This window comes from Pipra filicauda, unplaced genomic scaffold (genome assembly GCF_003945595.2).
Source record: "Pipra filicauda isolate LSUMZ 115617 unplaced genomic scaffold, ASM394559v2 scaffold254_size1108330_pilon, whole genome shotgun sequence".
Classification (NCBI taxonomy): Eukaryota; Metazoa; Chordata; class Aves; order Passeriformes; family Pipridae; genus Pipra; species Pipra filicauda.
The window spans coordinates 53,396-197,574 of record NW_024104370.1 but is presented as its reverse complement, the minus strand read 5'-3'; the positions used below and the strand labels follow the sequence as shown (position 1 = coordinate 197,574).

Below are 144,179 nucleotides of genomic sequence, written 5' to 3'. Positions count from 1 at the left end.
TCAATCCAGTAAAGTGCTGTTTTAGCTTTTTTAATGAGTGTGATTTGACAGTCTTCCAAGCACTCCCATTAAGGCAATCCCTAATTCCCCAGTGTATTCGTACATACATACATACATATACACATATATATATATATGTATAAACATACACACACGTGTTCAGTTACAACACACACTACATTATTAAGTCCTGAAAGCACTCCATGCTTCTGTCACGGTGTTAAAACAACTACCAAGGATACAACTATATTCATACTAATTTTGTTTCCTGCTGAGATTATGGTTTATGATGTGCAGATGACTGTTTATGCAGAATGATCTGAAATATGGATATCTTCCAGTTGCCAGTTGTGTAGTTGTTAAATATGACTGGCCAAGCAGACCTGGTAACAGCAATTTAAATTCTTTGAATATTACTTGACATTTAGGCATTTTATATTGACATTAAATTTTATATCAGATGAAATAGGCATATTGTAAGATGCTACAGAAGATTTAAAGAGAATCTTAAAAGAAAAACTTATGGACATATTCATTGTTTCTTCTTTCACTTACACAGATCAGTCATTTCTAAATAGTCAAGGGATAAGACATTTTACTTTATCTTGATCAGCCTTAGTTCTAAATTAACCCATAGTCCAATGATGATACACGAGTACTTTGATAGGATGTAGAATTGAGTTTTAGAATGTCATCATTCAGAAATGTTACGAGGAGACCACTGAAGATGGTTGCATAACAATGTTTCAATTAACAACTAGTAAAATATTAATTAACAAAATTATCACTTTGTATCTGTTGCATAAAACATATGTTTCAAGAACAAATATTAACAAAATAATCTGGAAAGAATGCAAGGGATGGCTGGAGAATAACCAATTAAGGGGAGTAGGGAAAAATGGAAGGCATGAAATATTTTCAAACATATTTTGAAAAAAAAAATGTAAATGTGCAGAAAATGACATTATAAATGTAAAACTCCATGTTACTTCAATAGTAACAACTAACTGTATTCAGACTTAATTCTATACATGCTTGTCTTTGTTTTTGTAACTGTTGGGAAAAATGCCAAACCACAAAATTTCTTGTGTCCCCTGCTGTTGGGGACTGCAGTAAAAATTACAGAAAAATACTGAACATTAAAAATGTCCATAGGATGACGTAAATTAGCATTCTGGTGCAGTTGCAAAAAGACATATAAAATCCCAGTATCGGGATAATTATTTTCATTAGAGACCAAGAAGCAGTAACATAAGTGCTGGAGGTTTCAGAAAGGTTTATTTGGAATATTGAGTGCGACTCCAGACGTCTTCATCAAAGACAAATATGAAGAATGGAAATTTTATCTTATAAGCAAAGACTAGAAGAATAGGACTGTTTTCACCTGGAGAAACAAAGAGTGAAAGGGAAGAATTACTACATAGAAATGTAGTAGAAAAAGATCTAAGCACAGAAGAAGTAAATAACCTCTTACCTAGAAAGGTAGGAGTAAACGACATGCAGATATCTGAAGTGCGTTTTGGAACTTTCTAAGTTTGGGAAGTGGGTTATATGGCGTATTGCCTGAAAGCTAGAATCTAAAGATCCTTCCAATTCTTATGTTCTAATAATCCCTACTCTCAACTGTCAGAAAGATAAGAGTGGAATAATAATTTAAAAAGAAATAAAAATCATAGTTGTCTTCTGTAGGCAGCACACAAAGGCTTAGAAAGACTGACTAACTTAAGATTATAGAGGAATTAAGTCTATTTTGATCACAGAAGACCATATATTAAATATTTGCTTAATATTTAATGATGGAGAACCCTCCTGACCTTTAAATCAAAATATCTGCTAAGTAGTTAACAGTGATAGCTACAAAACACTCTACAGAATTCTGCAGAACAGTTTTGCAGATAATCCTTGCAAGTCAGGGTAAGAAAATTAGTTATATTTCTTTTACTCAGTATAACAATACTTATGTCCTGATTTCAGATTTATTTCTTTAAAAAAAGAAAAAAAAGAGAAATCAGGACCTGAATTACTTCAAATATTTTTCACATGCAATGATGTCAAAGCAAAATAAATTAACATTGATCTACATGTACTTTCATAAGACAAATCTAAAAAAGTGTAAAACATTCCAATTCTTTACATGAGATTTAAAAATATTCACTCTAGTCCTCAGCTGAATACATATTCTGAATTAATTATACCTGGACTTAGGACCCCAAATTACTTATAAAATATATTCTTGCAATAGTACCATAGAATTTTTTTTTCTCACCTATTTCTATGGTATTGTTGTTGAATCAATAGATAAATTCTCTAAATCTTTAGCTGCTTTAATTAACTCTCCATAAACTTATTCTTCAACCATCTTTCCTAGCTAGAAAACCTACATGAATGTGAAATGTAAAGAATTGGTTTTCCTCCATTTCTTGTGTTGAACAGGCTAGAATTGTTTTTCCTGCAAAAGTACATATTTGATGACTCCTCCACCAAAAATGCTGACCACATTCAAAGACAGAATTCCTACTTTTGAGGAATGGAAAACCAAATACTCTCTTCATAGACCAATAATAAATATACATGAATAAGCTTAAAGACTAATTTTCCCAGCATACCTCAAAAACCTGAGTCTGCTTTTGGCTTTTATTTATTGCTTGGTGATGGTTTGGTATTTGGTGGAGTTTTTTTGCTTGTTTGGTTGTGGTTTTTTCCCCATAAATTGTAATATTGTCACCCTCTTCCTCTGACATTCCAGCCTCACTGAAGCCAGTGTGATTTCCTGCTGTACTTGCTTTAAGGGAAAGCCACATCTGACAGTGCTTTGCAAAAGTGCCCATTTTCAGTACAGGAAGTGTCCTGCTTTCTTCCCAGGCGAATGTTACAATTTAACAATTTCTCAAAGAGCTTCTTAATTTGAAAAGGCTCAATTAAATCACTACTAGCCATAGTCATCCTTCAAGAGAGACAGTAAGGCAAGAGGTTCAATTGATATAATAAGCAAAGAAAAAAAAAGTTGTGTTTAATTTCCAACCAATACAATATACAGTGGAAAAGCATTACCAAATGGGATATTGATTCTGGGAGCAAGTTGCCTTGAAACAGAAAGTTGGATATAGCCACTGATGAAATGTTCATCTAACACCCCAAGATGTTATTTCAATATTTCCTTCCATGTTCCTTCCATTCCTCCTTTGTCTTTATTCTCTCCTCCTCAAAACACCTGTATTTCTGAAGAAAAGTCTTTCCTTTTACTTTACTGTTACTTTACTGTTCCCTGAGTTTAGGTAACAGCACTTTGTGCACATTTTTTCCAAACAAGCAGAAGTGCATCATGAATATCACCCTATTTTCAGAATCTCAGGTGTATAAAGAATTATTCCCAATTAAAAAAAAAGTTTTTTAAAAAATCCCCCATTAGGGCTGCCAACAGAAGCTTTTAACAGCTGGCACGGTCCTTCCCAGAAGCTGCAGGGAAACACTTGCTCTACCCGGGTCCCTGCTGGGGCTGCAGGACCATCCCCACCGGGGTCTCTCCTCCCCTTCTGCCCTCCTCCTGCTCTGCCCTCGAGGCTCGCAGGGCTGTTTCTAACCCCGTTCCCCTCCCTCAGCCCTGGCTGCCGGACAGCCCTCCTTGCCCAGGCTTTCCCCAAGGCTCTCTCCCACCCGCCCATGGCTGAGGGGCTCAGCAGTGCCCTGTACTGGGTCTGCTGGAGCCGCTGGAACGGGCTGTTTCCAAAGATTATGTGATAACAGAAGTGCATTACTATTCTGCCTGAAACTAAAAAAAAGTTATTAAAATACCTGTGATTTTGTTAAGTAATATTTATTACTGTGTCTGCACATGTTTCTGCAAGCGTAAAGCTTCCTCACTTCCACAGGAAGCTATCCACTCTCATGTCGGTTTAATGTTTTAACTTTATTTAAGAAAACATTTCAGAATACATAAGTATTCCACTTACCTCTTTTGTTCCTTTTGTTTGTTCCTTGTTTTACCTTACTTTTGCCTCAAACAATTTTTACATGTTTTTAGAAGTGAAATTGCCAGAGCTTTTCCAAGACATCTCAAGGGGATTCAACTCAAGAATTTGACAAAACTCAAATTAGGAGTGAAACTGTAAAGAAATACTCTTAAATAACAATATATTGTGTATGTGACAATAAATATCTTCTAAGGCTCTTTTAAGAATAAAGGTCTACTGGTCCTGAACTAACAGCCAAGACAACATCCTGTCCATCTGAAGATATCAGCAGCTAGCCTGCCATAAAGAAGTGAAGATCACTTGGATTTGTGGATTTGTGCCTTCACCAGAATTTTTTGAAACAAGAAACGGGATATTCGAAGAAAGTATTCATGGAGTACGCAGGAAGTATTCCCCTGGATACCAGACACACTCTCATATGCTTCCTAAGCCAAGGGCTCACTGACATCTTCTCTCCTTTCATTTCACATCTTTCCTGCTACTGTGAAGCAGACAAGAATCTGTCCACAGGAATCTGTTTAGAGGACAGAAGTGACAAATGGAGAGAATATTAGAACTTGACTCCAAACATTTTAATACTTCCTGATCTTTACTTTTAAAACAAACTACAAGGAGTTTTCTCATGTTAAATCAGATGAGTTCTGATCTAAATATGATTTTCTAATACAGGTGAATGAGATATTTTTCCACATCAGAGCATTGCAAATTTCATATTTTAATCTACTTCACTCCTACACACTAATTGTTATACATTTAGTATACACTTAACACTTACCATTTTATCATTATAGACACCTACGCAGTTAATCAAGGAATTCAAAAAGTTCCCATTGTGTGGGGAAATAAATTCAGCATATCACCATTATTTAAAGAAAAACTATAGAAAGAGAGTAAATGTACCCTGCTTACTAAGGTAACAAATAAATATCTGTAATTGGAATTTAGAACATTTAAGATTATAGTCTTTACCTAATATTTATGGACAAAGAGGTTTAAAATATAAATGACTGAAGATTTCACAATTTTTTCTTCTAATCTGAATTTTGGACATCTCTCTTGAGAAGCACTTATTTTTTATCACTGTAACAAAAGTAGCATAATTACAAAAGAATCAAACATTTCCTGTCATACCATTAGAACTTGCCAGTACCCAAAGTTTTTAGTGCAACTACTTGTGGGTAAATGGGCAGAGAGTACACATAAAACATCAATTATATAGTAAAGTACATGTCAGACACAGATAAAAAAAAAGAAGAAGAAAAAGAAACAAAACCAGCATCAGTTATGACCAAAGTTGGTAAAAAAAATTAGGTCTATACACCTAAAAAACTTAATATCTCAAATTTTCCACAGACTGTATCTTATGCTTTTATTTTATTTCAATTTCATGCTAGTCCCTTTGTCTTGTTCCTTTTATTTTTGCTTTCAAAAACAGCACATCACTAATCCACTTAGTCTTCCTTCTTAGAGGCACTTTTTTCCCTTCGTCTTCTTAGAAAAACACCAATCTAGATCTGGTAAAAAGGCAAATTGAAGTATAAACTGTCCATTATGATTTATTGGGGAGAAAAAAAGAGAAGGGAAAAATAATTTAAAAGCCTCAGCTGATAAAATAAATCTTAAATACGTCTTCAAACCTAAATTTCATGTTTCCCAAAGACAAAAAACAACATTAGAAACTGCACTTCCCCACCAAAATAAACTACATTAAAATGCTAGGTTGAAAGTTTTTGCCCAAAACTATAATATTGTTTACAATATTTGAATTAAAGTATCAAACAGAAGCCCTCTATGATGTAGGTCAAAATGATATTATATTTCATATATCCAATTAAAATATGGGTTCAAAATTTGTTTAATAATACATTTGCTAGAAGTTCCCTCAGTTAGCTCCTCATTTTCATGAAATATATCCTTCTGATTAGAAATTTATAGATGGGCACGAGACCAAGGGGTGGATTTAACCATGGACACTATTTCCCAGGTTATCCAGGATTGTGAAACCTATGCTGCCATTAAACAGGCAGAAAGATTGAAGCCCCTGTGGTGTGGTGGACACTGGGACAAGTATAAATACAGGGAGGCGTGGCAGGTTGATTACATCACATTGCCACAGACCTGCCAAGGTAAACGCTATGTGCTTACTTACCATGGTAGAAGCAACCATGGGATGGTTAGAGACCTATTCGGTAGCCCATGCAATGGCCCGGAATGCCATTCTGGGTCTTGAAAAGCAAGTCCTGTGGAGACATGGCACTCCAGAGCGAATCAAGTCGGACAACGGGACTCATTTTAAGAACAATTTAGTCACCACTTGGGCACGGGAGCATGGTATTGAATGGGTGTATCACATTCCATATCATGCACCAGCTGCTGGGAAGGTTGAATGATGTAATGGACTGTTAAAAACCACTCTGAAGGCACTAGGTGGGGGAACTTTCAAAAACTGGGGTAAGCACTTAGCCAAGGTCACCGGGCTAGTTGACACTAGAGGCTCTGTCAATCGAGCTGGCCCTGCCCAAGCGGAATCCCTCCACACTGTAGATGGAGACAAAGTTCCAGCGAGTCACCTGAGATGTATGATAGGTAAGGCCTGCCTCAGGCCAAGACAGACCCATTCGTGGGATTGTTTTCACTCAAGGGCCAGGATACACCTGGTGGGTAATGAAGAAGGATGGAGAGATTCAGTGCGTACCTCAAGGAAATTTAACCTTGGGGAAAGACTAATTCTGTGCTTTGAGTTGTGTTTTGCAGGAAACGAGTCACCAGATGAGAAAGACCTGAACAAAGCTGATGCCAGTATCCAATGATGAGGCAGCCCAGACCAGTGAACAGGCCCTAAAACCAGAACTGTGATTGTGGCTAAAGGGTCAAGAATCCGAACTGAGCTGCTGGTGGTGCTGATCTTCAACAACAGACGACATCCTCAAAAATAAAACAAGGACTATATATATATGTGTGGGATATAGGCAAATGCGAGATATAGGTGTTACATGCAAAATGGTATGGAATAAGGGGTGGAGAATGTACCAGTTTTCAGCCTTCCTGGAAACCAGCTCGTAGGTAGGGAAGTGGTCATATTTAGGTATTCCATCCCATTTTTCTACATAAGCCATGGTATAAATAAGAAAGGAAGATAAGCCTTCACTCTTTCTCTTCTGATGAGGTTTGGGAAGAGTAGGTCCCTGCATTGGTCTCGCTTATCTGGAAGTTGAGGTCTGCAGCGACTGCTGTTATCTGCAACGCGGGAGGTGGAGAGTGCTGGCCATGTCTGGCGACCCTGCTTTTCTTGAGGGAAGTGGTGAGATTTCATTTTGATAGTTGTTTATTTTGTTAGTTCCTGTGTTTCAATTGTGCATATCTGGGGTTTTTTTGTCCCTTTTTGTCCCTTTTCCCTTTCTTTTTTTTTTGGGGGGGGGGGGGTTTGTACAAAGTATTCTCACTGTATATAACTGTGATATATGTAATATATATACGTATAATTTGCTTGGTTTTCATTTCTTTCAGTTTCTACAGTTTTTTCTTTTCTTTGCCTAAGAGGGGAGGGGAGGGAAAAGGCTTTAGCTAAGTTTCGGAGACTTGACAGGAAGCCAGCTCCAAAACTTACGCACTATTACTATTATTACTACTACTACTACTACTACTGTTATTGTTGTTGTTGTTGTTGTCATCTCTATTCAACTGTTTTTATCTCAACCTATGGGTTTTACCTTTTTCTGAGTCTCCTCCCTAACCCAAAACAGTGGCAGTGGGGCAAGTGAGCAAGCAGCTGAGGGGTACTTAGCTTCCAACTGAGGTTAAACCTCAACACATGCAAAATAAACTTCTTATATCTCTTTATAGAATCTTATTTTTGTCCCTTAAATCAGTAATACTAAAGTAATTATCTGACAGTGAAAAGACTATGTATTGTTCATGGAGCCTTTCTGGGTTCTCTCTTCCCAGAAGAAAATGTCTCTTGTTACTGGGCCAGCTCACACATTTTCTAGTTGCCAGGTGAGACAAAATATGTGTAATTACTAAGGAAACATGCCAGAGAACCTGGAAGAACAGTAAAAGAAACCAATATAAAAGCTACCGTACAAGAATAAAACACATACCAGAAAAAGACTTTTCTGTATTTGTTCTTGTTGAACTTTTCTGTATGTGCAGAGGAAGAACAGGAGATGAAGTGGTGGCAGGAGAGGTTGTGGAAGAAATCAATAAAAAGAAAGGAAACAAACTGCTAAGACCAGGTGGTAATCACCTAGGGATCTTAAAAATGAAATAGCTAAACTGCTAACCTCTTCCCTGAAACTGCCTTCATAGCAGAGAACTGGATAATAACCAAAGAGACTCAGGAAAATATAGGTTTCTAAGCCTGACATTCACAGTGGACAAATTATGACAGAGGGCATAAATAAAGTACAGAAGTCTGGTCACCTGACTAAATATGATATCGTAAGGAAGAGACCACAAGTTTTTGTAAAAAAAGGAAAATAATGTCTCACAGAATCACTGGATTCCTCTGAAAATTTCAGCAAGCCTGGGAATAACGCAGGTCAAAATTAATAGTGGCAGTCTCAATTTCTAAGAGACTTCAGCTGAAAGCTTTCACTGAATGTTCTTTAAGAAATAAAGTACCTATCGCATGGGAGGAAAGGACCTTGCATGGTAAAATAATTGATGAAAAGACAGAAAGTGAGAGTAAACTATATGTTTTCACTATGGAGATGGTCATCAGTGGGATTACATGGGAATTTGTGCTAGGATCAGTGCTGTTGAATAGACTGATAAAGAAACTGAGAAAGGAGAAGAGGAAGAGTAGAATTGTTGATAATGCAAAGCAGTTTAGAAGAGTAAAAATAAAAGACATCTTTGAAGAACTGCTGAGGACTTCTGCAGGATTCAATAGAAGACTAAATCATCATCATGGTTGGGCTTCGTGAACAAAGATTAAGGAAGGCTCTATTCACATTTATTACAGGCACACTGAGAAGACTAAATATAACATAGCTAAATGTGAAGGGAGCTCTCTCACACCGAAAACCCAAGTCATGTTGCTCTGAAATAAAATTATACTCTCTGAGATAGCCCTTGATATTCATGGAAAAGGGTTTAGGTTATGACAAATAAAGATACATCATTCAGAGTCCAGCATTGTTTTAAGAAGCAAATCAGTTTTTAGGGATAATTAAGGAACTTTGTCAGAGATAGAACATCATTACAGACTTTCTTAAGTTTCCATTGGCCACCACCCTTAAACTGCGTATGGTTTCAATATTCTCTTCCCCATGTTCAAAAGGATATAGAAGAGTGGATAAAGCTTAGAGAAGAGTTGAAAAGAGTAGTGAAAGGTGGAAGAGATTCTCTACAGCCAGCAGTGAAATCACAGAAGCTTCTTCAGCCTAGAAACAAATAGCTGACCGAGAGGACATAGGACAGATATTTACATTCAGGCTTTATTTGTTTAATTGCTGTGTATATTGTTTACTCAACTGTATTCTAATGTCACAGTCAAATATTTAAATGCAGCTCTTTCTAGAAGAGTGAATGTTTAAGAAGTAATTATAAATAAAGTTTGTGTGGAAAAGCATTCTCTCGTTAACTGTGGTCACCACCAAATATAAAATGTTAATTTTTGAACATGCAATTAGCAAATACATCAATGAACAGCTCATAATAGACATCTACCTTAAAGTAAGGTTGCTTTTCTGGTCAGTTACTAGTCTAAATTGTCTATTATGGATGTCCAAAGCCAATAATTCTCACTCTAACTTAAAATAATAATAAAAAAACCCCAACAAAATTAAAGAAGCTAAAACTCTGTGGAACAATGAAAGAAGTTCTGTTAAACTCCATGCAACATAATAATAATCAATCAATCAATAAATAAATAAATAATATTGAGCAGCAGTGTTCCTTCCAGCAATAACTATCACAAAATTGCATCACCCTTTCCCTCAGTTGCCTAAAACCTTACTTTGGAACAGGTGTTTGCAGTTTGAGAGAAAAACTAGAAACATATCTTTCACTTCATGGACACTATATCAGTAATCAATAGCAGAACTGCTGCAACTGAAAGCCTGGAAGAAATGTATCTTAGATCTATCTAAAGAAGAAATCCTTCATATTTCTAAATACAACAAACATCAGCACAACAAAACAACAAGTGGCCAACTTGGCTGTCACCAATGGATTCAACCTGGTAATATGTATATCAAGCAGAATAGCAGTTAATGAGTTTTAAAAAGGTAAGTTGCTTCCATGCCCAGATAATGCAAAGCCATCTGCTAAGTAAGCATAACAAAAGAGAGGAAACTTCTCTACAAACATGGAAATTTTTAAGTGCACTGGACTCATATGTAATACAATGAAATAGCCCAAAAAATAAGCATGAGGAAAACATTACTAACACAAGAAATATCACTTCCAGTACTTAAAAGTGATATGTGGCATCAGGGCTATAATAAGCAGAATTACTTCTGATCACTTCAGTTTTAAAATTAGAGTCTCTATCTTCAAGATGCTTTATTTTTTGAGCAAAACATCATTTAAAAGCAGACACTCAACTCTAGAAATTAAAACACATGCAGATAACAAACAAAATTATACAGTTAAAAAAAATAAATGGGCTAGAAGATCAGTGTTGTAAGCAATACATCTCCATTTGTCTTCAACCTTTAAAAAGCCAACACCGATCCCACCTTTCTGAGCATCTACAGACTAAACTGTACACTCCTCAAAATAGAATCAGTTTTCTATCAGTACGACTATGAACTATTCAGAAAAAATATCTTCTGCAGCAAAAGAGAAACTGTCAAGTAATGGAAATTCAAAATTACTCAATAAAATGCTACTGATATATTTAATTAAATGTGAATGCATGACTTTAAAGCCTCTCAGAAAAACTGAAAAAAATAGGATGATTAACAAATAGCATTTTATATAGAGATGTGTAAACCACAATATTGGGGGTGGGGTTCTTTTTACACTTTTTTTCCTTAAATATTTCACATAACTTGGGCTTTAATTTCAGCTGGTTTCAACTAGTATTATGCAAAAACAGGGTCATGAAAATTCTTCAATCTTTGATGCTAATTACTGTCTTAATGCTCAGCTCGCCATAGCTTAATGGCCTCACACGGCAATTTTAACTGTAGCACAGAGATACCATCATTTGCTGTAAACCAGTTGGCTTGAATACTAGAAGTAGTTTGTCCATGGCTGTGTGAACATACATCCTGGGTAATTTTACCACAGACTTTCTGCACTGTGACTACAGCTTCTCATTCCTGAGCTGACTTCTTCAAAATTAAGGGAGGTACCTGAAAATCTGCACTGCCAGAAATTTCATGGAGAACTTCATAATGACTGAAAGCACCTTGCCACACATTTGCTCACTGTAGGTCCAGATTGGCATAAATTATTTAACATTGCACTCCCTGAGTTCTCTGCAGCGTTCAGAGACCAAAACAAGGACGGCACCTAGCACTGGAAAATTTCATTTCCCTTTATTTGTACTATACAAGTAATCTACAGTGTCAGTAATCCGGTCACTTAATATTACTGTGTTGAAGATCAATATTGAAGTAGTTGATAAGAATATTGTTCTAGTTTTTATTGATTCTGCAACCCAACAATGGGACCTCTGTTGGGGCATTCAAAACATGTGTACTACCTAAAAATTCATTACTACAGACTATTTAGTATAAATATCACATCATTAGCCCAAAAAGAGTGATTTTGTCATTAAATTATCTAAAACATACTATCAAATAAAAAATACATTTTTACAGTAGATAGGTTTCCTGCTGGCCAATAATGAATGATATTCAGTTACAGAAGACTGTAACAATTTTTTTTTTCCTGCACGGAACTCAGAAGAATTAGGTGGAAAAATATAACAACAGTTATTAAGTGATTTTGTATCTCTTGCAGTGAAAAAATTTAGCCTGCTACTAATATATCCTGGTTTTAATAACCCTGCAGGTTGTGAGCACACCCTAAATAACACCAAGTGCATGAGGAGGTAGAGAAGACTGTGGGAAGTAAAGGAAAATAATTAGCTGATAAGACAATGCAGGTCCCAAAACCATGCCAGAGATAGGAGTTGAAAGGACTTCACCATTCAATAAAACTTTCTTACAAGTACTAGACTAGATACTTGTCTTATTTTTACTATCGTGTCAAACAAACACTCTTAGACAGCTACCATTAAATGAATACTCCCTTCTGTAGAGTACCTAGTCGTCTCACTTCAACAACTTGAGAAAAAAAATCACTAAAATTCTCTCCCTCATGGCACTTTTTCCTTGAAAACTGATATATATCAGAGATCCTGAAAAACTGTTACTGCACAACTGTAACTGGGTTTACAGCAAAGGCGTGCACTTATTCTGTTAATGAGTAACATGGATTTCTAATGGAGCGTGTTTCTCTGGTGTCCTCCTTAACTTCTTACTCTTCCATTTGTGCCATTCCTTGACCATTCAGAATCTTAAGGAGTAATTCTTCTGGAACAATCATTTTCTCTTTAATAATATATGAAAATAGCCATTCCCAATAAAAAAAAAAAAAGGAAACATTAATATAATTTCAAAATCTTTATTGAAAGGGAGAGGCAGCAAACAAGAGTCAGTTATGAAGTGATCACTTCTGGGCTGCGTTTAGTTGTCCTTCACAAATTTTCAAAGTCATGAAACAGGTGTGTTGGGAAGGAGCATTTTATTTTACTTTAACAGGAAAAAAATGACATGATAAGGAAGTCAATGAGGAAGTTTAACTACCACTCCTCAAAATTCCTCCCCATAACCCCTCCTACCAATTAACAGATTTTCCACATCTACATTAATGAAATATTATGTTCCAGGCATCTTAATGAGTTTCCACTAGTCAGCTGAGCCTTAATGTTTTAAATAAACATGGGGTTTTTTTGTGGATAAAGACCATATAAGCAATAAAGACAGCTCAATTATGTGTTAACCAAAGCTAAGTAAATAAATGGTATCATGTAACTATCACTCTGGTAAAAAACCAGACATATAACAGCACTTCCTATATATGTATGCAAAATTGACCATTTGTTCCTTTTGTTCTTTCTGACTTAGCATCAGCTGCCACAGCATCCTTTCTCTAAAAGGCGCAAGTGACTGAAAACCTCTGCCAAGCCATACATTTCCATTTATTTCTTCCGTGCATTGTACATCTAAGAAAATTGACAGCTATACCTTGAAGGCCTATAGACATTCTTATAAATGTTAGCAAAAAAGAGAATTAGGTTGAATGATACCTGGAACTTAATGTGCTAAGAATACGAGACACTTCATCATATGCAGGTTAATAACATAGCTTCACTGGATGATAGTCAACTTTCTTCAGCGACACAGACAGTCCTTTATAAATTAACTGCTAAATGTACACTCTGAACTAATTCATCTGTGCTGGCAGGTAAGTTATGACTCCTTAAATGTCACTTCCCTTAAAATATTATAGCAAAGATGAATAGGGCAAAGTGAATTTATGAGATGATTTGGCATGAAGTATGTCTTTCCTATAAGACCAGGAAAAAAATATCCTACTTACATCTCAAAATACATAAAGTGTTCTCTTTGTCAATTTGATGTCAGCTTTGTCAACTGAATTTGAAAGACCTGCAGTTAAACACAATGAAGGCTACAACTATCATTCTGAAGCAGGTAACAGAGAAAGTTTGTTTCCTTGAAGTAAACTTTAATGGTAGCTGCTTTGAGGCCAAGTCTCAGTTTTTCTCGTCCTGTATTCTACTGAAACAAAGATAGACAGTTCATAATTACTGTTTGCAACCTATTAAGGACATATTTATTCCTTAGCCTCTTAAAGTAATATTTCAACTTCAATCACATCAAGTTGGATCAATATGCTAAATTTTTCATAACAAGTAGCATAATAAGACTGTCTGTGACCAGAAAAAAGCTTATAATCTGAGGCAGAGGCTTAGTACTTTGAAATACATAACTTGTTGACATTAATTACTATTTTAAGTAATGAACTGTACAAAGAATTAAGCACTTTTGTTCCTGGGGGGGGTGGGTAGAAGTCGTAGGAGAAGAGTAGAGAATGTGATGTGGCTACAAGACAGCAGTTATCATACAGATTTTCAATAAGATTTCTAAAAGCAGCAAATCAGTTATCATATTTTCATAGCTGGATCATCCATCTATTAGTGTTGTATAATGTTTTTCATTACACAGTTTTATTTCCATTTGGTAATTATTTTGCCATGTTTCAGTCATTCTGCTCATATTGTCTAAGCTAATTTGGGGCAGGTGGGAGAATTTTTTTCCATTAGAAAAAAATCTAGGATTTGGTGTAGGGAGTGGAGTTTAAACTTGAGTTCATGTTGTCTGAAATCAGCCATGTTCATTAAAAATGCATATATTTGTATACTATTAAGACCTACCTGAGCTGAGAAATAAAGAATTACTGAAAACTTCCTGTTGCTGAGCCTGTTCTGATTCATCAGCTGATAGCACAGAGTAGTGGTTTATGAACTAACCATGTAATTTCATACATTTCATCCCCAGACAGCAGGAAGAAGTGAGTGTATTGCACTTCTGGTGCAGTGGCTGTTGTGGACCTGTGGAGTGTAAACTGAGACCAAAAACGCAGACTAGTCTTTGCCTTAATGCTCATTAATCAGAACTCGGGCTGATTTAGAGGGAACTGATTCAAATGACCAGGAGACAAAAGCTGAAATTAGTGTACTGTTACAGAGATGGATGGATCAGAACCCAGGACCAGAAAGGAGTCTATCTGAGAACCTAGAGAAAAATGGGTCAGGAAGGGAAATAATTGGTGGCAGAAAAGAGAGGGCAAGGCATGAAATGGTGATGAGAAGGAGCCAGGGAGTGAAAGAAAAGTGACCTCTCTCAAAAAAATGTAATTTGTGTGTGAATGAAAGCAGATCAAACTTTCTTGAAAGACAGATAATCCATCTTCATGAATCTCTAAATAAAACCTGACCCAAAATTTAATTAAATCAATAGAAAACCTATCATTTACTTTGGCAGCACATTGGAACAGAGACATTGTGACTGAGATTTGCAAAAGTGCTATACGTTCTTTTTTTTCTGCTCTCAATATAACCATTGAATGCAGAAGAGAGTTAAAATTTAAAGCAATGTTTCAAGAAGTTGAAGCAATAAATGCTCAAAATTTTAGAGCAAGAAAAAACCTAATTTGAACTGATTAGTGACTAACCTGTGATTCTCTTTACATGATTTTTAAGAACAATTATTCCATTTTTTCCCTCGCTAGCTAACAAGTGCCTTTAACTTTTTGCTTCGCTCCAGAAGAATAATTATGATTTACCATTTAGACAGATTGTGTGTTCCATGAGGAAATGAGTATTTGATTGTCTTTGATTGAATCTCATTTACTGGATCCTTGTTCCATAGTAGAAATACTTTAAGTGTTCTTATAATGCAGATAAATAATAATAAAACACTCTATGAGAAAGTAACTGGTCCCATTCCTAAAAGAAGTCATAGAACAGAACAGAAGAGAACTGTATAGTTCCAGAAGAGACCTTCAATTATCATCTAGTCCCACTGCCTGGCCACTTCAGGGCTGACCAGCATACACCATTAAGAGTATTGTCCAAATGCCTCTTCAACACTGACAGCCTTGGGGGTTCAACCACCTCTCTAGGAAGCCTGTTCCAGTGTTTGACTATCCTCTAGGTAATGTTCCCCACTATCTAATATTCCCCACAACCCTTTTTTGAGCCATTCTCACGTGTCCTGTCACTGGATACCAAATTGAACTTGGCACCTCCTTCACCTCCTCAGGAAACTGTAGAGAACAATGAAGTCACCCCTTATGCTTTTTCTCTCCAAACTAGACAAGCTCAGAGTTCTTAGCTGCTCCTCAAAGGACATTCTTCCTACCCTTTCACCATTTTGTTGCCCTCCTCTGGATGTAATTTTTCAGGCATCTTTGGTAGAGTTTTTGGGAATGTTTTGCTAGCTTAAGCACGCACATTACTTGAAAGACATTAAATACGCTATCATGGACAAGATTGTACTGGTTTGGGCTGAGATAGAGTTATTTTCTTCATATAGCTGACATAGTAGTGTTCTGGATTTGCTACCAATTTGTTACTACATTGATGTTTTAGCTATTGCTGAACAGTATTTACAAACCATCAAGCCCTTTTCCTGTTTCTCATTTTGCTCCATCAGAGAGTAGGCTAGGGGTGCCCAAGAAGTTGGAAGAGGACACAATTGGGACAGCTGGTTCTGTGTTTCATCTGCCTGTGTAGCTGGGCACTCATTGCAGCTTAGTCATATCCTTGCTATACAGGGAAACCCAAGGACTCTGGCTGCCCTGTCCTGTGGTGCTTGGGTTTAAAGCGTTCATTTCCACAGGGCTTCTGTGTTGATCCTGAGCCCCTCATCCTCCCTGATGCTCCACAGCCTGCTCACCTTCTCCTGCAGCTCCATACCATGGTAAGCCAGCTTCTCAAACAACCCACACCTCCTGCAAGCAAGGATACTTTCTCACCTGCCCCCTGGGACATCCCAGGCACTCAGTAGACACATCCTGCCTCAGAGGCCCACCTGCATCTACCTAATTTGCTGAAGAGGTTCCTGATGCGACCTGCCTTTCCCTCAGGGAAGTTAGAGCGTTTTGGGATCATGCTTCAGTACTTCCATCTATGCAGCCAGGCTTCATTCCAGGAATATCACATACCATATGGCATCATGCTCAGCAATAAGAGTTGGGGAAAGAAGGAAGAAGGGAGGTATATTAAGAGTTATGGCATTTGCCTTCTCAGTTAACTGTTATGCATGATGAAGCCCTGCTGTCCTGGAATTGGCTAAACATATGCCTGATGATGTGAAGAAGTGAATGAATTCCTTATGTTGCTTTGCTTGCACACGGAGCTTTTGCTTTCCCTGTTAAAATTCACGTTTATCTTAACCCACAAGTTTTCTTTTTTACCCTTCCCATGCTCTCCCACATTCTGTGGTAGAGGGAGTGAGCAGGCAGTTGTGTGGGGCTTAACTGCTGTTAGAGACCAGATGAGTTATTATTGGGTCAGAACCACCTTGTGGAGAGCGTGCATGCGTGTGTGTGCCTGTATGTGCATGTGCATGTATGTGTGTGGAGGTGGAAGGGATGGGCCAAACCTCATGGAGGTGGGGTGGAGTCGTATCCCTCATGGAAGGCCCCTGGAGCCCACAGGGGAAAGCCTCAGAGCAGCTGTCAGTCTCAAACAGCCTGAGAATACTATAACACACCACACCTGCTGGAGCCCCTCACCCAGCTCAGATTGGCAGGGACAGTGAGGACACTGCCCTTCACCCTGGCCTAGAACCCCAGAGTGCCCAGTGGGTCAGAGACCCCACCTAGAGAGGGTGGCCACAGGGACCAGGGCAGAAAAAATCAAGGGCATGCAGCCCTACCACTTGGATGTGTGAGAGCTGGTCTTCTACAAGGCTTCAGTGGTAGCTGTCTCTCCCTCTTTCTCCTTCTCTCTCCTTGCTTCCTCTGCTTCTCTTTCTTTGCTCCTTTCTTGATGCTTAGGGTGGCTTGGAGCAGAAGGGATTGGATTTTGCCTTAAGTGTTGTGGATTTATTGGATCTTGATTTAAATGCTCTTGGTTTAATAGTATAAGCTGAGTCAGTATTGTGGTGGAACATTTTGTCAACTTGTGGGGTGTCCTTTTGAACTTCGCCCAAGTTCCCTTATTTACTCCCCTAAATTAATAAAGAAATTCATCGAGAACAAGCCCGTGGCTTATTCTCTTGATGTTATCTTGAGGTATTAAAGAACCATATATCTATATATTGGAGCAAAACTCCTAGCTAATCCCATGAGACACCAGCTTCCCGGGGCTTGGAGTCTTTCAACTGCCTAGAGGGATTAATGTGGAGAGAGCAAAATTGAGTGAGCAATTTCTTCTGCATTTTTGTAGGCCTTGCTTGACATGACTTTAGAGGTTGCAAGCTGTGTGGTGTTTATACTTACAGACTGTGTGAAACTATGTGAGTTTATACCTGTTAACTGTATGTTTATAGTTATAAGGTATGAGAAAATAGTGTGTTTATAGTAGAAAGTTGTGGGAAAACTAGAGATAAAGAGACACCTGCAGGATCTTGGAAAGCCCCTAAAGGTAGATCGATAGGAGGGACTTTGGGTGGCAAGAATGATATCAACCGCGTGGACAGAGCTTCAGATCCAATGAACTGAAGGCATGAGATGCGTGCACAGACAGACTGAGCTATCTAATCACCTTATTGTAAGCACGTACCCGGGAGAAACTAAACTGTATAAAAGTTAACTCATTTAAATAATAAATTGGACATCGCTGATCATATTGATCGTCTGCGTGTGTTCCGGAACTCCTACTGTCAACAGATTAATCCACAACATGTATTAACATTTCAAAAATGCTATTGCTACTTTTTCTAGTCCAGTGTCCTCTTCAGTTTTATTGTAATACCAGATAAATTTCCAGACATTCTACACTTACATAAAATCAGTAATTAAAAGGAAGTTGGAAAGCTAACAATTTATAAATCCAATCTAAATATTTCAATATGTTAACTCTTACCTTAATAAATATGTGTTGTACATGTAACATTCAAACTCTTGACTCCACATTGGAAAAAAAATAAATTAAATATAATTAATTATTGTGCATGGAAATCAGTATCAAATCCAAGGATTTTCAAAACAGTACTAGAGTCAGATAGAGAGTATTACTGTTCAGTTGTCTTTCTTATGTGACATTAAAACAAAAACAAAAGCAATTAAGTTCTGGAGGAATTAAAGCAAATATTCTATTTGATGGATTATCCTTTCTTGGATTATTTTAATTTAAGGAACATTTGAATCATATAGCTTGCATTTTGTCAATCAGAGAACCTCATTGTAAGTCAATAAAAGAAATGTTCCATGATGACTCAGTCAAAATAATTAAGTTGGGACCCACTGATGTATTCCATTGCCAGTATATTGCTCACTCAGATGAATCCATAGAAAGCAGAAGTGCATCGCATGAACATACAGAGTAAAGATACATGAAGAACAGTGATTTAGAGTGCCTCTTCATTATGTGGAGTCACCTAGATTTAGTGAAGATAAAGAGTATGAAGTGTTGCTTAAATTTCATGCCGCAGACAATTCAATATGTCTTCCAAACCCTGTCAAAGTATGAAAAATTTGTCTGGGAGCAAAATCTCAAGGAAGAAGAAATTAAATAAAATTAATCTCACTTGTGTTTCTATAAGGTATACGTTCTCAGAGGTCATATGAAGCTCTGAGAAGAAATCTATCAGCTTCAAAGCTTTACTCTGGAAAGTTATCAGTTGTAGTCCTTTGCCTTGGAGAAACTTACTCCATTTTCCTTTTTAGGGAGCAGGAGAAGACACATGATCTTTTTATGGTGTAATCACAAGCATGACTGGAAATGCAAGCAATTTAAAAGCCATGATGATCAATGAGAATTCCTCATTTGTCTTCAGAAAGTTTTAGAACACATATCTCAGTTGATTCAAAATCACAATACGGTAGCAAACATGCAGTCCTGAAAATCCCATGGATGGTGTGATAGCAAAATATGCATGCACTGTTTTTCCTTCATTACTTTTGGCCGATCTTAAATAAAATGCATTGTCTCCCCTTTACTCCCTATTGGTTAGAAAACAGTTTAGAGATCAGAATGCTATACTTTTTTACTTGGGTATATCCTAAAGCAAATCCAGGTACTTCAAAGAGCGAAAGCTCTCATAAATGTGTTATAGATTGAACTGCCTGAATGAAGAGGAAAATGAAGACAGAGCCAATAAATATTGTTGCTATGCTGGAAACTAAAGCAGATTAGAGAACATCATAATGGCATTGTCTTGAAACAATGTGCAAGAAACTGCTTTTGACATCAAGCAATCATTTCCTGATATGAAAAACAAAATATCTAGCATGGCATTTCTAGATTCAACTTGAACACATTCTGGCTATGGCTAGCTTGATCTGACCTTTGGAACTACGCAGTGTTGCCAGTTTGGTGATTGCAGTGAAGGCTCAGTCTATGCCTTTCCTAAAGTCTAAGCCTCAGGGCACAGGAGCTCCCCACTGAATGGGTGAGCAGTAACAGAAAATGTAAAATTCACATCTTGAACTGTGCAACCAAAGACTCCCTCAGTACCATCCTGCAGATATACTGGAGGACATAAGTCATTTCGGCACTGCTATCTAAGCAACAAATTGATAAAAGAGTCATCATCGTGGCTAGGCTTCGTGAAAGAAGATTTAGGAAGGGCTCTACCCACACTTGCTACAAGCATGCTGGTGGCTAAAAAGGCCAATGTGAGATAGACAAGTCCGGTTGCAAAAGGCACAATGGAAAGACTCCTTAGGTGGTATCAACAAGACACAGTTCTTTTACGTTGTCTTTTCTCCTCAAGAGTGATCCTGCGTGCGTTCTCAAAAGAAGTAGCAGCGTTATAGATTGTGTGTCTCCAGACCTCCCAGTTGGAGGCCAGAGTAGACCAATGATGATGATCAATATGGCCAAGGCCGAGATATTGTTTCAGGGAGTCCTTGTATTTCCTCTTCAGTTGCCTTAGGTTGAATAGGCTTCCATCGGTACGATATTGGATGTAGATACCATCTTCTTCATTGAGGTCTGTTGTGTCCCTTTGGAGCATCATGCTGAAGATAAAAGAGTAAGTCCAGCTGATTTTGATATTCAAGAAACAATTCTGTTTTCAAAATAAGATGGACGGTACGAAATTGTTTTCACAGTCTGTTTTTTAGTCAAATATGAGATTAGCCATGAACTATCACTTAAAAATGGCTGAGGCCTATTACAAATTTGGCATCTCTCTTTTTTCATCCTTCTTTTCTAAATCACTATCAAATAGCCAAAAGCTGAGTTCAATGTATAAAAACTTGGTCAATAAATAAGGTTAAAGCTGTTTTGCTATGACTGTGAAACCAAAAGGATAAAGCAGAATTTAAAGGTTTTATATACAGCCTTAGAATAAATATGTATTCACAAGTCAGCTGCTAGGTAATTTCTGTTGAGTGACTATGGGCTTCACACTAGAAAGTGTCGGTCAAGCAGATCTTGACCTCTGCTCCAGCCTTCTGACCATCTTTTGATCGGGTACAGCCTGCAACTTCGTGGCCCTCCACTGGACCAGACCTGCTTCAAGGTCCGTGTCTTTCCTGCACTGAAGACCCCAGAGCTGGAAGCAGCACTCCAGATGGGGTCTCATGAGAACAGAGTAGAGGGGCAGAATCATCTCCCTTGACCTGCTGGTCATTCCCAGAATATTGTTGTCTTTCTGGGCTGTACGCATACTTTGACTGGGTCATGTTGAGCTTTTTGTCAACCAACGCACCCAGTTCTTTCTCCTCAGGTTTGCTCTAAATAAGTTTGCCCTCTGTGAAGAAATAAGAATAATAATGAGTAATGAACAGTATTTTTCAACTTTTATTAGAATATTAATGGGCTTCTTTAAGCATTAGGATTATTTAGAAGTGTTTTAAATGCCTCCAAGACTTATCAATTTCTCACAAACATAGTAAAAATTATGTCTGTTTGTTAAAAAATATTACACATTTTAAATGGTGTTTTTTTCACTTTATTCAATTATAGGAGAATCTAATTGATTCTTTGGCTTATTTTCTCATAGACTCTCTTCAAAGACCTGTATTTCTGTTAAAGAGAGAAGTCTATCTGTGGTAATTGAACTAGCTGCATACTAAACACTTTTATCTCTGCCTTAATACATTTTTTCCTTCCCAAAAGCTGTAAGAGATAAGCACCCCTGAAGTTTATGTGTAGTTCAAATAACAAATAAGGTAGATAAATGGAATGAGCCGAATAAGTGGAAAGAAATCTACTATGAAATTAAGTTATAAATTGTAACTATAGAAACAGCCTTTGCAATTAGGAATAATTTAGAAAGGTATGGAAGATGTTTAATCAGAATGTTAATTAACTGATGATTTTTTTAGAAAGGTAATAAAAATTAATGCAATAAGATCCTTCAAAACTTTCTTAGTGGCCTAAAATAAAAACAATCAAAAAAACCCCTAAAAACCCAACTCCAAATTATTTGCAATTTTTCAGCAATATAGGGCTAAACCCCATGTCTTACTTATTAATTCTTCACTAGGTGTCTTGAAACCCGCAATACCAAGTGTACCAAAATTTTCTTCCAATATTTATAAACTAGTATTAATATCTGGATCCTCACACTTTTCAGTGATCGTAGTAGGTTTCACTAGGGTGTGGTAAAACATTTTATAAAGGAAAATAGTGTTAATATTATTTTCCAAAAATGAGATGGGAGGGAGAAAGTATAATGTTTCAGCTAGAGTATGTGAGAGGTACAGCTGAGAAAAGATATTTTGTTTATACAGAATCACAGAATCATAGAATATGCTGAGTAGGGAGAGACCCACAAGGATCATCGAGTCCAACACTTAGCCCTGCAAAGGACCATCCCCAAGAGTCACACCACATGCCTGAGAGTACCATCCAAATGCCTCTTGAACTCTGTCAGGCTTGGTGTTGTGACCACTTCCCTGGGGAGCCTATTCCATCACCCAGCCACTCTCTGGGTGAAGAACCTCTTTCTAATATCTAACCTAAACCTCCCCTGACACAGCTTCAGGCCATTCCCTCTGGTCCTGTCACTGGTTATCACAGAGAAGAGATCAGTGCCTGCCTCTCCTCTTCCCCTCACAAGGAAGTTGTAGACTGCAATGAGGTGTCCCATCAGTCTCCTTTTCTCCAGGCTGAACAGACCAAGTGACTTCAGCCACTCCTCATATGGCTTCCCCTCAAGGCCCTTCACTAAACTTGTTGCCCTCCTTTAGACGCTTTCCAAGAGCATAATATCTTTCTTATACTATGGTGCCCAAAACTGCACACAACATTCAAGGTGAGGCCACACCAGTGCAGAGCAGATCAGGAAATCCCCTCTCTCGACCAGTTGGCGATGCTTTGCCTGATGCTCTCCAGGACAAGGCTGCCAGGGCACTGCTGACTCATATTCAACTTGCCACTGACCAGGACCCCCAGGTCCTGTTCCACAGCTCTGCATTCCAGCATCTCATTCCCCAGTCCGTATGTACATCCTAGACTAGTCACGTGGTCTAGGTCATAAACCAGGAAGCAAAATGATATGAAATAACACATAATGCAGAGTGCTTAGTTGAGTTTACTCTGAAAGGAGCAGCAGAACTCCCAAGTGAGACACAGATATGAGCTGGAGCAGAATTGAGCCCTACAGAGTAATGGTAAAGCAAGGACACTTCTTAATAAATTTGTTTTAACTACTTGTTTTGACACATTGTCTTGCACTCTGTGTGTCACACTGTTTTTTTTTCAATAATACTTCAGCATAAAACACTGTAACCAACAACACATCCTTGAAGAGAAATGTCCAAGTAAGTTGAAGTAAGCTGGCTGAGGTGCCAGAGCCAGTGTAGCCCTGCAACCTTTAAGTCCATGCTACTAAATTTTTCTTAGTAGAAGAGATCCTCAGGTCTTTGCACACATTTTATTATTGCAGGCTTATAAAATACAGATTACTTTTTATCCCATCCTTTAAGGCTTTACTGTATTTCAGGTATGTTGAAAAGACCAATTAAGTAAGCCAGCAGATTTTTGTGGCACTAGAAAATTGTGCGAGGAAAACCAAAATGGAAAACTAATGTTTTATTAATACACAAAAATTATCCATTATATACAAAGCAGCTTTTTAAACGCATATCTCAGAGGTGGTCAAAGAGGTACAGACATCTTCTGCACACCTGCTATATCTTCCTACTAGTATCTCCACACATCTACTAAATGTATCATTATCAGCAAAACTGCAGCTATGCTAAAGAGTTGAAGCTCAAACTATAATGTTACAGCGTTTCTGAAATTTTATGTTGACATCGTCAAATATAAAAGCCAGCAAAAAATAAACCTTGCAAATACATTGGGACAAGTTACAGATAGAAAGCATATCTTAATAAAATCAGAGCTAAAAATGAGGGAACAGATACCTTGTAAGCAAGAAGTGCATTCAACCGATTTCTTCATCGTACTATCAATTACTTTAAAATCACAGCATTAATTCATGCTGTGGCAGTGAACAAAACTCACCTTTGTAGTTCATCCTGTATTCTTTCAGTCAAGGCTGAACTTCAGCTGTCACTATTAGAAAAAACCCAAACAGATAATGCTTATCTAGACCTCAAAGAGCTTAGAGTTTTAATCCACTGTGCTTTAATATTGATGTATGTTAAATTATATTTCACTTTCTCTTCCTCTGAACTTTAAAAAAAGAATCCAAACCAAAAAACTTGGATAAGTTCAAAATTTGAACAAGTTAAACAAAATTTAAGTCCTTATATAACTTTTGGAGTTTCGGGGGGTCTTTTTATTGGTTGTTTTGTTTTGCTTAGCTTTGCTTTGGGGGTTTTTTGTTTTGTTTCTAAGACTGGTATCCACCAGAAACTGCTGAAAGAGTAATTATGTGACTCGAGGTGTTTATTTGGCAAAGAATCATTCCTGGGTATCCATGGGTCAGTTTTATCTTGCGTTAAGCTGCTCCAGTTGTAGAAATGACCAAAGGCATTAGAATGTCTGAGGAATAAAAGTCTACGAGTAAGCCTTAAAAGCCTACAAGCAAGATGCCTAATTTTGGCAAACAGCAGCACCTTTAATGGCTCAGCCATGCCTTGAGTGCTGTAGTCCGCAATGACCACTGTCATAGAAGAAGGAAAAGCTGCCCATTAAATGTCCTTAGCTCTTTATACAGGCTTCCAAGATAGGGAAAATAAAGATGTCAAAGAGCATATTGATTTCCTGCATAAAACATCACCAGAAAAGGCTCCTGTTATTCCAGACAGTAAGGTGAAGGTATCCTGATTGCTGGAAATGATGATAAGTCCTAGTAAATGAAAAACATGAGAAGGAAACTGCTGATGTTTTTCTCAAATCCAGTTTGTGAAAGTGGAAATCTAGTTTTACCAAATCTAGTTTACCATCAGCCTAGATGGTAAAAAAATCTAGACTGGTTTAAAAGTAAACACCGTGGAATTCAATATCTTATCATTTGTTTAGCCATTTCTTCATTGTTTTCAACAACAGGGCACTTACTATAACAACTTTTTAAACTAAGAAGTGATAGACAACATCCTTCAACATTACTGAAGATCACCTAGATATTACCCTGAAACTTCTTTGTAAGTTTAAAAGCTAGTCACAAGGAGTAGCAAGGCTGTGAATCCAGAACTCCACAACATGAAAACAGAAATAAGATAAATTATGATTCAAAAAAATTTATTCCTTAAAGAAGCCAGATGAAAAAAAGCAGTTAACCAAAAAACCACTGTCTTTATGGAAACACTGATTAAACAAGAAAAAGTAAAATTATAAACTTCTACTTCCTTTATGAAGAGTAGAAGAAGAATGATTTTCTGCTCTTCTCCCTGAAGATGATGTTAAGCTTTCTTCTATTCTTCTAAAGTGCTTACTGTTGTCAGTGATACACACTGGACAATTCCTTAATAGATTTTTGCAAATAACAACATAAAAAAAAAATCTGCTGTTTTCAAGATTTTTATTAACTTACTCCAAACCATTCTGGATGATTTGATTCACAAACCTAGCAATACAGACTCACAGCTTCAGGGCCTGAGGTACAATTGCCCCAGCTTTTCTTTTAAGCACTCCATCAAAAGCTTCCACTTCACTCTACAAGTAGTGGGTTTTAGAGGGTGAGATAATTTTCAAAGCTAATGACTTCCCAGAGTAAGTAATTAAACAACTAAGACTGAGACTATCAAAGTCTAATGAGAGTGAGACGGACTGTGTAGAAAACCTGACAATCAGGTGCAAAAATGACTGTGCAAAAAAAATGGGTAGATATTTTATCCAGTCCTCTCTGCTTGCAGCACACTCCATCTGGTTCAGAGATAATGTGGTGCTTGCTGCAAAACCATTTCCCTAACTCCTTCTGACAGTTCCATATCAGTCTGTTTGTCCAGCTCTCTGACTCTAAGCTGAGTCTGCTTGATTACTCTTGGGGAAAGGCAGAGACACCTTTCCCAGAAGTCTTTGCCATGATGAAATGTGGGTGACACTGACCTTTTTTTTTTTTGTCTTCTCCACCACTCTGCCTCGTTTAAGGGAGATAACACTTCAAACAGCAAACCAGAGTTAAACTATGTTTCTCACACTCTCCCTCCTCATTTTTTTTTTCAACATGAATAGATCTAAACTTCAATAAGATTTTTACAGTCTTCAAGGAAATGTTTGTGTTCAGTTCTAGAGCTTCAAAAAATGGTAGTTTACTGCATAAAATTCTTGATGTAGCAATATATTTAAGGAAAAGCAGCATTGTCAATTAAGGTCATACTTTGCCAGATACCATTAGTTTTGTGATACTTCTTATACCATTCTGTAACTGAGAGGTCGGTGAGTCTGAAACTTCCACATAAACCAGTCAATGCTCATGAAGATTTTCTCAATCAGATGTACTCCTGCTCACTTTGATTCTCTGTTCTAGAGGTTTGCATGAATAGGATTTAATTCTCATACACATTTTGAGTGTCTACATTAAAAGCTGAAACTCATCCAGGATGTATTTTTACATTATTTGTTATTTACTCAAAGTATTTGAGTCATTTACTTAGAAAATAAAAATGCTAGCTCAAAATAAATTATTTTATAGTGATGGTTCACAATTTGACAGCAACCTATACACTGAAAAGTTATTTTCCTGCGTTATCCACCAAACACTGCGTTATCCACCATCCACCACAAATATATTACACAGGTAATATATTCATAACAGATATAAAAGCATGTTCCTCTCTCTCATACATACAGCTTCTCTTTTTTTCTATTCATTGCATACTTTTATTTCCAACTTAAAACCCAGAAAACAACAATTTGTTCCACAAACATTATTTTCGGTGCAAACACACCATTGCATAATCAAATTTTGTCTATTAAGTAAACTAACACTGTCAGAAGTGGCTTTGTTGAGCGTCTCAATGTCAGTGTTCATAAGCAGGAGGAAAAGCTAGTCAACATCTACCTCCCTCTTTACAAATCTTTCCTGAAAACTGGCCAGTAAAACTGGTAGCAAAAGTGTGAAACCTCTGTCTGGAGACCATGCCTTGGACTTCAGACTGAATACAGAGACGTGTGCTTTATGCCCATATTAACTCATATTACAAAATATAGTAATAACATGCCAGACATTTTGATATCTGCTCTGTCTTCTAAAAGTACGCAAGGTTCTAGACCTTTCCTTTTCAGGAAGGTTCAAGAAACAAAGTTTTGTAAAGTTTTGACACTGCACTTTCCAGAGTGATCAGCACATGGCTTTTTTTGGCTTAGGAAGCTTCTCTTTAGTACCGGAAGCCTCTGTTTAGGAACAGAGGGATGACTCTTGTATAAGTCAAATTTAAAATGAAACTATGGTAGTGCAAACCATTGTGAGTAGTGATATCATGACCTGTTTGTGATGAAACGTCTGATCTAAAACATTAGTAACTCGAAAATGTTTACCTATGTTTCCTATAATTAAAGGAAATAGAAAGCCACATTAACATTAATTTTATTTCTTTTCTGATTTAGAATTATAGTAATTTCATTTCTCTTTAAGAATAAATCTAATAAAACATAAAAATCAAATCACTATCAATGAATTACAGAGAAAGTATCAGAAGCATTAGAGCTTTTTCTGGAGAAACTCCTATGCATTCAAACAATTGAATTTTCAAGCTAATGTAAAATTTTTTTCATCCGCACATGAATTTAGTACACTCTGGTTCACATACTGGAGGGAAGGGATGCCATCCAGAGAGACCTTGACAAGCTTGAGAGGTAGGCCCATATGAACCTCATGAATTTCAACAAGACTGAGTATGAGGTCCCGCACCTGTGTCAGGGCAGTCCCAAGCATAAACACAGGTTGGATGTGACCAGCAGGTTGTGGGAGGGGATTCTCCCAACTCCACTCCAGTCTCATGAGACCCCACCTGGAGTGATGTGTCCAGCTCTGGGTCCCCCAGCATAGGAAGATGTGGGCCTGTTGGAGTGAGTTCGGAGGAGGATGACAGGGAGATCATGAAAGGGTTGGAGGACCTCTCCTATTAAAATCAGCTGAGGGAGTTAAGGTTGTTCTGTCTGGAGAAGAGAAGGCTCCAGGGAGAATTTATTGTGGCCTTTCAGTACCTAAAGAAGGCCTACAGGAAGGCTGGAGAGAGACTTTTCATAGGACAAGGGTTAATGGCTTCAACCTGAAAGGGGGCAGGTTTAGATTGGACAATAGAAAGAAATTCTTCGCTGCATGGGTGGTGAGGCACTGAAACAGGCTGCCTAGAGAGGCTGTGGATGCCTCATCCCTGAAAGTGTTAGGTAATCTTTAAGATCTCTTAAAGATTAAGGTCTCTACCAGTTAGGTAATCTTTAAGGTCTCTTCCACTCCAAATCATTCTATGATTCTATGAATAACTGTGGTTAATGTTCAATTTTCTTGAAAACGTCATTGAAAAGATGCACATAAATCAGTGAAAATCCCAATAGAGGTTCATACCTTCTTTCAAGAAAGTGCATACTTTCAGATAATGAAATTTACCATTTTTGCTAATAGTAAATATATTACTATTCAATTTTAGCTTTCCAGTGATTTTTTTTCCCTCAATTTTTAATGTTTGAAAACAATCAGTGTAAAGAAGTTATTTGAGAGTAAAAAAAATATTTTAATGTCTGGTAAAATAAAACATTGTCTTTAATAAATAAGTAATCAGACATCTAAACACATTTCACACATTTTAATATTGTGATGCGGAGGATTGCCTCAGCTTCTGCATTCTTTATCATCATAATACCAGAGCCTATGACAATATCTACGAATTCTAGAAACACAAATGTTGTGATTGAATGTGTGTAAAGAATGCACAGCCACACAGAGCAATGTTCATCACTATTGCCATTTCACTTATAAGTAGGGTGTAAACTTTTATTAGCAGAGCTGAACTAAAAAGGTTCAGAAATACTGCATACAAATTAAAAAGCAAACAAAAAACCCACAAGACCAATCAAACTTTTGTCTAATAAGCAAACTGTACTTGAGTAGTGTTTGTTAAAAATCGATAAGAGTCATTCCTGCTCCCTATGCCCACTAATCAATGAACTTTCAGTCATCTCAGCTAAATTCAGGTGTTCCTACAATAAAGTCCATTATCTTGGGAGGTATAGTTTATCTAAGAACTGAATGTTTATGTTAATCACTATTCTGCCTCTGCTGAAGGTGTTCACAGAGGATTAGATTCCCAACAGCACAATGAGGAAGTCGATCTGAGCAATTTCATTAGTTATCCTAAAGTGAAAGAAGGAGCATTCCAGTTAGTCTGTTACCACTCTCACTCTCAAACTTCATTAAAATATAAAAAGAAGACTAGCTTTAGTCAATATTTTGTCGATCACATAATTGGATAATATTTCAACAGTAGGAGTCTTTCAATGTTCTAATCGAAGAGGATAGAAACAGAATAATATTCCAAATTATTTCTAAACATATTTAATGTAGTATTTTTATTTATGGGAGGGAACTTCTAGCTGTTTCTATAAAAGCACTGCATACATGGTTAAAATGTTTACTGTGTTCCTTGACATTTTAAATCAAATGTGCAGCAACTGAATGTTTATGAGATGCAATTAATCAACAGTGAATGTTCTTACATTTATGGATGGATTAAACACTGTAAGATCTAATTAGCTTATTCTTAAACAACACTAAATTATAAATAACCGTCACGTTTCTTAATTTACCTCTCCTGCAATTTTCACTCTAGTTTCAGAAAAAAATTGAACATTATTAAGTGTTAGTTAAAATCAGGATAAACACAACAGAATGTTACACAGGGAGCAGAAAATTTAAATACGTTTACCAAGTGTAAACTTATGCAAACTTATGCAAACTTATTTCAACAAAACCACGTATATGTATGTCTTCAGCTTTTGATAGCTTTTCCTCTGTGTGGGAAACAAATGAGGGAAACAAATGAGGAAAAGGGATATAGGCCTTCATGTTGAAGACAACAAGCACAAAGTAGCTTTCAAATGTTTTTCTCTCTGTTTTCATATTTAAAAGGTCAAAATTGTAGAAAATATTAGAAACAAATCTCTTTAGACATGCCATCTCTCCAGACATATTATTTCACTAGTAGTTGAAAAGGTTGAGAGGACAAGAATGTGAGTTAGCCTCAATCCATGAGAAACTATTTGATGAAGTGTGATTTCTTCCCCTGGCAGAGATAACTATTCTGTAGTCACTGAGATGTTTGCCCTTGTTTAAAATTCTCTAACACTACATGTTAGAAAAAGGACCAATACAACATATTATAACAATAAGATCTAAAGGGAAAAAACACTGTTCATTTCCTGCACTTTGCTTTCTCACTTTTCAATAACACCAAGATTCACAAGAGAAGGGAAAATACTGTGCTTTGAAAATAACTGCAAAAGGTAGGAAAAGTATTCATTTGGTACCTTAATCTTGATTTAAGTGGAAAAGGTTAAGGGATCTTGACTAGTTTGTCCAGTCGCAGTTTATCACAATTTTCAGTTGTCCTTTAAAGAAAAATTTTACTGATACCTTTTCCCCCTCATCTGATGTTTCTGTTGTTTGTGGAAGCTATTATCAAATGTAAAGCAACCATCTAATGAGATAACAATGTTATAAGCTTCTGTTATCTTCAAATGTGGTGTGATATGTGATTCACAAATATGCAGCTGGTCTCAGATCCTTTTGGTAGATACTGTGCTCCTCTGAAAGACAGGTAAGCAACTACATGCTTGATTTTCAGAAGTTCTGACACTTGCCCTTCTCAGGGACTTAAAACCAGGAAAAGTAGGTAAAACAAAACCACAGTAGAGGAGGGGAGGGGAAATAACCTTGTGAATGAAATAATAAATGAGCAGGAGAAATAATAAGAAGAGGGACCTATGTCCTTACATTCTGTCTGCTAGAGTCAGTTTCCACAGTCAAATTAGCATAAAGAAAATGGAGGACTCAGCTGAAATCTGGAAAGCTCATTGGAAACTGATTAGATCTCAAGAAACAGTTCACTTAAACTCTTTTACACTTTAAAGTTCACAGATAAGGGAGCCAGCTTCTACAGATAACAAGGGCCGAATCCAGTGATGGATGATTCCAATTTGCACTTGGACAATTCTCCACTCCCTGCCATGAAATATTTACAAAACCACTGATTTTCCTAGCTAAAGACAGAAAAATTTAGTATAGCTACAGATAACATTATCAGAGGGATATTTTCATATTATAACATTATAACGTTCCATATATATATGGAAACAGTGATAAGAAATACATCACAATTTCTTTAAAAAAAGGTTAGCAACTGCAGCAAAATTTCTTTTATTATCCTATGGAAGCAAAGAACATATGAGATTTTAGAAGCACAGTAAGAGACTTCTGACAAAGCAGAGATTGTCTTTACCATGTGTCCATTAGCAGTCACCCTCCCATATCTTTTTTTCTGACTTCATTTCCCATCCTCCACAAAGTTAAGATTAAAAATAGAGAATATATAAAATGACAACATGGCAAACTCTGTCAGCATATAGTCTGTCAAAGAAAAGAGATTCTCAGGACACCTAGGAACAGATGGTTCAAAGTCAACGGAAGCAGAATCTACATTCCTACACACTGGAAAACACTTATATTCATACGCAAAACAAGCTACATAACTAAAAAAGCTGTGACTGCCCACTGTCACTACCAAGGTAAAGGGACAAAGTAAAATAATATAGTTACTCCTTGCCATCTATCAAAAAAATTGATCTTACATCTATTATCTATTGATTTTGACTGCACTTGAAATCACTGAATAATCTAAAATTCAAAAACTACATTATTAGCTGTCTGATATTTCCCTCTATGTTATTTTATTCCTTTAATGATGCTTAATGAGCCTAAATCCACCTGATTTTTCCCTTCTCAACTGAAGGATTAAATTTGCCTAACTTAAGGAAAACTGCAAATCCCCAGCCTACTGCAGCCATCTTCTTTCTTGAACAATACTTATTGTTACACAGAAAACTCGTGTAACTCCTTAGTATTAGAATCAGAACACATAGGTATTATCAATGGAAGTATAGTCACATTCCAGTCTAACAACTATCAGCATGTGATCCATAGCTGGTAGTACTGCTGTTCTACTAGGAACCATTCTTCTGCTCTCTCCTCCTGAGAAAAACTCCAAAACCACACTGTCATCTCTTCTAATGACCCTCTGGCACCCTACTTTAGTTTTAACATACATAATTCCCATGTACATTTTCACATTCTATTCTGCAATGAAAAACAACATGTAGAAATTGGGAACTTCTATTGTACGGTGATTGTTTACTCTATTGCCCTTGCTTACATGATGTGAAAACAATTTAAAATTATTTATTACCTCTGGCCATACCAAGACAAGTCTGACTCTGTGCATAAATGGAATACTTCACATTCAGTTTTGTGAATCCTTTCCTAAACATCAAGCTGACTTTTTCTGGATTGTTTGCAGCAACTTTAAGGAGGGACAAAAGCAATACTTATAGATATTCTGGTTGTAGTGAAGGAAAGAGGGGCCCATCTACCAGTATGTATCCTCTGGATACAAGGAAAGAAGGTGGTATTATTCTGATGAATATGCATGAAACATCAGGAAATACCTTGGAGGGAAAATGCTGTCCATAGATGGATAACTTAGCATCTACTCACAAAGGGTTCACCATGGAGTAAGGCAATTTGCACAAAATATTTTCACATACTCTATTCACAGTGAAGAATTTAGTTATGCTGCTCCACATTACATTGTGCAAAAGTGCACTTAGGGCAAGGCTGGTAGACGTGCAAGAGTGTTTTGCTGCAAAAAAATCATATTCTTTCGTGCTACAAGAGTTGATTTTGGGGGACATTACAACTAAAACAAGTACAATTCCTTTATGCTAACTGAATGCACTCCTATAATAGGTAAATATTTAGTTGAACCACTAGGTAGGTATGTACAGTAGCAGAATGTGGCAATGAGAGCTTTAGCAAAATGCCGAAAATATAGGTCAATTTACCTACAAAATTATTGCAGCATGCAATCTTGTTGCAAAGGACTCTATCACAGTTCAAAGAACTGTTTTTCTTTTTCTCTGTTGAGCATTGGTATTCATTAGAAAACTGGGCTTAGCTGCTTGTTCATCCATGGCCTATTAACATAAACTGCAGTAAGTTCTCTTGCTTCTCTGTTAGTCAGAATCTCCTTTGTAAAATGAGAGTAGCTTTGATTTGTTTCCAGAGTTTTGAAGAAGCAACTATTATCAAGAATGTTTATGTTTTGATATCATAAAAGAACCTGTATTAGCCAGGTATTTCATGTGACACTGTAATAAAGTCTGCAACTAAATAGAAAAAGCTGCCTAGAGTCTTTTTTTATAAGAAATTAATGATACACAAGTTCTCCAATTTACGACAGTTATCTTCAATACATGAAAGATTCTGTTACAGTTCATGTATAAGCTAACACTGCAGAAAGAAACTTAACTTTGTCCTCAAATTCTCTACATTGCTGAGAAGTCCTGACCTGTTCAGTTTTACTGGTCTTCAAGTTGTCATGAAGCTGATTTCATTACATACTATTCTTTGATACCATTATATTCATTATAATGAATAATTTTCCAAAATTTTATTTTGATAATTTTATGGTTATAATTTTGTATTGCAACAGGAAAGAGAATGGTTAATAATGAACATCACAGACATTATAGGGGGCATTGGGACTAGATGATCTTCAAGGTTCATTCCAACCCCTAAAAATTCTCTAATTCTATAATTCATTACTTTATGTTGGGGATTGTTTTCTTCTTTGACATGTTAGTAGCAATGGAGTGAGGGACGAACCTCACCCATTTGTGAGTCTATTTAAAAGTTAATGCTTATCATTTTAAATGGCCTTCCCATGTATCATTAACAATGTAAAACATGCTGTACATGCCACAGACATCAATTTATTTGAGAGCCAGGTCACAGAATCTCAGGGAGACTTGAGCTAAGGATGATACAGGACTGTAGAAGCCAGAGACCCACATCACAGGCATACAGCTTGGAGCTTCACCTACCACGTTATTTTAAAAGCTAAAACAGATGGGAAAATTTGCAACAGTTACTAGAAATATTATTATAATATTCTCCATCAATTGAAAACAAACAAACAAACAACAAATCACAAAACCAATAAAAACTCCCACCAAAAATGAATGAACAATAATAAAATCACAAGTGTATATCTAGATTCCAGTCACCTTCTTACTTTCTTCTATTTTCTACAAATGAATAAACATTCATCAAAATAACATTAATATCAAATTGTGCAGAAGATACTATTTGGATTATTCCTTCCATTATGAATACAAATTTTATAAGCAAAAAGTTCATCAACACTGTTGAGCTTCAGTTTAAAGCTGAATAATGACACAGTGAGGGTGTGGCAATCCATAGCAGCCTTGGCCACAGTGAGCATGAAGAATTGACATGAGGATCCCAAGGGGAAAGAAGGAATAGAGTAGGAGAGCCTAGACCTCAGGCATCAAGGCAACAGCCTGAGGCTTGTTCAGGGAGCAGGCAGGTGGAATCATACAGGAACAGCTCTGACAAGCAAAGAGGAAACCTGGAAACTCTTGAGTGCAGAAGTCTGCAGAAGTCTCCAAAAGTTCCAAAATAGCCAGTCAAACCTCGGGAAAATATATCCAATCTGTTATTATATTAAGTCTGAATGTACTGCTTTAAATTTATGAATGTTGACTCCTTTTTCCTGGCAAAGCACTGCAGTAAAGAGCTTGGATTGTTTCTTTCCATATGTTTCTCCGAAGCCATCTCTTCTCCAAGTTAAACAGTGTACCAGATCTAATGTTCCTCCAGTTCATTCACATTTTTCTTCTTTTCAGGTGCCTGAAACCAGATACGATATTACAGAAACACTCTAAAAAGTACCAAAAAGCTCACTAAAACTTCCTCCAATGTACTATCTGTGTTTCTGTCAATACAGCTCAGATGTTAAGGTATTGTGTTTTCGGTTTTGTTGATGTTTCAAGTGAATTATTGGCTCACAAAGTATCACTGAAATAATGCACGCCATCTTTCAGGGAATGTTTATTATGATTGCTAGCAATAGCAGCCCCAGAGGAGTGTAACACTATCAAAAGACTATTAGAATTCAAAATTATCTGAAGCAGTATGAAAAATTAAATTGAATGGATTTTTTTTTTAGATGAAAATGAGATTTTTGTCACATGCTAGAAGTAGTATCAATCACAGGAACAAAAAATATAGATCCTTCAGGGACACTGAGACCTATGAATCAGCAGGGGATAGTGTCTCCTAATTAAAATTACCTCTTATATTGTCATAAACAGGAGGCAGCTACATCCTCCTGAGTTAAAGTTAACAAAACCACTTTCAGCACTGAAAAACAACATAAGGATATCAGGGTGGGGGTATTGCAAATGGAACTGAGGGAAAACCTATTACACTTAAACAAAACAGTCAAGTTTACACATATAGAGCAAGGAAAAGAAAAAGAATGCAGTCATTCCAGACAAAAAAAAAAAAAAAAAAAAAAAAAAAAGAACACAGGCATTCCAGGGGGTCACCATTTCAGCTAACACTGAAAAAATGTAAGTATCACATAGGATATATATCAGGAGCAGGGATACCAGATGTTGAAAATTCCAGTATTCACAGCACTAGTCAGAACCCAGCTGAATTACACTCGAGGTGAGAGCAACATAACTAAAGAAGAGTCAGCAGTATCAAATATCAAGAACAGTAATAACAACAAAAAATGTCAATTTCTATCTAGCTATTAGAAAAAAGAAAAATAATAATGAGACTGGAATAATTTGGCTGGAGAGGTTCTGGAATTTCTGCTGTCAGTGAGAAGGACCAAGAAACATCTGTTAAAAACAAAGACTGATGAAGCAGAAAAAAAAACCCAAAACAAACACAGAATATAAAAAAAAGAAAACAAAAAAACAAATGAGGTTTTGAACACATGAATTCCTTTCATCTCTCTCCTTCTTATGAAAGGAATAAAAGATACACTAGTTCATTTCTTGAACAAGAAAAGTCTGCATTGCCACTGTACCTACATTCCAACTCATACCTCCTTGATCCAGACTTGACTTTCTGGTTTGAACTTCAGTCTGCCTCATCACTCTGGACTTGCTGGGTGCTTGCTTGAAACAGATTTATTACGCTTTAGCCTCCTCTCCATAAAACTTCTGCTGTATGTCTTTTCCACATATAACTTAAGTCTCTCAAGGAGCTCTATCACCATTTGTCTCACAAAATAACTATGTAAAAGCAAAGACTGCCACAGACAGTTAATATTCAGTTTCTAGATCAATTTCTATTTTTTGTTTCTCTGAGAATTTAGAAGACATAAGAACCTTGGACTTTCTACATTTAATAGCAGACATCTATCTACCCAGTAATTTTAGTATTTACCCACACAGGAATTTAGGAACAGGTGAACAGAGTGTGAATTTGTTTGCTATTGCTCCCAAGAACCCACTGTATACTCTTTCAATGTGCAAAGATGATGCCTACCTCATGCTTATACAAATATACCTCCCAGCATGCGATTCACAGACTACTGTTTTTACCTTTCTATGAAAGTGTGCAATCTGCTTGCGCCCTTTGGGCTCCAATGTTTCCTGTAATTAAACTAGCTCGTTCCAAACTGCATTGAGCATCCTTATATTACATCGCATCACAGTCTGAGTTATTAATATGGTCTGAGAGGGTTCAATTATCTATGAAATGTTTGTGCACATTTTTTGCCACTAAAAAATAGTTTGTTAAGAGCACACAGGGAATTGGTGCATGATAGGTAGAACACAGAATATGTACACGATCAATGCAGGGCCCCAAGTCTACCCCGACTTCCTACTCTAGGTAAGTTCTTAGTAAGGATAATAACATTGGGGTTTCCGCTGGTCATTGAGCATACTTACATCCTCCCTGATGATTTAGTTGCCTAAAGCAGTTCCATTAGCCTCTGAATAAAACCAAATTTACTGAAGTTTAACCCATTCCAACCCATGGATTTTTTTTCCTGACATGAGCTATATTATTAGACCAAGTATTTGAATCCTACCCTTTGAATTTTCTTTAAAAGTCTAACTCTAAAAGGGGACAACATTACCACACAGCCCATTAAACACTTATACTTGAGGACCCAAATTAACTCTTATAGTACTGTGCTTAACAGTCTTAAGTAGTCTTAAAATTAGTATGACTGATCTTTTAATAATTCATTATGCACTTTGCCTAATTTTTATGTGACTGTGTTTGTTTTATTCACATAGTTCTGAAGATCAGATATTTATTTAGGCTCATTAAGAGAGATCAAACAAAATAACTGTTTTATTGGACTGACAGTAACTTATTAAAAAAACTTGCAGAATTAAATGAAGAAAAATCTCTTGGTGAAAAGAGAATTTTAATTCATCTTCTCAGGAATCTCTCATAATAGCCTATATTATATTGATAGAAATAGCAAAAGAATAAATGCTCATCATACAGATATATATTTGTATGTAGCAATGAGATCAGATTAATTTCTGGTCAAAGCATCAACTACACTGGTTTGTGCAATAGAACAGCTCCTAGTTCTCTCATTTTAACATTAAATGAAAAAGTTGTTCAGCATATGCAAACTCTATCCTTTATTATCTGAAGAAATTTCAGAGCCATTTGACCTACTGAAGTGTAAAGTAAATAATTTAATATATTGCTACTATATAAATACATTTTTTGACTTGTAAGAGCTAAAGTCCTAAAAAACAAAAAGATATTTTCCCTTGTCAAACATTATGCATTAAACAAACTATATGAAATGTTTCCAGAACCAAAATTATTTTTATTGCACTAAGACACAAAGTTTTATAGCCATAAGTTATTGAATTCAATATAGTTCTCAAACTGATATGAGAAAGAGTTACCATCCTTGTACAGGTCAGGAATTGTCCTTCTGTAGTTACAGAAGTTCAAACTCAATGAAAATACCTTTTGATGTCTAGAGCTATAAATCAATGATTAAGTTTTCCAGCTAATCTAAGTGTCTAATTCTGAATTTTTTGCCTTTCACTGTAGCCACAATGTATATTACTTTAAAAATTCTTCATCTGCTATTGGGGATCTAAGCAGTTGATGTTAGGTTCCAGACCTTCATATTCTGCTCTGAATTTGTGGGGGATTTATTATTTTTTAAATTTATTTTAAGAGTTCTTAATAACACTTTTATATGAATACTGTTTCATACTTCAGCACTAAATCTCAAGACAGAGTCAGAAATTTAAGCAGTCTTTAAACATGCAAAGTACATTTTCAAAGTGTTTTCTGAGAGTTCATCTATATACTTGGTAAAAGTTGCTAAGCTGTTGAATATTACAGAGTAACTCTCTGAAAAAGCTTTGTACAAATCATTTTAGCAACTGTGACACATGTAAAACTTTGGAAGCACGGAAACTTCAAAGACTGTTATATTGTGATAGGCACCACCGACATAAGGAACGTGTAATTCAGGAAGACCTGTGTCAGTAGGAGAAGAATTATGCACTTTTGAAAACTCGACTCACTCCATGTAAATAACACAAGCAACCTTGAGAAAATGCATTGGGCTATGTACATGCTAAGTTGACACCCTTGATTGTTTTGCCTTAAGAAGTGAAGCAAATAAAAGTTTAAACAAAGGACTAAAGAAACTGCCTTGAGGGACAGATTGATAGAACTGCTGATTCTTTGTCTAGATCTGCAAATTCTTTGTGCGGTTGATGTATAACGCTCTAGTAGCTATGAGGGGTGGAAGATGAGTATTATTTTACTACACATGCTTTTTAATGTGCTTTTCAATTTCCTGCACCATCATACAGTCATTGTGTAGCCTGACTTGTTCACTTTGTGTCTAATACAACCAGTTCTTTAAATTTAACAAAAATAGTGTGACAAGTATAGCACTAAGGACAAAGCTGGGAGGGTTGAGGAAAATGAACTTCACAGTTGTCATTGGCTCAAATTCCTAGCTGGAGGCCTGAGTAAGATACCTTGGAGAATGTTTATTCTCATATTGTCACATAGTCTCCTCCTCTTCTCTAAAATAAAGATCTTGGCTGGATATTTATTATAACAATAATTCTGATTTAATATGTCACTACATTGTGGTTAAGTCCTAGCATAATATGATAAAATTATATTATCTGATTTGTGGCCAGGTAAATATTTTGACCAGCTTGGGTAAGAAACACAACTGGGGTTCTAAAGTCACTGCTGTAGTATAAAGTTTTGTTTTAGTATAAAACAGGAGATATAAAGGTTTAAAGCAGCTCATTCTCACTCTTGCTGTTTCCATGTTTGTCCATGGTGTCTAGTTCTAGGAGGAAGCAATGAGGCAAAGAGACGCACAGCAGTGAATGAGCATTAATTCTGTCCTCAGGACTAGATACTCCTCTATTCATCACTTTTTTTTTCAATGCATCCACCAGTCAGTGTCCTAGGTGTGGTGAATTTTCTTAGATACTTGACACTTTTACCTTATTGACAGAGAGTTTTGTGCCAAGCTCTTGGTTGCAAGATACAGTCTGGGATTGTGGGACAGTAAAGTTTAGTGCAATAAGCATCAACTCTATTTTACAAGATACAAATTGTTAAATTAAACACTGCCAGGAAATTTGCCGGAGGACTAACACAATCTTTTTCTTTTGCTTATTTTTCCTAAACCATTTCTGGTTGTGCCTCAAGAGCTGTCATAGATAGAGACCATTCCCAACAGATCGCTTAACAACATGGATGACAGCCATTCTATGCCAGATGACACCAGCATTGGATAATAATCCTTAGCACGGTCAGTTTAGCATTATAGACGTGGAGACAGTGATTTGAGCCCTAGCAATTTATACAGTTTAATACAAAAGGGAAAATGAGGAGAGCAATATTACTGGAATGGCTAAAATCAAAATAGTGCAGCTGGTGTGGATGAAACTGATTCAAGATACTTCTGTCTTGTGTAAAAGGAATCTAAGAGTTTTGCCATAAGAGGGTTCTCTTTTTCTTTTTTAATTGTATGTATGCCACCTTAATGAATCAGTCTGTTAATAAACAGTCTGTTAATAAACAGCAAATGACCAGTGTTAAAACAAATCCTCTTCAACATTAAAATGGATAAAAGTATCACCAGTGCAGACAGAATAAAACACTGGCAGTCCTCTGAACTCTGCAGGGGAGGTACATGAGAATGAAATATATATACATCTACCAAAGACTATTAAGATGAACAATTTCAATCATACACTGAGAAAATTAAAGAAACTTTGGACCTTCACTGGATTTACTATCTCAAAAAGTATAAGGAATAAAAATAAAATAAGTATTTTTTTAATATTTCAGTGAGCACATTAAAATGAGACATTCTAGTATAGTTTAGGACCTTACTATACAATATTTTTGTCAAGTCTATCAGTATTTTGATTATTATAGAAAAATAATGCAATGAAAATGTGAACCGCTTAACCTACCTCCTAGGAATTGTAATAATAATGGAGGTAGTCATATCTCTACTTTTACATTCACAGCTGTTAGTATCACAGTTGGAATCAGTCCTCCTTCAAATTAAATTAGTAATAGGCAGTTTGTAATGAATGTAACATTTAGCAGGTATGCTTGAGTTCTAAAGAATATTCTAAGGCAGATCTCAATAGTGTCTGTGATAATAAGGATCTAATATGGATGAATTTCAACTTTTATTCTAATCAAACTCTTTCAACTACTGCTTCATTATCATGCAAAACCCTTCCAGGTGATATTTCCCATATTTGATCTCAATCCGATGTGATTTAAAAGGGCAATAAAAATCAGTGCAAATGTTACTGAGAGTTTTGGGTGCATGGAAGAAATGAAAAAAAATAAAAAAGATGTGTTTTTCAACAATTTTTGACAAATGCTACCAAATTGTTATCTCTACTCATAAGATTCCTGAGAAATGGTTAGATAAATGGATAAGGTTCTAATTGCAGACCTTCCCAAGGAAACATGCCGATGTATCCTGAAATGGAATGTTGATTTTAACTGTATTTTGCTTTTATACTACGTTATAGGTATTTTCTAATGGCTTTTTAGAAAATAGGTAAAATCCCTAAAATAAATATCCCCTTTTTTGTAATCAAAACTACATATATTCAGCAATGATTTGATTTTTACATATCTTACTCCAATTCTTATGTTACTGAAGACAAGCTCAGAAAACTAGGAAATTCAGTTGAAAAGAAAGAAAAAAATTGAAAAAAAAATCAGCATAATAATTTTTGCCAAAACTGAAATTTAAGACCACAAACTATGTTTTAAAAGTAAATTAATAGTTATGCAGAACTGGTCTCTTCTCATGATCTAAGAGCTATTGACCATGGCTTCAAACAATTAAATACTTCAGGAAGTAATTTGATAAGAAGGTAATAGCCTTTCACACACTCCTGGTAGTCTAGACACAAAAATTCTATAGGTAAAATAATGCTATGAAGGCTTCTTAATCATTATTTATAAGATGCCCTGTTTTGGAACTAGTCTTAATTTGCACTGATTCTTAAAGGAAACATTCCTATATGTTTCTCAAAAATTTGCCTTTTCCTACTTCCTTTTAGGCAAGGTGCATTAAAAGCCTCGTAAAAGTTTGTGAAAAACATACCCTTTTACAAAACTTAATAAATGATTGATGGGATAAACTGCAGAGGTATGATGAATTAATTATATTTTATCCTTCTGATTTGCTGAAAAACTTTATTATCTCTACAGCATATTGAAATACTGACTAATTTCAGTATTAAATCTCTCAAAAGTTTTAAATTTCCATGCGAAAACCTCTACCTGTAAAAACTTGCTCTCATTATTAAACATGAAACTACTTTTTCTCTTCAAAAAATATTTCTTGACTCCTGAGTGGGGACAGAATTGTCTACAGAGCCACGTGATCACATACTATTCCACCAAGAAAATAGTTGCAAACATATCATCCTATATTCCTACTGTATAAACTGCATTTGTACTAGATGTATTAAAAATATTCTGTTTAATAAGTCTTTTCCCAGTGCAGCTAGGTAAAATTCTATTCATTAAAATGGCCAGGTGTTTTAATTTTCAGATGTTCCTACTATATACACTAATTTCCATTTTGCTACATTTTCTCATACATAATATATTAAATTGCTTCTTGTTGAGGGCAGATTCTTTTACATGTGGTGCAGAACTGGAACGAGGCAGAATCCCATCTCATTGTCTGCTTGAATTTTAAGTTCCTTTGAAGCAATTACAAGCACAAAATGCTTCAGAAACGTAAGAAACATTTTAAAGGACAGTCACATCTGCTGAACCTTTTTCTGAAAAACCATGACTATACTTGGAAAGGTCAGCCTTTCTGGAAAGGCTTTCCATAAGCCATTATATCGTGCTTTCATCATAATTTCTCATTTTTTTAACATCTCATCTTTTGGACATATTCAAGATGGGTAGATGGGTGGAAAAATCGGTATTCTGCCAAGGAACGTGGCAAGAAATTAAGCAGTACTGAGAACAGATATAGAAAGCTAGGAAGCAAAAAAGGAGAAAAAGTGCAACAGGAATAATAAACAATAAAAACTTCACTGTGGTTCCATTGCAGGCCAGTGACACAAACAGCAACTGGTATAAATTGTCATCTATCTGGATAGTCTAAAAAGGCAGTTCTTGCTGACCTTTCACTAATAGTGCCATAAAACTGCCCAAGAAATATATTGTTTGATGAGTTCAATAAACACGATACCAAATTCTGAAATATTCTGTCAGAAAAGACACTGGAGAATGGCATGCACTGGAAAAAATAAATTTCCAGCTGCACAGAAATCCCTCATAATGCTGCATTTTGCATAAACTGTGAACACTGAAATGAGTGACTTGCAAGTATTTTCAATTTCACTCCAGATTTCATGATAGTTTTCATGCTGCAAGACATTATGTTTTCTTTGGAAATAATATATTCAAAGTAGTTTGCCCAGGGTAGATTGCGCACATTACATGATACTATCATCTGATAACAAAGAAATTACACTTTTCACTTTGCTTCTATCTTCCTCTTCCAAATATTTACAGTTAGCTGCTGAATTACAAAACTGAAATGACAACCAATGTTAAATCCCCTAACATCATTATGATACTCGGTTCTATAGGAAAGAAAATATAAATAAAAAGACAGTAATTGGGTAAGATGCTATAGAGTGACAGATCTTCTAATTCTACCTCAATCCAAAACTTCAGGGAAATTGTGTTTTCTGGTGCCTCTACTGTTTAAGTAACAATACATATCAGAATTCATCCCTGTATTCAGTCTTTCAGACCAGGGCATAATGTTTTGCTTAATGAGCCCTACAGTGACAGTCATATGACATGATATTTGGGTGCAAAGGATACAAAACTTAAAAATATAAACTTAGCAGTTAGCATTTCACAGAACGCAGAAATAACCAACGTGAGGAAGATAAATAATGATAAAGGGAGCTTTATTTTTTTCATCCTTTTCCTTTTTGGAAAAAAAAAAAAAAAAGATGAAGAAACCATGCTAAAAACTGCAGGAAAATAAGGTACTCTATGCTTTATTCTCTTGTTATGTGTTAACATGTACATGAGTATCAGGCTAGTAACAATTGAATTGTTTTTAAGTTGAACTTCATGTGGTTCATTTTTGAAATTTAAACTTGTTAAGTAATCTTAAGGGACTCAAGTATGCATAAGCTTTCTGTACAATAAGAAATCATGGCAAAATAACAAAAGTGCTTGAATAGGAAAAATAATCAATAAAAAGAGAAGAACCAGTCTAAGGAACAAATAGTCTTTTCTTTCAGTGGAAGGAGGTGTGAGACACATTATTATATTATTGGGTAAGAACCAACTCAGGAGTGTGTGTGTCTGGGGTGAAGGATCAGGTCAAATCTCACAGGGGTGAGGTCAGGCCCACATGGCAACCCCTGCAGCCTAATGGGGCAGCCCTGGAGCAGCTGTCAGTCAAAGGCAGCCTAGAAGCACACCCACACTACACCCTCTGGAGCCTCTAACCCAGCCTTAAATTGGCTGGCACAGGCGAAGTACTGCTCCTCACTACACCGTGAAGCCTTTGAGTGGCCAGTGGGTCAGATGTCCAGAGTACAAAAAACCAGCATACATGGCCTCCATCTTTTGCTTGAGACCTGCCACCTGGCCATGTGAAAGCTGGACTTGCACAGGATTCTCTGGTGGTATCTATTTTTCTCTTATTCTCCTGTCTTCTTACTCTTTCCTCTTCTCTTTCTTTACTCCTTTTTCTTCTCTTAATCTTTTCCTAATGTTTTGGGTAACTTAAAACTGGTGGGTTGTATTTTGCTAAGTTGTCTGGGGTTGGTGTGCGCTGGGTCAGTCTTTTGTGGAATTTTGGTTGTATGTTACCTTCTAAACTTTCAACAACACCTCTTATTTTCTCCCTTATTTTTTAAAATTATCAATAAAAGTATCTCCTGAGAAAATATGTGCATCATATTTTCTTTGTGCTACCGCAAGCTATTAAAGAACCGAGTGCTCTTCCAAAATTCAATGGGCAAATTTTTGAAGCCTTGTGTACTTTTAAAAGTAAAACTCCCAGTTGAGCTTGTGGCTCCAGGGCTGGGGTCTTACAGGATGTGAATGTGGTCCTTCCTAGAGATATAACCTGTGATGTGTGCTGTATTATATCAAAAACCTTTTTAGATAACTTGAAAAAAATGAATGACTAACATTGTCAAAAAAAAGTATTGATGAATGAGTTATTTACAGTAGCAAGAATGAGAACCAGGTGTGAAAAACTGAGGGAAGATCTTAAAAGATATACAACTCAGAAGGACAGAAGGAGATGAAATTAAAAATCATTAAAATAATTAAAAAAATAAAAATCTTAAATTTATAGGATCATGAAATGGCTTTGTTTGAAGAGACCTTTAAGATTATGAAGTTCCAACCCACCACCATGGACAGGAATATCTTCCACCAGACCAGGTTGCTCAAAACCCCATCCCATCTGTCCTTGAATCAATCCACAACTTGTCTGGACAACCCGTTCCAGGGCTTCACCACCCTTGCAGTAAAGAATTTCTTCCACATATATCTAATTTAAACCTACCTTCTTTCAAGTTCAAAGCCATTCCCCATTGTCTTGTAAAATGCCCTTGTAAAATGTCCCTCTCCAGCTCTGTTGTAGGCCCCTTTAAATACTGTAAGGCTGCACTAATGTCTCCCTAGAGCCTTCTCTTTGTCAGGCTGAATAACCCCAATTCTCTCAGCCTGTCTCCATAGGAGAGATGCTCCATCCCTCTAATCATCTTTTTGTCCCTCCTCTGGACTCACTCCAACAAGTCCAAGTCCTTATGTTGGTGGTCCCAGAGCTGAACAGAGCACTCCAGATGGGGTCTCCTGAGAATGGAGTAGAAGAGCTCAATCACCACCTTTGTCATGGTTCTTTTGATGCAGCTCAAGATACATTTGGCTTTTTGGGCTCACATACACATTTCTGGGTCATGTTGAGCTTCTTGTCAACAACACCTGCAAGTTCTTCTCCTCAGGGTTGTTCTCAATCCATGGTCCACACAGATTGTGTAGTGCTTGGGATTGCCCCTACCCAGTTGCAGGACCTCACACTTCACACGGGCCCGTCTCTCACACCTGTCAAGATCCGCACATAAGGTGCTATCAGTGAGCCACTACCAGTTAGGATACTTGGGGAGTTTAATAGCTGGTTCCACGCAAATACCAGTTTGATACTCAGTATCAAGCAAATTAGATGTTAGGCTTTTGTGGTGAGTTGACCTTGAGCAGCTGCTAGATGCCCACCCAGCCACTCTCTCACTCCCACTCCTTAACAAGGATGGAGGAGGATGGGGGAAATCAGCTGGAAAAACTTGTGGGTTGAAACAGTGGGAGATCACTTACTTATTATTGTCATGAGCAAAACAGACCATATACCTTTTTAGGGATAAAGGGGTGGATATACTGTGCCATTTATCCAGTTTTCATCTCAGCATCAGGGAAGAAGTGAGAACTAAAGTTGCTTTCCTTGGGTAGTACAGAGGTGCTGAAAATGATTTGATGGTCTTGTAATTTCTCTGAGAAGTAATTAGTTGAGAAGTAAGCAGCAATGAAAGAATAATAAGTACAGATGCAAACCCTGCAAATAATCACAGATACAGTCAAATTGCAGCTTTAAAGGTTACACCATCAAGATCTACCCTCTGCAGAAACAAAGACTTTAGCTTGAAATAGGTTATTTAACTAGAAACTTCTGGTTGTGTAACTATGACTACAATGCATAAAAGAGAATTCAACAAGACCTGTGGGAGAAAATAATAATAATAATAATAAGATATCTCCTTGCACTAATATGTATACTTCATGCTGTTCATCTATTGAGCTTTGATGTACTCTGTATGAGAGATCGGTAGCAGTCTGACCTTCTTCCTGACCACAGACACATTTTATTATGTTAATTCCATAACATTACCAATCTTCTCAGTCAGTGACTAATTTGAGACTCAATCCTGAGACACCAAAATGTTCAAATGCACCTCTGATTTTCCACTTTGATCTGGAAAGAGGGTTTTTCTTTTAATCTTAATATCATAAGGTCAGTGGAAAGTATCAGTTTCATTTTGATGATCCAGTCACTTGATTCATGTGACAGCCACCACATTATTTAAACCTATCAGCTTTTCCTTTTTTTTCTTACTGTGTGTAGATCAGTATCTTACATCATATTAGTCAAGCTCGACTTGTTATTTGTAGTTTTTGCTGGAAAAATTATTTTGTGACTTAAATTCTCCTTTTTACTCATACACACATCAATGAACTCTAAAATCCAGTGTCTGATACCCAGCTAATAAAGATTAATGGATTCATTTACCAGATGGTTAGAATGTTATTAAAATGCAAATGGTTGGTTTCTGTTAATTGTTCAATATCACATACAATTAATCTGGGACTTGCATACTGTCTTGTGGTTTTGGTACAGTTCATCTGAAAAGCTTGGGGGAAAAAAAGCAAAATCTAGGCTTTTTTCCCCAAATAGTTTGATAAATAATAGCACCAATAAGGTAGCAGTTGTGAGCTGGAAATGAATTGGAGAATTGTGAGGTCTAGAACAACTAGATGCAGGAATACATAAAAGACAAAAAGAAAAATTGTTACATAGAATTGCTAAGATAAGAATGCTTTACAAATGGAAGAGAAAAAAGTTAAAAATTTCCACTTAATACCAGCTAGGTATCAAAATTTTGATTCTGAATTGGCAAAACTTAATTGAACATGTTATTCTTTTGCCTGAATCTATTGTAGAGTCTGGCAAAGACTTTGGAAGACTAAGCCCCAGATAAGTCAGCTAAGTTGCTGCAGTCTAACATATCAGCTAAAGGCATTGACTCAGAAAAGGGGAAGAAAAGGTGTGGTTCCATCAAGTTCAGCTGGACTGTTGCGGTTCCTACCCCTCCAGCAGCTGATGAATTGCTACAGTTTACACAATCCGAACAATTATGTTCTGCTATCAGTTTGGGCACTGATAAACCAAACAATATCATTTTATACATCATTCTGTACTATAAAATTTTGATGACACAGCAGATGAGATGGGCCTATAACAGAGGTGTGAGCCACTGAAGGCGGAATGAAGCAATCAATTAGAAAACACTATTGTTATCCTAAGAAAAGCCATTCCTGTATTTAAATCATATACCTAAAGTAGGCATCTGTGACATAATTTGCTCCTAAAATTTAAGAAGTTTCTAGCAAATTTCTTTGCTCCTTTTAAACATGAAGAGAGCTTAAGGTAATTTTGTTGCCTTTATATGTTTTCGGCTTATTGTAAAGAATGGTTGTGTGATTAAGATACGGCAGATGAACCTGGTAACTGTGCTTTTAGTTCCTAAAGCTACACTATTCTAACCGCTGACTGACACCCAAAGGAAATGTAACATAATTCCTAGAAATGGACTTCCCAGAATTGTAGGTCCTGTACCCAGGTTTCCCAGAGGATAGTAGTCAGTGCTAGGCACCTATAAAAGGTTGTCACCACAGCCAACACACTTTGGACACTTCCACAGTCATCTGGAAGCAATACAGCCAGTGGAAAGCCAGATGGAATTTGTTAATAGGAAATATACTAATGTGTTTCAATATAAGCTTCAAATTTTTTTTATTTTTTTTTATTCACAAGCAAAGAGACCTAAATTCTAGTCCCTAGTTCAAAGATACTTATGCATATTGAAAAATGTGTAAATAATGCTCAGTGTGGACTCGTAACCTTGGATTTGTCCTGCTGGAAATGTTACACAGTTGTGTTCTGCCTCACAGGTTTTTTTCCAGACTAATTAGCTGTCAGTTCTTTTTGGCATTGTAAAACAGCTTTCACAGGAAAGGTGACATGTTTCTTGTCCATAAAGAGCCAACAGACTTCTGGACAGGGCACACCTGAATACTGTGTACCTGAATTTCTTTGTACCAAAGGAAAAGAAGATAAAGAGGTACCTTCTCATACTCCTCTAGAAAGAAAGCAACAACCACCACTTTCAAACTGTTTATTGGACTGCATTCATTTATTCACAGGGAATTAAGAAGAAAAATTCCTACCTCCTGAATCTGGAAGCCCTCAGGATCAAACTTAGTGTAAAGATGCTTGAAATTTTTGAGATCATAGAATTGGTCATTTTGCCTAAAGCTTATGTGTGGAACCTAAACTCTTTTTTAATGTATCTCTTATTATTTTTTTCCATTACACCATTCTGACAGTATAAAAACAATATAACCATGCTGTGCCAGATCAGAAGTCCATCACTGACAAAATGGGACAAACAGAATTAAAAACGGAGTAATTGGAGAGTAGCTTTGTTCTTTACAGCTGTTTGTTTTCCTGTTTTAAACCACTAAGCTTCCAGCAATCAGGTTATGAACTCCTGAGTCAAAGGCAATAGTAGGCTTAGTGCATCTAACAGCTATTAAGCTAGCTATGCCCTGACTGTATCTAATTCCCCTCACATGCACACACTTTTGCTTTGTTTAACCTGAAGTACTTAAGGTTTCCCTTCCTTTCCTTTTGCATGGTATTGTCTAGTTCTAGTCTGGTATGGAATTAAGAATAATCATTACTTGTTCACCTAAAATTGTATGTGTCAGATAGAGGTAATAATGTTCCCATCATTCAAAGGATACTTACCAGTACCTATGAATTGTTTAATATGAAAGAACCATACAGATATTTAGAAATTTTTGAAAATGTAACATGCATAACAACTTTACATGTGAATATTTCAGTGTAAAATCCCTTTAGCATATATTTTTATTTAAAATACTGGCTTAGAAGATGGGAGAAAGAATAATAGATTCATAGGACAACCTTAGTTAGAAGAGACCTCTGAAGGTTATCTTGTCCAATCTCTTACTGAAAGCAACAAAGTAATATAAATGTCATTTGTTATGTTATGTTATGTTAACTTTTGATAATTTAAAAAAGCTGGAAAATAGAATGTTAGCAAAATGATCTTGGAATTTTTTTGTATGGAATTTGTGGATTTGAACAATGAATAAATTATTGTATCTCCATATCTTTATAAAATGGAAGAAAATGTGAGGTATGATATTAATAAATTAGAAATATTATTTTATTGGGCAGCAAAATTCTCCTGAAAACACAAGTAGAACCATTCCACTAAGAGTCTGATAGTAGAATATATAAGAGTTTGCAAATTTGCTAAATAGAATGTATAATGTTACAATCAAACTTTGCTAACATAAAATGAAGAAAGAATATTTCCACTCTTCTATGAATATGTGCTTGCTCTATGTAAAATGCGTCTACGCTGCACTAGTACTGTTTTCTGCAAGATTGCAGCTGATAAGGAGTTATGTTTTTTTTTTAATTTGAAATTTCTTTGAATCAAAATCCAGATCTGCACAATGTAGTTTATCTAAAGACAATAAAATTTCAAACTTCATCACCTCCACTGAAAGATAGCAATTTATGTTTTGTCATTCTCATTTTTAAGCTTATATTTAGCATTATCTGTTATTACTAATTTTTTCTTACTTTTAGTTATTTGTTTAGTTTAGACTTTTCAATATGGTAATGTAAATTCACGATCTATTTACAGTCTTAAAAATAGACTTTTTTCTAGAAATCATATATTATTTGTCAGGTATTTTGTATACAGACAAATCCCTCTCTCTTGGCTTTCAGTGGTTTGTTCAGGTTTTTTTTACTTTTATTATTATTTAATCTTTATTTCAGAGAAGAGTACATGAATGAAAAATGTGTTTCTCCTCTGTGTGCATTTCACTTCTTGAAACTGCAGACAACTGAATAAGCAGCTTCTTTCACCTGTTTAATTACCCATGTCTTTTCTCTCTCTCTGCATAGCAGAGTCTTATCAAGAAAAGCCAATTATGAATCCCAAGTTTGACTGTCAGGCGAATATTAACAATTATGAAACAGCACTGCAGGTTGACTGTCTTTTTGTGACTTCCTAGTGGTTTCAGTACCTTTCTCCCCATTCAAATGGTGATATTTATAAAGGTTAAATTTCTATGTGAATCTGAACACAGTGTAAAAGAAATTCTATAATGATTCTACTGTTTCAACTAAAGTGAATTCAACATTAAAATGACTCAGATTTAAAATGGAAATGTATTTAGTATCTTCTGCCAATTAATTCCAACACAAAGTGACAGTTTCATTATACCCTTCACCACGTGTTTCTATTTGAAAACTTTTTGAAAGCAAAGCTGTGTAAATCCAGATTTAAGAGAGTTCTGTACCCCAAAATATAATGGTAGTAAAGAGTACATTTACCATGTGTTCCTTTCTGCTTTATAGCTGTTAAACTAATGATGTGAAATGGAAAAATGTCAACACAACCCACCACTTGTGTTAAATTATTCCTAAACGGTGACTACATCTGTCTACACCTCTCTCTTATTGAATATATCCTATCTAGTAACTTTAGGTAGTTTTAATTTTAATGGCTTTGTGCTCCTCCCAGCCACAAAAATTACTTAAACCCTCTATAATGCAGTTTCAAATTATCCTTAAACTCAAACCTATCCTTTGCACAAGAAAATACATACTTTAAAGTAGTAGCTGATACTTCCATTAAATCTTCTTGGGTGGTGTTAAAGAGCTATGACTAAGAAATAGATCACTCCTGCTTAGCAAGAAACCCAATCTTTCATATCCCCTTCATTTAAATCATTATATCAGCAGCAGAAAGTGTCTGGTATATACTATTAATTGATTAAAGCTAATATTACTTTCCTATCACAGCTGATCTACTGCTTAGTCAATTCTCCAACACTACTTTTGACATTTCTTTGATCTGCCTCCTTCTTCACGTGACATCAAAAAGAAAGGGAGGCAAAGTGTTTCAAAGATCAAAGGAATTGGTGAACAGAAAACTGGAAGGGAATAAGAGTATTTTCTCTCAAGACTTCATCACTAAGCTTTGTAAACAGAGTATGTGTGATATATGTGTGAACCACTGAAAGAAATAACTAAATGCATGTAGAATGAACTTCTAAAGGAATTCATTTTAGCTATCCTATCCATGTATTTTTTTTTTTAATAAGACCAATTGTTTTAATGAACCCAATATAGGAAAGTAGATATGTCCATAACACAAGTTGCAAAAATATTTAAGGCAGTGGTAATGCCATAAACTTATCCACATCTTTAGCCTAGAACTGCAGCACTGTGCAGATGGTTGTCGTGGCTCAGGCATGGCTGACAACTGCAGTAGCGTGTGAGCTCTTGTTAACCCTACAGCACAGGGAACTCAATTCCTTACGAGAGAGGAGCTCCTACAGCATACACAACCCACAAATTCCTGGGTAGTTACAGAGACATGAAGAATCTTGGAGAGGCTGCAGCCTGGTCAATGTCAAGTGCCTTCAGAACATGCGTGTCCCAGTGGGGAATTAAGTATTCCCTATCCAACCCCATAGCCAATTGCATCAGCCAGCAGAGGGAGGCTCCAGGGTATCAAAGGCAGAAGAACTCAGGATAGAGCATGGGGAGAGGGTTAGAGTCCTCTACCCACCCAGCATCCAGGTCCCACTGCATACTACCTGTTGGCAGGCCTGACTTCCTGACTTTCTTTCTGCCTCATGATGACTCCCTTGAGGAACATGGAAATTATTGCCTCCAAAAACTGCATATACGTCATTCATTTAAGTGTTTTGGTGTCTGAGTCCATTTAGTCTACTCACTGCTCTTAAATGATGACAAACATTTGATCATTGAGAAAGCTTATGCACAATGCAGTATTATGAAGAATTTCTGTGCAGGTGAATTTCTGTTCCATTGAGGGTGTAATCCAACTAAATCAGATTTCTTTCCTGATCAACCATCCACCATAAACATAGCAAACTAGTCACTAATATGCAGGAAAAAACACAGAGGAAAATGTTTTGTCTTAGAAAAGTGGGAAGAAAGGAAGGAAGGAGGGAAGGAAGTTGACTTTGCTTCAGTCTTAAATCCAGTATTGAATCCCAGTTACACATAAAATTATATTTTTAATGTGACTACATTAAATCATTTTGTCAGATAAATGAGGTATGAGCAGAAACCTGAGGAGAGACAGAGAAAGAAAGATTCACCTTCTTCTACTGATATGGTGACCATACTACTCTTTAATAGAAAAAAAAAAGTGTTGACTATCCTCTTAGCCATCAGCTAGACAGTAAATAACTGATCATCTGGAATCGGAAGCACTGGATTCGTATTTTTAAAGTGCTAACAGAGGAAGAGAAATGGGAATAAATATTGAATTATGCAAAAAAGAAAATATTATTCTTAATGTTTCTGTCCTCCTAATTTAATCATTTATTTCCAAGCACAGAAAAGAAAAAAATACACAGGTATCTCTGTCAGAGATGAAGATTCTAGAGAAAGGCATCTTTATTATATGTATATAATTAAAATTAAACTCACCAGTCTCATAGTGACAGCAAACTCAAATTAAAAGAACACATGTAATGCTGATAAACAAGCTGCACTAGTCAGAGTGGTGTCAGCTAGAATTATTTTTACAATTTTACTTCAGTCCCATATGCTTGCTTCAACTACGCTTGGAAAAAAAGTTTGATTGTCAAAGTTATCCAGAGTTGTACTCTTTGAATATATGCCACCAGGAAAAATAATGGATCATGCCTTTCCCTAGATAAGGAAAATTTGTACTGCTGTTATATTTTTGGCACCCTATCTCAGCTTAGGAAATGAGCCATTGTCTAAAACACATATAAGATTTGTTGTCATCTTCTATGTCTTACAGAAAATATAGCAATTTAAATGGAAATCATAGCAGTTTGGTCAAACTCATATTCCTCATACTTTCTCTGAACCTCAGCCTCTTTCTCTACATGAATTAGTGGATTGCCTGGGGTTTTTTTCTTTCTTTCCAGGGAACATCATATTCACAGAAACGTAGGAATTAGTTATATCTTTTTATTGTACCGCAAGTATCAGATGAAGACAAAATACAATTGTAACAGATAGGTGATTAAAAAGGGAAAAGACATTTGAGACAGTACACTGACAAGGAAAATAATTCAGTTTAAAGAAAGACAGCTTAAATCTAGTGAAAAAAAAAGACACTTTTAGGATATAGAATGTTTTAGTTCAATTACTATTTTATTTTAAAAAATAGAATGTAGTACTTCAAAGTCCACAATTTATTTATATATGTTTGGGGTTTTTAGTTTTTTATTATTTTTTTCAACTGATTTTAAATTCGTTTCCTTTGTGCTAACCTGTGGTGAGAGTGATAGGAAAGAGAAAATCTTACAGCTCAGTCTTTCTTAATCCTCCTTCCCAGTGCTACAGCAGTTACATTTTAATAGTTTTTACAGCAAAGGCCCCCAGGGATGGATTTCATTCAGATAGTCCCATTTCTCATCTCTTCTCTCATGGCTGAGAGGCACAAGATACACAGTATGGAAGGCATCAGTGCAAAAACAGGCGATCAGTTGTGAATAGAAAAAAAGGATGCACTCAATAAAAACACCTGCGTGAATTCTTAGATTTTACATCTGTTTCTTTGTGTATGAGGTGAATACCTACTGCTTGACACAAATGTATTTTTGGTACTTTGATTTTGACTGAGTATCAAGACTGAGCTTCAGTTAATAGGAAGTAAGATTTCACAAGGGACATGAGGATGGAGGGGTCCCTAAGAGCAGATTTACTTGTGATCAGGTAGTCTATCACCTGCATTTACAAATTCCAATACAAAGTGTAAAGCAGTTTATGAAAACAATGTTTATGTCTGCCTATGTCAAGATAGGAACTTGTGAACATTTCTGCCTATGTCCAACAGCAATTTCCCTGTTTGGGTCTGACTCCCTGTCTTAGTTACTCTAATGTGTGAGTCAGATGTTGGAAAGAGAGGGACACATCTTGAGTTTTTATTAACGATCAGTAAAAGCTAAACAGAAAAAAAAGAACACAGAAAAATTAGCTATGTATTTAGCTTTAGTTCATTGGAGTTTCTCTTCTCCTAAATATATCACTAACCACAGTACGTTGCTGGGCAAAGACACTGTCTCCAGTGAAAAAAGGTGTCTTGCTTTGAAATAGACACTAAAAATGTTTGCAGGGAAAGTTAAAGATGGGACTGACAAACTGGGAGTAACAGTAAATGTGGAGTTAGGCATTTACCTATGTTCTGTGGCAAGCTCCGTTTTTGAAAGGAATTATGTTACATATGTACACAGATTACTTAAACAGAACTATGAACTCTCAGTGATCGTAATGGTACTTCAGAATTTGTTTTATCTTTTTTCTTGCCTGTGTTCACCACACTGCTGGGATGTTGTATGAAACAGCCACATGAAGGTAAAAATGGTTTTCTACTAATATAAGAACTGTAAAAAACCAAAACTACTTACAAAACTCTGTTTGCCTTGTGTTGTTACAAATGCCAATTCTAGCAGAAATTAGATCTTAGTAGTATTTCACAAGAATGAATAAGGAAAAATATATTTATAATTAGTTTCTCTTAATGTATTTAAATTACAGATTCTTTTTTTTTATAAAGACATACCAATTCTAATTATTTTAAAATTGTTTTGAACTATTATTAGTTTTGTTCAAAATCTGATTTGTCTAGTTTATACCTTCTTATCTTTTACGGGTCCAATAATGCTAAGACAATCCCAGATATAGGGGCAAAAAACTGGAATACTTTATTGAATACGCGAGTGCAATTTAAGGGTCTTGGGGGCTGGGCATGTTAATGAGGAGGATGAGCTATGTTAATTAGGGGATGGCTTTATGATAACTAGAGGATTACACAGGTTTCTACTACAGTTACACAATTGATTAATATTTTTCTTAACCAGGATTAAATGGGGGGGGGGAAGAAAACAAAGGGGTTTCAACGCGGTTCGATAACTTCATCTCAAAATCCTTCCTTATCCTGCTGCAGGAGCCAGGTTAATCCACATGGTTGTACATCAACAGGTCTTATGAGGAATGTCTAGTCCTTTAGATTAAGGGGTTTCTCTGAGCCTCTGTTGCCCAAGGTTTACTGCATTGACCCACCAAGCTCCTTTCTGCTGACAGCTGGGTTTTGGCTCTACATTATCTGAAGAATGTATCAAACTTTAAAGAGTCAGCATATCTTTTTAAAAAAATCAAAACAGATTAAAATAGAAACAAAATTAGACTTCTTTCTTTGTTTGCACTGCTTAGAGATATTGAAATTGTATATTACTAAACTGCCTAATAAAATCAATCTTCTTTCCCATTTAAAACAGAGAGTATTTTCTACTTAAAATATTGTCTCCTTTTGTTTCTTTCTCCAAGTTGAGCAGTAAAATTGTATCTGCATGACAATTCCTCATCATTCATCTATTCTATGGTGCATTATACACAGAGTTGGTGATTATGATTGAATTGAATTTTAGCTTTGTTTATTGACAGCCCAACCTCGCTTCATCAATTTATATCCTATAGAAGTATCTTTCAGTAAAAGTTTTCAAGAGCATTTTCTTGATCAACACTGCATCTTCTGTACCTAAAATGAAGTGAAAAATAATGCAATCAGGCATGGAAAATTGGTAGCCTTTTCAATATGGAACTACCCTTTTTTTGTTGTTTCTGTTCAGGTGCCTTTTAATACCTATTTGACTGGATGTCGATCAAAAACTGTAGATCTAATTGTGTGGGTACCACTACATACAAGCAGATTTTGGTTTCCTCATGAAAATTTTGTTTTCTTTGTGTTGAATTATTGGTGTTCATAGCTTAAAATGTTCTTAGCATATATTATAGATGTAGCAGTCAGGATACCATAGAGCATAACAATAAATATATTTGTAATTATGCAGACACATCGTGATGCCAGCAGTCTGACGTTCAACTTGGAATTAAATCAGCTTAAGCATATGAGTTACTTTTGAAATAATTTAGAAGAGTAATTCACTTAATATTTCCCTAGCCCACAAACTCATTCTGGAAAAAGTCATTAAAGAATAAAGAAAAAGAACACCTTTATCACATAAGACTGATGATTCTCTAAGAATTTCTTAAAATCATTCAGTCTGTTAAACAGACACTCCAACACAAAAAGGCAAAATGAAGCTTTCTTGTAGCCAAAAAAATCACAAACTTATTTTAGCCACAGAGTCTTCCATACCACAACTAACTAAAAAAAGATTTTGAAGCTATCATAAAGAATTTTTTCTACTAAATTGTATTAGCAGGCAAAAGCTGCCTGAGTAAATCTAGTGGAAGTAAATGTGAGGATGAATGCATTAATACATTTCTGTTACAGCTTAGTTTTAAATTGCCCCAAAGGAAAACTCCCATAGTCAATGAATCCAACAGAGAAAGGAATCTACACTTGTCTTAAGACTGTTAACTAGAGTGCATTTCTACAGATGTATTTCCACCATAGGTCATTCTCTATGAGTCTTTCACAATTTATTACACTGATTTAAAGTAAATATTTTAGAATCACGACAACATTCATGTTAATGTTAAAAATAAATTAAACTTCTGTACTGGTTTTGTCTGGGATAGTCAGATTTATTTAAAGCATTTTATACAGTATACAGATTTATGACCAAAACAGTGTTGATAACACATCAGTGGTTTAGCTGTTGCTAAGCAGTGCTTGTACAGCATGAAGGCCTTTTCTTTTTCTAAAGCTACCCTGCCAGTGAGTAAGCTGCAGTTGCCCAAGAAGCTGGGATGAGACACAGACAGAACACCTGATCTCAACTGGCCAACAATAAAAGACTGGGACAAAAAGGAGGAATAGGGGAATGTCCAGAGTTATGGTACTTGTATTTCCAACTAGCCACTACACATGAAGTCCTGCTTTCCTGAAAATGTTTAAACCACTGTCTGATGATGGGAAGTAGTAAATGCATTCCTTATTTTTCTTTGTTTCATGCACTGCTTTTGCTTTCCCTATTAAACTAACTTTATCTCAGTGCACACATTTTCTCACTTTTACCCTTCCAATTCTCTCTCTTATCCCAATGGGCTGTGGGGACAAGTGAGCACGTGACTATGTGGTGCTGAGTTGCGTAGTAGGGTTAAACTATAACAGCTTCAAAAGAGCCGCCTTATTTAGGTTCAGAAACTTAATTTAAAATAACTTTTCACTCATAAGATGGAAAAGTTCACATTTTCATGCTGCTACAAACAATCACTATAATCAGTCTCTTTCCTGTACACTTGGAAAAGTGGTAGTCTTGCAGAGGCAAAATGTCAATAGATAACGTTCCTCTAACACTGTAAGACTCAAAAAATAAAGGTGTTTCCTCACTAATTGGTTACTGATGGTTTTCCAAAACAAATTATTACATAAGAGGACAAAAGTCTTTGGGAACCTTCCTGTCCTTAAGTAATTTTTACCTGAGGAACCCTCTATGTAAGAGGAAGAATTTCTGCTATGTCATAGTTCCTTGCAGACTTCTCTTCTGTGAAGCTTCCTGGGCCACCCGTGCCATTTGTAACATCCTGCTGGCAGAGCTCCACTACTCTAACATCTTTTGACAGAAGAACCATAGTTCTGTGAAGTATTTTGAAGCCGCTTCCAGTCAGCTTGATTTGATGCCTCCGGTTCTCTTAACAAACAGTAAAGCCCAATTTGCCTCCCGTGTGCCACTTATATTTTTAAAGACCTCTGTCATAGTTTCCATCTCTTGTCCAGGGTGAGCAATACTCATCTACTTAGTCATTTTTTATGCAGAAGCTTTGTACTTTGATTGTACTTACTGACCTTTTCTAGTCCTATTATATTATTTTTAGAATGAGGATGGACAGAACAGTAAACTGAATTCACAATATTGCAATAGCATGGATTTATATGATAGTGTAAGAGTGCAATGTTGCTCTCAAATTTCTCTTTCTATACCAATAACTCTGAACATTTGATTTTTTTTCTGACCAATAATGAGCATTGAGCTGATATTTTCATGATGTTATCTTTTAAAACCCACAGATTTCATTCTGACTGATAACTGTCAGCTTAGAACATATTTCAGGTACATAGTTAGGATAGACTGCAGAGTTTCAGGTTACTTTTGTCCCTATTCAATTCCATATTATTCCAATCTCTGGTCATCCCATCTAGCAAGATCCTTCTGCAGTTCTTCGTGCTGGTCCCTCTATCCGCACTGAACAAGATAACTTAGTAATGTTAGTACCATCTCATTCTTAACCTCTTTTTTCACATTATGTCTGAATGGATTAAACAGCATTAGTCCCAGTACAGACGCCTTCAGGATTTTCCTAGTGGTCTCCATCCACTCTAAAACACCAAACAAACATATGCTTGTACTCTCTACTTCTTCTCTTTTAACCTGTTATTTATTCACGAAAAATTATTCCGTAATATCTTTAAAAATCTGTGATGATGGATCTCACTGAAAGACTTTCAGAAATTCAATTCATCTGTATTAATCAAGCTCAGTCATAGTCATCTTAATTAATTAGGAGAAAAATTGATTCACAGTAGGTCCTGTCAAACATTACTAGAATTTAACCTTGCTCAATATTTACCTCAATGAAATTCAGGATAACAGTGTAACTTGAAATCTGACTATTTAAACAGAATCCACTAAGTTTAATAGCTCCCACTCTGTCTGAAGCACTTTTAGCACTAGCACTGGCTGGGAATTGCCTCCAAATATAAATTAATGTAATTCCCAGCGGCTACTAGTACTAGATATAAATCATTCAAAGTTTATGTTGATAAAAGTGGCCAAGTTATACACAATGCAGAACTTCATGCCCTAATTATCATATAGTGCCAATTTGCAAGGCCCATGTTTCAAATACATTCAGACTTCAGGAAAGACTAGATGATTTTCATATAATTTATGCAAAGTCACTTTTCAAATTATCCCAACACAGAAAGTACTTCAGAAAATAACTTTTAGAAGAAAAGAGGTGGATAAATTATCTTTTTTGAATACATCAGAAACCCAACAGTAGATGTATTTAAAGGGAAACATATACAGTTCAAAATTAAACCATTTAAAGGCCAAAAAGAAACAAAAAAAACTTTTACGAGCAAATGGTATCAGGAGCCAGTTATTCAAATTAAATAGGAGGCTGAAAAAAAAAAGCACAGGAATGTTAAGTAAAGTTTCTGTTTATGCTGTTCCTCTTAAAAAGTTTATGATTTAACAAGAATAGAATAAGAATTCTTATATGTTTACATATCGTAAAGACAGGTTTTCTCACTGAATAGGCATCGAGGCTTCTTTTTAATATGAATGACCTTTATTTCGTGTATATATATATTTTTTTTCAAATAAAATATTCTTTTTCTCCTACATTCCGCAAAAAACTTTGATTCTTCTTAGGAAGGATTTTTCTTTTGTGATATTAATCTGGAAAGATATTTCATCCGAAGAAGATTATTCAACTAGGTAGGTCATAAAATATCCTTTTGTCAATCTTCTGCTCCTGTCCTTTTCATACTTTTCAAGCTTTCCTTTTTTTTGATCATCATTATGGTTTAAAGGACAGAGATCCCTTTTTCTGTAGTACAGAAGAGACATGATGTATTGATCTTATTAGCTATCTAGTAGAAAAAAATCTACAGCATTTTTGACATATGTAGATAATTCTCCATCTGAATATTTGCTTGTCAGCTACCGAAATGCTCGCAAAACTGTCTTAAGGGAGCTGTGCATGCCTGTTAGATTTCATGTTTTGAAATTAAAAAGGTACAGTTTAGTTTAAAAAAAGTGTTGATATAATCAGTTGTTGACTTCCTTCCTCCTCTGCCTTCTATATGGGGTTTACAAGCCCAAATGGTGGTGGTGGAGTTCTGCCGGGGTGTGAGGCGACCCTTGTGTGGGGCTGCCTCGCCCGGACCCCGCCGGTTCCAGCGGCTCCAGCGGCCCCAGCGCAGGACTCAGCTGAGCCCCTCAGCCACGGGCGGGCGGGAGCCCCGGGAAAAGCCTGGGCAAGGGAGGGCAAAACGCTGCCCGGCAGCCAGGGCTGAGGGAGGGGAACGGGGTGAGAAACAGCCCTGGGAGCCCCGAGGGCAGAGAAGGAGGAGGGCAGGAGAGGAGGAGAGACCCCGGCGGGGATGGCCCTGCGGCTCCAGCAGGGACCCTGGTGGGGCGAGTGTTCCCCTGCAGCCCCTGGGAAAGACTCACGTTGAAGCAGGGAAAAATGTGAGGAGGAAGGACCTCCAGAGAGGAGCTGTTATGAAGGCTCCCCATTCCCCACCCCCCTGTACCCCTCTTGGGAGAGGAGGTAGAGGAGTCAGGAGTGAAGAGATGAAGCTGAGCCTGGGAATGGGGTGAAGAAATATGTTTTTATTTGTCTGATGTGTAATATCTGTTGTGTTGTTTCCCACTACCTGTAAATATTTATTTTAATTGGTAATAAATTAATTTTCCCCAAGTCAAGTCCCAGTAAGGAACCTTCCTGTCTTTATCTCGACCCAAGAGCTTTATTGTTCCTGTTTTAACTCTTTCATCCCCTCTTTCTGGTGAAGGCATAGTGAACAACCAGATAGTAGTTCGGCTTTTACCTAAGTTTAACCCCCTGTGCCTTCCTTCTTTGAATTACCTGTAATTACTTTCAGATAGCACAGTTTTGCAGTAAAGATTACTATTAAAAATAATTTATACTGTAACGATGAAATTGGTGCAGTGTGAGAGTTCCGGGTGAGAACAAGTGGGTCAGAATTAAAAGGTGACAATCAATGTCTAGCTGTGCCCTTTCCACCTTTCAAAGTTAGGAACAAGGTGGAAATAAATGCTAGGAATAGGGAAGCAATAAGAAAAACAAATGGATGTCGCTGTCTAGGGCTGTGGGGGTGTTGCTTCCACACACAACCATCACAACCGGCTGCAAGCCATTACAACCACCACAGTGGATGATGGCTGCATCCAGCTTACCGTGGACTTTGGGGGATAAATAGAAACACAGTACCCAAGGGCTGTCTGGAAGGGTGTCCCACACATCTTGTTGGCATGCATATATGACTACAAGCTAATCACCTTACTCCATAAGTAGTAGACAGTCCAGCACCTGCTAAGCTCTCCTGCACAGCAACGACTGCACACCAGGATCTCCCCTTGAGTAAGGACATCTCTCAAGGTTACTCCTCGAGACAAAACACATTCTCAGTAAGTTATTACAGCATGATAATCTTTAAAATTTTAGCTAAGTGATACAAAGGATTGATTCTGCATGTGTACTCCTTTAGACAGAAAACATTGATCGAGTCTGGGACCAAGTATAGATCCACCTGCACCGAGGCTTCTCTATGAGAAGGAATTTAGAAGTCAAGTGGATTGTTTCTGAGTATTGTGACTCAAAGAGAGGAACTCCCTGAGAGTTTGATTTGACTCTGTTATCTATTCAGTAAATAAACAAGTGTACCTTGCCATGAAATCTTGTTAAACCACGGTAACATTTACCATTGCATTTTATAATAACTTTATTATTAAAGTATATTGTGACATCTTTCTTAAGTGCGTTGTTTCTTCCACGACAACGACAAGTAAGAGAAAGGATATTAGCAGAAGCCAGAAAGACTTCTTCAGATAGAAGAGGAATTAGCAGATAGAGGGAAACAAAAGTTTTGTTACTAAAGACTAAAGAAGAATTACAGCAAATGACTCGGTGTTTATGTAACTCAGAGAGTATGATATACTGTTGCAGTCTCTAATTCCAGAATAACTAGGAGCAGTACTACAGTATACAACAGAGTACATGCAGAACTCGTGAAAGTATCCACCTACCTGGTTGTTTTCTAATCTCTCAGTGTGCTACCTGCTGTAAAACAAAAAGAGGGCAGAACAGATGAGATAATTTCATAATTTAAAAGAGTAAATACATAAAATAAAAACCAAGAAATAGAAAGAAAACCTAAAGAATTTAGCAAGGGCCCAGAGCACTTAACTTGCAAACCTAATTTTCTTTTATTTGTAGATCATCTTACGAAACAATCATAGAGAAAAAAGAATGGCATTAAAATGCAGTAGGAAAAAATACAGACCTTTGATTAGTATTCCACCTTTTCATAGCAGCAGAAAAATACATAAAATACCACTTTTTTTATGTTTGTTCTCCAGTTAGGCTGTGTTGTTGTGCATGCCACATACGTTCAAGATGACATTTGGATGATTTAATAAATTAAACCTGCCTAAACTTGGTATTTACATTTTTGAACTTTTTTTTTTTTTAGCTGGTTGTTTTGGAGAGAAGATATAAAATTGGTAGAAGAACTATATTTTTTGTTTAAAGTTATGCTTCAAGTAGCACTGATCTTCTGGTCTGGTTAACATTATAATGAACAACTACCTACATAAAATGAAAGATGACGGTCATAAAGAGTCAATTATTCTTTTAGCTTTGCAGATCATGTAGTTCTCTTTTCCACTTATGATTTAATTAGTTGTCCAGTTAAAGTGCAAGGTGATTTGTACACTGAAGTATAAATTTTCCATACAAACTTTGATTTGGTAAGTACTGAGAGCAGAGTTTAAAATAGGTGTTTTGCAAAAGTTCACAGTAATATTTTTATTGTCTATTATCTTTGAAGAGATAGTGAATCATGTCCAAAACAACTAAGGTAATAGTTTTTGTGTGATCACAGCTTTTCAAACAAAAGGCTCGAATGTCAGAATAAATTAAAGATGGCATTTGACTGATGAAGGGCAAGGAGAGGGGCTTGAGCTTAAAGTTTCTGCAAGGTCAAGGGAAGTGGAATCTGACAGCCAGTTAGAAAAAAAATGGGTTCAAAATGGATGCACTATTACCCTCAAAGCAGTAACAAACCCCTATGAGAATGGACAAGTCTTTCTGGAGTGATTAAGAGAGTAAAGCAACTTTTATCATTTCTGTAATACCAGATCGTTATTGTTAAAATATAGAAGAACTTAAGTATGGATGAGTAAGAAAAAAAAATGTGGTGATTAATTCAATTGGCCTCATTATAGGAATCCACCTTGCAGCTCAACATTATTTAAATATATCGACCAGTATTCGGTGCTGTGGACATGCAGTTCAATCTTATTGGAACTTACACTGAGAACAGCCACGTACAATGCAATGTCAATCTTTTTTCTCGTTTGTCTTATTATATTATAACAGACAAAAAGATTTATGAGTTCACATGATGTGATATTCTGTCAGTTGAGACTGCAAAACTATCTTTTTCTTATATGGTGAGAGATAGAAGTAAATAAAGAATAGCAGACAGAAGCAATTATGTAAAACTCTGAGCAGTATTCCCTAAAGAGAAAAATACATACATTTTCCTGTCTAGTTCCATTACGTGTATTCATTTCAAAACTAGACACTTTCCAATACAAACAGAGCAAATTCAATTTTGTTCGAACAACATTCTCTTCTAGCACTTCATGTGCCAAGTGAGAAAAGCAACACAAAACCTCTAACAAATTAAACATCTCTTTTAAGAACAGTGTAAATGCTTCTAATTTACTTTCAGTAATGGGAGTTTTTCTGATTCACTGCATGACTGCATTTGGGTGTTGCAAAAAATAAGCTGTTTGTTTCAACCTTAAATCTGGTTTGTATACAAAAAGATTTTGGCAAACTCATGAATGTCAAATAATGCATGGTAAATATAGTCTTTGTTAATTGCTTTTACAAAGATTTATGTAGGCTTCAATTAAAAAGGGAAAAGATAGCAGTAGATGATTCCATCATACCCACCTCCACTGAGATGAAGCAAAATGGTCATTTTATTCATCTTATGGGATCAGCTGAAGAACAAAAAGCTGGAACATACATATATATATATACACACACACACTTTTAACCTATCTAATACACATGAATGGTGAATGCATCCTTGCTTTGATGATGAGCTATGTAATATATTTACTGACCAGAGCAGAGAAAGCATTGACTGCTTTACGGAAAACTTAAATAAAGCATTAGAATTTTCTTTATATATATATATATATATATATATATATATATATATATATAAATTTAGAATTTGATAAAGAGCAAAACAGAGGAAACATCAGATGAGAGGATACAATTGCAAGGAACAGGGAGAAAGGTAGTATGACAAGATGACAGTAGACAAAAAGGTGCCAGGTCATGCACTTAGAGCTTGATATTAAGCTTTTCTGTTATAAACTAAGATTTCCCACTACAACCAAGGAAAGGGAAAGATCAGGAGTGTTGAGTACTCAAAATGGATGAATATGAGCCATCAGTAAAATATGGTACTGAAAATTTGAAATGATCCTGGTCCTGAAGTATGTCAGAAGTATATGGACACATATAGTGGTATTAAATGAGAAAATTACAAGATATTGTTATTACTCTAAAATGAACTCTGATCAATTTTGATAAACTGGGTTCAAGAGGATGAATTTAAACAGGAAGTGAGGAAGAGACAACTGCTCTCTGCATGTGGAGAATAGAGGATTCAGTTTATGGAATGAAATGAAGAAAATTAGCACAAAAAAGTTAAGAGGGAATACTCTTCTGCCTATACACAGCAGAATATAGCTACTAGAAAGGAAAGAAACTATACAAGAACCTAGTGGCACAGAAAACAGTTGTAGAGCAGTCTACCTGCATAAGTGACAGAGGTGGAAGAGTGGTCTAGCTCTAACATGGAAGAATGATTTTATTATTAAGTTCTTAAGTTTATTAAGTGAATTGTAAGGTTTTTCTGTAATTGTATGTTTTTCTGTAATATGAAAGGACAGAACGCTGTGATCTGATCCTATCTTCAAATGCTTCTAAGATTTCTATATTTCATGCAAAGAGTATGCTAAGTAGGGTTGTGCTGAAGTCTGTATCCATTAGATAGATGCAAAGAAACTAACACATGTATACAACCTGATACTTTGCAAGCAAAGGGAGAGTATTTCTTTTGCTATCTCTATCCTCTAATAGGTAAGAGAATAAACAAGGACACCCTGTGAAAGTATGATATTAATCCTTGAGGCAATAAGGTTGTAGGGATACATCAGTCAAAGAAATGATCCTTGCAGAGGGTCAGGCCAAGGCTGCAATTAACAACATAAGCTTGTGGAGTATAAGAATACTCACATGAGTATAAAAATACTAACATATTTATAGGTGTATTTATGTATATATACTGTTCTAACCTTCAGGCATTTGTTCCCTGGGTGCTCCCTAAAGCAGATATAGTTTCTAAGCACTGAGTAATTTTGACTGGATTTTTTGTTCATAAACTTATTCAGGATCCTTTTAAACTCCATGAAGACTGCAACATTGATAGCATCCTGCTTCAATGATTTCCATGACTGACTTAAAGTCTGTGGAAAAGACTACCACTTTTCCTTTATTCTGAACTTGCTAATTTATAACTTTATTTAATTCTACCTAATTTTTCTACTAAAAGAGGAAAAAGCAATAAAAACCTGTACACTTTTCTCCCTACCTCTCATTATATCTATATATATTTCCAAGATTCATCTCAGTTATTTCTTTTCCAAACTGAAGTATTCTTTCCATAATTCTCTCTTGCATAGAAGTCTCTTGCCCTGATCATTAATCAATATCCTTCCTCTGATTCCGGGGAAACTGTCACACATGGCTCCTATACTGAAGTTCAAAGATACGGTCCATAAACTGTCTTGAACATGACTCTAAAGAAAAACAGTAGAATCATATCTTGAAGCTTGAGGACAATGTAAATTTTTGAGGACTTTTTATTTTGTAGACTTCAATAAAATCTCTTAAATATAGGGCAAAGATTTGACATCATACTGTAGAATCAACATCTTCAGAAAATAATGGGTTCTTCATAAGGAGTTTTCTCTTCCATACTTTCTCTTCCAGCATTTTCCATACTCTAAAGGAAGGCTACTCAGACCTTTAGAATAAAGACAGAAGCATTTTTTTCTGAATCTGAACATTTAACCAAATTGGGTGCGCAAACTCTACAGTCCCAATCCAGCTACTGATTCTCAGACTTCCTCTCACTCACATAGACACATAGAATCATAGAATCAAAGAATCAGCTGGGTTGGAAGGGACCTCTGATATCATCAAGTCCAATCTTTGATCCACTACCACCACTGTTACTAGACCATGGCACTAAGGGCCACATCCAGTCTCATCTTAAAAACCTCCAGGGATGGTGAACCCACCACTTCCCTGGGCAGCCCATTCCAATGCCTGATTACCCTCTCTGTAAAGAATTGCTTTCTAATATCTAACCTAAACCTCCCCTGGCACAACTTGAGACAATGCCCTACTGCTGGTTGCCTGGGAAAAGAGACCAACCCCCACCTGGCTACAATCTCCTTTCAGGGAGCTGGAGAGAGTGATGAGGTCTCCCCTGAGCCTCCTCTTCTCCAGGCTAAACAACCTCAGCTCCCTCAGCCTCTCCTCATAGGACTTGTGTCCTACTCCCTTCATCAGCCTTGTTGCTCTTCTCTGGACCTGCTCCAGCACCTCAATATCCTTCCTGAACTGAGGGGCCCAGAACTGGACACAGTACTCCAGGTGTGGCCTCACCAGCACTGAGTACAGGGGCAGAATCACTTCCCTGGTACTGTTGGCCACACTGTTCCTGATACAGACTAGGATGTCATTGGCCTTCTTGGCCACCTGGGCTCACTGCTGGCTCATGTTCAGCTTCCTGTCAATCCAGACTCCCAGATCCTTTTCTACCTGGCTACTCTCCAGCCATGCACTATGGAGCTCTATAGCAACCGGCATTAGATAGTAGGTCTATCCAGCTAACGGCCCCTGCATCCCCTGTCTCCTAGTTGCCTCATGGACAATCAAACACATGCAGATGAGTCTATCCAGTAGTTGGTCCAGATCTATGGCTCTACTTCTGCTGAACTGGTCTCAAAGTAGTGGTCTCTACAGCAGCTGCTTTGGCCTCCCAGTCCCTCCAGCAGTTGACCTGCAATCCCTCTTGTCTCTCCAGTATCAATACCAGGCTTACAGCCTTTCCAACAGTTGGCACTCAAGCTTCTTACCCTATTCATCAGTTTAGTGCAGCTTAATATTGGCTACCAATCACACACTGACATGCATACACACCCACACGCATGCACATGCATACACACCCATACGCACCCACAAGCACATGCACACTCCAGCCTATTCAGTGGCTGGCTCCATAAGCTCATGGACCCCTATGATTCTATGTGGTCCCATTTGTCAGTGGCACATAGACCTCAGTACACATACATTCACACAAATAAATGAGTCCCGTCACTCAGGAAAATTTATAAATTATGCTTAATAATAAGACAGGATAGAATGTGCTTATTATATGCAGGTCATGGCCAGACAAGCGTAGTGATCAACCATTTGTATACATATGGCTGGCCTCACTTATCCCTTTAAGGCTCTTTTTTCCTCCTCCTTCTCCTCTCCAAGTCACCTTGACACCTTTCTTCCCTACCTTTGGTTTCTCCCCTAAACATCCCAAGATGTGGTAAAATCTAAAAATGTTCTTTACCTATATTCCATAATCTCATATCTGCACAAACAGCAACTCTTCTCAGTTTGAAAGGTGCTCTGGAGAGGTGCCACAAGCTGAGTAAAGCTGAAGCGTGTCACTCTCAGGCTGTGTGGCTGATGACCCTCTGGCGACAGCCCTGGAAGGGGTCAGGGGAGGAATTCATACCTCTGACAAGGTTATTAGAACATTATGCTTCCTTTGTGTGTGCGTGTGTATGGACCTTTTAGAACAACTTAGGAGTACCTTGCTCTTTGACATATTTTTTTCTGTCTGCCCTGGGCATCCTGCTATTGGTCCTGGGAATATCTTATTTCCAGAGCTGTGTGGTTGTGTTTTAACTAGATTGATGATGAGTGTCTTCCCAGCTCTGGGATCTTTGTGGTTTTAGGCTGATCCTACATTCATTCCTATAATGAGTAAACCTAGACCATCTAGCCGAAGACAGAAAGTACATTCACCAATTATTTGTTCTCTACACTGTCTCTGTAAGGCTTAATATCCCACTCATAATTTCTTTTTGTTAGTTTTTCTTGGACAAAGTCGTTTGATTTAATACTAGCCAGCCAGGCAGTATAATATTACACAGTTTAAAAAAAGGCACATAAAACGTTAATGAAAATAAAAAAAGACAACATTCTCACTTCCCCATGGCTGGGTATGACAATGCCTGAAGAAATGCATTTTAGACAGACACATAATATGATGTGAATTAGCAATTATACTTTGACAAGAAATATATCTCTCTCTCTGCGTATATAACCTATAACATTTGTGATCCAATTATAAAAACAACTAAAATTCTCCTGGCTCTAATGTGATTTTTCTGCAACAATAATATTGACTCCCCAGTTATGCATGTGCCATGATTAAAAGTGCTTTTTTGCTTAAATTATTCTTTTACTCATCCAAATCTTCTGACAGTAGTTTTAGTCAATTTTATTTAAACAAATGGAAGCACAGAATAGGGGCAAAAATTAACAAGATAGAATCTGGAAAAGATCTTCCAACAAAGGAATATATGTATATCTCCCAAACATTTAGGTTTGGATTTCAGTCTTTACTACTGCACAAATGAACTATAATAAGCATAGTAATTCTATTAAAAATGGATAAACAAGAATAAATTTTTCAATATTACGAAAATATCAGAATCCTCAAGTAACACTGATTTACATAATTCTCCAAGTCAAAGTTACCATAAGCCAGAATATTTTATTGTTTATTGTGATTTTTTTAGTTCTTTGGGAACAATTGGGCTTGTTTTGATATACTAGGAACATGATAATTATAAACATTTCATGAGCAATAGCAGAAACATGCAGGATGGAGGGGAAGAATATACTGGAAGAGTATTCATGGCAAACATCAGAGGAAAAATTTTGTTTACATAATATAAAAGTATATTTCTACTGAATACTTTGGCCAGATTCTGAAAAATGTAAAATTAAAGGATTTTATACATTTCATTTTTATTTGAATATGGTAACCCTAATAAATTTCTGAAGCTCCAATTATTAAAAAATAAATGCAAAGAAGTTTGGTAAACTCATGTATATGGAGCTGCTTAACGCACACTAAATTATTTCACAAATCTTTAGTTGTTATTCTAGTTTTTAAACCATAGGATTCACTTCTCTGTTTCTATTAAAGTTAAGAAAATCACATATTCCACTTTCTAAATGCCTATGAACAACAATAGTTACTTTAGCTTCTTTTTATTTCATCACTCATAAGACTTTACAGAAAACTGGCTATCTTTTGACCTAAAATATGTGACTATCAAAAATCAAACCCAGGAAGAGTACTTTGACTAAACAAGTGACGTACATGGCATGATCAGAAACATAAGATGAATCATAAGACTTTCTACATATGGAAATACATCAACGAACTTGTATCCATAATTACTAATGTATAGTGAATCAGTTACCCCTATCTTGACTGGCAATTACTTAAAAATATGTGTGTAATGGAAGAAAAAAGAAAGCTACAATCATTTGGAGACACAGAAGACCACAGGATTTGATTATTCTTGTATTTAAATATTTTTATATTTAAAAGTAGGATACCCCATCGGTGAAAAAAATTATGAGTGATTCAGGGAAAATCTAGTGAAGATTCAGACATGGCTTCTGTAGCTCATCACTAACTCTGAAGATGAGTGTCCCACGGTATCCTGTAGCACTGTGCATGCTGTAATCAGGTCAGAAAGGGCCAATAGACAGATTTAGCATGGAATTTGGGCAAAGCTTTTTTTTTTTTTTGGAATTTAATTGATTGAGACAAGGTGTCTAATATCTGGAGATATAAAAATGCTATATGAACACCCACAATTTCTGCTGTGGGCAGGAGTAGTACTGTACTTGTGAAATACAGCCCTGGTCATACTCTGCATGTGAAGAACTATTAGTTTTGTCAGGATCTTCACAGAGCTATCTGCAGAGCACAGTTTAAGACTGCTGTATCTGAATCTATTTTTAGGGATCTAAGTTATGATTTCTATGGTGTATTGCTCTATAAACACAAAAATGGGTTATTATATTTTACCTAGAATCTAATCAGAACAAGCTCTTCAAATTCAACATTCTTCACTGAATATAATTCAGATCTGTATTCTTGTGCTGCTTTATGAAGTTCAAATTAAATACATATTTTAATCAGGGAATGGATGAGGTTGGGAAGGGCCTCTGGACATCACCTAGTCCCGTGCCCTTGTTTATAAGGGCCACTCAGACATAGTTGCCCAGGATTATGTTCAGATGGCTTTTGAATATCATCAAAAACTTCTCTAGGCCATCTGTACCAGTGCTAAGGTAGTCTCCTGTTTTTCTCCTCCATCAGAAAAAGTGTTTCCTGTTGTTAAGGGAACCTGCCATGTTCCTGTTTGTGCCTATTGCTTCTTGATCTTTCAGTGCTGAAAACAGCTTGGCTCCATCTTCTGTACACTCTCCCATCAGGTATTTATATAAATTTATAGGATTCCCCCAAGAGCCTTCTCTCCAGGCTTTCCCAAACTTCTCCAATCCCTTCGACATCTGAATAGACCCTTACTAGAGTCTCTCCAGTATGTTCATGTCTCTCTGAGGAGCCCAGAACTGGACACAGCATTTCAGGTGTGGTCTTACCAGTGCTGTGTAGAGAAGTATCTAGAAGAGAGAAGTATCTAGAAGAAGTATTACCTCCCTCAGCCTGCTAGCAACAATCCTCCTAATGCAGCCCAGGATACCACTAGCCACCTTTGCATCTAGGACACATTGTTGGCTCATGTTCAACTTGGTGTTCATAATGATCCCTATATGCTCCTCTACAGAGCTACTTTCCAGCTGGGCATCCCCCAGCATATACCAGAGCATGGGATTTTTCCTCCCCAGGCACCTCCATAAGGTACCTGACAGCTAATTTCTCCAGCCTGTCCAGATCCTTCTAGATGGCCTGTCAGCCACTCCTCACAGCTGTGTGTCATCAGCAAGCTGGCTGAAGTTGCACTCTGCACCATCATCCAGATCATTAATGAAGATGTTGAACCGGAATGGACCCAGTATTGAGATCTGTGGTAAACTTCTAGTTACTGATCTCCAATCAGACTTTGTACACTGATCACCAACCTCTGAATCCAGCTGTTTAACCAGTTTTCAAACCACATCACTCATTGTCTGCTCATCCAGCCCATATTCATCACACTTTTTTATTAGGCTCTTATAGGAGAGAGTGTCCGAAGCTTTATTGAAGGCCAGGTAGACAATATTCATTGCTCTCCCATCATCTACGAGATCAGTATTTTCATCATAGAAATCTACCACTTTGATCAAGCATGACTTCTCCTTGATGACTAGTCCTGGTAAATTTACTGTCCTTTGTGTGCCTAGAAATGGTTTTGATTTGCTGCTTCATCACTCCCATGGGAATCAAGGTTGTTATGTTTATCTACTTTGTTAATTTAGATATTTCTTAAAGTCTGCTTATTTTATGTAGAAATATGTGTATGGGGTGTTATTTTTTAAAAATACTATTATTATTTAAATATCATTATCATATAATGGATATGATAATGCATAAACATCCATGTCATTCATAAAACCAGGTATAATGTTTTATACATTACATGCATTAATGGAACACACCCCTTCCATGGAGTTTTCTTTATGTACAATTGCTGAAAAAAAAATTGCTGCAGCACTTATGGTACAAAGTAGAAAAATAAGTGATCATCTATGAAACAGAATGTTATGTGAATGTGAAGGTGTAAGTAAATCAGATCCTTGTCTTTCTCGATGTATCTTGGAGGGGGAGTGTGAAACATCTGAAATTGCAGAAATTTATCTGACAGGGTTCATTATCTGCATCTGTAATGTGCCAGACAGAAAAAGAATACAGGAAGCTCTCTACTGTCCAGCCAGTCCCTAAAACGCTGTTCATGGCCAAAGGAAACGTTGTGTCCTTTGTTGGCAACTTGAATTAATCTTATGTGTTGCTTCCTCATACTTCTGCAATGGCCAGTGTCAAAAACAGCACCCGCGGTTAAGTGTCTTCAGCTGTCTTCTCTACGCAAAATCATCATGGCAAGGGTAGAGGGGAAAGCTGCAGGCTGCATGAATTTTTCAGCCCCTCCAAATCACTTAAACTCTTGTTATTGTGTCAGTTCATGAATAGGTCACACCTGTGTGTTCCTGGACTACTGCCAAGGGCACTGCTGCAAGTAATACTATGACAGGTAGATAATTAGACCTTGAACCTTGTTCATGGGCTTACTCTGATAGCAGTGTAGAGTCTTGCTCTGTCTTTGGCCTGGCCTTCAGGGATTAGTGATTTAAAAGAATCAGTTCAAGAACTGCGGTTTATGAGGGTAGAAAGTCATCACAGGTTTATATTTTTATAAAGTTATCTGTATAGCTTAACCCTTTGAAAGAATGTGAAAGTCTGGGCTACACTGAAGTTTCTTTTGATCATGAAAGATGAGAAAGATAAGAAAGAACTGCATGGTATTGATATACTATCTCTCAGGATACAAAAATAATAACCAGTTACAAAGTAATTTCTTGGAAAATAATCATAATTCACTAGCTCTCAAGCCAATAAACTGAGAAGGCTTTCAGTATACCTTTAAGCACATTAAATTTTGGTAGATTTTCCTGAACTGAATCTGAACCTATGCATAAGGTTTCACTCACAGAGATTAAAAAATCAAGGTTACTTAATTATACTATGTAGTAAAAGTGAGTGAAATCTGGTACTTCTAACCTCAGACAGAGCTGTTGGTCTCAAAAGCTTCTGACTGCAATACAGGAAAATTCTTGCCCTCCTGAGGGAGAGAAATCACTTTTCAAATATATGGATGTAAAGATGTTGAGATAAAACTTGGCACCCATAATAGCTACCAAGATCAAGACCAAGCATGAACTCTTCAATCCATGTCCATGCAGACACGCTAAATATTTCTTATGAAACTCAACTGCTTTCTTAAACATGACAATTTTTATTTGAACACATATGTTGCACTAATAGTTGGTTGCTCATCTGGTCTAGTCATAGCTTTGTTGCATTACAGCATTACTTAATTATCATGCCATGTGTCTTTGTTCCTGGAAATTGGTAGATAAATCAGAAATTAATGGAATATGCATTTCAGGATTTTTATGAGTCCATTAGAAACAGACCAGTTGTCACATTCCATTAGACTCTGCGTAGTTCTCTACTTCCTTCAGTTATTGTGTGAAAACTCATAGATCTGAAAAATGGTTGTATTCAAAGTATCTCTTTCTCCCTTTTTAATATTTTCAGCTCATGAAGATAGGCTCATAGATTAGAATCATAGAATCATTAAATCATAGAATGGCTTGGGTTAGAAGGGACCTTAGAGATCACCTAGTTCCAGGCCCCTTACCATAGGCAGGGGCACTTTTCACTAGAGCAGGTTGTTCAAAGCCCCATCCAACCTGGCCTTGAACATGAAACTGAAACACAATGAGGAGCAGCTGAGGGAGTTGGAGTTTGTTAGTCCAGAGAAAAGAAGGCTTAGGGATGACCTTATCACTCTCTACAACTTCCCGACAAGGTTGTAGCAAGGTGGTACTCAGCCTCTTCTCCTAGGTAACAAGTGATAGAAGGAGAGGAAACAGCCTCATGTTGTGCCAGGCGAGGTTAAGGTTGGATATTAGGAAAAAATTCTTCATCAAATGGCTTGTTGAGCATGGGAAAAGGCTGCCCAGGAATTGGTGGAGTAACCATCCTTGGAGATATTTAAAAGATGTGGCACTTAGGGACATGGTTTGAAACAGACTGATATTTTTAGCTCAAACACTATGTGGATTTCCAATTCCTGAATTATTCTTAAGGCCCATGCTAGTAAGCTAATATGCAGGAAAAAAAAGTTATAGAAGAAACCAGCCTGTGTATATTGCCTTTGTGACAGTTTCCAGACAATGTTTCTGAGACACAAAATTTTATCATTTCAAAAACACGTAGCAGCAGAGTTTCTGAAACTAAATATTCAATCTGTTTATCTCTTTTCTTACATCTCTCTAGTATTTTGTGAGAGAAAAGCATAAACATGACATATAACCTAATATTTATCCAATGCAACCAAACTGTTTCAAAAATTCCCAGTGATAGGGTAAATCCATTCAAAATATAAGTTTTCATATAACTTCATGCTGGTATCATACATTCTTAACACAGACATGCAATTACTGTTTTCTGTCATGTAGTGGAAAAAAATCCCCACCCTTTTTCATCCATCTAGTGGGATTTTACTTGCTTTGAAAGAATTGTAAGGCAATATAAGCTAAGTATTAAATTATATGAAATATTTTAGACTTTTTTCACTATAGCAGAAAAGAATAAGTACAGACTTTCTTAGCTCCATCAGTAATTGGTTTATTTACATGTCTAACTGCCAAGAATATTTAGGCATCATTAGTATCTCACCGATTCCTTTGTGCTGTACTTTCTAACAAAGTTGCTAATAATTGATGCACAGAGTGCACACAAGTAGCTTGCTTCAGATGAACTCTGCTTGTGCACTGTAATCCATTGTTCAGTGAAACATTCTAGATTAAAAAACACACAAAATTCCTGGGAATTATTATCGGTCCACAACTCCATACACATTATGGTGGCCCCCAATTCATTAATTCCAATATCTATGACATAATTATTTTAAAAGCTGGCAAAAAGGAGGATTCAGGAGAAAGAATACTAGACTAAAAGTAGTGAGACATGAACTCTTAACTCCTTTCTCTGACCACTTATTTAAATCTGACAGGTCACTGTATCTTTCATCTTTCAGTTTCTGAAGCAGTGAAAAGATTCTATATTTTAAAGGCTTATGGTAACCTTCTATAGAGAAACTAAATTAGGTGTTTGCATATTCAGACATTTTAAACTGTTTGATTCTGGAACATAATTATACAACAGTTTTAGGGGAAAAAAAAAAGTCAGTGTAATTATCTGCAGTACACAAAAGTCCCTGGTAAAGTCACTGATAACAAAGCAGGTCAAAGTCATTAAACATAAGATTTGCAACCTGGCTGGTATTCTTCTGTCTTTCATTGCCTAATTTCTCTTTTCTTCACTGGGCATACTACATTTCTCCTTCTGGGAGATCAATGCAAGTTTACAGAGATCACTAGTCCAGATGAAAAATAGTTTGTCAAGAGATGAAATACTTCCTGTGATATGACAATGGACTATTTGTGGGTGCTGAGCCTCAAAGTATACAAGCAGGACAGAACTACAGAAGCAAAATGATTCAACTGGTGATGCTCACAATTTGCAGAAAGTTGTCAGCTTGATCCATAGAGCACGTCTGAGCTCTGAGAGTGAGCATCATGTAAGAAGTGATAATCCTTCACTTAACAGCTGGACAATTCACAGAGGAGAATTTTTCAATGGATTCTTCCTTGATAATTACTAATTTACTTGCTGCACTTGTCTGGCACAAAGGTTTTAAGTCAACTCTGAAGCTTTAAAAGACACATTAAATGAACAACTATGCATTTATTGGCAGTTCCAGCATCACAGTGTGTAATGAGCAGTTGTCTTAGCTGCTTCACCATGGTCTGTACCACAAGTTGCCAGGTAATCTCTGCTCTGGTGCCTGAAACACTTCCTCCTCCTTCTTCTCCTTCTTCACTGACCTTGGTGCCTGCAATGCCCTTTCTCTCACATATTCTCATTTCTCTCTCAATCTGCACCTGTGGTGTTTGGGGTTTTTTTACCACTTCTTGAATACCTTATCCCAGAGACCACTGTTGTTGGGCTTGGCCTTGGACAGTGGTGGGTCTGTCTTGGAGCCAGCTGGCATTGGCTCTGTTGTACACAGGCGAAGCTTCTGGCAGATTTTTACAGAAACCATCCCTGTAATCCCCCAACCACCACAGGACTGACATGCAAATCCAATACAAACTTAAATTTACATTTCCGGGGGCACAAAAATGTACTCCTTTTTTTTTGTTGTGATTGCTGTGTGTCTAAAACTGACCACTGACTACTATTTTCAGTTTCTTAAGCTGTATTGAATCCTCCTTAACTATAGAATGATAAAGTAATTAATTTTAAGAAAGGAAACAAATACTGAGACTCTGATAGGAATAATATAATTATTGTCCAAATGACAGCAAGAGCTATAATTTTTTTTCCTTTTTATTAGTCAGCCTGGCTCACTGCTACTTCATGAGAAAATGTATTGCAGATAATGCTACGACATATAATCTGATACAGGGCTCCAGACAGCTATTTCTGCTCAGAAATTAACTCAGATTAATGTGGCGATAATTGTTGGAGCTCAGTTACATGTTTTAGCTAATTAAAGGCTGAGCAAAATGCCATAGAAGAGACAGTAACATTTGTTAACAAGAACACACTAATGATTTGGCCGTCCTGATTGATCTCTGAAGAGGTTAAAAAGCTAGAGCTTTTGGAGAACTAGTAAATATGTCAAATCTGGGTTATTCTTTATCTTGCTTACAACGCAGAAAGAATCGTGCCTTGCAGAATATACCACCTTAAGGAGTCTTTCTGCTGTGCCTTTTGCAATCGGACATGTCTATCTCTTATTAGCCTTTTTAGCCATCAGCACGCTTGTAACAAACGTGGGTAGAGCTCTTCCCAAATCTTCATTCGCGAAGCCTAGTCATGATATCTTGCTTAAAAGAAAGAAACCATATTTCATCTCATCAATAAATATGAGGAAAAAAGTAATTATTACTCCACGTATTTCCTAAAATTACTCATAATTTTTATGTGTTGTAATCCTTGTTCTTATATTTTTTCTATCTAGGTTAATAAATTTCATTTTCTTGTGTTTCTTACAGTTGTATCCTTCTAATAATTTTGAGCTCTGCTGAAGCAATATAAACCAATTTAACAGAGGAAAAGCAGTCTCAGGGCTACATTATATATTGTGTCAGGCATATAATTTGCATATATCAACTAAAACTGTTGTACATAATAAGTTGATGATCTCTCTCAAAAATAAATGCAAATTCAACATAAAATTAAATATATTTATTAAATTAAAATTTCCTCATTTTAAATCTGAACTAAGGTCATAATTTGCCTAAAATAATTTTACTTAAGAAGCATATCCTTGGACTCACTGTCTTACCCTGTCCACATGATCAAGTAAGTTACTATCTTCCCTTCTTAAAGCGCAACTTAACGTCATTAGATTTAGCTAACGGAAGAGTGCAAGCCACTCATGATTCTGAACATTACCTTATACTCAGATTAAATCTTAAAATAATGATTATTTGATTAGCAAGACCTTGATCTAGATACTATGAATATTCCATCCAGCCAGTTTTAAGAAAGGAAAAATTTTGGCCATATTTCAAGAAAGAGTTTCTGGCTGTGTAATCTCCTCATTGGTCTTGTAATCAAACCTTTTTTTCACTGAAGAGTTTTGCAGCTTTTTGTCTATTAAAACCAATAAATTTGGGTCCATATAATTATGTTAATTCCAACATATGTGGGATTATACAAATTCTTAATGAAATAATCATTGAAGTTTATGAGTCATTTTGTCCATCAAAGAAATTTTTTCATGTTAGCAGACCTTTTCACTAATGACAATCGCCTTTCAGCAGCAAAAGATTGGAAAAAAAGAAACATTATCGATCCTTTTCCCTAAGTACGATGCTACCGTAAAATGTTGGAAATCTGACTTTGAAAAATGCGCGACAGAAATGTATGAGGCATTTTTATAGTTATTCTAAAATGGAAGGATGGTAAGATTACGATAGTAAAGCAGAGAATCAGAAGATGCCATTTCTTTGCACTGATTAGCAGCCATACAAGTAATGTGACTATTCAGACCTATTTTCCCATTATATAAAATGGGGATTTCAGTTTAATTCAAAAGATTATTTAGAAGATCAACTCCTTGTGAACTTAAAGCATGTTCTTGATGAATGTTACATAAGTTTACAGAAGACATTACCTACAACTGGGATAGTTTAGACATCTGACATGTGTTTGCATTCAGAACAAATTTTGGGTCGTCTTTCAAAAATACATTTTAGAGCAAAAGGAAAAATAAGCCAGTGTGTGGAAAAAAGACCTGATTTTCCAAGGTAAAAGACACAAAAAGATAGTTGAGAAAGTCAATTCTGCAAGACAAAATGAACTATGCTTTTTATTATGATGATGATTCCACTGTTAGTACAGAACATTTCAGTCACTCTGCTGAAGTGGGAGTCTCATTTTACTTCAGAGTTTTGATTTGCTTTAAAGGAGGACACTTCACACTTTGGTAAAATAATATCAGCCAAAATACATCTTGCTGTGTCTGTCTACAGTGGATGTTATTCATTCTGTCAAAGCCAGTAGAAAATCTGTATCCTTATCCTGTATAATAGAAAACAGTTTTTAAAAGAGCACTGATCTTTCTTGCTATATGTGACTTGCTTCTAGCAAACTACAAATTCAGTTCCAGACTCCACAAGTCCAATCTTATGTTCTGGCCTTTATCTTATATTGTAATTCCTCTTAGACAAACTGAGAAAACTTCTACAGAACTCATGTAAGTAAATGAATTTACAACTGAGGGTTATTTTCAGTGATTTTTCATAAATGGAATGCCATAATGTTACTGCTACTTAATCATGGTTTGATTTTTGTGAAAATTATATATTGACCAAATATAATTTCCTGATTAAATTCTCAACAATTCAAAAGTTTCCAGTACTTATCTCCTGTTACCAGAAAGACATCAACTGGACAGATAAAAAGACCACATACTCTTCAGAGAAGAAATGATACAACTTTTTCTGCTGTCTGTAATGGCCCTGAGCAACAGTCTATGTTTTGTAACTAATAGAAGTAATGAAAAAAGATGGATATGATTACAGTAAAATAAAACTGTATTTCTAATGAACACCTTCTATCTAAATTGCAGGTATACAAAAACAGAAATGAAGCTGTTCTGAATATTCACCCTTAAGGTGAATCATTTGCTGGGTAATGAAATCCTCTGCAGTAAACTCAAAAAACACCCTGCACCAGCAGAGGGAAGACCAATTTGAAGCATGCTTCATAGCCCTTAGCTATGAAGTCCATAGCTATCTGGCAAGCTTGGAGTAAGAGCCTATAGCTCTTACTATTCAATTTAATTTCTTTTTATTCAGAGTATGTATTTCAACTTATCATTAACTGCTGGATGACAAGACAGACAAGGTAAAGGTCATTCATTAACACAGTGTTATCTAATTTAATTCAGTTAAGGTATTGATCACATTGATGGTAAATAAGTTAGATTCAGACAGCCATTGCACCTCCAGGCCTATAAGCATTTTACTGTCATGTACTTGGCATTTTTCAAGAGGAAATATTTGCACTCCTTATCATTGTCAGGATTACAGTGTTTCTCGTGAAGTTATAATTTTTTGTTTATGCATGTTAATTTTGTAAATGTTATGTAATCTAATGTATAACTGCAAATTAAGTACTTGCTTCAGTGCTGATTGATGCAATAGATCCACTGAAGCAAAGCTCTTGCAATTACAAATTAAATTATTAGATAACTTTGAAGTGGCTTTAAAAACTCTATTTGTTTATGGAAATTGATAGGAAATTATACTCAAGCAACAGGACAGAAAATGGAACAATATGAAAGGCAGGCAAGAGCACCAAACAGCAAAAGTGTTTCTTCGACTATCAGGCTTATGTTTTGTGTTCTGCAGCTACCAAACAACCATGCTCTAGTGAGATATAATTACCATTTAATAGCTGTCAGTATGTTCAATTACTTATATTTACTTTTTTGTCTGGGTCTACATGCTGTTTGGGAATAAAAAAACTGCAAAACTAAAAGGTAGTATTGCACAGCCTAAAAACATAAAATTGTGTGATGACTTACCTTTTTAAATTCGGATTTTAATGTGGGAGCATTAAAATTTCTCAAAACTAGTCATGATGGTTAATAGTGCCTTTTCTTATTTTAGCTAATATTGGGATTTCTTGCTTATATCAAGATCTTATCTTATATCCAACTAATATCAGGATCTATTTGAAAAAAGTCAACCCAGTGGATAATGTCAGGGAAAAACTAGTTAAGATAACTCCCTATTAGGTAACTCACAAAGTACAATATGTGAAAGTATGCTGTACTTTTTTTTTTTAACAGGAATGCTTGAATTTCTGGACTACCAAGAGGTAAATTGTTACCAAAAATCATGTGTCTTCCTCTATAACTTTCGTTTAATCCTCGTATATTCTTTCAGAGTATGTTACTGGATTGTCACATATTCCTCAGTATATTTCATAGACCTCAAAAAGGAAACACTGAGCTACCCATAGAGATGAATTTTAACCAAATTTGTACATTGTGATTAAGGGAGAGAGGTAGCTCATTTTTTTAAGAATTATTTTCTTTATATAGCTCAAGCTGCTATTTCCCAGCTTTTGTATACTCTAAATAAAATTTTTCCTCACAGCATTTATTTTTCTTGATAAAGTTTGAAGGGAAGTAACAGGTTCAATTCCACTTTTCATGACTAAATAGCACTATTTATTTTTAGTGGTGTACAACAGAATAGTTCACAAGCTGGAACTCTCATCTTTTCAAGAGGACAGAAAATGAGTTTTTCACTGCCCATTCTTCTCCAGTTGTCATTTCTGTTTCATTATCTTCCTTTTTCTGTAAATTTGTTCCTCTGGTCAACTTTTCATTGTACTTTTGCTTTTAGTTTTTGTTATGTTCTTTCTCTTTGTAAATTCCTATTGAAGTTTTTCTTTTGCTATGGTACTATTCAGCTTGACATAAAAGCATGATCACATGTTCCCAGTCCTTCAAATCTTGAGCTGTTGTCCTGAATCTTTTCTTATATAATTGTAATATGGCTTGGGCTTTCTTTTCAATTCAGCAAGATTTTGGGTTCTGTGTGTGACTCTGTAAGAAAAATAACATCTTCATGAACTAACATTTTCATCCAGCACTTTGTGATGAATAGGTGCCTGTTTTTACCCTGTATTTTTTTAGGATAGAACTTAATAATCATTGACGTGGTTTTCTAGCTGTGTGATCACTTTTTATTACTGTCCTTATAATTTTGTCCCCCAGAGAATGATACCTTGAGGAAGTTGTTCAGGAATTTGACTGGGATTTAGTTGAAGAATTCCTCCTAGGTGAGTAATGTTTCCTCAGCACCTGTTCTGATGACTCTTTGGTATTTGCCCCTGTGGACTGAGCAGAGATTATTCTCCTCCCTGAAACACATTTAGTAGGCACCCATCTTGTAATGTCACAGTCTGTTCTAATAAATAGCAAGGATCTTGAATTCACAAGTATCTGCTTCTCTCATGATCTGAGAGGACTTTGTTCAAAATGTCAACTTCATATCATTAATCGTACATTATAAGATTCACAGATATTAACCTTAACTTACTGATTATTAACCCTACATTACTTTGAGGGGAAAGGAGGAATAATAAATCACTTACAAATGACACTGACAGTACATGAAAATTTTAAAAAATAAGAAAGTAATTGATCTTATATTTAATAAACTTTTTGACACATATCAATTAAATTCAACTGTGATGATATATGCAAGCCAAGGTCAAAACAGGTTAAGATGTAAATATATATCACATTAAGAGGAATTCAGTCATATTACTATCAATAATTCAGCTTACATTTGTATTTCACCACACACCTTTATTGCAATAAACAAATTGTTCTAAATTCTTCCTTTTTCCTTTTAATGAATTGTGCACTGAAAGTTGCATATTTCCCCAGTTATATTTTTTGCTGAACGTTATGCACCTTTTATTTACTAGAAAAAAAATCATCATGATGATAAGAGTTAGTTGATATTAAATCAGTTTGCTTGCTTCTTTGTTTGGAACAATAAATTTAATTTTCTGAATAAACTTTTGTTTGTAATTTCTCATCGAAAACAAGTTCTAAAGTTTGTAAGGATTCACAGGGAATTCTGTTTCATGCCTAATGGTGAAGAAGAGTAAGTATAGGAAAAGTTTAATTACCAATATTATCAGGAAAAATCAAAATGAGGTCATATTCATAAATTTTTATCAATTTAGAGTTTTAATATATGTTAGATTTTCGTCCAAATTTTCTTGAGCAATAAGATCTGGTATTTATTAAAGAAAATTTGTCTAAAGGAAGATTTAGAAGCAAACAAAAGACTAGAAAATCTTGTTATATTCACTGTCCCTCTTCCCCAGGTGATAGTAGGAGTTTGAAATAAATGCTTAAATAAACAATTAATATCTCCAATGTGGAGATTATTATAAGAATATCAATCTTGTATTAATCAGGCTAGTTCAAAATTATGCTAGAGACCATTGTTTATAGTCTTTCTGTTGGAATTTTTTAAGGACTACAGACTAAAAACCCCAACACCTCTCCTGAGAAACTGCAACAACAGAATTACATTTCTGCCAAATCACTTTTTTAGCATTTAATTTTCTTTTAAGAAATATTCCCAAAAGGCCATAGATCTAACAATAGAAAGTGCCCACTCAGACCCCAGCTGGAATTGAGTCTCAATAAGTATAACAACATTGCAGACAACCCAATGCTTGCTAATTGTTGTAAAACTGCCAGCCTGAAAATGACTGCATGCTGCAATATGTGTTGTACTGACACTGAAGAACTGTTCAATGAGATGGGGGAAATAGTTTAGGTACAGTTTCTTTGCATTTGTCAGATTCTTATTATTACAATAAATTAATTTCTTAGTTCAACAGACCTTTCTCTTATTTCCCAGAGATGTGTTTTAACAGTCATGTCAAAACTCTACATGTTATCAGTATATTTTGAATATTTTCTGTAAATACTTTATTAGTAATTGACATATTAAGCCAGCTTTTATTTCTTCAGTATATGAATATAAATGTTCCTCTCACCATAATAAATAATTCAAACTGAACAGGCATTTATAAATGAACCACATTTAAAATCAAATTTATCAAGCACTACTGAAAAGTTTAATGTAGGAATCTCATTTGTTTTACAAGCTCCACAACCAAGGATTATAATTATTTTAAAAATATTTTAAATTGCACTGGCATTTTCAGAAGAAATATTGAAGGCAGAAGAATTACAGAAGACATTTTTTCACTCCAAGATAAAGTTTTTTAAAAATTAATTGTCTGTCTAAAGTGCACACACTGTGTTTAATAGCATAAATGAAACAGTTTGAAAACAGACAAACCCAAGGGTGAGTTATGTTTTTATCCTGAAATTACAAGCTCCATGCTGGGATTAGTTACAGTACATGTAACCTACAGATAGAGTAACTCAGAGCTTATTAATACTCTGATAGTCATTTGTCTTTTAATTCCTGTTGCAGAATTTTAACAAGATAATTATGTTTTTCTCCACTTCTTCCTCAAAGCTGACTAATATTTTTAAGGAGAAGAAACAGTGATCTTGATTCCACCCCAGAAAGCACTATACCATCACAATATTGTAATAAAATATATAACAGTTGTCTGATTAGGAGACAATTGATTTGGTGCCATGGAGCAGAAATCACAGAACAACAGAGAAGTACTCGATTTCCTTCCCTCTCCCCAACTATCGTATGAACAATTAAAAGACTGAAAAGGAAGGAATAATGTAGAAATTATAACAGTTGTATTTGCTTTGCTCTTACAGTGAACACAGACCACTTTCTTTTACCAGAATACAATGATTAGGAAAATATAAAAGATTCCTTCCTGTACATTAGTGGCTGCATAAACATCTGTAGGGCATAGAAGCTGCAATTCCCAGAACAGACACTACACAGTGAAGTCCTAAACTGAGTTGATTGGTGAACTTCAAACGTAACACAGACACCTGAAAGTTGCCTAAAGGAAGATAATGCATTGTTCTATATCTAGGTTACCTCTTTTTTGTGTCACTGCACTGCTGTTGTCCTTTTGTACACTGCTCACAATGAACAATCAGAGAATTTGAGCCTGCCCCTCACTGCTGCATCTACCCCACTTTGGCTGCATGTGAGCATAAGGAAAGAAAGGGAGTGGCTGTGTGCAGTATTAAATTAACACAGGCTCTGTAATTTACTTACAGTCATGAGAGATTAATCATTGTTTTAAGCATAACTCTGTGATTAAACAGAAGAGTAGTCTTGATTTTCTTTTATTCTTATCTAGTGCACCCCTTGGTTTCTATGCCTGGACATTCAATTTCTCCTTTCTTACCTCCCTGCCTCTGTTCCCATCCATTTTACTCTACAGTTCTTCTAGTTCCATTCTTTCAGTTTCTTACATAGACAAAATTTCTATTTTCACAAAATAGAGTGTGACTTTACCTTGCTATTACCTCATTGTTTTCCTCCTCACATCTGTTTTTGATCTGTATCTTTGGTGCACATTTCACTTGATGCTAGATCTTGATTATACAGCTGACTAAACTGTATACTTTTGCAATCAATACAAAGCTGCATGACAGATTACATTACTAAACTGAATAATGTCTATAATTATTTTTATTAAAAGTCTACTAAATAAAACAGGCTAGAAAAAGAACACAGCCAACAACATCAAAGTGCAATCAATCTCAAAAGTTTTGTTAAAGAAGCAGAAACAGTTGCTGCTCCACTGTACCTGTGGCATTACTTAGTAACAGGCTGCCTATTAGAAGCCTCTTCACCTAAACAGCTTGGAGGTATGAAGTTTTAGGAGCAATAGGAGCCCTTTGAGAAGGTAGGAGAACACCTTCCCCTCAGGTAAGGCAGGTAGCAGAATGGGATCCGGGAAGCACAAAACAAGTGTCATAACAAGGTCTGTATTTGAAGGGCTTCAGCTCTGCTAAAGTGCAGCAAGCTACGTCAACCTTGTGAAGTCCTTGTAGCGAAACAAAAAAACCCAATTCTGCTACTGTTCAACCTCTCTGCTTCTTTATCCATATACTGCTCCTTTATGTATTAGGCTTTATAACTAAGTCTATTAATTATTAGATATACCATGAAACTGTTTTTGTTTATCTACAGAACATATTTTAGTTTAGCTGCATTTTAAGTGCAACAGAAAAGTGCCACAGAACTTTCATTCAGATGACATGTTGATGCCCCTTGACACAACCATAACAGAACCAACACATTTTTGAATCCCTGAAACTTTTCTCCCTTGCCTGTCCCTGAACTCCACCTAGATCCAACCAGGCCAGAGCAAAATATAGACTAGGAAATTAAGTATTTCTCACACACACACAAAAAAAAGAAACAAATTTACCAGTGGCAATGAACCAACACAGGAGGAAAATGGTCATGCAAAAATAACTCTGCTTACATCTAACTGAGGAATGGAGATACTTCTTTGGGACTTACTGGTTTGCTGCTGGGTACTAATGAGCAATTACACTGTGGGACCATAAGGCTTTTCTTGTCCTTCCCTTAAATTTCTTCTGGTCCAGTATACAGCTATGTAAATTTATCTTATATTTGTGAATTAGTTACTTATAATTTTATTCTTGAGTTAATATAACTGAATAACTAGGAGTGGGCAGTTTCCCCAGAGATTGGGAGGCTGTCAGATCCCGGTGACATAACCAAATACAATAGAGGTGATCTGATAGGACTATACAGTACAAATAAGAAGTGTGCAGCTGCTGAAGCCAGTCTTGATGCGCTCAGCACTGAGTTGAGAGGCCACATGTGTCATAATGACACAAGGCCTCTTTAGTTCCAAACTTGGTCCTAATTCAGGGATCTTGCATCAGACTGAGCTGTATGAGATAACCAAAGGACAATAACGTTAGATTTTTCAGAGAATGTCACACTTCGTAGAATTTTTCCTTCTGAATACTTAGGAATGTTATTCTCAACACGTGGTTTTTGCTTTCTATTTTTGCCATCTATTAATGCAGCTGCAGTGCTTGAATATGGTAGTGGGTAACATTCATGATTATTTTAAAAAATGGCAATTTGTTGAGTTTTAAAACTTTTATAAAAATTAATTAACCACTGAAAATGGGAGTGAAAAAAAAGAATTGCACAAAGTCAAAAAAAATCCCCAAACAGAGGAACATTTTCTTCTACTTTTATATAAATCTGGTTACTAAGACATGGTTTGCTAAGATATTTCTTGACTTTCTTGACTATCTGACATATATTATATACTGAGATATATCTATATCTGAGATATATATCTATATATCTGAGATATATATCTCTATCTCTTTCTGTATATATGCCACAACTTAAGTCTGTGGCGAAACCAATCTTTTTTTGCTTTTTTGCAAATATGTTCACTATTGGATACTTCTATAAAGAATGAGATTAGAAGGATATTTATAATTTTTCCAGTCCCTTCTTCCCAAAACTTGAACTTTGGTTGGTTGGGTTTTTTTGGTAGGGTTTTTTTTGTTTTGTTTTTTGGGTTTTTTAAAATCTTTTGTGAGAAGTGAAATGTAATATGTACAAGAATTATACATATTCAGGAGGAGACCATGAGATGACTTAATTTTTTTTTCAATGTCTAAAATATAAATTAAGCATATAAAAAAGGGAACATATCAGCAGATATGAGTAGTTTTGTTTTCCTCTGGACTTTTAAGAATGCATGCAACAACCAAAAAATGAACCAATTACCTACAGCTTAGAAAAATAAAAAGTCATTTTACATCTGCCTATATTAAAAGACTATTCATGTTCACTGGCGCTTAATTACAGCATATCTGACTATATTAACTGATATTTCTGATGTAAAGAATGGAAATTATTTTAGTACATTTCTGTTATTTGCAGTGGTGACAAAATTGCAAGTTTGTCTCAAGCCATTTAAATATTTTGTCAACACAATGAATTTTTTCTGAGTCTAATAAGGCCATTAGTTTATAAACATTTCTAAATTAATAAACAACAAAAGCAATTTATTCTTAATAGAAAAACTCCCCTGAACTATTCCTTTATGTTTAATATAACAGAAAATCCATTTCCACACTACAATCACTCTGCAGATAGAAAAGCAACAAATTAAAAGTCTTTGTAAATATCTCCTTTCTCAGTCAGTGAACAGAAAATACTCTCTTTTCCCACAAACATGGATGTATTATTTGTGGGCATTGCAATTTGATAGTATATAGCTTTTATGTTTACTTTATAAGTTTCTTTTATGATAATGAACCATATTTGACTTTTGGACATTTACTTTTATTTCATATAGTATTTTTGGTAGATATCTAAATTTACTGGAAAGAGGCTGTTATAGATAATAATCATGGGTATTTAGTTCAATATCAGTATTTCTTCTCATAAAGAAGTGTGAGGAGAAGTTACTTACCAAAGGTCTTCTCCCTGATATACTTCAAATAAAGTAGTGACGCACAGAAACAGATTTCTGAAGCCCAGGAGTTTCATTTTACCATCCTCTTCTATTCCTATTTTCCCAATGCACTTTTTCTTTAGAAACACTAACTTGGATTTTTCCTCTTAGAAATAACTCAAGCATTAGTCATTTTTTTATTTTTTGTGAGGTCATAATCACAGTTTTTAATGCAATTTTCAAGAGAACAAAGCTTGTTGTGAATCACTGGTCACAAAATTAATGCCTGAAACAGAGATGGATTAAATTTATTTCATATTAGTTGTAGGTAACAGAGCTAAACAAAAATTAGAATTATTTTCTCCTAATCCACTTTTAAAAAGGGAAAGATGATCTTTGCTAGAACATAACATAACCATTAATATTATTTTTTCAGTAACTTAATAAAACTTCATATGTAGCAATATAGAGATAATTAAATCAGTCATTTCATCGTGTTTCAACAATATCTTAATAATCCACAAAGACAAAAGTAATCACTCATATATTTAGCAAAAAAACTACTTAGATGGCTTGCAACTTTAAGATCTGCGCAAAGTCTAGGTTTTAACAATTTTGATTTTGATAGGTAGGAATGATTTTTCATATATTTCTTTCTAGAGCAAATATTAGAAAAAAGTAAAGCTTCATAAAAACAATTACCTTTAAACATTAATTTCATATTTTGCTAGTTCCTTTCATATGAACAAAAATACACAAGACAACACCTACTCTTGAGCTGTGTTATGCTGCAGGGTGGGCAGAATATCAAAAAACGCCTAAATGCTATTGACGTGAAATGTGGTATTGATTTAGATAGATCTTTGTGTGGCCCCAAATCTTCGTTCGCAAAGCCTAGCCATGTTTTGGCCTACAAGGGGGATTCTGTTACCCTTAAGAGTTATTAGCTGAAGATTTAGCATTATAATACTTGACTTAAAATGGTTACTAGAAGTATCTGTCATCACAACAAGACAGTGAAAGGATAACAGGAGGTAAAGTTTCAAACAAGGACTATAAAATGCATCTTGTGCCTGGAGGATAAAAACTCCACCTATTTCCAATAAGCTTCATATTTTGGTGCTCCTAAACTGCTGAAAAGTGGTATGAATAGCCATTACCATCCTTGCCCAGCAAATATTCAAGCAACTCTGTTCTCCTATAATAGCTTACAGAGTTTAATGATTTTGGAATAACTTGACTAAAAATACCATTTTGAAAATCATTGAACTGCAGTTCATAAACATGAGCATGCAGGAACATGATAGTGTTAGAAGAGTTACTGGAAGGAAATGAGGGAAGTTGGTCCTCTACTGTTACTTCTGGTCAGGTATGGGTACAAGCAGTGGGAGAGACTGGTGATCTGGGGAGAATACAAGGGTTCACTTAGGCTGGGTGAAGTACAGAGAAAAATTAAGAAATTCGTGTGAGGCAACTATGGAATCTGACAAGCTGATTTTATTCTGCCTTTATCTGCTGACAAGTAAGTACTCTTACCTCATCTTTTTCTCTTACAGTGATTCTTGTCAAAACACAAATTGCATAAGCATTATTTGACCCAATAACCAGAAACTTCATGAAATCAGAGACATTCTCGTATAATTTCATGCAATGTAATATCCGAGGAAGGTATTCCTACATACTTTACTACAACTCCATACCTTAAGAAACTCTGCAGTATAATGGAAAAAAAAATGGCATTTACATTGGTAGCAAAGCTATCTGGAGCATAGATGTATACAAAAAATATACTACTATCAAAGTTACTGCAAAATAAAATGAGAAAAAATAAAACACAGTACAGATTATGTCACATCTGTCAGTCCTAGGATAGCTTTTTGCTTGGGACAGTGGGAACCAGTCACTCCAGAGCCTTACACACAAACACACAATTGCACCTGCTACCTTTCACAGCTAAGAATTATATGCTTTTTATACACAGGTGTTTCCCCTGCAGTTTTGCCTTTTCATAGTACTTAGACTATACAGACATAAATATGGGGTTTGTGGTTGAGGTAGGGAATAAAGGAAAACATGTTTTCAGCAGGAATTCTCAGTGCAGCAGTGAAAATATGGTTTGGGCCACTCAGAGCAGGTTTGATATTTATGTGTCGATTCCATGACTTCCTCTACCTAATCTAAATATGAAGAGTGTATGTGCCTGAGTTCCTCCTTTATTTTTCGTAAGGTCCACAAAGACAATTCCTGTTATGTGCATTATTGGCATGCTAGACAACCTTTGGAAGGTCAGTATACCATAAAACTGTAGTAAATTACTTCAGTCAATAACAAAAATACAATGAATGTCAAACTAGGGACTCTAGCAAAAGGACCTGACACAGTCCTAGGCTGAGATGTACTGAATGGTCTTTTCCACTCATAGCAATCAGGTAAGAGGAGCTCCCTCTCTGGTTACTAATTCTTTTTAGGAGCTTCCTGCATTGTCAGGCAGGATGACAGGATGTCAGGCCTCTAGATATGAGTTTGGAAGCACTAGGAGGAAAAAAAGATAAGCCATCTTTTCCATCACACACATTACACATTTTCCATCACACCCTCCAGAAAAAAAAAGCTGATTGATGTAGCCTGAGATTTTTTCAGCAATTAATTTCTTTTACTTTCTCATCAGCACAAGAGAAGAATTTAGTTGGGGATGCAAAAAACAAAACACACCTTGTTTTTTTATACGTTTGAGGCAGGCAGAGGGAAAAAAATTCAGGAAGTTTTCTAACAATGTTTTTCTTACACCACTGCCTCTACAGTTCCATATAGGAAGTAATATTTTCATTGCTGTTTATTAAATGTAATGCTTAATGCATTGAATGATGTGTTACTAACGTAATCAGTAAGAGAGAGGGGATGTGGAATGTGTCTGAGATGGCTTTCCAAGTGAACTGTCTTTTTATGATTTCCTGAGTAACCTCAGTTTTCAATATTAATATTTTATCAGTGAGAGAAACAATTCTGCCCTCATTACACTTTTGAAATGTGTGATGGTATATAAATCTGGCATCTTTGTGCTAAATGACATAAGCAGTATTTTTAAAATAGCTAAAACTTGTCTCTGAGAGCTAGAAGCCTGGGTTCCCATAGATCCAGTCACTGATATTGGACAGAGCAACTATAAGAAAACATAAGTTTTCTTATCTTTAAGCTATGAACAAAAATATTCTCCATACCCTTCCACATTTCCCCTAATTTTTTAAAAAAGAGATGTGAAATCTGATACAGGGCAGGATTTAAATTGTTTGAAGTACATTTGAGATTACATATAAGCTGAGATCCAGATGGAAGGAATTTCAAACCAGGCATAGAGGTTTCATCTGTGATTGCCTTGTAGTGCTTTTTCTCATGCAAAATCCGTATAAAGTAATTAGATTACATTAGGTAGGATGCAACTCAGTCTTTCAGTGGTCTTTCAGTGGTGAAAGACTGTGAATGTCTCATCAACTGTCAATTGCGATTAAAGAGTTTTCATGTGATGAGAACACAGAAAGTGCTTGGACACGTGCAGTCATTCTTACTACCTAATTATAGTTTGACTTTGAACATAGGAATCTTACTTGATTAGCCATAAAAACCTAAACTCTATCACAGCAATGTGTTTTATAACCTGGACGTTCATCAGGAGTTTAAGATAAACTTAAACTACCAGTAGGAAATAAAAACTCCCACCAATAAGAAACTATTTCAATTATCTCATCACAGAAGATGAGGTTAGTGGTGGAGTAAAGATGGAATACTTTACAAAATATTTATAGGAAGATAAGCTGACACGATGGAAGAGAATTGCTTTGAAAGAGAACCTAACAGACACAAAATAGTAGGAATAAAGTGGTCTGGTTTTGCAGCAGAATATAATCAGATATTGATATCATTAAAATATCAACAGCCTGTGCTGTTCTACATAGAAATGATTTGGAAAATAACAGAGTAACAAAATAACAAAGTAAAAAAATACGTTGATATTACAAAGGTTACTTGACAGCCCAAACTGCACCAATTGTGAAGGGCTAATGGGTTCTACAAGCACCATTAAGGAAGGTATCAAATACACTGGTGGAAACAAACTATGCAAAATACAAAGAAAAAAAAAATTCTTATTGCTTGCAGAATCCTGAGAAGTATAGCTCTCTGAACAGGATAAAACCCAGACATTTTAAAACTGGCTTATTCAAACCTGTTTTCGGAATCTTTAGAAAACAAGGTAAAAGAGCACAGTAATTTTTACAGAGAATTTCTGTGATCCTTAAGTTAGAAGGTCTTTCCATACCTTCCATATCTTTTAGTGATAACTGTGAAATAAGTGCATTAGCCTTAATGAGGACAAGTGGAAAGTGGAAGGATCTGCTAAGACACTGAAAGCAAGCACAGCACCACAAGGGGTACAATGGAAGACACTTGGCAATAAAACTGACAGTGAAATTTAATGCCAAGAAGCACAGAGTCATTTTGCTGACTGCAGAGACTTATAGAGCAAAAGGTGAAAGCCTAGAGAAATACTTCAGGTCCAACCAGCTATAAATTTTGTGATGTGAGCTCCTACCCTCATCTTCAATCCAGGTATCTTTCCTCCTTAACTGATAAGTAGAATAAAATATCAGACATTCTGGCATGCTACAAATCAATTTCTATTACTCTACGGATCAAGATAATTCATCTTTGTCATACTTCAAACTGTTCAATCTAGAAGACACTCTTTGGTTTTAATTTTTTGCTTATTCTACAGGAAGTGGTTTTGTTTTGAAATTATGTCCAAAATTCCCATGTTTAATCAAATATACACTAATGTTCAAGCAGTTAAAAAAGAATGACTCACTATCAATAAAACAGTCATTTCCCTATATTCACTCTATTGTTTATCATGACATTATTGTTTGCTTTGCATGAATGGTTTCTGTAATATTGACTCAATTTATGTCAATCTGCATTTTTACACATCCTTGAACAGCTTGCTTTTTTTTTTCTGAACGCTAGAAGTGCTGTCAGTCTTTATTTACTTTCCACTGAAAGCACCGACTCTCTACAATAAAATTCAGAAACGACAGAACAGAAGCTTATTTAAAATACTCCTGTGGACATAACCAAATAATAAATATTTGAAGTTTTGAATACCTGTTATTTTGAATATGTAAGTATTTCTTTCCCAGGCAACAGAAGCTGAGGACTTGCTTCGAAGGGTGCAGCTGCACACAGCCCATTGAAAGCAATACTGACCTGCTAATTAAAATTTTTTATCATAAGAAGCTAAGTACTTAGACCTTCCATTTCAAAATCTAGTGAGATTTTGAACAGTATTTCACAGCCTAGAGGATGAGAGCAAAAACCATACAGATATCTTCAGTTATCCTTCAAAGGGTGTCCAATAGCAAAGAGTGGTGGCAGATCTTGAGACTGGTGGCAAATTGACCTTGATGAGAGATCAAGGAGGGATGAAAATCCCTTCCTTTCCTCAAGACCAGCCTTACTCCTGAGGCTTTGGCACATGCCTCAAAATAATATCTTCATGCTGGGAAGATGATTCCTCTAGTAGAAAAATCAAAACAAGAGAAGTACTGGAAACAGAGAGATATTCCTGCTTACAGTCTGTTCAAGGCAACTGTTTTTCCATTTCTGAGACAGGAAAATCTGAAATTTAACATTGTTAAGTTGCCTTCCGAATCTGAACATTCCCGAAGATTCCTTACGTCAGTCCACCTTCAGCATAGAACAGTGTGGCATCCAGCACAGCACAGATTATTTAGTCTATAGTGTCATCTGTTCATGAGTATTATTTTTTAAGTAAAAATTACTCCAAATAAAGGAACGTGTGCTCTGATTTACACAGTCAGGGAAAGAATATCTAATACAGGAAGTTTTCATTAAAAAATTTTAGTGCAGATCTTTTTGAATGGAAAAAAGAGGCACATGATCCTAAATAAGTCTGGAAAGCTATCTAATCATGCTGAATAAAACTGATATCCCAAATATTATGATAGGAGCTATTTTTTTTCCGGGAGGACTTCTGGCTAACTCATATATCAAAGTGAAGAGTCAGTAACAGGGCTGAGGTTACCATGACTGTTTTCATGTTTTAAAATGCCCTTCTTGTCAGTTCCAGGTACACCATACAGATTACTTCTCTATGTCTGTGAACTGCTGTGAAGGTTGAATATATTTTCAGTATATTTATTACAGAACACTTTACCCTGTCTGCATATAAATAATACCTACTCTTACCAATGACAAATTAAACATCAAAGACGCTTTTCTAGATTATCAGATACATTGATTTGTACTCTCCTATATTTACAATAGACTTCAAGTGCATCTTTAGCAATGAAATAAGTTGTTACTGCCTTCCAGCATTTTTCTGAGGAAAACCAGGTTTAGTGAGTAGTAACACCATTTATTTTAAGATAAACCTCTATTTTGTATTTCACAGATTACTCCAACTAACTTCCTCAGGCCCCTTTTCAACAAAAGAGCTGCAAGACACATGCCAAGTATGGAGGAAACACACTAAGCCTGAGGCAGCTCCTTCCCTACCCTACCCTTTCAAGCTACAGTCATTCCTTCAAAAGGCTGTTGTGTTATTGCTGAAGAAGAAACAGCAGGAAATGTCACATTTTGTTCTAATAAATACGTAAAGTATTTATGCTATTAAAAATAACTATCAGTTAATAAACAATTGCCAGCAATAATTCAAGCCAAAATGTGACAAACTGTTACATTAGTTTAAATTCATAAAGTTTGTTTGTCAGATATTGAATATTTTTTTCTTATATACTATAGGCTTTCCTCCCTAGAACAGAATTTGACTTGAGATATAACTTTCAGTGGAAAAATAGGAGGGCACGAACTATCTTTTCAGGTAAGAAGAAAATGTCTCTTCTCTTTTTGTTCACTTAGTAAATGCTGGGCAGGATCTCTAGCCAGGGTATTAAAGTCTCCACTTGAATGCTCTCTTCTGACAGCTTGAAGTTACAGTGCCAGCTCCCAGAAAAATGCAATACCTGCCAGGGGATCATTAATCTTTCCTACTGATATCTTCAATCAGGAAACATTACTTGGAACAAGATCTGGAAACTGGGCATTTCATGTACCCACTAAGAGTGTTAACTATTTAGAAAACAATGTTTTAGGAGAATATAACATCATCCTAAGCAAACTTGTTTCTAAAGAAAGGTTTGGCAGGACACACTCATTCAATCTGACTTCATTCACCCATGGTTCTGACATAAAGCTTCCCCTCCAGACCCTTCATCATTCTGATGGTTTTATTTTAGTTTACCTGAAACTGACTCTTCTCCTCTGACCCATGTTCTTACCTCAGAAACCATTTGGAACAAGAATCAGCTTCTGATTACAATACTCAAGATATATCAAGGATTCATCTCAATATATGAAATAATTTTTTTTACAGTTAAAACAATCATTCACTGGAACAACCTCTCCAGGAACTTGGTAGAGTCCCTGTCACTGAAAGTTTCCAAGACACAATTGGATTGCTGTATAATCTCATCAAGGCTGTCTTTCCCAGGAAAGGTTGGACTGGATGATCTTTAGGTTTACCTTCCAACCTGGGAGGTCTTGTGGTTCTGTGTTCCTGTGATTCCAAATTCAGAGGTGTTGTTTCTGGATGGAAGGATGGGATCTGACCCAGGCTCTACCAGATTTTGTGTGACTGCTCTGTTAGACCTGATACTATATCTCTTTACAGTTAATTATTCCAAGTTAGCTCTTAACAGAGCTCCCATTCCCAGAATTGAGTATTGATATTGAGTACATGCATTAGACAGAATATGCAGATCCCTTCATGTTCTGGATTATTGCTTTAAACCCTAAACTAATGGATATAAGTGGTAATGTCATTGCTTTAATATTATGTTAAGTATTTTCTTATAAATCCCTTTAAGTATTTTCTTATAAAAAAGTTAATTTTGAGTTACCTTGAAAATGATGAATACATAGTCTTAATGATTAAACACACATAATTTTTGAAGACTCTGAGCTGTATAAATTATGGGGTAGATTACTAACTTTTGCAACTTAACTCTGAAGCAATTTTTTTTCCCAATAGATATTCCATTATAGAGGAACTACAGTATACTATTTCTTTGTTTATATCTTTTTAAAGTACTTATATGAATTATACAGTACTCACTTCATCACAATACTGTGCATTTATTAAAAAAAAAAAAAGAAACCTGCTCCAATACAATTCTCCATATGTGGACTACTACTGTAGAAAATCTATCCAGCCAAAACACTAAAATAAATACATGATCTAAGAAAATAATTGTACAATAGATCTGATTTCTAAAACCTATGAATTGTTTCACCTGACATCTTATGTTATAAACCATTGTATATTCAAAAACTGTGAAGAAAAGAAAAACAGAATATTTCATTGCAGTTCAGCCACTTGCCTTAATTTTGAAAAGAGTAGGTAAGGCCTCTTCACTGTATGCAGTCACTCAACAAAAAATCTAGACTTGCATACCTGTAAGATAGATAAAATTCACACCAAAATAGCTAAATACTGCAGACTGTAGGAAACTGTTAAAAACAAATCTGTAGAAATAATTTATCAATCTCTTGTTAACACAAAATCATCTGGTTTCATTAAGTACTTCATTAAGAAAATAACGTGAATTTTCAAACTAATTCAAGCTTTTTAAAATTATATTTTAGTTTATTATTATCCTTTTTTGGTACTAATCATCTGGGTCATGTAATGCATGTTAGTCTCAAACTTCCGAGACCAACAAATAGTTCAAATAACGTTACATTCACCTAATGAAGATAATCTTGGCAAATGAGACAATACATTCTGCAATATCATAAAATGTGCTTCTAAAGCTTTTTTTGTGGCAAGTGTCATGTTTCCTATGATACAGTCCAGTTGTTTTTCTTCAGCAGATTCATATCAAGTACTGTGGAGTGTTTGAGGGAGCCAGTGACAGAAGTATTCTCCACATCCATTCCATCTTTCTCTAGCCTTGTTTGATCATTACTTCACAGCCTCATCTGATATGTTATACCATTCCACCACCATTTTATCTGCTTATCTGCTGATTGCTTTCCTGACACTTTGCCCTCCAGTAATACCAGCTCTGATTGTTATCCCATCTTTTGCTAAAATAGAAAAAGAGTTTCAGTTTTGTCTCTCAGATGTGTATATTGAATGTCGATTGTACACTAAGTCTTCAAGTATCTACCCACTAGTAGTTCCAAACTTTGGCTGTGACAGACAAGCAGGTTCAAAAAGGAAAAGACATAAAGAAGATTATTTGAGCACACTCTGTTTATCAGGCATGCAAATCGTAAACCAAATAATATCTATATATTTTTCATAGAGTTCTTCTTATATGGATCCTCTATCAAGTGGTTTGACAATCAAGACACAAATAAATAGAGAAATAAATTTGAAGGTTGAATATATTCTATATGAGGAAAAAAATTCTCTCTTAACTGCAGTAATGTTCTAGTGGCAATTTAAACCAGTTATGTCACCCAGCCTAATGACCAAAATAGAGAATGAAAACACTCAGCAGTTCACAGAGATGAAGGATTCCTCTGAAAATGTGAATAAAATCTGGTCACATAAACCAGAAGTTCCTCACATGTGGAACTGATTTGACCCACTGGCTGTGGCAGGGTAGATATGAACATGTGCAGGCACTGCTGGCTACATTTTTGACACTCTGTTTAGCACATACTGTTGTGCTGAGATCTCTGTCAAAATGTGCATCTGAATTAATTTCCCTTATCTATTGACACATGTGAAGCTACACACACGTAAAGCTGGTTGTATTTCTTGTTGTAATGCTCAATAAGTACTTGAAAGGAAAGATCCATGCTACCCATCCAGCACTGCTCTACCCAGTTATGAAGCGAGTGTGAAGAGAATAGTCACAACGTGGATTTTCATTTCAATTAAAAACAAACAAACAAACAAACAAAACAAAGCCAAAACAACAAATTACCTCTCTCCTTCATAAACATGAAACAGTGAGATTGTCAACTCTCACAAGCTGCCCAGAGATTTGGGTTTTCTTTATGGTTTCAGGCAGGAATTGACATTTCGGTGTGCAATGTCATGAAGATCCAGAAAAGTGTACTGAGACTATCTTTCTGAAATAATGACAAGAATGGCAGATGGAGCTTAATAAGCCATGCTTATGCTTTCAGGAGATTATGAGGGAAATTAAGACAAATATAATGTTGCAGAAATTAGTGCAACAATTCTTGCAGCATACTGAAACATTTGTATGATAGTCCAAATATAAAACTTTAATATTTTTGCATTCTTTCCTTCTCAGAACAGTAAAATGCCAGAATTTTTTGTTTCCAGATTAAAAAAGAAAAAAATATCTCTTACCTTTATGTGAAATATCTGGATATTACTAAATTAAATACTATCTAAAGCACTGCTTTTGATGCACTGTGCAATCAGAGATCTTTTATTTTTATTATTTTGAAATATATAGTTTCAGAGTAATCACTGATTTAGGTGACTACATGTGATAATTAGAACAAAGTAAGAGGTTTCCCAGAAGACTTTTACAGAAAGTATTGCTTCTATTAAGCCTGTTTTCATGGAGATATTATTTAGAATCTCTGTATTTTAACTTATCCAAAATTAACATATTTATTTCAGATCATAGTGTTCATTAGGAACACTAGGTAGTATTTATTTCCTTTTACAGTTCTGTTCAGGTCCTCAAGGCTCACTCTTCCAAGTGGGATTCTTATGATATGCCTCAGAAATTTTGTTCAAACAGAGATTTATAGCAGACAAAACCAACAGGGATATATGACACCTTGAATGGTATTTCTTAAAGCAAACAAGCAGTACAAGAAGAGAGTTAAAGTTAACCTGAGTAGAATATCTACCTCATAACACCCTCTTTCCCTCCCAAATGAGGAAAGAATTAAGAATAAAAGAAAAAATATTTTAACAATAAGAAATTAAGAATATTTTAAAGTAATCAATTTTGTGGACAGTTATTATTCTTTAGGGAAAATACAAAAAAAATCAGTGCTTATCTACTGGAAACTCTACTTCGGTACAAAAACAAACTTTTAGAAACAAAAGAAGAAGGGAATACTATAAGTGAAAGTAAACTTTAATGTTTTTATTCCACTCAGGGGAAAAAATGAAACATAAATATATCCTGTAAAGACTACTGAAAAGATGACTCCAGATAAGAAATCAAATCCTTTCTGTCAAGGTCAAGGAAATATGTTTTTATCCTCTCTTAAATTTATTTTGCATAACCCATGGAAAGATGAACAGAATTGAGTAGAAGACAGTGTGTTGTCTGAAACACACTTGAGAACTATTGCAAAGGTATTATATCAATGTTCTCCCACATCTTATTTTATTTCTGAAGTGGTGCATAACTGTTTATATATTATTGCTATTGTTTTGTAGTTATCTCTAATATATCATTACCTTCATGTGAAATTGTCTTGAAAGCATAAATTTCACATAATTGCAGCATGTTAGTAATCAATTTGGTTTATATACTTCAGATATACTTCTGTCTGTGTCATCAATGCCTTTTTTTGCACTCACGACATCATCTCTTTCATACTGGACTCCTTTTTGGGCGTCACAGCTCTGAGTAAGTATTTAGAATTTTAAATTAAATTATCTCACATGTCATAATTTGGAGATGTATTAAAACATATTATAAAAAATCTCACAGAGAAGAAAAAATCTAAACACAGGATTTTGAAGGTAGCATAACAGTTTGTTTTCCTTAGTTAAAATGTTTTTTTGGCTTGCTTGGCAATAATGAAGACAATTAGTTTTGAAGTGCTGCATTATATTCTATAAAATGAGAACTGCAGTATTTTTTCTCCAAATAGTCACATGCTGGAGACAGAGTGGCAATAAAGCATCTTTATAAAGTATTTTTTCAATTTATAATAAGTGTGAAAGAGGTATGAACATTATCCAGGAATAAGGCTGTGACATTGTGGAAAGTTTTAGCACACCTGTTACATTGTGCAAAAGTACATTATCTGGAATTCTTCCCAGGACTGTGTCCCCACCGCCTTAAATGTCACCGGGGGAAAAAACCTTCTTCCCCAGGACCTTGCACTATCTCCTACTATCTCACTGCAGTGCTAGCAGTAGATGAATTTGCTGTGGCCAACAGGTCTTCCAGCTGTGATTCCTGACAGAAATAAAGCTGAGGGAGATAAATCAAGTGCTGGGAAGACACCTCCGGGGAGGGATTAAATACATGAGTTTACAACTAGAATAAGAGATTTCAGAGGCCTGGTAGTGTGGCAATAGGTTTATCTTGCTCCAAAGGCATCTTTTGCAGAAGGACAAGTGACATTCTTAAAACAACTGCAACTACAAAAGCCAATGCACCCTTTAGAGCAAATAATTATTTATTTCTGAGGTATTTTTTTGACCTTTTCTTGTTCTCTGCTTTCTGAACTTGTAACTGAATGATGGACCTAACCTAACCTCTACTCAAAAGTGTATAGCTTTTCTTCCTGGTACTTTGTGTTGTAGAAATCTCATAAAGTGCATATCTTATACTCTTCTGCTATTTCTTATAATGTTTATAGAGTTGAAAAAAATTTCACTGATACAAAAAATTACAAAAGCAGAGTAAGCACTATTTAAAGGTATTTCATTTATGTTTCATGAATAATTTATATGCATTTTTATAAACAAAAGGGGTATAGTCCATATTAAATAAATAGTTGTTTAAAGTTCAGAATATAACTATAAAGTATATGTAAAAATTTATATTAAATTATACTTGTCAACCAACCTTGGTGAGTTATATAATTATTGTCTTACTAAATATGCGGTTTCTATATTACCAATACACAGACCTCGGTCTGTTTTCATAATACAGTTTTTAGATGCAATCTTAATGAGTAGGTTTGCTGAACTGTAGAGCACTATCAATGGTACAGGAAAGGTTGCATACAGATAATTATAAGAATACCATCAGTACCAGTTTCCTTCCTCCTCTACCATCTCTTCCCCCTTGCTCCCACCTAACACCCAAAGAAGTTATGAGCCTGCAAAAGGAAAAGCAATTATACAGAAGGATTATATGCTATATGGGGAATTCAGAATCATGGCTAGTATCAAAATGGTTGAGACAAAAGCAACAAGTGTGACAATCTGCACTACAATTCTTCCCACCATCAACTGTATTTTTCAAGTTCAGATATCCTCCCGTAGGCTTCAACAGTTGAAATAAAGCATGTATTACAGTTCTTGATAATATATGTTAACTTTATGTATTATGAATATGTACATTGTCTTCCTTTTCTGAACTTGCAGTTTATTTAATTACAGACTGCTGGCTTTGCGTATCAAACTGCAGAGGTGAGTGTGTTCTTCTGTTTAGAGAATTACAGACTGGGCTTAATTTACTTCAGTTTGGTATTTCATGACCTAAAATGTGTGAATTTCTTCCACTTAATTTTAAAGTATTCCTGTTGAACAATGTATCTTTTCTGACCCTTTATTAAATTATCTGTAGTCTTTTAAAAGAATAGAGGCGAAGTGGGTTTCATTCTTGCAATACATGGTTTTAAGGTATCCTTATGAACATCCAATATAAACTTGTCTGACAGTTTCAAACTTCATTATATGATAACTAGTTGAGAACAGTACCAGTATTGTGGTTTAATCCCAGCTGGTAACTAAGCACCACACAGCCAATCACTCACCTTTCCTGATGGGATGGGTGAGAAAATCAGAAAAATAAAAAAAATCATGGATTGAGACAAAAACGGATTAATAGGTAAAGCAAAAGCCATGCACACATGCAAAGTAAAACAAAGAATTCACTTTCCATGGTCAGGCAGGTGTTCAGTCACCCCTAGGAAAGCCGGGCTCCATCACACATAACAGTGATTTGGGAAGACAAATGCCATCACTCCAAACGTCCTCCTCTTCCTTTTTATTCCCTGGGATTTATATGCACAGCATGATGTTGCATGGTATGTTTGGTCAGTTTAGGTCAGCTGTCCTGGCTGTGGCCCCTCCCAACAGCTTGTGCACCCTCAGCCTCCTTACTGTCATGGCATTATGAGGAGCAGAAAAGGCCTTGATGCTGTGTAATCACTGCTCATCAGTAAAGAAAACATCTTGCGTTATCAATGCTATTTCCAGCACAAATACAAAACACGGCCCCATACTAGCTACTGTGAAGGAAATTAACTGTACCCCAGGCAAAACCAGCACATCCAGAAATATGAGTAGCAGCAAAAAACGGATTCCATTTTGAGTCGGTAGAGAATCTAAAATCATGAGCACAAGTTCTGTGGTTATTGTTGAAAATACTGTAGATATTTACTAACCATCAACTGCCTGTAGTGGAAACACTGCCTTCATTCTTCTTTTATCATTTGCTGTCATTCCTATTGTTTGATTCAACCATGTTTTGAATCTGATTTTCATGAATTTAGCAGAGTGAAACATGTAAAAGCTTCATAAAGAGTTTTTGTTGAACTGAGAAACAGATGGAAGTAAGCAAACAATAACAGTGTCAATACGTCAACAAATTATAGGTTGTCTCTTGAGACTATCCCACCGGGCTCAAATTCATTACCTTTACTTACATGGAATAATTACACAGATTTAATTTCACAAGAGGCTACATACAAAGTAGGGTATTAAATGCTACTAATGAATGTAGAATCAGGCCCACTGACAGAAACAAGAGTGCAATCATTGCTCTGTGCAAGATTTGCTGAAACGAGCCAAATACTGGTATTCTAAACATACAATCTCTATTTATACACTTGAACTTTACTGGTAACCAATTTTTTAAATCTTACGTGCATACTGCCTATTCAGCTCATGTATTTTGTGAATTATGTATGTTGCTTAAATCCACGTGAAACTGTAAAATCTTTGTGACATGATGAAGGGAAACACATGTGAACAAAATGTTTATGATAGATTTTACACATATATCTTTTATTAACAAAGCACAGGTCTCATTATACATGCAAAGTCTCCAAGATTAGATGACTCAGTTAGGAGATCCTTGGGTTTGATTCATTGCATCAAGAATAATCAATAATAATATCATCAGTTTGCAATATTTTGTAATAGAAGAGTTATTAAAGTAATTATATAATATATTGGGGTTTTTTACAAATGGAAAGTTCTTATGAAAGCTGTACCCAAACTAAGGTGGCTCTTCCAAGCATATAGAAACATCATCCAAGCATGAAGAGAAGGAATAACGAAAGGTAGAGCTTAACTGTAGTTGAATTTGGCAGTGGAAGTGATTGATAAGAAAAGCCTCTATCATCACTTTGCCAAGCCAAAGATAGACTGTAAAAATATGTTCCTACAGGTAGATAACTTTATGACTAAGGCCACAGAAATAGAACAGGTTCTTTCTAGGTTCTTCCTCTTTGTCTTTAGTGATAAACCTCTCCTCAGGCTCCCAGGCCTCAGCCTCAAGTCAGTGTGGCATAGGAGAAACACAACTCACAGCAGAAGAATGAAATAGGGAGCACATAAACAAACTGAACACCTACAAGCCCATGAGATCCACTGGTTTATACCCAAGGTGGTTAGAAGTGCTGGGTGATACCATTGTGAAGTCTTGTTCAAAAGGAAAGTTTCCTCAGGATTGGGAAGAATGAATTATGCCCATCTTCAAGAAAATCAAGAAGAATCTGGGCAAGTATGTATAGTTGTCCTGACCTTAGTCCTGGGGAAAGTAATACATCAAATTTTCTTGGAAACCACATACAATGATAAGAATGACAAGAAGATGTTTGAGAATGGTCGGCGTGGACCCCTACCCCAAACACAAAAAAACAAGTCAAGGTCCCACATTTGAGACCGTCTCTGTCCTACCCCAAAGAAACCACTTTTTTTTCCTCCAAGTATTGTTTTCTCTGTATAAATATATATTTTTTTTTGCTTTCCTCTAAAAACTAGGATGTGCTAAATTTATAAGCTGATGCTGCTATGTGTAAAGTCTATAGTTATTGGACATAGTCCAGTTTACACCAGTGTAACTAAAAGACTTGAGGTTTTTATGGTGATGGATTTTTGTTTACAGTTCAAAAGGGAAAACACAATTTGATTTACAGGGTTTGAAATGATTTATGTAGCATTTTCTGCCTGCTGTAATCAAAATTGAAGAACTTATATTATGATCTGTACACAGTGATCTAAGATCGCATTTATAAGCTTAATATAACATATAATAGAATATTGAACCATCAATCAAGAAATTGAGACACTGGTGACTAACTTATACAAAATGTGAAAGATTCATGACTCAATTGCTGAAGTGGAATTTTTAGGGTACTGTAAATATCAGTGAATTCAGCCTACATTGATGCAAGTTCATAAATTCAGTTTACAAACGCAGAGTCATGTGGAAAAGAGAAATGTAGTATACCATGAGTAAGACATTTCTTTCCTCAGAAACATGATTTTCCTATTTCGTATTTTAACCAAGAATGCATTTCATGACACAAATACTGCCCTGAACAGCACAAGACTGAAAAATCCATTTTAATAGAAGATATTTTTCCATTTGCACTAGAAAATTAAAAATTACTTGTCTCAAAGTTACACACCCTGAACATAAGCTTTACCTTCTGGTACACTATGGGCAAATCAGACGCCAAATCATACCTGACATACACTTCTTATAAATTGTAATTCAAAGGAATTCTGACAGCCTAACTAGCCTTTAATAGTCTAACTAGTCTTTAATTAATCTATGGGTGTTTCTAATAGCTATTGTTTTTCATGGATTAAATGATTAAAAATAGTTTTTTATGTAGCAGCAAAATGTACTATTCCAGGATGCAATAATATGACTTCAGGGTCACTGATTTTTCATTTTTTCTACCTTTTCCTTTCCTCTGAAAGTTTACTTTGTGAGGCACGTGTTATTGATTCCTATGTGTTGGCAGAGGGAGGCTTGGCATTGAAGTAGAACTTCTACATGGTTCTGTAAGATAAAGAATAATTAAAGGTTACTGACAGTGGCAAGTTAGCTGAACCACAGAAAAGTTGTTTGAAATCTTTGCTGGAAGTTCTGTCATGGGGCTGATATTGACATTCAATGGGTCATCATTTTGACTTATCTACAAATGTAGCTTGACTTCTGTCATGCAGAAAAGTATGAGATTGGATATCAACCTTCTTCTACCCCATCTGACCACGGGAAATCACTTTGTAATAGAAAAATGTTAATTAAGTCAGTCTCAGATTCTTTTGTTTAATTCTTTCTTTAGTTTGTCAACCACAAATTCTCAAATTCCAAAACATAAGAAAAATGTTAAATGGGAAGCATAAGACAATTGTCCCTCTAACATTTTTTACTAAGAAAATTAACATTAGAAATCTGTCAGAGTTTTAAGTTTGTTTTCTCTGGATTAAGGGTATACTAATTGGTATATTCTTAAGTGGAAAGGAAATGTTTCATGTTATACTGCTGTAAAGTATCACAGTGTTGGAAAAAGGTAATAAATCCTTATTCTTTTACTGCTGGTACCTTAACTTACTTTTTATTTGGCAGTTCTGCAACAACAGAGAGTTCTTAGATGATCTGCTATGTCATGCCCTCTTATTATAAAAGACAAATAAGAAACTGCAACCCCAAGGGTAAGTGAAAGCAATTTCTAATAAGATATCATATTTATTTAATAAAGTCATGATTATAACTCTATCTAGCATAGTATTAATATTTTACTATGTCTAATAGAACATGAAAAGTTCTGCAGTATTATTAAGAATTTCTTTATACAATTTAAGTATAAAAATATTTTTCATTTTCAAACTAATTATGTATGATGCATGAATAGACTAAGTTGTGTCACCAGGAATAAACATGAGACATGATTTTAATGACAAAATTTTAATATTGTTACAAAAATTAGTTGGGTAATGCAACTTGCTTACTTCAGTCACTGCTGGCTAATGTTTACTTGTTCAGAAACAACATGAATACTAATGTATTACTTTTGATGATTTATTTCAAAAATATTTAGTCATTTCTGATGGCATTTCTCTGAAAGTAATCGACCCTGCAGCTGTTTCCTCTTAAATTAAATACTAAATATTTACATTCCTTGATTCTCTCACACTTATATTTTCACACACATAACAAATTAGTTTCAAGACATAGACAGAATAAAAAATATGAAACTTGTTGAATCAAGGATACCTGTCAGCCTTTGGTAGGGGCATCCAGGTGGTCTTGTGATTACAAAGCAGAACTCAGAAGATACTTCAGATTGACTGCTCTTCCAGAGCTATCATATACTTATTCTGGTATACTCCTAGAAAACTGCCCTTCCTTCAGCAATGACAAAACCTGATATTGAATGTCATACAAAAATATAAGCATGATTTCTGTAGCATATTTGACATACATTAAAACATTATGCAAAGCCATGCTACAATTTCAGCTCTATTCTGTGAAAGAAATAAAACCCAAACCAATTAAATCTTTCACCAAGACGTCCAATCATTGCGGAAAATTTCCAGATTACTACTTAGAGGAGAAAGATTTTCTTTTTCCCTTGGAGTTTATTGTTACAATACATTATTCTGTTTTTTCAACACAATTTTTACACATGCAAAGTTACTCAGTACAGTTGCATTTCTCTCTAACAAACATAGTGAGACAGTCATGTTCATCAGGTATGGCATGTAACAAGTCTTTTTTTTCCCGTTCTGTGCAGCTTGATAGAAGCAATATTATAATTGACTACATAAACATATAATTATGTTCTATTGTCTGCAATTCTGTTGTAGGGACCTTCTTACATCTCTTTGTTAACATGAATAAATAATCATGTTACACTACAGTTAACAAAGAAAAAATACTGCTTTAAGCATAACCCGCGTTCTGCTTTAAACGTAATCTTTATTTTTTAACAGAAAAGAAAATCAGATGTTTTTAAACCTGCTTTTATTTTAGCTTTTAACTTAATTAAAGACTTGTGTTTATATAAAGTAATTAAGCATATCCAGACATATTTTGACTTTTTCAAAGGATGCTGAGAAACCGTAAGTCAGAGATAGTGATGGTATCCCTGAAATATAAAAAAAGCCAACAAGACACAAGAAAATGTAGGGAAAAAAATTCAATGTTTTCATAAATCCTATATCATAAAAATCCCCTAGTTCAATTAACTTTTAACACCCCTTAAATATTTTCCTCTGGAAGGAAAATAAAGTTCGAGGATTAAAAATGAAGTGTACTGGCAAAAATATGTGTGGTATATGAAAGGCAATCAACCTGGAAAACAAAGGTACAGACTGAAGATTTAACAATCAGATTCTAAACCAGTTCTAGACCATAAATGTCTGTGAGATTTATACTTTTCAAATTATTAACTATTTAAATAAAAAACACTGACATTTCATTCTTTCATATAATCTCTAAGAATAATGACTGATATTAAAATTGTTGTACAAAAATGTCACGTGACTTCCTTAAAAAAAGGAAGACATTAAAGCTAATGTCTTTCTAAACAAACAAGAACCCCAAACATATTTGAAAGATATACTGTGAAGCTAATTTTGTTAATAATACTTTGGTAAGGCTAAACTATTTATTTATCTAAACTGTAGAAGAAAAATCTCAGATATACCATTACAGAAAAAAAAGACTAGTTACCAAGGGTCCAAGAAAAGACCAACTTTTCCAGTCATATTCAACTTTCACGTATGAAAAACATTTAAGAGCACTTTTTTTAATTATACATTCCTCCCTATTGACACGTGGCTCTGCCAAATGTGCAACCAGTGAAGCACGCACAACAAAAGATTCACATAAATCTCACGGAAAGAATGGCAAGTAAAAAAAGTGCTTTAAGACATATGTATTTTAACCATAGCCAGACCCTAAGGAAATCTTTCATATCATAAACATTCATATCTTCATATTTCTTTGTACTTTTTTTCTGCAAAAAAAAGAAATAGTACATTTTTTCCAAAGAGGCAGCTGGATGAAATATAAGCAATTCTCAAGTGAGAGTCATATTCTGTTCCCTGGACATGTGAACTGTGCTTTTATTTATCCATCTTCAAACAAAATTTTGAACTATCCCACATGGTTTCTAACACATACCTACATAAACAACGGTTAGAGCTGTGAAAATAGCAAAGCTCAAAATAGATTTTACCTGTTCCAACCATCTGAAGTTTACGAATCCATTTGAAACTCGCTATGTAAAAAGCCCTTTTACAGCCAAGAAAACTATTTCTCAGAGACATTTGATGTTCAGGATAAGTAGAAAAATTCTCTGTCTGAAGTTGCCATTTCTTCTCACCTAAAGGAAGATTTAGGCATTTCAATAACTCGTTATTAAATTTTAGAATAGTTGTCAAAATTTTAGGTGAGATGAATAGTAGGCTTTGAATGTGGTGTTAAAAGGTTGGTGTCTTTTTAAAAAAGACAAAGAAAAAAAACCAATCCTGAATTCATCTTCTCTCTGCTTCACAACAGAGTCTATCTGTGGAATGCTCATCCTTCGCACAGATTTTTATTTTTTGAATATATTGCAGTATACCTAAATATATTGCATGTGACTCCAAAACTAGCAAAAGAAACTCATCTGCCACACCTTTGCATTGCAAAATGATGTCTGTTAAGGTATTAACTCACTTGAAGAGATTGATCCTGGTAAACTTCCCTGGACCTAAAATTAGGAAATTACATTCTAGCATAGCATATTCCTACTAAAAATCAAATATTAAATATCTCCAGTTGTTTGGGGCCCACAAAATGAAGTTCATATTGAAGTACAAAAAAGATACCATCACACATGACAACTGCTGGCAATGGCACAGTGATACATTGCTTTACAGACTTTTTTAGTCTGACAATTTATTTCTGGATGAACACAAGGCATTGACCAGCCAGATTCAACTCACTAATTTCATATTCTTACAGGTCCATAGCAAACTTCAACTTGTGTAATACCTCAAAGTATCAAATGTCGACAACATAGCAGTACACTTTCTGAACAGAAAGTTTATATTTTTGTTGCTTTTCTGTTTCATGAACTGGATAACCTTTTAGGTATTGTAACACATACTGTGTTGTACAATTACGTATTGTAACGCATATTATGTGTTATGTTTTGTTTAAGATATTAACTTAAATAAAAGTGACACAAAAAGGCCATGGTATAGTTATTTATGCCTTCATTAGTAATGACATATGTTTCAACATTTTTCTCATGAAACATGTTCTTCATTACCTATATTTTTTGCATAAGAGGACGAACATCTGTTCTTTTCTCCTGCAATGTACATAGTTGCATGGCAACTGAGACATTACTGTCCCTCAGTAACTATGCTTGGTAATCTATTTAAAAATGATCTCATGCCAAAAATTGACTGAAACATTAGCCTCCTGTCACATACATTAGCTACTGTTGAGAAAGACTGTTATCTTCTTCCTGTTCTATTTTCCTGTTAACTTTACTGCTACACAACTACACACACAGTCTAGAAAATTCCTCATTTTAATACATCCTTCCTTCTAGAAAGAGCCAGATTAACAGTTTAAATCTTAGAATAAAGGAAAAAAAAGTTAATTCTTTCTGTTTCTTCAGAAGCAATGGATTAACAGATCTTACTTATAGTGCTACAGAAAATATTTTCCTGTCTGAAAACATGGGGCACTTCAGCTAGTTAATAGACCACAGTCAGTGCATCAGCTGAATAGCATGAGGTCAAAACAGATTTCTGTTCTTTAAAACAGAAACTCTGTTAGGTTTTGGAGAGCACAACTTCTTAGCCCAGCTTAGACAAGAGTTGTGACACGACTTACTCCATTCTGCAGACTGTGAAAATTTACTTGCTCACAGTACTTTTATGCCATAAAGACCTATGTAGGCAGTGTCATGGTGCAGAATGGATGAATAATTAATCAAAACATTGAAAAAATGGGACATGACATTTTTCCAGTGGAGGGAGATAACAGTAGCATCTCATCAGAAGGATCTCTGAGGAAACCCATACAATGTCATATAATGCCAAAAGGGGTGAATAATAAAGTGACAAGTTTTGTTATTGATGCTAAGCTACTAAATCAAGATCAAGAGAAGAATTTCAAAAGTTCTAATACTTACAGATTAAATTAATTGTAAACAAATGTAAAATGCTGTACATTGGAAAATGTTACATATGACAGACAGCTCAGATGAAAACTTGGAACTATAATAGATAGATATAAAATGTTTACTCACTACTCAAAAGCTATCAAATATAAGCAATTTAAAGCTAGAAACTTGAGAAAGAAAAAGGAAAAAAAGGGAATTTGTGGCACACTATGAATCCATGGTTCAGTAGTATCCTGATTACAGTGCGCAGTTATGGGTACTGATCCCCTCCATCTGAAAAAGGATTCAAAGGAATTTCTGAAGATGTACAGAGAAAGGATTACAAGAGGGACTTGAAATGGTTTCTGTGCACTGAACAGTGGAAATGGAGGAACAGATGACTAAAGGAGATATGAAAGAGGTCTTCATGGTCATGAGGGACAGTGAGAAAAAGTAGAAATCCATTTGTCACTGTCTCTTACAGAAAAAAGAATTAGGTGATATCAGATGAAACTAATGGATGGCAGTTACAAACAAAAGTCTTCAGATGATGGATAAGTAATCTGGAAAACAGCCAAAGGGGACTGAAGACAACAAATGCTTGTAAGGATTGAAAAAGTAATTTGATTTTTCCTCCAAGGATTTGTTCATTGAGGGCTACTAAACACAAGGATGCATACTCTGGTATGTATCACACATGCTTACCCTGTTCATATATTCTTGCTTTGACACGCGCGTTTGACACTCTTACTGTCATGAGCAAAACAGACTCAACTTGGGGAAAATTATTTTAATTTATTGCAAATTAAAAATAGAGCAAGACAGTGAGAAGCAAAGACAAAGCTAAAACTCCTATCCGTACTTTTCTTCCCAGACTGAAAATTATATAAGACTCACTGATAATATTGAAATAGCATTACTGTATATTTGTCAATTAAATCTCTGCTTTTGGATTGTGACTTTTCCAGAATAGCAGGGATAAAAGCAGAAACACTTTCTAATCTTTAGGTAGGAGAAGTAAAGAAATGCCAGTATGAAAAGACAACCCACTGATATTAATTATGTGGCATCTAAAGAAAGCTTGACTTATTTCACAGTACAAATACAAAACTGAAAGGCCGATAGCAATTTTCAGTTGCTTGCAGTAGTATTCTCCAGTTACATACTCACTAATACTACAGGAATAGATTGAAGGGGGGCAGGAAACAAAAATATGCTTATTGAAAAGTGTATCTTGGAATAGCTGTGGTGGTTTCAACAGGCTGGCAGGGCAACTATAGTTTCAAGTACTACAGAATACCATTTCAAAGTTATTAAGTGAGAGTTACCTTATCTTCCCCATTGATCTTTACATATGCACAGTCACATTCACAACCAATGTCCTGGGCTTTCTCTTCACTCTTTCTGTTCCTATGTACCATGAAATGAATGGAGAAGAGGGAAGGGAGAAACATGGCTGACACACTATACTTTTCTCCTTTGAAACCACAGAGGCTTCCATAGCCATGGACCTTACCAGTGCAGAGCACAACATCCATACTTAGTCCTGTACTTCTAGGAAAGTCAACTTAGATATGAGGTGCATGTTTCCATGCTGAAGAACTCTCTACCCATCTTTTAAGTGCACATGGATTAATCTCATCAATTGCTCAGTCTGGATTTGATTGAACACCAACACATTTGTTCATCTGCTGGATGAGGAATCCTTTGACCGGGTTTTGACCTGAAATCTGACACAAATCAGTTTGTTTACTTATCTGAAGCTGATTAATGTCATTATTGATTGCTGCAGTTTGTTTACTGCAGCTACAATGTCACAGGTTAATTCTACTTGCTGTGGTCTTAACACTGTATCTCCTAAATTATTGACTTTTGTGCATGCTACTCCTTCATTTGTTTACTCACAGTAATAAATCTTCAACTTTGTCTAAAAATAAACAACACAGCACTGCTTAAGTGACTTAAATATCAATCCAAGGCAAAAAGCTTGCATCAAATCTTTACACCAAATAATGTTACTATCTAGTATCCTTCGTACCGTTTGCTTCAAAAGTTATAGTTTACTTTATGACAGTTACCTTTCATGATTCTTACATGACTCTTGTAATAGAAAAGCCTAGTCAAGTTCTCCAAAGTTCTCAAAAAAACCCCTCCAACCTGATCAACAACTTCGGTTTTATTTGAGTATTTCTTGATATTCATGATGACCCCATGATAGGAAACTTTCTGCTCTATAAGTGTCCTGTCATAAAGCTTGTTACATTCAAGACCCATATTATGGGGGCAGGCAAACACACCTCTTGGAGCTGATATCACTAAGCTAAGACAATCCTGCCCTAAACAAAGCTGGATTCTGCACTTTTGTAAAATCCTATTTTTATTTCAATTAAAGTTGTAAGGGGTGAGGAAAAAGAAACATCAAAATTTGCAATTAAATCCAGAGAACTGTGGGAACCTCCATCCCCACAATTAAATATCATCATTCAATAGAACAACGCTGTTTGATATTTGATCACCCAATGCTTAATGTAAAAACTATAGAACTTTTTTAGGCCACAAAACTAAATAGTCCTTATTTTTAAATCGTTCTTGAAGAAATAAATGTTGGCAGCCAATTAGGTACTTAAAACATTCAACAATTCTAGTGTGAATATGACAAAGTATTATAACCTTTTTTTCAATACAACTGTGTTATTTTGAGATTTTTCAGACATTTTGTTTCTGTCCTTAAGGGAAACTAAGCATCTTACTGTACTTGTAGATAATATACACAAGACTGATGCATATATGTCATGAACATCACTGCTTTTAAATGCCATTCTGATTTCTTTACATTCAGAAAAGGTGTCTCTACATATAACTTAATAAAATTATGTAAAGACTTCTCATGGTTTACATTGGCATATCAGTTCAAGAGTCACCACAATGAGTAGTTAATACAATGTATATGTACAAATGCCTGCACTCAGAAAGAATCATATTAATGCAGAATTTCACTGGACACAGTAAAAAGCTGCAACATTGCAAAAAATTTATATGTAAATATTTTACCTAACACATTGATTTGATAAACTGTCAGGAAAAGTCTCTGATGGAGATATATTTAAAGTTACATTGAAAAGCAATTTAACACAGACTATGACTTTTAAAAGTTTAAAAAATTAAGTAGGATTTTTTTTTTTCATGAAATATTTACATTCTAGTAAAAGATTTCACATTGAAACAAAACCACAGAGTTCATTTTATGATTTGTCTTCTTGGTCTAAAAAAGTCAAAGGTCAGAAAAATTAGAACATCCAGAGAAAGTATACAGTATGATCATCTGAGAATAGAGTAAGATTTATTTGAGCCAGGCACCTGTTTCTCATGGCAGCAGGCCTCTCCAGCAGCAGGTCCAAAGTCCCAGAGCTGGGCTGGATCACAGATGGTCTGGAGCACAGGCAGTAAAACTGAGGGCCCTCAACAATTCCTTATGGGTCCTGACCACGAAGGAGCAAATATGGGTTGAATAAAGAGTTTCTATTCACAGACTCTTTATGCTGAGAAAGACAGTTTTCTGGTTCACAGCAGCTTTCCCCTCAGTTTTCCTATTCAAAAAGCTGAATGTGAAAGCAATCACTTTCAAAAAGTACAGAAGTTTTGAAGATGTACTGGAAAAAAACTAAGGACAATGATTCAGCATATGGAGTTGTAGAACCAGTTTTTTAAGGATTCAAATGATTGTTTAAAAATCTGATTATATTCGACAGAGGCACTGAGAAGAAATGAATTGATGCTGGCTATAAGGAGAATGACCAGTGTGGAAAGGAAAAAAAAATATGCCACTGTGCAAATGATATGAAGTAAATTATTATATACACTGATTTTCTTTCAGAAGTATTGTTAAAGAAATGAAGTCATATCTACCACATCATCTGATTTAGAGGCAAAAGAGAAAGTTGTTGAATTCATATGGCAATTGAACAAGTAATATTCAGGGCACTGAGACCAGAAAAAGTAATATGGCAGGTCTCCTTCAGGCTGCTATTTTACCTGCCTCATTAGAAATCAGTGCTAATTGTCTCATAAATAATGTCCATAAATGTGTACTCAAATGGAAGAGTACATTCACTCATTTTCCACATATGTATATTTCATATAAGTTATTTTCCAAAAGCATATTTTCTTTCTAGAAAAGTCATCCGCTTGGCTACACAAAAGTTAGAAACTTCAATTCTACCATATTAATCCATGGTACTAGGGTGATTTCATTAGGTATTCCAATGTATTAGTATAAAGAATTCTAAAAAAAAAATGCTTTTCTAATATTTTGCATCCTTTCATGATCCCATTTGTCCAAAAATTTATTTAAGAAATAAATTTTTTGACCTGACTGTCAAAGCTCTCATTTCTTCCAGTTTAAGTAGAGGTTTCAAATTTTGTTTTACCTTTTTTAGAGTTCAAAACTTGTTATTAATTCTTATCTTCTCAAATGCCTTGAAATCCATTTAACAGTGCACCTGAAGCTCTTGGCAGATTTCAGAAAGCAAATTTAGGTATGGGAATGAGAAAGTGAATAGTATAGAGTGGGGAACATTGTACCCATAAAACCACATATCTTCTGCAGGGATTTATACTGCTGAACATTACTCACTCCTAGACAAAATTTTAGAGGAATAAAATAAAAGCAAATGCATCCTAAAATTCATCGATGGCAATTTTAATAATTTAAGACACAGCATAGTCACACCTGAAAGAAACAGCATTAGTATCCTCAACACCCAAGTTTTAACATCGTATTTAAATAGCTGGTGTTTCCAGGGTAGTTTAGTCAGGCTCTTGAGGGCACTACCAAGACCTTCTATTCTTGTTTGGCCTGTCCCAGGGCATCATTCCACCACTGTCCATGACTCAGGCCCCATCTCATCTTGGACCTTAGAATATACGCCCTTTTCTGATCCCTCTTGGGTCCAGCAGCTCTCCAGGGCCTCTCCTAGGTGGGTGATGGCATGGCCCGGCAGCCAGGGTCTGTCCCATCCCCAAGCAGGAGCAGGGCAGCCAGGGGCACCAGGACCCAGCCCTTACATCAGGCACCTCCCTGGGGACAGGGACAGGCTGCGGGTGGGCCAAGACTTAAGCCAGCAGGTGCTCTTGCCTCAGCAGAGCCCATGGTTGGTCAGGGCAGGGCTGTGGGGAGCTGGAGTCTGGCCCTGCTGCTTCAGGGTCACCTGGGAGGGGGCTCACAGCCCCGGGGAGCTGTCGTGGGGCCCTGAGCTGTGGGCAGGGTGAGGAGAGCCCGGGGGGCTGGGCAGGCACAGGGAAGGCTGGCAGTGCCCTCGGGGCCGTGACCTGTTGTGCAGTGAGCTGAGAAAGGTGCTTCTCCAGGAGCCGTTCGGAGAAACAGTCCTTTAAGACTTCGAAATCCCCTCTGGAGTCAGTTCCTCCTTCAAGCAGTGAAGCAGATTGCTACAGAAGTTACTGTCTAAATTACGATGCAGCCAGGTGCTGAGCACAACGCCTGCTATTGCCGTCATGATGACTTTTTACACATTTGGTCTATAGTTCCGTAAATTAAAATCTGCTGCCACTAGAGGAAAGCACAAGGCTCTATACCGCCCTAACAACTCGGGTGTCAGGACCTGCCTGTCTGTAATACTTTGTCATGTGTTAGAGTTATTTTAACTGGACTAATAAAAATTCTGTCTGTATTTTCATTAGACTGTTACCATGTTAATTTACTAACAGTACATTGCTGGCTCCCCACGTTGGTTGGATCCCAGTTTTGTCCACAACAAGATTATGAATTTATCAAATGCAATTGACTTTCTTGGGACCTCTAATTTTTAAATTTAATGTAAACACACTACTGAATCTGAGCATAAGTGAATGCAAAAGCTGACATCCAGCCAGCCTAACAGATTACCAGATGGCTTTCAACTTTAGACACCTCACATGATAGTTGTCTTAAAGTATTTGTCTAAATGTATATAGAGTCAATATTATTGTTTTTGTTAGGGATTAAAACAAAATAAAATTTTTAAACCATCTACCTGGCTTTTAGAAGTCTCCTGAATGCAATAAAATTAGCATTCATCAGAACTATATTTCCTGAAAAATACTTAAGATATTCAGTCAGATATACTGAAAAACTGATGTTTTTTCTGGGTTCCATAACTCATAATTCAGTGCAAGAGTTTTACTGCAATTCCTGTATGTTCACATTAACATACAAATATATAAATATTTCAGGCGTAAACAAGTAAAATCTTCAGCACTTTCCTCCTCCACTTGATAATCTACTTTGATAAGAAGCATACAACAATTGGTCAGCCCTAGAGTGACATCTACAGTTCAGAAAGATACACAAGAGAAGCAAAATTTACATCCACTCATCCAGTTTTAACTAGGAAACAGGGACGTACTAATGATGAACTGATGTATGAATTTGAGATATGAAAAAGGAATGCATGATACCACAAAGCATCCTGATCGCCAGGCAGCAACAGAAATATTTTAGCCCACCTGTCAATTCAACCCTTCTACCACTAGTTTCCCATCTCTACTATTTGCAAACAGTTCTAGAAAGTTTTAATCCTGGAATAGGAAAGGAACATCAATCAAGTGCAGTTGTGAAATGATCAGATCTGGAGAAAGAAGTCATCTGATGAAGCAACCTTTTTGGATAGAAATTAATAGGAAGGACAGCTTGAGCGGGGATGCAAAAGACTAGTACAATTATTGTGAGATAACAAAACTTTACATCATCCCTATAGATAAAATTCCATCATATGGTGATTGTACAGTCTACAGTACTTGCTTCAATGATAATAAACAGAACAAAGAATTTTAACCCTAAAAACAAAGTTCTATTTTATCCTTCTAAATGCACTGTACTACTTAAATGCTATTTTATGGGATAGATGTGTTTTCAACTCATCAAATTAAGTGAACACCAAGAAATTAAAAAATTTAGTAGACCAAAAAAGTCTAGAGTTGGCTTTAATATTGGCTTTAATCACAGTAAACAAAATAATTCCACCCCAGGTCAATGTTATCATTGGTTTATTAGTTCTGATGGTATTTCTGGAATTTCATATATGACATTTTAACTCTGAAGACTTCATCAATGGAATAAAACTTAGTCTTATTCAATGGATTAATATGTTGACAGTCAGAAGAGCTGAAAAGTTTATTAGAATGGTCATTAAAAGACAAGATGTGCTGGTTGTAAGGCAATTTTTGACCTGTTTAGACACAATAATGGGTGATAGTTAATTTGGAAATATGAGTCTATTATAAGGTAACTAACTTTGAAATATGATTCAGAAATTATATTTTTCAATAATGTCATGTTGTGAACAGTCAGCAAAGTACTTTACTTACTGGAGATTGATAATCTCTTTGCATGTTCTTAGACCAGTTGTAGGAAACATGACCAGGACCTATCAGAAGACTTCTGTAAGAAAAAAGATCAATAAATTTTCCTTTAGGAAGATTCTATGGCTTGCTGTTAATGCTTTCAATTTCACTAGTCTTTAAGTATCTAGAAATGTAAAATTATTATTTTTGTGTACCAATGATATTTTCTATGTACAAGGATTTTTAGAAGGATATGAGAAGGGAGAAATAATTTTAGAAGGCACAAGAAAAGATAGGAGGAACAACAGGGGAAGTACCACAATATATAACACATTTGCAATAGACTTACTGTCTCTGTCAGAAAAGAACAGATGGTTTAAAAAGACTTAAATATTGTGGACATGACAGGTTTATTTTTACTGAACACAAGCTGAAGATAAAGCCAATCTGAGTGAAGGTGAAATGAAAAACTAATGCATGATAACTGCTTTGTGTCATTTTAACAACTTAGCGCATAAATGTCTATGTGTCCTATCAATCAGAACAGATACAGGGCTCATTCATTAACATGTGGTCCACTCTAAATTAGGTAGGTTGCAACAGTTATCATCTTTAAAACCAACCAAAAACATCTGTATGGAAGAAAGTATTTCTGTTCCTGCAATGATGATGGAGACAATGGGTACAAATTGAAATATGGAAAATTCTTTTTAAACATGAGAAAAAGCCTTTTAATGATGAGTGTGATGAAACACTGTAATCGGTTGTCCTCTGAAGCTGCAGAGTCTCCATCCTCAGAGATACTCAGAACCCAACTAGACACAGTCCTGCACAACTCTAGTTGACCCTATTTTCAGCAGAGGTCCCTTCCAACCTGACTCTATGACTTTGTAATATAAAGCATTTTTATTGGACAGGGTAGTGTTTTAGTCAGATGAACACTTCCAAAAATTGTTATGTGTGTTTAAGTGTGTAACCTTTACTTCTCAGATTTAGGAAGGGTATATGAAAAATTGTCCATCCAATAATCAAATCAACCAAGTGTGTCTTCCAACAACTGCAATTTTAGAGGATGTTAATTTAGATGTTTTTCTGGATACCTAGATGTATTAAATGACTTTTCAAGCTATTTTTTTTAGTCCAGTTGGGGGTTCATGCTCCCAGAAGAGTGATGAGAACACGTAAATGATTTATTTTAATAGGATCTGTTTGGCACAGATATAAAAAGATATTTTTGATGTATTGCTCAGTACTATTCCTGCAAGATACAGTCCCTGGGGTAAATGAGAAGTACTCCAGAGAAGCTGAAATCCACTTTACATAGCTAAATGCTTGGAAATGGTATATTTCTATAAAAAGCACATACAGTCATGTATTTCCAATAACCCAAGATGTTTCCTATGTCTCTGTAGAGGAAATTCAGTTAAATAGATACTACTGAATTTAACATAAAATCATGTGGGACTAGGGCATCTCTACATTTCAGTGGAGAAAAATAGCTACTGATAAAAAGCTACAGAGAAAACACACAGGAAAGCATTTAATGAAAAATCTATGAAGAAAATTAATGGTTTCTTTTCTGTGGGTTATTTTGTTGGCTTTGTTGTGGGGTTTTTATTTATTTTTAGCTTAACCTATTTTAAAAAAAAAATTACAATTATGATTTGTCTTGAAAGCTATCAGAACACATACTCATGATGATCAAGAATATTTTTCAGCTAGAATAAAACTACAAAATGTAGTTAACAATTTATTTGATTTATAGGCATCATATTTTACTTAAAGAAACAATTTTTTCTCTAGTTCTAGTGAGGTAAATATAAAAGGTCTCAGATTCTGCTGTATTGTGAACAAGTAATGTCAGTTTTCCAGCAATTATAACTAATTTGTTTTGTTAATTTTTAATGTGACAGAGCATTCCCACAAATAATCATTTGCCTCTGAGAATTAATGATTATTAACACTGTAATTACATATTTCATTAACATTTATATTCCAGCGACATGGAAAAGCATACACTTCCTACCCTTGTGTTATATATAAAGTACTTTTTAAGCCTTAGAAAAAAATAGTGTTGGATTATTTGTTTGTTTCTGGTACTATACATTACCTTACATTTTTAAATCATAGTGAAAGACTGAAGCATATGGTAGGCTGTCCACAGATGTTTTTTGAATCAGTCATGTCAAGCACTGAGCAGCAGTAAAACCTTTGGGAAAAAAAAGATACACAGTCATACTAAAGATTACAATTCTCTTCATAACTAAGACAGACAGCAAACTGGTGATAATTATTTTTCAGGAAGTTCTCCCATATTTCTTTGGTTCAGTGTAGAAAAGCAAGAAGAAAAGTGTAAACAGCAGCCAAAAGTTGAACAGTTTTTGTTCCTATTAGAATCTGGATCAAGTACAAGATCTTTATACCAGCTCTGGTTTTCTAGTGTACTCTAAAGTAAATGTTAAAAAAACTGTCAATATACCTTGCCTGGTCAACCTGATAACTTTCTACTATGAAATGAGTCATTCAGTGGGATGAAAGCAGTAGAAGTTCATTATCTGGAGTTTAATAAGACTTTGATACAGTCTCCAATTGCTATTGGAGGCTCCTTACAGTCTGGGCCCATCTTTTTCAAAGCACCTTTTTCTCAGGCAGGTGTTCCACACTGGTTCCATTACTCACCACTCCCTCCATACTGGTAATCAGACTCAAGCCAGCTGTATGGGCAAAGACAATTCTAACACTTGTCAGACCACAGCGGGAGTGGTCCAGTTTAGTACTCACCACACCAACAAGGACCTTAGCAAGCTACAGCAAATGCCTAAGAGGCCCAGGTGAGCAGGCAGAAAGAACACAGAATATGCAAGGAAAGTCTCTCTGGAGAAGAAAGGTCAGTGGAGCCACATCCTGCTCTCTTCAACTGTGTTTCACCATCCTCAAGAGGATAGCCAGACTCTTCCCATAGCTTCACACTAAAGTCACAAGAAGGCAGAAAAGATGCTCAGGTGACATCTGTAACCAATGGAACACAAAGGACCAGCTGGATCTCCTACCACATGACAAAAGACAGGGAAAAGCCCAAGGGCCACAAAGGTTTCTTTTCCCTCAGCTCTTGCTGGAACAATCTGCCCTTGGACCGCCCAGGTGCCTGCACTTGGTAGCAGAGCTGAGGTGAGCAAGAAGCTTGAACTTCCTCTCTTAAAAGGACGTTCAACTCAGAAAACAGTACATGCTGTGATAGCAGAGCAATACCCATTTTTGTAAGATTAAAAGATGTGCATATCTTCTAATAGAATCATAGAATCATAGAATCATAGAATTGATTGGGTTGGAAAAGACCTCCGAGATCATCGAGTCCAACCCTTGGTCCAAATCCAGTCCATTTACTAGATCATGGCACTCAGTGCCACGTCCAATTGCGTTTAAAAATCTCCAGGGATGGTGAATCCACCACCTCTCTGGGTAGCCCATAATAAGCTATTAATTAGAAGTAAGCCCTGCAAATATTAGTTTTCAGACACATGACATGGTAAAATGTATCAACTGCATGCATATAACTCGTAAGATTGTAGTGAATGTTATCTAGTAAAGCAGTAGTTGCCCTGTAAAGGATAAATCTAAGCATTTTTCTGTGTGATCAAGACAGTATTTTCCCCAGTTTTCATTAAATAACACTAAATTTTGATCTCATTTATAGTAAGAAGGCAGGTCTCTCAAGCACAATACGGATGAAATACCATAGGCAGAAGTTTCTCTTTAAATGAAAGTTATATTCTAATACCACATTAAATGCACATAAATCCGGTAAACACAAGTTGTAAACACCTTAAATCAGCCAACTTAGATAGCCATAGCAGTCCATCCCAAACAAATTTCAGCTTTCACGAGGACAAACAGCTGTATATTTCCCCTGCTTTTTATTTGTCAGGAAAAAAAAGCAGAGTCCAGTTACCTCATGTGTGTCAAACTGAGACTGTAGCACAGTTGTGTTGGTTTGTAATTCTCCTTTAACAGGACACATGTTTATCAGCACTGATTTATACAAAGCATTTGTGTTGTGCTTTTGAATATTATTCTGCATCTGTTATGCCAGTCATATATAAAGTCAAATAAGTCTTTGTTTGATTCAAAACAACTTCCATTGAAAGATATATAAGCTTTGCCTGCACAAAGACTTACACTGTTAGCAACAAATAGAAGTGAGTGTTATTTCTTCCTGTGAATATCTTTTAGTAAAATCTGTGCCTTCAGCTAGTCATTGTACACAAAGGCCACAAGATGGTAGTCTTGCCTCGAAAAGTTATATGATGATTTATTTTTTTTTAACCTAAATAAGGAGTTGGCTGTCTCCTTTGTGACACCAGGGATTTTCAGTTCCTACCTGAATTCTCTGAAATAGCTTCTCATGTGAAAGTGAATTAAAGTAAAGAGGGTTTAAATCTCAGCTCAGTTTTCATCATGAAAGCGTGATATATTTCTAGGAAAATTAAGAAAGTTCACAGATGAGTACTAACTTTAAAAAATTCAGAAAAGTGGTGCAGTTAACAAATAACCGTTGTATTTTAGTAGGGTAAATCATTTACTTACAGGAAATTCATTGTAATTTTGTTCCAGGACTGATTATTTCTTGTGATAAAAATAACTATGGTGGATTATCTGTAGTAATCAACTACTTCAGTTTCCATGGTACCAAAAATATACTAAGCATCAGCAATTTTTAAAATCTAGGAGAGGTTTACAAAGGTTTGATATAATCAAGCGCTTAATTGGAGAATTATAATACCAGTTTACCGGATCCATAACTTATTCTAGCAGTTGCTAGTTCAAACTAGATACAGTAGCTAATTTCTTCTTCACATGTTTTGACTATTAGGTGATTGAGTTTTATGCAAGGAAAGGTGGGGTTTAAAATACATTGTTTGAAGTAAATATATAAAGCCAATTCTTACATCTGTATCCTAAACTATCTCCCTAAAGGTAGATGGGTTTTGAAGGGGGAAATGGATAAGTAAACATCCACAAGAGCTGGATTTCTGTTCTGGTTCCTAATTCCTCAAAGCTGATCTAGCACTTTGAGCCAAAAGAAAAGTTTATTTTCTTTGCCAAAAGTGGTAGTACACTCTGTGATGAACAGTTATTTCAAGAATATGGTGAAAGAATGAACCAAGTTTTCTCCCAGAAATCCTGTGATACACTAATTCATTGAGATGCAGACACATGAATTACCAGGTGCACAGCTTTTCTTGACAAATCTTGGTTTTCAACTAATGTAGACTTTAGCAACTATTCTGTACATCCTTTGCCTTCATCTCTTTATGTCATATTTTACTTTTGATTGTATCATTGATGGTCTTGTTCAAAAAGTCATTTTTTTTCATGTATTCAGGTTTTGATAACAATCATCACAATGAGTATTGAGAGATTTTTTTTTTGAAATGGTAAACTTTTGGTATTTGAAATAAAAAATTTCGAATACTTTCAAGTAATGCTGGAAAAATCATGTTTAAGTTTCAGATGAGAAATAAGAGAACTTTTGGATTACTGGTGGCCCCCAGCTAATCTATGACATCAGAAGTATTAGCTATTCTGTCACACTGAGATGATATGGTTAGAAAGGATTTACAATTCTGTGGTGTCCAAGAGCTAGCATTCTACCACTTCTGTCAAAGAAAAGACTCTTTTCTCAGTGCTCCTGGCTAGGAATGAACCAAAGGCTCAAAAGGTAGCACAGCTTTGCAGAATTAGGAGATTTAAGTAGCTAGCTACAGGATACAGCAATAGAATTTACTCTTATATCAGTTTATTAAATTTAAAGCAAATGTTTGGGGTTTACTGGGAGATTTATGGCCTGGTTCTCCCTCCCTCCAGTAGTTTTGCACAAAAACTACTTTTCAGCAAATAATATATTCCAGAAGCATACTATTGGGAATTCACTCAACAACCCTTTGGAGTTATTTTGCCATGAATATTTTGGGACATATAAATGAAACCAAGTAATTATGGAATAACTTTACACAAAAAAAAAAAAAAAAGCTATGTATAATTCCTTTAGGAAAAGACATTTTATGTGTGAATAATTATTATACCCCATCCCCCAGGAAATTAGACTTAATGTGTCTTTTCTAAGAAAAAGATAGTAAATGTTATAAATAGCAAAAAGGTGTGTAGCAGAGTGTTTTTCATCCTTTAAATCAAAAAAATGAATAAGATGTTTTTTGTGTGAAAGAGATGTCTACAGAAGCAAATAATATGGCACAATAGTAGTTAATTAGTAGATCAAAACACTTAGTTCTGAAACTTCAACATATTGACTGCATGAAGTATGAAGGTTTTCACTTTTAACGAGATTTTACTCTGCTGGACAATAAACAAAATTGTTAAATGTTGCCTGCAGGACCGGTTTTTGGGCTGAACACTCACATTTCCACCAGTATTTGAAGTACATTTGAAGCCCACCTGGAGCTTGTAGTTTAGTTTCCTTGGAAAGAAATCCAGTTTATACATCCCAAGGTTCACAGGCATCTCCTCTAAGACAAATTTTTAGAAGTTTCTATGAAAAGCTTCATTTTAACCTGTGCTTTCATATGACCTTTAAGTTAAAGTAGAAAATTAAATCTGTAGAAAATTTATAGCTTTTTTAAAAAATAAATTTATTTATGAAGAGGATTTTTGTACTAAACTATTTAATCAAGGTTTTGTTGTTTTACACCAGAGCATAAATATGATGTTCATATATCTTCACATGCACATACACACATTCTCCGCTTACTCAGATTAGAAATCCTCTAGTTACTTCTACCTATTCATCATTAATTTATGAAACCAAAATTAAACAACATACATTCCAAAATTTGTTCTCCCTCAGCTTCAAGTAGAGCAGAGTGACCATCGCTATTATTGCCAGCTCAGAGAGCCACGAGTGTGGTCTTACTTGAGATTCTCTAACAGTTTATAGCATCAGAATTAAAGGTCATACATGAGTTTACACAACAGAGGTCACTTGTCACATAAATGCTCTGTTGTACTTAACTGTGGTACAGTCACTAGTAGCTAAACTGTCTTTTCTCTCGCATATAATTTACTTTTCAAAGAAAAGGTCTTATCTTTTATTATTGATGTTACGAGTACTTCTTTCATTTTTATTATGCCTCAGTAGCTCAACTAATAGCAATAACTGCTGCTACATTTTTACATTCAGCATGGGAAATACTAGGTTGTGTGTAGCAACATTTACACACAATGGTCACTTACAAAAAACCTTTGCAAGCAAACTCTTCAAATCAGAGAGAGAAGAAAATTGAATTCTTGATAATTAAGTCACACGTTACATAAGTGTTCAAGTTAGAAATAAAAGGTAGAAAAAAGAACAGGTCAACATCTCAAAAATTATGACAAATATGTAATAGGAAAAGAATAATTCCTTTAATTGTTATATTTTTATGCAAGTTCAACATGTTCTACTGTTAGATGCAATGTATTAAACATTATACAGAGTTTGACCAGTGCCGGATTTTAAAAGTAGTAAGCTGCTTCAGAGAATGGTCTCTAATTTCCTTTATTTTTTTCTACCTTATTTTATTGAACTATTGATTCATTACATGATTTATGTGGCTATGAGATTAACATAATCTGCTGTCTAAGATTAGCAGTTCTGTTTATTCAGATGCCAGAACTAATTCAAGTATTAAGACCATCATTGACAAAAAGTCTTATTCACATCTCAAGTGCAATTTAGACTCCTATATATGTCCAAGTGTAAATAGAAGAAGTGTGCCTTGAGACACGTTCTATACCTGTTAGTCTCATTTTCTTACTTGGTCAGTTAGAGAATCCAGAAGAACTTGACAGGATATATACATTCCCCCTTAATTAAATGGTTGAGAGTCAATATAATATTTGGTTTTGTTATCTGGTGAATAAGTAAAACAACTTCTACGTGTAGGTGTGAAGTCATAGTGAAAAATCGTGGTGACCACATAGTTATTGCAAAGATTTGCCCATTCATGTTTAATAGTTTTCCAGGTCTATCGCATTTGATATTTTATCCTATTATAATTACTTTATACATATTACATTATTTTATTATTATTTGAGAATTCTTTGTGAAAAGCAGTTTATAAAACAGCTATATTTTGTTGCTGATAATCGTGTCTCTGGAGATTATGTTTCTAATTCTAATGTTGAAATAATATCAGTCTCTTCACAGCTGTCACCAAACCATTTCATTGAAAAAAAAAATTGATTTCTAGGACTTGATGATGATTTAATGGAGAACTACAATTTGCAACTTTGCAATTAAATTATGTCTGAACATCTTAACACATTATCAACTTTTCTAATCCATGGGGAAACAACACTAAACAAATACCATGCTCATGGCAATGAAATACTTTGCTCTCCCTGTTTAGGTTCACCACAACAGTGGTAGCTGTTCTGGCCATGCAACCAACAAAGTACTTAATTAGCACTACACTGTATGGAATTCATACCTTATTGTCCACCACTTTACAGCCTTATAAAGTTAATTCAGTCTGAAAACTTATCAGAAAAAACAGCTAGATTTTCACATGCCTCTTAAAAGCAGCCAGTATATTTATTTTCAATACCAATAGCAATAAAAGAGTACTGTGGAACTCGGTTTAATTAAGTTCTTTTTTTTTTATTTTGGCTTCCTTTGATGTCTGTATCCTGTTAGTCCTTTTTCTGTGAGTAAATTGCTCACTGTAGGTTATTCCCTTCCTTATAATTTGCTTTTGCACTCCCAAATGGTTTTAAACTTAGAAAGCAATCACACAGTTAACTTCTAATTTACTTTATGCATTGCTTCTCTCATCTTCTTTGCCTCCCACTCCACAAATAAGCAGTTAAATAGCAAAGTTTTAATAAGTTTCAGTCAAAATTTATTTATTTTTTGGTTCCTGCTAGAATGCACTCAACTAACACATGCAATCAGATGTCTGATAATTTGAGGTCAAAAGATTAGTTAAGCAGGTTACACTTTGTTTTTTATCCCTGTCTCCTGACTTAGAGAGGCAGAGATACTGCAAATGCTTCTGTAAATGTAGTAGCTAAGCAAAAAATTTTACATTCTGAAGCTTTCCTAAACCAGCACATATTACAGCAAAACAAAATGAGCTATTTTTTTCCCATTTTTAGTGCCACAAACCGAATGGCTGCTCAGAAGACAATCAAATTACTTAGTGTTTACCATCAAACCTAATCCCAAACTTTCTCTTTCTGACAGCAAAAATCAGCATCATAACAAATCAGCAAAATCATCAATGGAGTTAAGTTGTTCAACAAAGAATATTTCAAATCATATTTGATTAGTTTACCTAGTCCAATGTGACTTTACCTAATGATCATATTTGAGCCCTGCACTGCTTCCATTCTTAGAGTCAAAAAGTAAAAATGCAATAGACTAACCAATATTCCAGATCTCAGAAAAAAAGAAAAAGACACAGAAGTGATGCTGAGCCTGTATTGTTTGTCAAGCTACAAAGAAAACTGAATAAATGGAGTTTATAGCACAATAGTTATTATATTCAGCATTACATGTGTGATGAAGTTGAGAGAAATAGTGATAGTTGCTGAAAAATATGCCCAATCTTTAGCATGATTCTGATAACACAGTGTAGTAGGAACTCCACAACTAAGACTGCAAAGCCAGTGCAAAAATATTGCAATTTGTCTTCTATACTTAAGAAATTTCTAAAACAGTGCTCTTTGAGGTATAGGCCTATAGAAAGAATATAAAATCAAAGGAAAACGTAGGTTGGTGTTAGGAAAGGGTGTCTGGAAGTCATCGTGTCCAAACTCTGGCTTCAAGCAAAAAAGGTCAGACCATGTTGCTTTGGATTTGCCCAGTTAAGTTCAGAAAATCTCTGACAATGACAATTTCCCCTTATTGTGAAAATATTTTTCCTCACATTCATCTAGACTTTTATTTGCTGTCATTTATGACTATGCTTTTCATCCTTCCACAGTGTACCTCTGAGAATAGTCTGATTTGGTTTTCTTCATAATCCTTCTTAAAGTATTTGAAGACAGCAAATAGGAATCTCCCCAGCCTTCTCTTCTAAGGTTAAATAAATCCTGTTCCCTCAGCCACTATAACTAGGAGGTAGGCAGGAATCCTTTCTTTCTCTGAGCTCTGAATCTGGCTGTAGGCAGCAAACACTGCCTTTGAGGAACTGTAGTATCCAATACCTGGCTCTGCACTAACCCTGATGAGGGTCATGACTATTATCTCTAAATAGTTGTCTAATTCAAGATGACTGGATCTTCCATCAGCTTCAAGTAACATGTACATTGAAGACCATTCAGGTAGAGATTGATACAGAGAGCATCTTGCGTACACCATCTCTGAAGTATAGAACTCTGAGACAAGAGGCTGTTTTGCAGAGAATATCTTTAATTTTTTTATTCTTCTTGTATTTATGTGACATTTTAAATAAATTTTTGCCTCTTTTAGTCAGTAATATGACCAGAGGAGGAAAACCTTTCCTACTAGAATGAGCCTCTCCTGAATGCATCTCTTGGCCATTGCAGTTTAGTCCCACAGCCACTGGATGCCACTGCTAGCAATGACTTTTTTCCATATGTAAACATTTAAATGCTTTCTCTTTGCTGACTAGCTTTTGACTTTTTCATCAGTGATCACAAAATGACAATTTTAGTCTCTTTGACAAGTAAGAAGGGGGGTCACCAGAACATATACCTTGGACTTCCAGAGGGAAGACTTTTGCCAGTGTGGGAGTCTTGATGACAGTCTCCTGGGAGGCAGTCCTGAAGGGCAGAAGAGTCCAGAAAGGCTAGCCATTTTTCAGGAAGAAAATCCTATAGGTGCAGGAGCAGGACATTCCTATCAAAAATAGCGTGGCCAGCAGGAGTAGGGAAGTGATCCTTCCCCTGTACTCTGCGTTGGTGAGGCCACACCTTGAGTATTGTGTTCAGTTCTGGGCCCCTCAGTTCAGAAAGGATATTGAGGTGCTGGAGAGGGTCCAGAGAAGAGCAACAAGGCTGGTGAAGGGACTGGAGCATAAGTCCTATGGGGAGAGGCTGAGGGAGCTGGGGTTGTTTAGCCTGGAGAAGAGGAGGCTCAGAGGTGACCTCATCGCCGTCTATAACTACCTGAAGGGAAGTTCTAGCCAGGTGGGGGTTGGTCTCTTCTCTCAGGCACTCAGCAATAGGACAAGGGGGCATGGGCTTAAGCTCCGCCAGGGGAAATTTAAGTTGGATATCAGGAGAAAATTCTTTACAGAGAGAGTAATCAGGCATTGGAATGGGCTGCCCAGAGAGGTGGTGGATTCACCATCCCTGGAGATTTTTAAACGCAGATTGGACGTGGCACTGAGTGCCACGATCTAGTAAATGGACTGGATTTGGACCAAGGGTTGGACTCGATGATCTCGGAGGTCTTTTCCAACCCAATCGATTCTATGATTCTATGATTCTATGATTCTATGTGCCGAAAGATGAGCCATCAGGGAATACCAGCCTAGCTAAATGAGAGGTTTGACTAAAATTCAGGAAAAATAGGAGAATTTATAACCTTTGGAAGATGGGGCAGGCAACTCAGTAGGACTAAAAGGATGTTGTGAGGTTATGCAGAGAGAAAATCAAATGCATCAAAGCCCACCTAGAACTTAATCTGGCTACTGCCATCAGCATAGTTTTTTGAAAGTCAGATCCTGTTTGACTAACTTGATCTTCTTCTATGACAAGGTGACCTGTGTGGAGAAGCAAGATTCAGGATGGGAACAGTTCCAGGCATGGAGAAAAGCATACAGCAATTGGCAGGACTTTCATATGGACTTTCACTGTATTCATGCTACACAGTGCACAACTGCACATGCCCAGGCTTCCTCCTCCCCCTTTTGCCTGTGCCCTGTTCTGATTTGCTCCCCCATTTGTCTGTCTGATAGCCCACTCGATGTTCTGCCCCTGCCCCTGGTGGGACGGTTAAGAATCGGGCGCGCCTGAATAAACAAGTCTGCTTGCACCCTTCCTCGTGTCCTGTCCCCTCTTCCCTTCGGACCCGCAACAGATGGCGCTCACCGTCGGGCAGAAAAGGTTTTTACCTTAAGAAAACCTCTCCCACGCCACAAAGGGCTCAGACAGCGCTGAGAGAAGCGTTTTCGCCTCGCTGGTCCTTCCCGGTAGAACCCCAGATTACGGCAAAATAGCCACCGCACCGAGAAAGGTGAGCTCCGGGAAAAACCTCTAATCCCATCTCCCACCCTCACAAAATAATTTCGCAATGGGCCTCTCGCTATCTACCCCTCAAAAGTTTGTATACCGCAAGCTTAAAGACTTTATTTTGGAAAATGGACACCCTTTAGACAAAAAATCCGCAAAATCCCTTGCTAAATGGCTTGAAAACAGAGGGGAAGCAATCTCCGACAACATGTCCCTGAAAGACTGGGAGAAAATTGGATACAATATCTGGAGAGCTAAAGAGAGGGGAGACAAAACGGCTACTGAAGCGTTAATTGCTTGGAGATTGATTTTGATGGTGCTACAACATCAAATAACCAGTCCCAATGAAAATCTCCAAGAATCTGAGCAAAAATCCAAGCCCCCATCCCCGACAAAAGACAAGCCTCGGAAAAACGAGCACGGCGGGAGGGAAAAAAGCGGCGCAGGGAACACGCGGTCTTGGCAACATGGTGACGGGGGGGGTGAAGGGCGCTTGCACGCGCACGGGGCCGAAGCACGCGGGGGGAGATCGTGGGAACGCACGCCGCGTGGCAGCACGGCGCACAAACTTTTCGCGCGCGCTCCGTCGGTCCCACCCCCCAGCCCGCCCGTGGAAGCTCGGCCGGCACCGCCCCCCAGCCCGCCTTCGCGTCCGCCCCCCTACGCCCCCGGCACGCCCAAGGACCCTCCCACCAGAACGCCCTCTCCCTCCAGCGCTGCTTCTACCCCCACGTCATCACCCTCCCGGGGTAGACGGAAACTAAGGAGCAGGACCAGAGCCTCTCCCGACGATAACACCCGGGAAGATGGCCGCGCCCATGAAGCCTTTGTTACCGAGGCTCCCGGTAGTTGCAGGATGACAAATGCCTCTCTTCCATGCAATGATATTTGGAAAGCTTTCCGGACAGAAGCTGCACAGGCTAACGATGCCGAGTTTTTAAAAGCTTTTCCAATTTACCTAGAGGAAGGTCGTGCTCCTGAGTGGCGTCCGGTGTCCTATACTATGTTAAAGGACATCAAAAAAGCGATTGTAGAGTACGGTTTAGGCTCACCCTATACCGTTGGACTTTTTGAATCGTTTTTCCTCGCCTGCCGTTTAATACCTTATGATATCAAAGCGGTAATTAATGGACTGTTATCGACTGTGCAGGCATCCATTTTTGAAGCGGAATGGAAACGTCTTATAGTTAAATATGTCAATGAAAAGATGGAGAGGCGTGGTATTCCTGTAAAAAATGCTATTGATATGCTGTATGGAGAAGGCAACTATGCCAGCCGACAAGACCAGGCTCTTGTGGATTTAAAATACTTAGATATTACAAAAGATCTGGCAATGGAGGCCTTTAAAAAAGTTGCTGATGCATATGTCCAAACACCCTCCTTCACCCTAATTCATCAGGGCTCAACAGAACCTTTTGTGGACTTTATAACCCGGCTAAAGGAAGCTATAGCACGGCAAGTCCAGCAAAAGGAAAGCCAAGACATTCTGTTTAATAAACTTGTGATTGAAAAGGCTAACGAGGATTGCCAACAAGCCTTAAAAATGCTAAAAGATCCCACACTCCTGGAGATGATAGAAGCTTGTAAGAATGTGGGGTCTAATTCTCATAAAGCAAGACTAATAGCTGAAGCTTTAGCTGGACCACAAACCTGTTTTCACTGTGGAGAGACAAGACATATTAAAAAGAACTGCCCACAATTAACTACAAAGACTGAGCTTCCAAAGACGCCGTGCAAACGATGTGGGAAAGGCAGACACTGGACTAAAGATTGCCGCTCCCGTACTAACATTTATGGACAACTGCTACCCCCGAAAAGGTCACCAGACTTGAGAAGAAAAGTGACTTTTAATTCAATGCCAGATCTTAAACAGTGCACCTGTGAGCTGTCAAGAAACAAGGCAGCACCCCCTCAACCGCGTTCCATCCTGCGTAGCCCATCCCTTCAGCAAGTGCCAGCAAACCACAACAATCCCTACAGTTCCCTTATCACGTGATCCCAATCCTAAATTCTCCCTTCTAACATGTTCTGCTTACTTTCCAGGATCTCGTAGTCCACAGAAGACCACTATCACTAAGCTTTTAGACACCATGGAGCAGTGGCATCTCGGGCTGGAAACAATTTTAGGGGGGGGAGTCACTCAGCAAATGCAGCTGTCCACTTGTTTTGAAATTTTGCTTTCTCTGTTTGTTTTGTTACTAACTATTTCTTGTGTCACAGCATGCTGCAAGAAGGACTATCGCAGCAGGCATCTTTCAAACTAATAAGAAAGGGTGAGATGTGGAGAAGCAAGATTCAGGATGGGAACAGTTCCAGGCATGGAGAAAAGCATACAGCAATTGGCAGGACTTTCATATGGACTTTCACTGTATTCATGCTACACAGTGCACAACTGCACATGCCCAGGCTTCCTCCTCCCCCTTTTGCCTGTGCCCTGTTCTGATTTGCTCCCCCATTTGTCTGTCTGATAGCCCACTCGATGTTCTGCCCCTGCCCCTGGTGGGACGGTTAAGAATCGGGCGCGCCTGAATAAACAAGTCTGCTTGCACCCTTCCTCGTGTCCTGTCCCCTCTTCCCTTTGGACCCGCAACAGACCTGCCTAGTGGGTGAGGGAAAGACTGTGTATATTGTCTACCTGGACTTCAGCAAAGCCTTTGACACCTTTTCCCACAGCATTCTTCTGGGGAAACTCTGCTCATAGCTTGGATAAGTGTACTGTTGGCTGGCTAAAAAACTGGCTGGATGACCAAGCCCAGAGTGTTGATGAATGGAGTTACATCCAGCTGGTGGCCAGCCACAAGTGGTGTTCCCCAGGGCTCAGTATTTGGCCCATCCCTGTTCAGTACCTCTATCAGTGATGTGGATAAGTGGATCAAGTGCACTGTCAGTAAGTTCACAGATGACACCAAGCTCGGTGGGAGTGTTGACCTGCTGGAGGGTAGGAAGGCTCTGCAGAGGGATCTGGGCAGGCTGGATTGATGGGTCAAGGCCAGTTTTGTGAGGCTCAACAAGGTGAAGTGCTGGGTCTTGCCCTTGGGTCACAACAAACCCATGCAACATAGTCTTGGGAAAAAGTGTCTGGAAAGTGGCCCAGTGGAAAAGGACCTGGGAAAAGCACAAGCCTTATGAGAAGCGGCTGAGAGAGCTGGGGTTGTTTAGCATGGAGAAAAGGAGGCTGAAGGGAGACCTTATTGCTCTCTACAATCACCTGGAAGGAGATTGTAGAAGGTGGGTGTTGATCTCTTCTCCCAGGGAACAAGCAATAAGACAAGAGAAAAGGAACCAAGATGTATCAGGGGAGGCTTAGACTAGATATTAGGAAAGGTTTTTCACTGAAAGGATTCTCAAGCACTGGAATGGAAACCTAGAGAAGTGGTGGAGTCACCATCCCTGGAGGTATTTAAAAGATGTCTAGGTGTGGTACTTATGGACATTGTTCAGTGGTGGACTTGGCAGAGTTGGATTAATGGTTGTATTCTTAAAGGTCTTTTCAATAGAAATGTTTGTATGATTCTACAATTTTATTACTTATTTTCTATCATCTTTTACAGTGCTGTTGCTGTCTTTATCTTTTGTCTTCTAGACTCCTCATTATGCACTTGGTTCTGTTTAATAAAAATAATGTCTGTTGTAAGTTCATTATCTCTGTATTACAGTTTTCAGTCTAAGAATTGTTATGCTTAGGAACCACAGTTCATGTATGAAGAAGTTATGCAAAAATATTTGCTGAGATATACACATCTTTCTATTGTTTAAACTTTTAAAACACACCATCCTACTTTTTTCACTGAAATGCTTCAGAAATTTAGTGGAATTTTGGCAGCTAAATATGTCTCAGTCATCAAGATATTTCCCTATGTGGAATTAAATAATGTTCACCCATATTTCATCAGAGTAGACTGATTTCCAAAATTTATTGTAGCAAAAATGTCTTCTCTAGAGCAAGACTGAGACAATCTACTGAATATATTTTGCTAGCTAACTTCTGATCAAATGGTCTACATTCAACTAACAAAACTACCCACAACTGCTTGTGGAATAACCAATATGCAGAAATTCCCTCAAAATTACATTGCAAATCTTGTGAAGTTACAGCCTTGATAGCAAACACTACTCTGGCTTACAATTGATACTGTTCTGTTCCAGGTAGTAGCCTTCAACTATAGCACCATTTATAGCACAGTGAGCTCTGAAAAACTCAGGAAAACACACCTTATTATCTCAGATGTACAATTATGTCAACATAGCCTACAAAACAAATGTTCTATTACATTCACTATGGAAATATATTTGTTAAGAATCAAAAAGCTTCTAAAATTAATGTGTAATATCTAACTGCTCTTCATCTAAAGATACATTGATGAATATGGACAAAATAGAGTCAGATACCTTCACTAACAAGAATCTAAGCTCCATCAGAGAACAAAAACCAATTTACAATCCTACATTTCAAGAGGAAATTACCATAGGAAAGAGAAACTAGTGGTTTGAAGAACTACTGGTCAGGCAGGTTATGTAGCAATTTTGTCTTGTGAATTGTAATATTCTAAGGAAACTAAGATTATAAACCATCACTGTAGGATGGAGCAGCAACAAATATAAAAACAGTGTATAAATAAATTTGAAAGAGCATGAGAGTAGAATGCAGATGGAACTTATTATCTGCTGTTTTCCTCTTTTCTATGCATAAAATTTTAGGGGAGAAATGGTATAACTTCTTCAAGGTACCAGAAGCGAGTAGGTACTAAGTAAAATAACAAGAGCTAGTGAGAAAATGTCCTGGTATCTTATTCTCAAGCATGTCCCAATTTCCAGGTCAAACTAATTCAGAGAACTAAGGTCAAAACTCTTACAACTGCAGATATCATTCTTCACATAAACTAAAAAGAGAAACATGGGAAGATGCAAGTTTAACAGTTTCTATATTAATTCATTTGGAGATTAACTACATTCTTTATTGCTGCTAATGAGTGTTTGTCTTATAAGATGCTCAAAAGCTAGGTGAAAGTGAATCAAAGCCCCATTAAGCACATCCTTCGGTTTGCAGAAACACCAGTGAAGAATTTTTCAGGGATGTTTTCAGAGAAAAATTGAAGGTCTGATATAGGAAAATCAGAATCTTACCACAGAGATTCAAGGGATGGTGAAGAAACTAAAGAAAAGTAGTAAAAGTATTTCCTGTACTGTACTGCACTGCACCTGTATATAGAATTAATTTGTTAACCATACCCCTTTCACAAGGTTTATATTTAGTATTACTTTTTAAAATTACAGAAAAAATTATTTGCTGTTGTGCTATAGTCTTAACAATTTATATATTTTACATCACTTGGAAAGTTTAGAACAAACTTTATATAGCTCTTTTTGACAGCTTGAAAGCTGGTGCTAAAAAATGATAAAAATATTTACTATTTTACAGTGATGTAATAAATAAACCCATTGATAAAGCCAAATATGCTTGCTTTCTCTATCCAACTTCTTTGGAAAATTCAAAGAAAACATCAATTTTTTTTTTCCTGAAAAAACTTTTTCTTTAATTGGTGAGTATATAAATGTGGATGCTTGGTTGCTCTTTTTCCCATACAGACCAAGTCTACCACAAAACATAAAGAGACTAGTATGTTGCACCTAGACTCTGTCCAACTGGAGATCAAATCATAAGAGATGTGTAGGTAATAAGAGCTAATAATATAAACCATACTTATTCAAGCTTTTATTCATGTTTCACTCTTTAAAAAATTTCTTTCTTTCATGTCAGCCTCAGTTAGCTGTTTAGTAAAGAGACAACCAAACACCTGCTATGAGACAGTGAGGACCTTACCTGGAAACAGAAAATAGGGTAAAACAAACTCCAGATTTGTAGGGACTTAAAAAAAATTCTAAATTTTTCTTTAACCTCATTAGATATCTATATTAAATATATTTTCCCTCTCCCTTTCTAGGCCTACATGCCTATTCTTCAAGGAGTATCACAGAGATATTCTTGAGTCTCCAGTTAACTTTGCTCATAGCAACAGGCAATATTGTGCCCCTTCAAAACCATGTTCAGATAATTTAATTAGGTCTTATATCCATTTGGGTCTTTAGCTGATGAACTCATAAAATACTTGCCGATTGAGGATGTCTTTTATAGTTTGGGTTTTTTTTCTTTACACATAGTAGAACAGCTAACTTGCACATGTAGCTGTGTTTAGCTCTCAAAAGCTCATGCACATCTGACGAGAACGCACTCTCAGAATATGTCTAGAAGAAGTCAACCACATTTGAGAAACCAATACAGAGCTTTATAGCAGTAAGTTTGATTTTTTCTTTGGCATTAGTTGGCTTTTTGTGTGTTACACAGACTTTTTAGATATGATTCCACTTCTTTTTTCTTAGCTATTTGCAAGTCGTCCCATTTTCAAACTGCACAATTAAATCCCAGATAGAATAGTTCTAATATTAAAAACTTTAATTTATTTCTAGAATATCATGTCTTTTAAATTTAGTCACTTTCTTCCCACTAATTTAAACCCCCTTTCCGAACTTCTATTTCTTCTCTTGACAGATTTTGCTTAATTTCTGCAAAGGGGACTATATGCTTAGAAAAGGGTAGACTTACATAATTGTTTTTGTCATTCTTTGGTTTTACTTTCCTAGGAGGATTTCTGTTAGGGCCTAACAACAGCAGATTTTTTTGCAAGAGAAAAAAAAGACCAGAGGTGTGACAAGCTCAACGTGGCAAAAGAAACATTTCTGTTGGACTTCATAAATACTTTCTTCAACAATTTCTGATCTTCTTATGGTTGAATAACTCATATTTTAAAATATGATCTCATTTTCTGGTGAGAAAATGCCATACTCAGGCTATGAATTTCAAAGAAAGATTATACAACTGCAATGCATCTATACAGAGATATATCTCAGGGTGTTTGCTTTGGATCCATTTCCTAAATAGGGACAGAATAATCTATTGTTAAATCTGTCCTAATTTAATTTCGTAAACTGGAAGATGTCTCAGATTACTGCCAAGCCTTCAGATCTTATTCAAAGGCAGAAATTTCAGAGTTGCTGAAATTGCAGTTTCCAATAGCTGGGGAGTCTGTTACCATATGAAGTTCAACAAGAGATTTTCACTCATCCAATTCCTCAGGATTTTTGGCTAGAATCAATACCAGCTTTACTAGTTTAGTGGTCAAAAGCAGTAATAATCTAAGTACATCACTACCTCTCTTGTCTAGGATGTTGGACATTACCCAAGTATTCTGAGACCTATTAAAACACTGATGGATTGAATTTCTTAGATTTTGAGATTCTTCAGTTTAACAGCTTGTCAAAATGGAAAGTTTTAAAACTAAGCTACTTCCTAGTTGGAATTAAAAAAATCCCATTATAATAATTGTAAGTATTATTTGTGTTTTTCCCATAAATGAACGGCAATAGTATTTAGTGCTTCCATCTTTTTTAGCCTCACTGCAGGGACAAAAGTATTATTGCCAAAATTTAATTTGTTGCAGTATTTTGCTTCTTGGATATTTAAGTATTTATCTATTTAAAGTATTAAAATATAATCAGGCAAGATTAGGTAATAATTTAGTTTAGTTAAGTGATCAATTCACTTTTGTACATTAAACTGGAACCTAATACAGAATTATCTTGAGCAAGTTATGACTGTGTCAGAAAAGCCTTTTCTGTTAAAACGTCCCAAAAAGCTAAAGTCTAAAATGTGCAACATTTCAATCCTTCATTAAAAACTTTTGTGACAACTTTTCTTTCAATTATTTCAAGTTCTGCTATCTCCTTAGGTAATTTAGTGAGCTAGAAAAAATTCCAACCTATTTTAACATTTGTTTAATTAGAACAGTCTTTAGCGTATCAAAAAACACCCATATGATTATATTATAAAGAGCAAGATGAGGATGCAGAAGATATAATCTGAGATTAGTAAGAAGGCAGAAAGGATGGGCTGATGTCTTAGCTGATTCAAGGTAAATTTTAGTATCTGAAACATTAGGATCTCTGGATGATGAAATATAATATATATTACATAAAATTGCTTAATGAAAAAGGACAATAAGTATTTTAAAAAAATGATTCAGATTATAAACCAGGATGAAATGAATGTCTGACCTCATAGGGGAGTCTCTAGAGTTGTGAACATACTAGATGACACAGGAACACAAAAGGAAAGCTAGAGGAGTAACCAAGCTCATACTGATGGTACCTCCTTGAGTTGAGCGTAGTATAATATAATGCAGTACGTTTAAAAAACTAAGAAAATAAACAAATAAAAAAATGGAAATGAACAAACCACAAGTGAGAATGGCCTTGTTAGGTGAGGGAAAGCACCACATCAAAGTGACTTGACTAGCTTCCAGAGCAGTGAAGATCAGGTCACCCTCATGCAGTCAAGTAGATACACCCTGACCAATTTCAGCAAGCAACGCAAGCATTTTTGAGGAAATACTTTGAGTTTCTCCAGATTCTCCACTGTTTCTCCAGAAGCAATGTGTGTTTCTTAGCACAAATTTCCTATGTGCCAATAGCCAGCTCAGGAATTTCAACATAAGCTACTTAATACGCTTGGTTGGAATGGTTATATGAAATTCAGCTATGTGAAACAGTAAGTGCATGTTGTGTCTCCAGTTCTTTTACTCAAAACAGGGGGAGAGCTTTCTTAAAAGAAAGGGTTTTTATTTGAGGCAGCAATTAATTTAACAAAAGTGGAAGGTTTAGTTAAAGCACGTGAAAATTTGCAGTTGACGTTTAGTCTTTGTATCAAAACAAAAGTAAGGAAACTATGAACAGTTATAGAACAGTTACATTCAGAAACAGTAATTCAACACAGATACAGTAGATAACATAAGTAATACTTAAAAAATCTGAGATGGGCATCCATTAACAAAATCACAGAAAGGTGCCATGGTCCGAAGGGAAGAGAGATGCATTTACTGTCAAATGCTAAGGGAGAACTGATAGAGACCTCCTTTCAGAAACTAAGCAGTCTCTTGTGTGAAAGACTGTTTATACTTATATTATACATTGGTAGATTTAAATATTAAGAAAGAAGGACCTGGATGTCAACAGTGGGAACTGTTTCTGATACTTTAGAACAAGTGATTCTAATAATATATAAAATGTTAATAGGCACTCAAAGGAATAAAATTAGGGAGCTGACCTAAATCCAAAAAATATGGGATGTATAGTATTCACATGGAAGAAAAATGTTGCAAACATGTCTCAGTGTATAACTGAGCTAAAAAAGTATTTTTTTAATTTTAAAATATATAAACAAACCAGTCAGTTACAGTTTTATAGTTACATTGACAGTCTGTATATTTCTTCATTAAATTGTAAAAGTATCCCTGCAAGAAGCATAATTAAATGTGCCACCTTTGTATTTATTTTTTTTCCAAGAATGTAGTAAAATTCTAAAGCTTGCAGAACTTAATGGTAGAACTTAATCCCCATCACAGGGGGAACTCACAAAGTGTTTCCTATGTATACTCAATATGAGTATCAGGAGCAATATAAGTCATGTATCTCAGAGGCATATCTTAACAAGAGCTCAAAATCTCATTCAAAATTCTGAGCCTGTTTAAGTTGTCTCATGTGTTTTATTTTCCTCTATATGTCTCACAAGATTATACAACATCATTTTACTATTACAAAATATTTAAGATGATACCTGTTGTTGGTTTCAGTTTTTCCTTGTCAGCTAATGACCATTTTAAATATTTATGAAGTATTTTAGAGCTCAGCTAGACACAAACAAAACTCTCCATGCATTTAGGGCTTTCAAAATCATTACTGCATCATGACATCAAAAGTAGTATATTGATAAACTATGAGTAGAGAAAATTCCATTGGTAAATTCCTTACTGGTGCATTATTTTATTTCTTAAATCTTACACTATTGAGTTTCAGTACTAATGGTTCTGTCTCTGGTTACTTGAAAATCAGTATCAGGAAAGTGAAATAATAAAAAAAATCTAAGTTTACTTTCACTAGTCTCTGAAAATTATTCCCCAGTGCAAGAATTATGAAATATCCTTAATATTTTCTTATCTCTAGTATCTTAATGCGCTAGATTTTAGGAAGATTCTTTCCAAAGAAAATTATTTTTAGCAGAAATTTACCAAGATAATTTGTTAATAACGCAACTTAATACTAATAATATTTAGTAGTATTTTATATGTTCATTCATATACACACATAAGAGAAAGAGGGAGAGGGAGATATACATGTTACTTGTGGTTCAGGTACAGTTCAATCTCAACCTCCTATCACAGTTCTACAGTGCTATTCATAGTCTTTATTTCTTCCCAATATTTACAGTAACCATGTACATATATTATTAATATGCTATTATAAATATACATTGCGTATTTCTTGAGAAAATAAGGTATATCCTTAGCACAATCAGCCCTTTTCCCTTCAGATCACTGTAAGCCATCTATTGATAACAGAGTTGTCAGAGCATCTCACAGAAAAGATTGAAAGATTAATTCATCACTAGATTCTGGTGGTTTGCTAAAGGTTGATGTTTATGTACTTATCAGGAAATATCGCTTTCTCTTTTCAAAATAATATTATCCTAGGTTATGGTTTTGTTTGGTCATTTTGGTAAGAATCAAATATAATCAAACAGAACATGTTGAAATAATGTAATGTATCCCCTTAGAAAACACTACACACTATTAAATAGAAAAATATTATTAGAGTATCACTGAGGAGTGGATTAATGCCAGGAGCATCCATGTCATTAATCCAATCTAGAGCATAAGTAACATTATCACTAAAGAGTCAATATATATAAGACTATGGCAAAACTGGAGGAATGAAAAAAGCCTTTGTCTTCCTTCTGTTTCATTTTAAGAAGCTTAGCCCTTCCCACTTGTGTTTTTCCCCTTCACTTTTGTGTTGGTTTCTACTAGGATATTTAGTTTTCTCCATAGTAGCTGCTATGGGCTATGTTCTGAATTTATGGTGAAAACAGCATTGAGAATTGAGGGATATTTTCCTTATCAGTGAGCAGTGCTTACAGAGTCAAGGCCTTTTCTGCTTCTCACCCCACTCCACCACTGGGGAGTGAGGGGGTGCCTAAGAGTTGGAAGGGGACAGAGTCAGGACAGCTGAACCCAAATGAACACAGGAATATTCCACACCATTGATGTCATGCTCAGCATACAAAGCTGGGGGAAGAAGGAGGAAGGAGGGGACACTTGGAGAGATGTTGCTCGTCTTCCCAAGTCATCATTGCTTATGATGGAGCCCGGCTTTCCTGAGGATGGCTGAACCCACGCCTGCCTTTGAGAAGTAGTGAATAAGATCCTGTTCTGCTTTACTTGAATGTGTAGCTTTTACTTTCCCTGTTAAACTATATTTATCTCAACCCATGAGGTTTTTTTCTTTTGCTTTTCCAGTTTTGTACTTCATTCCACTGGGAAGAATGAGCAAGTAGCTCTGTGGGACTTAGTTGTCAGCTGGTGTTAAACCACAACAACCTTAAAATTTACCTGGATTAACTGTTTTGATCACTTCATTCATATTATTTAACCTTTTAACACACTTAATAGGGCCATATGTATCAAAGGGAGCCTTTTGATGATAGACAATAAGCCTGTTTGATTCCCAAAGATCACGTGCTCAGATTTTTCTGAAATTCCAGTTCCTTCAAAGTTGTCATTCCACGAATGAAAATTTCCTGGAAATTTTCTTTAATTTTTTTATTTTCTTATTCTCCTGCCTGAATTTGACTTTTAAAATTTTACTCACTCCCTAGATAATTCCAAGTGTTGTATAAGTGTTCTTTATATATGTTCTTTGTGGAAATCTTTCGTACTTTAAGCAAGGTAAGGTATTCATAACAATGACATCTATCATATGCAGCATAACCTCCGCTTTCTGCATGTAGTTATACTTTCTTTTTTTTAAATAAGTACCTGTATCTTCTGGCAGACCAGTCCAGCTGTCTTCATCCTTAAGTGTAAGATCAGGCCCTGCCCAACACCTCTGTCTGCTGCTGGACTCCCATCTGTCTCATCAAGGCTTTTGTTTCTTGTGCGCTGGCTGCTGCTCTCAGTTTCTGTTCTCTTACAGCTCAAATTTCACCTTGAGGCTTCAGTTTAAACTAGGATAGTTGGTTTGCCAAGCTAAATTGAAACAGAGATTTTCCATCTTTGATAAAGATATCTTCCCTTTCAGTCAGGCACCATGCTCTACAATGCAGTGTAGAACAGCCAAATCCAAAAATCTCTGGAAGTTCCCTTATAATAATACTCCTTAGAGCTAGCTCCAAGGGATACAATTTATTGTCCAGTAACTTACAGTTGTTATACTATGAAAAAAGAAGATAATCCAAGACTGTTTAAGAGCAACAAGGACTAATGCATGGATAATCAGAAATAGTATGTGGGGGAAAAAAATAGCTCCATACATCTATTTTTCAAGCTTTTCATCATCATCCCTGGACTCAAACTCCAACTTGTCACCTCAGTCCCCTTTAGGTCCTGCTTATTTCATGCAGCATTGAAGCTAGCAGTATTATATTTGTTCAAATACGTTTTGAATATGCTTTTTGCTTTTGCATGTCATAAATAGGAGGATTTAATCAGATAAAATATGTCAAATACCTGAAGCATACACAGAGTTTTCATCCCATATAGTTGTTTGAATGGCATAGTGGAGAAAACAAGTAAATTATAAAGTTAATGAAATAAATATATGAAATAATTCCACAGTAAGTTCTTAGTACAGAAATTGTGATACCATTCAGGGACTGATTCAGGGTCAAGGTTCTCCTGTTTCAGATTCAAAGGCTCAGTTCCTCAGGTGTTATCTGATCTCGGTTAACTGTTTACCGTCTAACCAACATTTATCTCAAATTGCTTGGAGATATTTTGACTACTTTAAACTGCAAGCTACTATTTATTTCTAACAAGAAATGTCTTTCAAAATTTTGTTGCGGCCTTTCAAAAGTAGATCACAGTCCAGTATACTACAGCAGGCAGCTGGAGGCTTGCCTGTGAGTTGTAAGATCATGGATATTTATTTGTAGATATCTTTAGTGTAACAAAAAGCCAGCATATCTCCTGACTTCACTTCCTCATTCAGACACTTTTTTTTATTTTATTTTATTTGGCAAAAAAAGACTAGTTTTGACAGCAAAAAAAAGCTCTTGGGATTAAATTATTTTGCTTGTTTTGCAGACTGCGGGATAAGAGATGTTTTTTGTACCTTTCTAATAATGAAAAAGACAGCAGTAAAGCAGAGAAAGTCAGGGTATTATCAGATATGAACACTGAATACACTACAAGTGCCTGGATAACAGCACATTTCTTAAACTATCCAAATTTCACAAATGAAAAATAGAGCTGGAAAGAATCATTTTACATATATTTCATATATAGGAGAAATACAAGAATTATTTTCTGCCTATACTATGACATCTAGTGGAAAAAATACTAATATCGAACAAGAAGTTTATGCAGGTAGGAAATTCTAACAGCTCCTACTTGGCTTCCTCAACAGTCAATTACTCTAACTGCTGGAAGTGTGTACATTTATCAGCGTTTTTAAAATTTCTCCAATTTCAGTTTCCATCCTCTGGATCATATTTTTATCTTTCTGACAAGTTCAAGAGATGTTATCACAACTTTAATCCCTTGAGATACCAGACAGTTATACCTAAAACATCTCTCAAAATGGATTGAGCTGTTGAGGCTTATAGTATTTTCTAGCTGTCTGATCATTTTCATGAATCTATTTTAGTTTAGGAGTTTACTTTCAGCTTTCCAGCTTTTGTTGAGTACGGGCCAAGTAATCCAGAACTAACCATACCACAGAGACATAAGAAACTTGCTGCAGATCCACTGTGGATTATATAAAAGAAAGATCATACTGACTTTACTGGATATATAATGCCCACCTTCAAAAGTTAAACTGTTTGTATTAAATTTCAAAACAGGGAAAAACACAAAAGTTAAGTAATTCATTGTATTAGTAAAATACATGCATTTAAGGTTAACCGGCCCTAAACACAATATTTTTTCCCTTCCCAAGTCTTTGTAGGTAATTCTATCACTCTATGGGAGGAGGATATTTCAGTTTTGCACAACTGCTTTTCAAGTGTAAATTGTATATTGGAAAACTGTGGAATGCTGTGTCTCTAGCACATCTCAGGCTTTCTGTTTTCTTTATAAAATAAACTAGCAGTAGAACATCAAAAGAGATTATGAAGTACTTTGTACCTGACGACACTTCTAAAGATTATGGAGAAATCAGATCAAAGTATAGGAAACCTTCATACATTTATGTTTAATTTGAATGTATATGGTACAACAGGCATAAAAATATGTTTGTTTGTATTTCAAGTGCCCCCTAATGAATGAGGTAAGAAATTTTCCACCCCTGATTTTTTTGAGTTTTTTGGTGATTTATGGCAATTCTATTCAATTGTTTCAATTACTATGGAAATGCCCCTACAGTTTTACTGGTGTTACTTGAACCATGAATGAAAGAAAGTATTATTAAAATTAAATTCTGTCATTTCAAGTAAATCCACCTGACCCCAAAGGAATTGATCTGCAAAGCAAAGGTACAGCTAGGGATGAAATTTAACAAACCAGTCTTGACTTTTCATTTCATATGAGATGCTTAGTTCTGTTTTGTTGGTGAAAGAGGATAAGAGAAAGGTTAGTTTGGAATAGACAGGAAGGATATAAGTTTTGAGA

General features: G+C 36.0%; 2 long non-coding RNA genes across 2 annotated transcripts; both read right to left on the bottom strand.

The window, feature by feature from the left end:
* Positions 1-34,268: 34,268 nt before the first annotated feature.
* On the bottom strand, positions 34,269-119,462 carry LOC113995351. The gene is made up of 6 exons (XR_005563815.1): positions 119,378-119,462; positions 117,292-117,364; positions 113,287-113,408; positions 62,372-62,405; positions 61,625-61,731; positions 34,269-34,978 (listed from the first exon to the last, which is right to left on the bottom strand). It is a non-coding gene; the product is annotated as an uncharacterized LOC113995351 (long non-coding RNA).
* Positions 104,625-108,338, bottom strand: LOC120323416. The gene is made up of 3 exons (XR_005563816.1): positions 108,004-108,338; positions 106,035-106,184; positions 104,625-104,816 (listed from the first exon to the last, which is right to left on the bottom strand). It is a non-coding gene; the product is annotated as an uncharacterized LOC120323416 (long non-coding RNA).
* Positions 119,463-144,179: the final 24,717 nt, after the last annotated feature.